Raw genomic sequence first — 144179 nt, forward strand, 5'->3', positions numbered from 1 at the left:
AAGATATAATGGAATAGGGCCTACCAATGTCTGAAAGAGAACATATGACTACATGACGTCTTCATCATCAAGCTATATTTGATCTAATAAATAGAAATAGATGAGTTCAAAACAATCCCACTCATGGACCTGTCCTGAAAAATCTCTCCAGAGAGTAATTCCAATCCAGCATGACATGAATCAAAGTGAAGAGTTCAAGAACGGAAAAATTATGACAAGACTACCAGTAAGTATGGATGCCAATTAAACATACATGTATCCAAAGAAATCTGTTCACAAAAACAGACTCATATCAAAAATATTTTTCAATCACAAGATATAGAATGTGAAATACAGTGATGTATGTGATGGATGGAATTGTGTATTCCTCAAATCTGTAAGTTGAAATCCTAACCTCCAACATTACTGGATTTAAAGAGGGCCTTTCAGGAGCTAATTAAGATTTTTTTTTTCAATATATGAAATTTATTGTCAAATTGGTTTCCATACAACACCCAGTGCTCATCCCAAAAGGTGCCCTCCTCAATACCCATCACCCACCCTTCCCTCCCTCCCACCCTCCATCAACCCTCAGTTTGTTCTCAGTTTTTATGAGTCTCTTATGCTTTGGAGGAGCTAATTAAGATTAAATGGGGTCATAGGGTATGGCCCTACTCCCAGAGGGCTGCTGTCTCTACAGGAACAGGAAGAGCCAAAGGAAGCACTTGCCAAGGCAAGACATATGAGGACACAGCAACAAGGCAGTGTCTGCTCACCAAGACCACTCAGCTCACCCAACGCTAGCCCTGCCCCCGTCTCGACCTCAGAAGGCTAGCCTCCAGAACATAGAGAAACACACGTCTGTGTGCAAACCACCAAGTCTAGGGCATTTTGTTACAGCTGCCCCAGCAGACCAATACAATGTACCATAAAGTGATTTCTAATTTTAAACATAGATTTTAAGAATAGAATATTGTCAAACTAAATGTGACATTTAGAGGAACATAGGCTGATTTTAATAAAAATAGACAGTAGTATAATTACACAGGCAATAAATAGCATCTAAGATGTTTGTCAATAATGTTTTATTATTAACTTTAAGAAGTGGAAATAAAGTGGGGCGCCTGGGTGGCCCAGTCGGTTAAGCGTCCGACTTCAGCTCAGGTCATGATCTCACGGTTTGTGAGTTGGAGCCCCGCGTTGGGTTCTGTGCTGATAGCTGGGAGCCTGGAGCCTACTCTGGATTCTGTGTCTCCGCCTCTTTCTGCTCCTCCCCAACTTGTACTCTGTCTTTCTCTGTTTATCAAAAATAAATAAAATGTTAAAAAAAAAAAAAGAAGTGGAAAAGGTGGAAATAAAGCAAGCATGTACTTAATAAATTATGGGAAAAAATAAGGATAGCTGTCTGAAACAAAGACAAAGAATTAGAAAACAGAAAACTAACCAAAGTTATACAATTCAAATGTTAATTCTTTAAAATAAGCAATAAAATAATTATTTTATAAGAATATTCAAGAAGTAAAAGAAAATGCAAAGTCACAATACTAAAAACACAGTTAGGAAGAAGAATATTTTCTATTTTAGAGATATAACCCCATATATAATGTATTTGCTAATTTAATACTGGGTATCTTAATTTAATGATACATTTTGACCAAGTAGTATTTATATCAAAAATGCAAGGATAGTTTAATACTAATATATGCATTATCAAAATTTATTACACCCATTGGTCAAAGAAAAACATATTTATAGATCATAAAACTGCCTTATAATAAAACCCATCAACTATTTATAGGGGAAAAATCTCCTATTTATACAAAAATTGTGTTTAAAACAAATCAATTACAAAACCATCATCAAAAACCTTAATTCAGACTAATACAAGAAATTCATTCTTAAAAAATAAGTAAGCAAGGGTGTTTATTCTTAAAATCAAGAATAAACAAGGATGCCCAATATTATCACAATTAGTATAAACAATAACTACAATGGAAAGTATGTTCTAGCCTCTGAGCTGAGGTAACGACAAAGAATAACCCTAATCCTCACGTTGACCAGTGAGGGTGACTTTATTTTCCCAATTTAATGGAAACAAGGTGGACGCTTTTCCAGGGATGTGACTTGTAAGAGTCCCGCAAACATGCAGTGTGGGACTGTGTTTGAACTTGGTCTTTGTGAGTCTGCTACTTTGACCCCTTGTTCTGATTTCATTGCTCTGGGCATTCTACTTGATTAAATAAGACCAAAAAAAAAAAAAAAAAGGAAAGAAAAAAAGAAGAAGAAAAAAGAAAAAGACAAGAAGAAAGAGGCAAACATGGAAAAACAAGAGACAGTTTACTGCTACTTGTAGATCATGTGACTATTTACCTGCAAAATCCAAGACAGCCTATTGGAAATTAGTAATGAAATAAGGTGATCAGACATAAACAAATGTGAAAAATCACAGATTTTTGGTATCAACAAATATAATGAAAAAGATTATTCTGTAACTGCAACAAAAAACACAAAGTACCTAGGAATGCACAGCCATAAATGTGAAGGACGTATATAGAAAAATCTGTCATTTGTTAACAAGGAAAACTCTAAAATAGACTCAAGATGTATACAAATGTTCTCCACATGATGAGTGTTTTTCCAATAAGGACCATGAATTAAAGCATCAAGTGCAATAGAAAGACATAAGAATCTCTAAAATTATTTATGTCTTTAGGTATAATTGGCATACAACATTGTATTAGTTCCAGGTGTACAAATTATTTGATAGATGCGTGTATTGCAAAATGATCCCCACAGCAAGTCGCGCTAACATCCATCACCACTCAGTGACACATCTTTTCTCATGATGAGAACTTTTAAGGTCTGCTCTCTTAGCAACTTTAAAATAGTCTTATCCACTGTGGTCACTCTGCTGTCTAGTACATCTCCATGATTTACTTATTTTATAACTGGAAGTTGGCATCTTGTGACCACTGAAGGATTAGATTTTAAGTAAACGCACTGATAGTGCGGTTTTGGGTGAAAGGCTATATCATGCAGTCAGTGCTGATGACAAATTTCTCAAGTACAGAATATCCACAGATATTCATAATGCTAACCTTGAAGCAGGATGCTGAATTGTTTCTGAATCACCAAAGATTAAATTACGTACTATAATTTGTGTTTCTTGTATTTTAATATATTTAAATTCTGTAGAAACTGATGAGTGATGAAAACTAGCTGGTAACTTCAGCCAGTGGCCTCTGTTGTGTTCTTTCTTTGCTGCATCATCTGCTGTCCTGTTAGAGTTCAAATAAAATCTATTTTTCCTAAAGAATTATTATATTCCTGATTAATCAGGTAATTTCTCTCCCTCAGCGAGACTTGGAAAAAGATTCTTCCCTGCTGAGATATGAGTAATGAAATCTGGATACTTATTTCCAAAAATATAGATTCCATTTTGCAAAGTATATTTTTATGAAGGAATTTAAGTCTGTTTCAAAAGACTTACGGGTGGTGTGTTTTCACAACTTTGCTAATTTACACCTGACAGAGTAATGAAGGTATCGAGCCTGAACCCTTAGAGCAGGTGAGTGGGGAGTCTGACACTCAGTCACCTCCAGGTGCCAGTGCAACTTCTGACATTTGAGGTTTGAAGTGTCAAGAACCCTTTCTAAGAAGCAACCTGACAGAGAGGAGGGAGGTCTCCCAGGCACTGAATAGTTTTTGAAGATCAAGCATGTGTCACACAGGATCCCGGTGACCAAAGTGGGTGTCCTGGACAAAACATGCTTCTTCAGAAGCTACAGAATTCCTGAGAGTACATACTGTTTGAAGGTGTCTAGTCCATCCTAAGTGCCCTCTTGGGTATGGGTTACTTTTACTGTTTTCTAAAAAATATGTCTAAAAAGAGAATTTACATAAATATATATTTAATTTTCAGTATTAAAATTATTCTAATAGCAAAAGTTGTATACTATAATAAATCAATTTTTATCGATGGTTATCTAAAATAAAAAGAAATATAAAAGCCTTGGATTTTGTTTTTTTAGAGAGAGAGCACATGAGCAGGGAAGAGGGACAGAGGGAGAGAAGAGAGGACCTGGGGTTCTGCATCTACAACCCTGGGATCATGACCCAAGCCAAAATCAAGAGTCAGATGTTCGACCAACTGAGTCACCCAGGCATGCTGGATTTTTATGTTTTAATAGAAGAGCTCATTTTTTAAATGTGAAATAAGAATTTTACCTTCTAATATCTTCAAAAGCATATGAGGAGAGAAGAAAGACATGAATTTCAAAAAATAGATATAACTACATACAATATATCATGATTTTTTAAAGTACATCTTGGAAAAACATAACAATTATTTCAAGAATTATACCATTTTTTTGTAAAAACCCTATATATTATTGACAAAGGTGTAACTTTAGGAAATTATTACTTCTGGAATTGAAATAAAAATTAAAAATTAACACCAAAGAGAAAATAACTCAATAGCTTGAGGCAATATTACAGAGAAAATGCAAGTCAGTGAAGAGTCAATGAGTTATGCATTTGATACATACCAAATAAAAACATAATAATCCTTTGGAAATATTTATTTGAAAATAAATAAAGAAAAACTTGTCAAAGTTGATTATAAATTGATTATAAACTTGATTTGATTGCAAGTCACTATTGGTAAAAAGAAAAAAAAGAGATACTAAGGTTGTATGAAATCAGATTTCATACATCCCTATGTTCTAAATATGAGGTTAGAAAACAATGACAAATGTTTTACTCTTCTTTTTTTAAATTTTTTAAATGTTCATTTATTTTTGGGAGGGAGAAAGAAAGAGCATGAACAGGGGAGGGGAAGAGAGAGAAGGAGACACAGAATCCAAAGCAAGCTCCTGGTTCTGAGCTGTCAGCACAGAGCCTGATGGGGAGCTCGAACTCACAAACTGAGAGATCATGAGCTGAGCCGAAGTTGGACGCTCAACAGAATGAGTGACCCAGGTGCCCCTATTCTTATTTTTTAAATTTGGATAAATGTGATAGTATCCAAAATCTATAAAGAAGTTATTATACTCAACACCCCCCAAAACCAAATAACTCAGTTAAGAAATGGGCAGAAGACATGAATAGATACCTTTCCAAAGAAGACATCCAGATGGCTAAGAGACACAAGAAAAGATGCTCAACATCATTCATCATCAGGGAAATACAAATCAAAACCATGATGAGATACCACCTCACACCTGTCAGAATGGCTAAAATTAACAACACAAGAAACAACAGGTGTTGGGGCGCCTGGGTGGCGCAGTCGGTTAAGCGTCCGACTTCAGCCAGGTCACGATCTCGCGGTCCGTGAGTTCGAGCCCCGCGTCAGGCTCTGGGCTGATGGCTCGGAGCCTGGAGCCTGTTTCCGATTCTGCGTCTCCCTCTCTCTCTGCCCCTCCCCCGTTCATGCTCTGTCTCTCTCTGTCCCAAAAATAAATAAACGCTGAAAAAAAAAAATTAAAAAAAAAAAAAAAAAAAGAAACAACAGGTGTTGGTGAGGATGTAGAGAAAAGGGAATCCTCTTTCACTGTTGGTGGGAATGCAAACTGGTGCAACCATTCTGAAGAACAGGATGGAGGTTTCTCAAGAAACTAAAAATAGAACTACCTTACAACCCAGCAATTGCACTATTAGGTATTTACCCAAAGGATAGAAATATACAGACTCAAAGCAGTACATGTATCCCAATGTTTATAGCAGCATTATCAACAATAGCCAAACTATGGAGAGAGTGCAAATGTCCATCAACTGATGAATGGATAAAGAAGATGTGGTATCATATATAAGATATATATACATATGAATATTACTCAGCCATCAAAAAGAATGAAATCTTGCCATTTGCAATGACTTGGTTGGAGCTAGAATATATTATGCTAAGTCAAGTAAGTTAATTAGATAAAAAGAAATACCCTATGATTTCCACTCATATGTGGAATTTAAGAAACAAAACAGATGAACATATGGGAAGGGGGGAATAAGAGAGGGAAACAAACAAACCACAAGAGAATCTGATGATAGAGAACAACCTGTGAACTGATGGAGAGAGGTGGGTGGGAAATGGGCTTGAGGGCTGATGGGCACTAAGGAGGGCACTAGTTGTGATGAGCACTGGATGTTGTATGTAAATAATGAATCACTGAATTCTACTGAAACCAATATTGCACAGTATGTGAACTAACATTTAAATAAAATTTAAATAAAAGTAAAATAAATAAATAATAAAATATGAAAAGTTAGCAATAAAATAAATTAAATGTGGATAAATTTGCTTTGATTCCATTGCAGGATCATACACTAGCTGATCAGGCATAGTTAATGATCTATTATGGAACAGAAAAAAACCTCCTACAAACAGAAATCTACTTTTTAAAAAAGTTTATTTATTTATTTTGATATAGAGTTAGAGAGAGAGAGAGAGAGAGAGAGAGAGAAAGGCAGTGAGGGAGGGGCAGAGAGAGAGGAGAAAGAGAGTCTCAAGCAGGCTCCACACGGCCAGCACTGAGCCCAACATGGGGCTTGGTCCCATGAACTGTGAGATAATGACCTGAGCTGAAATCAAGAATAGGATATTTAACCAACTAAGCCACCGTCACCCTGAAATCTACTTTTTGTATGCTAACCATAATATGATTAATTTCTACTTCTCTGAAATATCCAACTAACAAAGGTGTAACCAAGAGTTTTAGCCAACAATTAAGGTAACTCCAGCTGTGGGTCTTGACCTGGACTCATCAAATAAAGTTCAAGCTAAGTTACATAACAATATGTGAATACTTTTAAAGTAGCATTGCCTTTTAGTATGCTGAACCCAACAGGCCATTAAAAGGATTATACATCACACGAGGGTTATACAAAGTAGGATTTATCCCAGCAAGGCAAGGATAGTTCAATATAAGAAAATCAATGTCATACACCATATTGATATAATGAAGAAAACAACACACACCAACATAATCATCTCAATAGACACAGAGAAAGCATTTGATGAAATTCATTACCTTTTCCTCATTACAAAATTCTCAGCACACTAGGAATAGAACAGAACATCTTTAACATAATAAAGGGCAATTGAAAACCACACAGTTAGCATCATACTTGTTAGTGAAAGACCAAAACTTTCTCTCTAAAATCAGGAACAAACAAGGATGCCCCCTTTCACACTGCTATGCCATGTAGTCCTAACCAGAGCAGTTGGTCAAGAAAAAGAATAAAAGGCATTCAAATTGGAAAGAAAGAAGAAAAACTATCTCTGTTTGCTGATGACATGATTTACATATAGAAAATCCTGTAGAATCCACATTAGAAATAAACTATTAGAGCAAACAAAAAAATCCAGCGAAGTTGCAGGGTGCAAGATCAACAACAACAACAAAAATCAATTGTGTTTTTATACATCAGCATTAAATAATCTGAAAGAAAATTAAGAAAGTAATATCATTTACAATAGTACCCAAAAGAATAAAATATGTGGGAAGAAATTAAATCAAGGAAATAAAATACTTGAACACTGAAACTACAAAACATTGCTGAAAAAAAATCAAGCCTTCAAAAATGGAAAGACATCCCATGTTCATGGATTACAAGACTCAATATTATGAATATGTCAATACTTGCAAAAGTGATCCATAGATTTGAGCAGTTTCTTTCCAAATTCTAATGACCTTATTTTGCAAAAATGGAAAAGGTGATTCTGAAATTCATATGAAATTATAAGGAACCCCAAAATAGCCAAAAAAATCTTGAAAAAGAGAAACAAGGGAGGAGGACTTACACGTCCCAATTTTAAAACTTATTTCAAAGCATTCATGAATTCACCTACTCACCAGAATTTATTTGTAACCTTGAGTCCATACTTCAGCACGTGCTTCAGGGCTACTTGCAGATATGCACAGAGAGGCAAGAAGTCTGAGCTGCTTGAGGCCCATGTTCACAGCTGAGGTCAAGGCTGCCCTCTGCCTTTTTGTTTCAGCTCCTGTCTTGGGACAGTGTACTGTTTACAGCACATATAATGTCAAATCTTTGCATTTTTTTGTTTTTGTTGGTGATTTTGCTGTTTAAATGGCCCCAAAGAATAGTACTGCAGTACTGTCCAGTGTTCCTGACAGCGAGAACAGAAAGTCCATGTTGAAATAGCCCTGGCATACATATTCTAGGAGCTCTATCACGAGCATCTATATCTCATCTTTACTAGTTGTTAGTTTTACTCGTTATTTTTATTGAGGTTATTCAGGCACAGAGCAGCCATTTTTTTCCCTCTCCGCTCACACCGTTCTACACTGATTTCACATCTCTGTATCACATGCGTGAATGTGTAAATTTGAAACTTTCAGATTAGACAAGTTCTGTCGCGTTCCCACTGCTGCACCATCAGCACTGACCCTGTTTCCCCCTCTAGACATCAGCATGCACTGCCCATCTTCCTCAAAGATGTATCTTGCAGTTCAGGCCAGATCAATATTTAGCATTCACATTTTGGTGACAGCAGATTCACTTGACATAAGACATAACAAACTGTGGTACTGTTTAAAAAGATTTTGTTGTTTCTAGAGTTAATAATTGCCTTGTTTTTTATTTGGTTTACTAGAGTAATACAATACTAAATCTTCCCTCAAGTCTTTCAGGCACATCGAATTTTCTCCCAGTTACTTCTTGGAGACAGAACTATCCACGCTGGGTATCCTCTAAACTGGACACACAAATGCTTTTCTGGGATGGACCATACATCATCCTGGGAATGCCTTTTCTTCTCTCCTGCATCCCTGCTCCCCTCTTAGGAAGGGCAATGAGATGGCAAGTATCTTTGTCTGAACATATTTGATAATATCTGAAAATACTTATATTCTGCCCTTCATTTTGATAGTTTGACTGGTATGGTAGCTTCAGTTGGAAATAATTTCTCATGAAAACTTGAGTTGCCTTTCAATTCCAGTGTTGTTCTGTGAACTATAAATGGTTCTATTGCTGGCCTTTTGTGTTTTGTCTTAGAGACTTCAGCTTCACCACCATTCTGAAGTTTCCCAGTGTTGTGCTTTCATTTGGCTGGATTTTCATACCTTGTGCTGGGCCCTGAGTTTTTTTTATTTCAAACTATCTTTGAGTTTTGGAAATCTGTTTTTTTTTTTTTTTTAACGAATTCAGTTATTTTCTTCCCTCTAATTCCTCTGCTTGCTCATTCTGGAATTCTGATTTGGTAATACAATGAGCCTCCAGGACTCATTTGAATTTTGTAGTTTTTCTGTCGTCTTTTCCATCTCTGCCTTTTATCTGTAGCTTCCAAAGATTTCCTCAATGATACTTTCCAACTCTTTTACTGAGTTAACTTTTGGTTATATACATATACATACATATGTACATATATATATGTATATATATGTAAAATCTAAGGGTTCATTGTTGTTCTCTGAATGTTTCTCATTGAGTGGCTCTGATACTATCTCCAATCTCCCTCAAGATGGTATTGATTATTTTGTTTTCTTCTGCTTACAGTCTTTAGACATGTATCTTTTGCTTATTGTCTATTTGTTTCCTGCATTTCCTGCTAATATGCCTGGTAACCACAGTTCTTTCATAGTTAAGAGACAAATATTAAACATAGAACACCCCATTCCATGCCACTCACCATCCCTGCAGTGGACTCAACCCGATCCCAATCTCAACTCAGAGGTCAAGCTCGGATTTTTGTTCCAGTTGCTAATAAGGGCTCTGAGTTCTAGGAATGTTGTTTCTCTCTGGGCATCTCTAGGGCTAGCTATGCACCTGCCCACTTCTGTCCTCCTCAGGAGTGAAGATGCCTGAGAGATAGGCGTCTACTTCCCCCAAGTTTACCTGTCCAGGTAAAGCTGCATCAATGGCTCCAGATCCTTCCATCCCAATGTAATGTGATACAGCTTTCAGTCTCTCTTGCTAAAGAAGGAAAAATGACAAGTTTAACCTTGTAAACAGAATGGGTGTAGTGGGAAGAAGGAGGAAGCATATGGCATCGAACATCTCAGAGAAGGTTGGCACCTCCAGGAAGGGGGTGTCTGGACTTTGCCTGCCCTTCCAAGCCCTGGGCACTCACACCACAGAGCCCGGGCAGCACCTGCCTGTAGATACTCCCTACAGGAAGATTTAGAAACTTGGCCTGCTTCAGGGAAACAAAATAAGAAACTGCTTAATTTTACGTAAAATTCAACATATACAAAGAACACAAAGATACAGGGGTTTAAGAATCACAGTCTGGAGGTGAACTCCAAGTGTAGATCAAACAGCAACATTTTATGTTGTCGGGTGATCATTTTGACTCATGATGGGCACCAAACGTGCTTGCCCTTTGTTCAGAGTCAATGGAGGGATGTCAGCTCTGAAGTACAAAAGTGCTGGCATTTAGCAGAGCCAGCTGAGAGCCACAGATTGTGTATCCAAAGCAATTACATTTTTAAACATGTTCAAAGTTATTTTTAACCTTTTATAGTCCTTTCTGGTTTTCACTGTTCAGAGACTATTTTAAACCCTTTCTTTATTAAATTTGGAGATGTAGATGAGGACACTTACGGCAAATTGTGAATGAAAACCAAAGGGGCCACCCCACAAGAGAAGCCTGTGGGCTGAGAAGAGGGAGGGCACACCTGAGGGTCAGTTTCCAAGGACAGATCCCACCCACAAGCATCTACCCAGCCTGGGACCCTCTGCCTGTGGCTGATGTCTCGCCCTGCTGTGACCCCTTGGTGTCCTGTCTCCACATTGAGTCAGCCACAGGAAACCCCTTTATTTCCACTCACAGTGAGTGTGCCAGTGTGAAACATACCTAACAGAGCTTGGGGGGTTGTACGCTCATCTTCCTTTCTTGCCCTGTGAACTGCCTGCCCATCAGCAGGTCCCCTGGCACCTTCTCTCTGTGCATCTTGGCCCTCTCTCTGGGTACCACTGAGTACCTCTGTGCACCCCGGCTCTTCTCTGTGCACCCTGCCCTCCTCTGTGCACCCCTGCTCTTCTCTGTGCACCGTTGACCTCCTCTGTGCACCGTTGCCCTCCTCTGTGCGCCCCTGCCCTCCTCTGTGCGCCCCTGCCCTTCTCTGCACACCCCTGTGCTCCCCTGCACTGGGGAGCCCTGGCTGCACTCGGGCTGCTCCAGTCAGCTCCCTGAAGCTTCCTCACCGCTGATACATGGCTCAGTCTCTATTTGACAGCAGAAAGAGGAATCTTCCTCTGGACTTTCCTTGTGAGCATCTGGTCCCCTTTGCACTTCCCGGTCCTGGGCACGCAGCCCAGTCCTCTCCCAGCGTCCCTTTCTCTGGAGGAAAAGTCTCTTCCCCAGGAGTGCAGTCTCCCTTCCTTGAGCCTGCTTTCATTCTCCCTCTGCTTCTTCTCAGTCAGCTGAAGAAAGAGGCTGTGGATGTGGATCACAGTGGACTGAAGGAGGGGCAGAGGGGTGGCTCTGTGGGAAAAGGGATGAGGCAGAACAGACATGTCCCCCCAGGGTCCTGGGGGCAGGGGTTCCCCAGGTAATGGAGAGCAGGATCAGAACCAGCAGAGTGGAGAAGTCTGGAAACTGACTCTGCTGCATTGACTTGGAAGAAATGAGATTTGACAGGTTCTAGTGAGGATTCCCTACTTAAAAGAATAAGAATCCCACAAAATATCATATCTGAATCTCTTCCAGAAGAGCATATCAAATATGAACTCCCATTTCATGTGTGTGTATATTTTTGTATCCAAGTGTGGAATAGATTTATTTTTCTTTCTGTTGCTGTTGTTGAGGGTTTTTTAAGTTGAGGTAAAATTTTCATACAGTCAAATTCACGGATCATAAGGGTACATTTTTAAAGGACATTATGCTTTAGAACAGTGTGGGTTACAGCAAGACAGGAATGAGGCCCAAGTTCTCATTCACCCCGTGGCCCCATCACAGCCTCTCTCACGGTCAGCACCCCCACCAGACGGTACATTTGTGACCAAGGGTGAAACGACACCGACACATCGACATCACCCAGAGTCTATAGCTTCCATCATGGTTCAGACTTGGTGGTGTTCATTCTGTGGGTGTGGACAAATACAGAGCGCTGTGATCGGACACTATGGCACCACGCAGGGTACCTTACTGCCCTGAGGATGTTCCGTGCTCCACCTGTTCACCCCTCTTGCTGCCTCTCGACGCCTGGCAACCACTGACCATTGTCTTGTTCCCCCAGTTTTGCTAAGCATGATTTTGGTGTTTTGATAAATGCATACAGCCCACGCCACCGTGCTAGTGGGTTTGCTTCCTGATTCTGCTGTGCACATTTATCCTCTCACAGACTGGCAGCCAGAAGTCCAAAATGGGCTTCACTGGGCCAGAGTCAAGGTGTTGACAGGGCCTGGCTCCCTCCAAAAGCCCTGGGGCAGAGTCTGCTTCCCTGCCTTTCCCAGGTTCTGGAGGCTGTCCACGCCCGCAGCTCGCAGCCCTGCCTCCCACTGCCTTTCTCCCCTTCTTACAGGATCTCATCCACTTGCCTACTGTCTTCACACCTCCCTCTACACACCTCTTGTAGGGCACACCGATCCAGAAGGATCACATCTGCAAAGCCTTCCACATAAAATGACATCCACAGGCCCAGGGATTGGGACTTGGATATCTGTGGAGGCTGCCATTCAGCCTACCACACACGTCGAGATATAAAAACATTTCCATCACCCAGAAAGCTGTATAATTCCTACCAGAGATGGATACCGACCTACCCAGGCAACCATGGTTCTGGTTTCTATCAACACGATTGCCCATTCCTACTCGGCTGTCCTGGGCATGTGTCCTCCAGCCAGTTTCTAGGACTTATCTATGCTGCTGTGGGAATCACTGGTTCATTCCTTTTCATCGTTGAGCACTATCTATAGTGTGATTACATCATAGGTTTTCAATCTATTTTCCTACTGGTGGGTATTTGGATTTCTTACAACCTTTGGGGTTATGAGAGAAGTTACTATAGACATTCTTGAGCAAGTCTTTTTGTGGACACACTTTTTTCATACGTCTTCAGTAAGTACTACAGTGGTACCACTGAGTCATATAGTATAAGTATATTTTTACCGTATAAGAACCTGCCAAAAGTTTTCCAAAGTGATTGAGCCATTTCTCGCTCCCTTGGCAACGTATGAAAGTTCACGTTGCTCCCCAACCACTTCCACATTTGGTGTGTTTAAATTTTTAACTTCAGCAAATTGCAGTATCACATTGAGATATTAATTTATATTCCCTGATATCTAACACTGTTAAGCACCTTTGTATGTTTCTATTGCACACATGTGTATCTTCTTTAGTAGAACATCTGCCTAAGTCATTGAATCATTTTTATTTAGTTATCTAGTTTTTACTCATTCATGTGAGCAGTTTGTATATTCTGTTTATGAGTCCTTTGTTGGATATATGTATTATGAATATCTTCTCCCAGTCTATGCTTTACCTTTGTATTTTCTTAGTAATATATTTTAAAGAAAGATTTTCAAATTTTGATGCAGATTGATTTTCCAACTTGTTCTTTATGGGTTAGTGTTTCTTTTTTTTCTCTTTAAGAAATCTTTGCCTTCTGAAAGGTTGCAGAATATTCTCCTATGCTCTCTTCTAAGAACTTTATAGTTTTGGCTTGTATCTGGAATGTGAATCATAATTTGTCTATATGTGTAGTGATAGGTGGGGATAGAAGTGGTGGGTTATTTCCATTTTTTTCTCCTGTTGTTCCAACATCATTCAAAAAACACCCTTTCTCCATTTAGTTTCTTTAGAAATTTGTTGAAAGCAATTTATCATCTACTTGGTGTCTGTTTCCGAGCTATCTACCTGTTGCCTTGATGCAGTTGTCTATACCACACTCTTTATTACTGTGGATTTTTAGTAAGTCTTGGAATTAGGTAGGATGGTTCTTTTCTTTATTCTTCCTAACCAAAAGTATTTGGGCAAATCAAGGTCCTTTGCATTTCCATATAAATTTTAGACTTAACTTGTAAATTTTTATAAAAACAGCCTGTTGGTATTTCAGTTGGAGTGTGTTGAATCTAAATAATAATTTGTGGATATTTCAACTCTTAACAAAATGAGTCTCTAAATTAATGATAATAGTATTTCTCTCCATTTACTTAGTATCTTTAATTTCACTGTACAATTCTTTTCCACTCTGATAAAATATGCTTCTGAATATTTTATATTTCTTAATTCTATTATAAATTTTCATTTCATTTTTCACTTACTTGATGCTAGTATGTAGAAATATAATTAATTTTTATATTTATTTTGTATTTTATGGCCTTGCTAAATTCATTTATTATCTCTAGTAGTTATTTTGTATATCCCTTAGAATTTTTTACGTAAACAATTGTGCCATGTGTAAATAGAGCCCATTTTATTTCTTCTTTTCCAATTTGTATGCCTGTTTATTTCTTTTTCTTTGATTGCACTGGCTAGTTGCTCTGATGCAAGGTTAAATTTAAGTGGTCAGAAAGAACATCCTTGTCTTTTTCTTCCTGATTTTAGAGAAATAGCCTTCAATATTTTACCATTAAGTGAGTTGTAGGTTTTTCATAGATGCTCTTTGTCAGAGTGAAGAAGTTGCTTTTTATTTTTTTGTTGTTTGTATTTATTTATTTGTTATTTGTATTTGTATTTTTATCACAAATAAGTGTTTAATTTTGTCAAATATTTTTCTGCATTTATTGAAATCATATAATATTTCTTTTTTATTTTGCTAATATATTGGTTCATATTGATGGATTTTTCTTTTTCTTTTTTTAATTTTCTTTTATTTATTTTTTATTTTTTTAATATGAAATTTATTGTCAAATCAGTTTCCATACAACACCCAGTGCTCATCCCAACAGGTGCCCTCCTCAGTGCCCATCATCCACCCTCCCCTCCCTCCCGCCCCCCATCAACCCTCAGTTTGTTCTCAGTTTTTAAGAGTCTCTTATGTTTTGGCTCCCTCCCTCTCTAACCTTTTTTTTTTTTTTTCCTTCCCCTCCCCCATGGTCTTCTGTTAAGTTTCTCAGGATCCACATAAGAGTGAAAACATATGGAATCTGTCTTTCTCTGTATGACTTATTTCACTTAGCATAACACTCTCCAGTTCCATCCACGTTGCTACAGAAGGCCATATTTCATTCTTTCTCATTGCCACGTAGTATTCCATTGTGTATATAAACCGCAATTTCTTTATGCATTCCTCAGTTGATGGCCAGATCCTATTGATGGATTTTTCAAGTGTTAAATCAACCTTTGGATTTCTGGAATATATCCTACTTGGCAATGTTGTATTATCCTTTTACTTTACCATGTTTTGATATCAGGGCTGTATGGGCTGTGTGAATAAAATCAGTGGAAAAAAATATGAAAGTATTTATTCATATTTTGTTGTGGAGTTTAAGTTAGTTTCTACTATTTCTTCCATCATTCTAGAATTCACCATTTGGCTCAAAGTTATCTTTTTGGTAAGGTTTTTTAATAGTCTTCAGTACAAAAGTTCAAATTTTAAATTAGACACACGGCTATTTAAATTTTCTATTTATTTTATGTCAATTTGGTAAGGTGTCTGCCAAAGACTGTCCATTTCACTTAAGTTACCAATTTTATTGGAATAACTTTGTTTATAACACTCCCTCATAAACTGTCTAAATTATGTAAAACTTGCAGTGACATTCTCTCTTCCATTTTTGATATTTTCTGTTATTTTTTTCTTGATTAGTCTCACTATAGATTTATCCATTGACTAGTCTTCACAAAGAACCAACTTACAGTATTTTGTCTTCATGGCTTGTCCTTCTCTACTTATTTCAGTTCTTTACTAATTTCTTTCATCCTATTTATTTGGTTTTAGTTTACTTCTCTTTATCTAGTTTCTTATGTGGAAATGCAGGGAAAGTTTAAATTACTGTCCTTTTCTAATATCATCATTAGAAGCATCATTAAATTCCCCTGTAAATGCTGCTATTATTGTAGTTATTTTCATAAAGTTAAAATGTTTTCTAATTCTCTTAGTGCTTTACCTCTCACCAATGAGTTATTTAAGGTGTGTTGTTTAATTTTTAAGTATTTGCAGGCTTTTCTAAATTTTCTCGTAGTTGATTTTTCGTTTGATTCTCTTTTGATCAGATAACAGAAACTATAAGGTTTCAGGCTTTCAAAAGGTACTGAGACTTATTTTATGACCTTACATATGGTCTATATTGGGAATGTTTCAGCTGCACTTGAACAGTACGTCTACTTCCTAGTTGTTGTGTGGGATGTTCTATAAAAGTAAATTGAGGGGCGCCTGGGTGGCTCAGTCGGTTAAGCGTCCAACTTAGGCTCAGGTCATGATCTCATGGCTTGTGAGTTCCAGCCCTGCATTGGGCTCTGGGCTGATAGCTCAGAGCCTGAAGCCTGTTTCGGATTCTGTGTCTCCCTCTCTCTGCCCCTCCCCTGTTCACACTCTGTCTCTGTCTCTCTCAAAAATAAATATTAAAAAAAATTAAAAGTAAATTGAGTTGTGTTAGTTGATAGCATTGTTCAATTTTCCATATCCCCACTGTACTTTTTTCTAGTTGTTCTATCAATTACTAAGAAAGAAGTATAGGGGCATCTGGGTGGCTCATAAGTGTTCAACTTTGGCTCAGGTCATGATCTCACAATTCATGAGTTAAACCCCACGTCAGGCTCTGTGCTGACAGCTTGGAGCCTGGAACCTGTTTCAGATTCTGTGTCTCCTCTTCTCTCTGCCCCTGTCCTGCTCATGCTGTGTCTGTGTCTCTCTCTAAAATAAATAAACAATAAAAAATTTAAAAAAAAAAAAAAGAAAGAAAGAAGTGTTAAAAATCACCAATGGTAACTTTAGATTTTGTCTATTTCTCCCTTTCATTCTGTCAGTTTTCTTTTCATACATCTTGAGGACCTATATTTAAATATATTCCCATAATGATTATTATGTCTTCCTGAAAAACTGACCATTTTATTATTGTAAAATGTTTCTCTTTATCTCTGGTAACAATCATTATCTTTAAATCTACATTGTCTGGTACTAAGGTGACCACATCAGTTTTCCTATACTTGTTGCATGGTATATCTTTTTCCATAATTTTACTTTCCATCTTTTTTTAATATATTTAAAATCTCTCTCAAGCAGCCTATATAGTACGTCTTATTTTCTGTTTGATCTGTTTAGACAATCTTTGCATTTGAATTGGAATATTTGGCCCATTTACATTTAACATAACTACTGATACGGTTTGATTCACATCTTAGAACCCTAAATCTGTCATGCTAATGAGGCTAAACTATCCTGATAAATGAAAAACTACGTTAAAAAAAGCCAAAGAACTTCAGCTTATCATCAGCTAGCCCTTGGTCCCCAGCAGACCTGTCATCCATCCACAGATGAATGACAGCCCATCAGAGACCAGCTGAACTACCTCATATCAGAAGAACCACCCAGCTAACCCACAGAATTGTGAACTAAACAAAATGGCTATTTTTTAACTACTAAGTTTTAAGGATTTTTGTTACACAGCCCAAACTAACTGATATATTATCTCACTGACCACTGTTTACTTACTTGGTTGCTCTAACTACACTTTCCTCTCATTGTCCCATCTCCACCTTAGTCCAACTGTCTCTCTGAATGGCACTTCTCTCATGTTATATATCTATAGAAAATCTGTTAAGACCAGTTCTGACAAGACAAATGAAAACAAAACAAACAAAAAAAAAAACTTCTGCTAAATTTTATTCACTGAATGATTTCATTTAAGTGTGTTCAACTTCTAAGATCTCTGCTCACCTTCAAGCAATGACATGTTTTCTCATGTCATCCCAAATCACCCACCTAAACTTTCATTTTAATCATTAGGAGCCTATTTTTACATATATTTACCCATTGTTGACTTTTCCGCCTTCTTGCAAAAATAAAGATTCCCAATAATCCATCGGTTATAGTACCTTCTCTAAGCAGACAAAAATATCACCTATGTTTATTTTTGAATGCTATTATTGAATCAGTATATAAGTAGAGGTTATAATGTCCCTGTGAAAAATTAATAGTGCTAAAAATCAAAATATATAGAAATACCTGTGTATTTACATATGGGTGTCTTAAAGTTGCTTTCACAGAGAATAAAAGTATGCCAGGGAAAGAGTGAGACTGGTCAAAAACATTGTTGGTCATCAATCCACCAATATCTTAAATGTAATAAGTTTTTGTATATATCTCGTGGACACACCATCATCAATATGTATCATTGATGTAACCCTGAAGCTCACTTCATCATACAGCTGAGTCACAATATGAATCCCGACTTTGCCACCGTCTGTGCAGGGGGCACCAAACTGTGGTCATGGTACCAATACCTGTAGGAGTCCCCATGCCCTTACTTATTACTGCATGGAACGAGAAGACTTCGCACATAAATATTTTTAATACTTCATGTGTAAATAAAAAAGAAATAAAAAGTCAATTTAGTAACCTTTTGGAACCCTAAATTATTTTCTAGTGTAAAATTCAGGGTCCCTAATAAACAACCCAGGAGACTAGAATATTAGGTACTGCTTTTGGCTAAACTGTATCTGTTTTCATGCCCTCACATTCTCAAAACACAAAGTTTTATTTATGGGAACTCTATATAAAACTTGCAAAATTGAACAAAAATAAACAGATATGGTTTGTCTTTTGAGTCATGAGAGTTCAAAACTTAACAGTTCGACACTGTGTTCACAGGACCTTCTAAAAGAACATCAGGGTAGACATGGCCAAGATGGAGAACACATGCCATCATTACTCCTCACCTGAGTCATAGAATTGTTGTCTTGGACCTGTCACAATTAGAGACTCTGAGTTCCAGTTTCAGCAGGAGGCATCCCAAGGGTGTGGAAAATAAGATTTCTGGCTTCTAGGCCCTGAATCCACAAACCGTGAAACTCAGAACATCTGGAAACATTGAGTTGCGTGTTGCAAGACAGAGGTGGCTTGGCTCTGGGAAGAGCTTGCACTCCATCCATCTACTCGTGATAGCTGTTGGGCACAACCACCGAACTCTAGGACCTAAGCCAGAATTAGTAACCAGAGATTGTTTTTCATATTTACCTTCATTGAGTCTGTTCTGAAGTTGCTAATTACTTATGTAACTCTGGAAAGTCTGGAGACACGCACATAAGGACGGAAGGTAGTCACAATTTCCCTTAGACAAGTAGGGTCAGTTAACACCATTTTTAGGGTCTAGTGCTAGGAGCAAAAGACCGAGCTGCAAAGCTTATAAAGAGTGTGAGAACTCATGGTTAGTCAACAACCAACAGCACAAAGAAAACGAAAGCTTAATTTAAAGCAAAAGAGATTCCCAATGGCGTACTGTCTTCTGAGCCGGACTGTCACATTCCTCGATGCCATTTTCCACTCCCTCACTCATGTGGTTCACCCTTTTCTGAACACCTTTTTCTTCCTCCATTTATTTTTAAGATTTAGGGAATGACAGTTGGCATATTAGACAAATGTGGACTCTGGGAAGTGCAGAGGATAGAAACAAAAATACTTCATCCTTCACACGAATCACCACAGATTTCTCAAGTTAGATGGCTTCTTCATGCTGGCATCGCAGTCCTGGTTCCAGACTAGAAGTGGCACACTGTGTCAGCAGTGGAACCGCCATGAACTCCTACCCCCGCCAAAAACTCTGAGTATCCCTGGGACCCCAAAACCGCTGGTTCTAAATGACTAGACTGGAGGTTTTATGGTTCCCTTAGGGCTCTAAAGGCTTCTCTTCTGAAATGTAATTGCTTCTGCCCAGCCTTGGACACAGGAAGAGCGTGGGAGGAGCCAGAGTGTGGCACCCCATGGTAAGACAGAGGTCTGGTCGCCCTTTCATGACAAACATCTCATGCAGCTTCATAACTGAAAGACCTATGAGATGGCTTCCCTGTCACTGTCACCCAATCGAGAAGCGGCCTCATAGGTCCTTCCCATGAAGCGCTGACCATTAGAACCTGAGAATTCTGGCTGAAACTCATGGAACCAACCTATGAGGCCCCTGGTGCTGTGATTTGAAAAAACAAAGGTCCACGGTGGCCAGCGATGAAGCACAGGGAGACCCACAAGTATCCAATTCGAGGACCTCTGAGCACATCCCTGGGGTCCAGCGGAAGTGCCTGGTGAGGGGCAGGTACGAGCGATGGGTGCTGGCACTCCCCAGGCTTGGCCCACGGGACGTGAGCCAAATGCCGTCACTCTTCATGTCCCACAGCTAGAGACACAGCTTCCTAGGGCTCCCAGTCCCCTTCAAAAGAGGCACCTTACAGTAATTCCCTCCACACTGGGATTCTCATCGGTTTTCCCCAATATCCCCAAGTAGCAACATGTTACTCTTTCTTCTTTGCTTCTTGGGATCTGAAAATCAAACATCACATGCTAAGCTCCTCCTCTTTCCCACGCCGAGGGTCAGGACCCAGAGTATTCTGGATCAGCCACAATGCTGTCTGGACCTGTCAGCCTTGTTAGATGGTGCTGATAACAGCCAACTCTCAAACAGGCTACTTCTCCCCTGCAAACCTGCCAGGTGCCTCGCCCACAGTTGCCCGGCCTCTCCTGCAGGGGACACGGGTGTGACAGAAGCACTTCCCCTTCTTAAAGGGGCAGAATGTGTTCTAATCTTGTTGTTTTAGATCCAGATAAATCTATTTTATTAACGTTTATTTATTATTGAGAGGCAGAGCATGACCAGGGGAGGGGCAGAGATAGGGGGAGACACAGAATCTGAAGCAGGCTCCAGTCCCCGAGCTATCAGCACAGAGCCTGACGTGGGGCTCGAACCCACAAACCGTGAGATCATGACCTCAGCCAAAGTCGGATGCTTAACTGACTCAGCCACCCAGGTGCCCCTAAAGTAAATCTATCTTAATACGTAAAAAATAATACTATTTTAGATTCTTAATATATTTTTTGTTTTTTGAAACAATTTTCAGCCTTCCTGAGAAACACCACCCTATGAGTTATGTTGAAAAAGAGGATAAATTAGCATTAACCATCCTTACATCAGAGACCGTGTTCATCATTTTTTCATTCGTGGGCTACCACTCACAATAACCCTATGTGATAGGGATGTTGCTTCTACTTTATAGAGGAGGAAACTGGGAACTTAAAACTTGCTGAAGGTCACACAGCCAGGCTATGGCCCAGGACACCCTGGGATGCTGACCCGAAAGCCAGCACCCCACCGCCCCAGCCTTGCTCCCTCCTCTGTCCTAGGTGAACGTGCAGTTATGCTCATGGCCATCTTGGATCCGGGAACATAAACCCCTGAGAAATGAGTATTGAGAGATTGACCCCACACATTTCAGCCAACCTTTTCTCACGACCTACCTGGGGTTGGGACGTGTGTACACATTTCCAACCCACAAATGCAGAGGACAAGAGACCTGCCCATGTTGTCTGTTAGCAGCGAACCTAGGAGTCTGTGACACGTGTCTGTATGATCACGGACAGACCACATCGTACTGCAGCCACACAGAAGGTCTGACATCTGCACGTGAACGAGAGCACGATTTCCTTTGGAAATGATACAAGTATGTGCACGTATTACTTAAATGAAGTTTCTATAAAACATCTTTTACTTTATCGGTTTACATTTGTATATAAATATAAGAAAATGTTCTACGGAAAGTGTACATTATACACTTTATGATATTCCTCACTTAAAGCTTCGGCGACAGGTGGCTCCAGCCACTGTGCCCGTGGGGTGAATTCGTCTGCTTCTCCGGGGGTCCTGTGCCCAGCACCAGCCAAGTACAGGTGCAGTGAGGTTGGATCGCACCTACAGGGGCGCAGAGCTGCTGTGTGCCCTCAGGGTTCTCCCTGCGGTGTCTCCATCGTGTGCGGAAGTGGTTCAGAGGCTTGTCTTCCAGACGACCTGCTCTGCTTTCGGTCCTGCTCTGGCCTCTCTCAGCAACGTGTGGGGCTTCTGACTGACACTTCAACAGAATGACGTGGCTTTGAAGGAGCCACGTGTTTGTCTCCGGTGGCTGGGTCTCATCTACGTCCTATGAGTCTCCCATAACAAGTGATCAGCACCCTTTAGTTGGAACCTATCAACAGGAAGATGGCATCCACTTTGGGCCCGCAGGTAGACTAAGTACGGCTCTTGATGGCCAGAGCACGCATCCCAGTGTGAAGCTCCACCTGGAGAAACAGCCGGGATGAACAAAGGAGGACGGGAGGGCGTGGTCGTCCAGGTTGCTGACTGAAGTCCAAAGATGTCTGCTTGTCCTGGGAACAGACATGTATTACCCCCAGGCCCACAGGACAAATGACTTCTGGGCAGAGAAACAGGAAACTGAGACAATCATTTTCTGCCTCTGTTTCTTTCTTTTATATGTTCTGCGAACGGGAAAAGAGAGTCACCCAAGTTTATAGAAAACTTTGGGAATGCTAGTCTCAAGAGCGTATAAACTCCTTTTTCTTTCTTTTATTAGAAAAAAATGAATCAAACTTTTTTAAACTGTCCGTGGCATGGAATTCACAAGATACTGCATGGTGTGGCAAGAACCCCCAGCACCCACCCACGGCGCCAGCCCTCCGTCCCCAGAGCAGCCCCACTGCCGTGCTGCACGTCTTCCCAGCTGGTTGGCTCACGGACCCTTGAATCCAGCAGCAGCAGCACCCGCAGTGCAGTGTCCAGGCCGGAGCAGCGGGGGTTGGATTTCCCACCTGGAGTCTACTTATTAAAAAGTTAAACACTGTCTTACTCGGAGATTTCTCCTTCACTGAGACATGGAGAATTTCTGCGCAAGACGGAGTGAGCAGCCTCGCCTGCCTTTGGTGAGATGCTCGGTGCCCCTGGAGAGCAGCCCAAGTCCGACCTAAAGCAAGACCCAGACTTTAATCACGCTCTCATAACCAGCACGTTCTGCATTGATTGCATGTGTCCATGAACAGCCTGGATTATGCCGGGTCAAGTCAAGCGATGCTGTGTCAGGGCCCAGGGCGAGGCTGGCCTTTCTCCAACCTCCCTGCAAACACAGTGCGGGCTGTTTATATCCTAGTGCTTTTTCTGTCACTTCCTAAGCCACCGTGGGGAAGATGAAAAATTCTAGCAGCAGTGATGCGTAAGTAATTCGGCCAGATGCCAAGGAAGTGGCCAGTGGCCCTGCCGGCAGAACTGATGGTACAATTTTGCCTTTATTTGGTGCCAGAGGAGGAAAGAAAACCAGCAAGCAAGATGAATGGAGGCTAACAATATCTTTCTCGATGAAAAGCTCGAATTTCTTTTTGAATTTTGAATCTGGTGGCTAAGGACTGTATCCTCGCATTTTGTTGCCGGCGAGAGAAACCGCTCTAGCTGTGCCGTGTCCCCGGGTCGTGCCCGTGATCACGTTCCACAGGTGAGGGCAGGAGGCTCGCGTGACACACGGCTCGTCTAATCAGCGTTCGCTAAACAAGGACATCTGAGGGTGCCAGGCGCAGGGCCACCCGACCCTTCCTATCGGCCACACGCCTCCTCTCTGATTTACACGGCAGCCTGTGCCCAACACCACCTGCCACCGGGTGGGTCTTCCTCAGAGAGGCAGGAGAGGCTCACATTTTGTTAGACCCGCTCCTTGAAACAGGCCTCTCGATTCCACAGGCATCTGTTTGTTGTCCTTTTCTGAAAACAATATAAAAATTAGGTTCCTTAGTCTTTTTCTCCTCGGATTATCACTATTGCAGCCATGACTTAGATTCCGACGTGAGGGTTTATCTCTTCCAAAACAAGCGGATAAGTTGCAAGGCAGTAGGAAACTTGAATCTTAGAGGATAAAAAGCCAAAAAGAAATTTCTTTTTTACAAAGATGAGAAAACGTTTTGTCAAAATGACAGAGATGCGTCCCCTTGCCCTGACATGGATGGGGTCAGGCACCAGTCTGGTGCAATTTGCCGTGGGCTCTGACTCAGTAGGCATTTCACAGCAGTTCCTAACCTGAACCACGTGGTGGAGGCCACGCAGAGGTGCTTCTAGAAGCTGCCTGCACCCAAGAGGAGGGCTCTCTTCTGCAGCCCCAGCCGCCCCCCTGCCCAGGCCACTCCCACCCTCTTGCTTGCACACGCAGGCCTTGGTGGCCCCATGGGACAGGCAAGAGTCCAGATCTCACGCCCAGAGGGCCCTCCAGGGCCTTCTGGCAGCAGGAGCTTCCCACCGCGGGGCTGACGGTCACCACTCTGGTTTTGTCAGTCCCAGTATGCAAGTCAGTTACACTAAAGCCTCCCTTCGTGTGTGGGTTGACAGGTCTGACTAGAACAGAAGGTTATTTAGTTAAAAAGTGAAAAATGCCATTTACTTGAGTGAGTGATGAGTCATCCGACGACACAGCTGAATTTGCATGGAGATGAATGGGTCCTAAGAGGACTTCTAATTTCACTTTCTTATTCCACAGCAGAGGCCCAAGAGGGTTAGCTGCTCAGCAGGGTCAGAGGCTAATTAGTGGCCCAGGGACCCACACCGGGCTTGGGTGTGACGACCTCTGCGGGGGCTGTGACCCGAACCTGAGACGGGCCAGCTCGGAAGACGTGGACCTCGTCCCCCTTCACACCCAGGCTCCTTCCCACTGACATGATGTGCACAGCTCCACACTCTCACTGCTCACTGCGCTTTTTGGTGTTTCAGACCAGAGACGGGTGGTTTAGGGACATCCAGTTTCCTCAGCCAATCTGGATCTAAGTTTCCTACTACGCTCTCAGATGAGGGTGGCTGGTGAAGGGACATACTCCTTGAACACCGACCACTCCCACTGTGTGAATATCTGTTCAGTGAGGAGTCAGAAGCCCGTTTGAAGTCTATTAGATAATATGCAAAGCATAAGCCATCATTTAGACCCTCAGTATTCATTCAGTATCGGTGCAGGGTACAGCGACAAATACAAAAATCGGGGCATATAGTATCTTTTGAGGAAGCACTTTCTGGTAGTCCCAAACAGAGAGAACCCTCCTCTTGGCATACTAACTGCTAATTTGATTAATTAGGCCAGTTGGATAACCTTTCTGTGATAACCATTATGATGCTATTTAAATAGCTTCTTATATTGGGGTAGCACTTTCAATACCACCTATGCAAGTGGTTTTGATTTGAAAAGAATTAAAAGTCTAAAAACGTCTACGTTGGTGCAGACATTGATCCAATCATTCAGAAATAGTTACGGCGTGTCTCTCACGCTCCAGCATCCAGCCAAACACGGAGCCTACAGAAAACAAAACAGATACATTCTTGCTCTTGACGCGCACGGTCTAGAAAGAGTAACCGGAAGGCTTTTCCGAGTGCATGCCTCATCAGAGGTCTTCACCAGGCAACCCCAAGCTGTGGGCACTTGCGTGTGCAAGCTGAATTGAACACGGCGTCCTCTGTAACACACGTGCACACCTGGGGTGAAACCTGAGGGGCCGGAAATACGAACAAAGAGGGGCTCTGATGTTTTGGACCTGCTCCCTGCACACCCCAAAGGGTCACTCTGCTCTTCAGAGATTACTGGCCTGGGGAAGCATACCTTGTACCTGCTCACTAAATTGAACAGCAGGAAGGGGCCATTTTCTGCCATGCGTTGACTGCGTCCGCACGAGCTACTTGGGGCAGAAACTGACAATGAGAGTCGCATTGGATGACCTCACTTTTATGTGCAAAAAATAGTTATTTGTCCTTCTTTCTCCTCCCCTAAATTCAAAAACATCCTTTTCATAAAGCACAAGGGGAGAACTCAAGTAAATGCTAAACAAATGCACTTAGGAATAAAAGCTGTAAATGGAAACCAAAGTGACATCCATGCGAGACACAGGTAGCCATCCTGGGGAAGCAGCAGGCTCGGCGTCAGAGAGGCCTCTGCGGGGGAAGGAAGGGGCCGGGTGGTGGGAAGAGGAGAGCGGGCCCCCCCCCCCCCCCGGGTGGGCTGCCAGGCTGCAGACAGACTAGTGTTTTTCAGTGTGAGGGACGGACACTCGCGGGAAAGCTGGGAGTACGTACTTCCCTGGCCACGCAGCGAACCCGCCTCTGGACGCCCGTCAGGGCGAGAAGAGGTTCTGAGGGAGAAGCAGGTTCCAGCCTGGCTGCAGCCCCCGCCTGAGGGCTGGCTCACCCAGACCTGGTCACAGAGGAGGGAGGGGGTCACCGGGACCTGGTCACAGAGGAGGGAGGCGTCACCGGGACCTGGTCACAGAGGAGGGAGGCGTCACCGGGACCTGGTCACAGAGGAGGGAGGGGCTCACCCACAACCCTGCCCAGAGGAACAAAAACACATTGTCTTTCTCCTCCTGACCCTGGGCCTCAGCTGTACTTTGTGCTTTTTCTGTTTTCTCTGGACTCATTTAAGTGGAGGGGCATCAGGCAGTTTTGAACTGCACTAAACGCTACTTTCAGTCAAATTCTCCACAAGGAGCTGAGGCTCAGCAGCTGACTGTCCAACAAGCCCCTAAACTGAATGTGGCCTAAATGTGTGTCTTCTCCATGTGAATTAAATTCCAGATGTTCTACAAGCACAAAAGATCTGTGTTGTCCCCGGGTCAGAAAAGGGGCAGAGCTGGCAGTGAGGACGCGGGAGCCCTGTGGCGCCCGTGCGCTGACCCCCTACGAGCACTCGCCAGCTCACTTTCTGACCCCGGGGGCGACATAGCTGGAGCGTGGACTGTGTCACCCTCCAGTCCCTGTGACATCTTCCTGGACAAACTCACCGCGTCGCTCCCAAGTGATACATCTTGTTAAGACTCACAGAAGGAAGTTTCAGTCCTGCTACTGGCTCCTTAAGGCAGCAAGAAGATGTCATTAAGGCTCCAGGACCGGATCTTCATGTCTGCAAGCACAGAAAATCATCACACACGTGACTCGAGCTGTGACGGAGACCCTGTGACCCCATGTCAAATTGCACACACCCCTCCGTGTCTGTGCTCACGGCCTTTCACCGTCTGACACATTTTGTATTTACCTGTTTATCATCGTTCCTTCTCATTAACACACCAGTCCCCAGAACAGGGCACCACATAAGTGTTTGCTGAATGAAGGAGCATCTGTCTCTAGCTCAGCACAGCCATTTGTGTGTAGCACACACCTGTGAGTGTTCATGGCTGGGGAACTGGCAGCGGGGCTCAGCCCCCGGCAGGCCCAGCATCGGGGCTCAGCCCCCGGCAGGCCCAGCAGCGGGGCTCAGTCCCCGGCAGGCCCAGCATTGGGGCTCAGCCCCCGGCAGGCCCTGCAGCGGGGCTCAGCCCCCGGCAGGCCCAGCACTGGGGCTCAGCCCCCGGCAGGCCCTGCAGCGGGGCTCAGTCCCCGGCAGGCCCAGCATTGGGGCTCAGCCCCCGGCAGGCCCAGCAGCGGGGCTCAGCCCCCGGCAGGCCCAGCATTGGGGCTCAGCCCCCGGCAGGCCCCGCAGCGGGGCTCAGCCCCCGGCAGGCCCAGCACTGGGGCTCAGCCCCCGGCAGGCCCAGCAGCAGGGCTCAGTCCCCGGCAGGCCCCGCATTGGGGCTCAGTCCCTGGCAGGCCCACCATTGGGGCTCAGCCCCCGGCAGGCCCAGCATTGGGGCTCAGCCCCCGGCAGGCCCAGCATTGGGGCTCAGCCCCCGGCAGGCCCAGCACTGGGGCTCAGCCCCCGGCAGGCCCAGCAGCGGGGCTCAGTCCCCGGCAGGCCCAGCAGCGGGGCTCAGTCCCCGGCAGGCCCAGCAGCGGGGCTCAGTCCCCGGCAGGCCCAGCATTGGGGCTCAGCCCCCGGCAGGCCCAGCATTGGGACTCAGCCCCCGGCAGGCCCAGCAGCAGGGCTCAGTCCCCGGCAGGCCCCGCATTGGGGCTCAGTCCCCGGCAGGCCCAGCATTGGGGCTCAGCCCCCGGCAGGCCCCGCAGCGGGGCTCAGCCCCCGGCAGGCCCAGCACTGGGGCTCAGCCCCCGGCAGGCCCCGCAGCGGGGCTCAGTCCCCGGCAGGCCCAGCATTGGGGCTCAGCCCCCGGCAGGCCCCGCAGCGGGGCTCAGCCCCCGGCAGGCCCAGCAGCGGGGCTCAGTCCCCGGCAGGCCCAGCAGCGGGGCTCAGCCCCCGGCAGGCCCAGCATTGGGGCTCAGCCCCCGGCAGGCCCAGCATTGGGACTCAGCCCCCGGCAGGCCCAGCATTGGGGCTCAGCCCCCAGCAGGCCCAGCATTGGGACTCAGCCCCCAGCAGGCCCAGCAGCAGGGCTCAGTTCCCGGCAGGCCCCGCATTGGGGCTCAGTCCCCGGCAGGCCCAGCATTGGGGCTCAGCCCCCGGCAGGCCCAGCAGCGGGGCTCAGTCCCTCCAGGTGCCTTCAGACTTCGACTGCACCATTCACCTTGCTCGTTACGCCCTGACGTACATCATCGTTGTCTGGCTGGAATGCTACACTTGTAATCGTTCTCCGGATCCAGATAACCCTCCTGCATCAGTCACAGCGCCAGGCTGGCTTAACGGGGCCCAGGGCACTGGACGAGGCGGCTCGCCTGAGGCTCTCTGTCCAGGGCCGTCGGAGGAAGCAGGGACTTTAGTGCCGAGATGAGGGGCCTTCAGGCAGGAGCCGACGCCCACATGTGCCGTTCCTGCTCCCCAACACGCAGCAAGATTGGCCGGGCCTTTCCTCACAGGAAGAAGGACAGGCTGGAGGGAGGTCTGTCTGCTCAGACCTCCAGTCTGTCCCTGCCCAGCTTCCTGCTTCTGTGTCCTCCGCCCCCAGGGCTGCTCTGCTTGGGACCAGCTGGTGTCTTGCTAGGGCCCCGGGGCACCCATGTGGCCAGCCCTCCCCAGGCACACCCCTTGCTGCTGCCCCACCCCTGTGTCTCCCGGGCGTCTGACCAAACAGCCTGCTCTCTGCGGTTGGAGGTTTATCCTAAGTGTATTCCTCAACTATCATTTCAGGGGAAACCAAAAAGAAAAGAAGATAAGTACCCATGTTCATCTGGCCGTCTTAAACCAAAGCCACACCGTTCATTTCTCTAAACTGTATTATCGGTATAAAAATAATTATCTCGGGGCGCCTGGGTGGCTCAGTCGGTTGGGCGGCCGACTTCAGCTCAGATCATGATCTCGCAGTCAGTGAGTTTGAGCCCCGCGTCGGGCTCTGTGCTGACAGCTCGGAGCCTGGAGCCTGCTTCAGATTCTGTGTCTCTTCCTCTCTCTGCTCCTCCCCTGCTTGCTCTCTGTCTCTCTGTCTCTCTCTCTCTCTCTCAAAAATAATAAACATTAAAGAAAATTAAAAAAATAATTCTCTCTTCTCATATTCTCTCGTTCTCTCGAGATAGATAGAGACAGAGATGTAGATATGTAGATCCTTCTGTCTGTCCAGCAGGGAAGAGTGCATATAATTGAATTCACTGTTGATAAGAAAGCTATCTTATCCCCTTTCGTATCATTTTCAGTTTACATGGGAAGCAACTGGCACACTTATTTGAAAAATACAGAGTTCTGGGCTGCACCCAGACCCTGACTCAGGGGTTCTGGGAAGGCCTGAAAATCTGCATTTTAAACCTCTGCCAATTCATCTGACACTAACGTTTCACAGGGCACATTTTGCAAAATAAGCTCCAATGTTTTGCGCAGAAGATAATAAATACAGGTTAACTGTTTCACATTTAAAAATACCATTCTTTGTTCCTATTTACAAACAAGAGAATAGAATGTAATTAGTTGAAGCAGAAAAGTAGCTCTTCAAAAGGTGTGAGATTGTAGAAATATCTCCCAGACAGCCAGGGTCAGACGCTAAGCTGCGCATCAAGCCGTCTTGAGGCTCTTGAAAAGGTTGCACTGCCTGTAGCCACTTGGCATCCGGGAGGCTGGGCCTGGGTGCCACCCCCGGTGGGTCGTGTGGGGTCTCACTGACACACAGGAGACAGAGGGAGGTGTTGTAAGACGCCTCACAACCGCAAGCAGTGAATGTCTGCCACAGGATCTAAAATTACCCCAGTGACGTTTTCCTCACTTTGCAGAGATCATGAGGCACTTCACGCTATTGACACGTGTTCAAAATGGTGATCGCAATCGCTGCCTTCTTACAAGGCATCTGCTTCTCCGGTAGATTCCATCCATATTCACAGCCAAAATGTATCATCAAACAGCCGGCCACTGGCCGTAATGTTACATGTGTACTGGGAAATCTAAGGGAAAAAAATCATCCCAGCAACTTATAGTAACTATTTGTTGCTAAGGTATGGCAAGAGGTATCTGTTTCCCAGCAAGACTGGCCATCCCCTCAGTGGGACTGAAGGAAATAAAGCTGAACGCTTTGGGGGCGCCTGGGTGGCTCAGTCAGTTAAGCATCCAACTTGGGCTCAGGTCATGAGCTCACGGTCTGTGGGTTCGAGCCCCTGTGGGGCTCTGTGGTGACAGCTCAGAGCCTGGAGCCTGCTTCGAAATCTGTGTCTCCCTCTCTCTCTGCCCCTCCCCTGCTCGTGCTCGTGTGCTCTCTCTCTGTCAAAAATAGGTAAACATTAAAAAGAATTTAAAGCTGAACACTTTGGGGTGGTTAGAACTTTAATAAAAATGTAAAGAATTTTTAAAAATATGTTTTTAGAGGGGATGTCTGGGTGGCTCAGTTGGTAAGCATCTGACTCTTGATCTCAGCTCAGGGCTTGATATCAGGGTCGTGAGTTCAAGCCCTGGGTTGGGCTTGGTGCTGGGCATGAAGCCTACTTAAAAAAAATTAAAATATCTTTTTAGAGGCATATTTACTTTCATGTTTGCAATAATATTAGGTCTTTAATAACTATGAGCATTGGATTAAAAGTATCATGGGGTGACTGGTGGCCTCTGGTTGGTTATGCCTCTGACTGTTGATTTCAACTCAGGTCATGATCTCATGGTCATGAGATCGAGCCCCTCGTCAGGCCCTGTGCTGAGTGTGGAGCCTGCTTGGGATTCTCTCTCTCCCTCTCTCTCTGCCCCTTCCCTGATTTCTCTCTCTCTCAAGAAAAATAATATATGATAAAAACAGAGAGGTAGTCCATAAGAGGCTCTTTTTTTAATTTATTTTTTTAATGTTTATTCTTTTCTGAGAGAGAGAGAGAGAGAGCACAAGCAGGGGAAGAGCAGAGACAGACAAAGAGAGGGAGACACAGAATCCGAGGCAGACTCCAGGTCCTGAGCTGTCAGCACAGAGCCCGTTGCAGGGCTCAAACTCACAAACCGCAAGATCGTGACCTGAGCTGAAGTTGGATGCTTGACCGATTAAGCCACTCAGGCGCCCCCATAAGAGACTCTTAAATACAGAAAACAAACTGAGGGCTGCTGGAGGGGAGGAGGCTGGGGGATGGGCTGGATGGGTGATGGGCATTAGGAGGGCACTTGTTGGGATGAGCACTGGGTGTTATATGTAAGTGATGGATCACTACATTCTACTCCCGAAACCAATACTACACTATATGTTAACTAACTAGAATTTAAATAAATTTTAAAAGGAATACACACACACACATAAAAAGTACACAAGCCATAGCACAGAGACTACCCCGGCCAGTGTGGCCACACAGTGCTGTGGACTCAGGAAGCAGAGATCTAGTTTAAATACGTGGTACTTAGATACAGTAATGCAACCCGTTCTCTAGATAAAGATGTTACATCACAGGCTCAAGGTTTCCATAGTTGAACTGATATGGATACTGCTGATGTGTACCTAGCAGGTCAAGTCTTAAGACTAACACTGGCAGGTTCTAATCCACTTTAAGGAAAACATTCTCTTCTCTCATCATTTGGGGGAAGAAGGCTGACGTTTCTGTTGAGACCAAACTGCTTTCTGTAACTATTGACTGTCTGAAATAAATTGAGATGTGAAGCAAAGCCTACTAGACCCTTGAACATCATCGTGTTTTCAAAGGAATCAATTCACTTCTTCAAACCCATGGAATTATATCAAATCAACTATTAGTATAAAGTAATTAATTTAATGCACATTTCATTTTATTATTTTGAAACGGTTGTGGAATTATTTAAAGAGATGTTTTAGCCTCTAGTAGAGGAAAATCTTGTACATCGAAGACATATTCTTCAATTAAATGGCCAATCTCATTCAACATGGATTTCAATCAGACTCTGAGTGACCGCCTGCCAAGGAAATATACTGATCTCTGGATAAGCAAGAAATTTTCAGGAGAAACCCTTAGGCAAAATAAAGGAGCTGTGTTTTATTTAAAAATGTATAAAGATTCAAGAATCTATACTAGAGACAGCAGCAGAGAGAGCCAGGGACAGAGAGCAAGAGAGCTGTGTCTGCCTCTCAGTTTATATGAAGTGTGTCAAAACAATCGGGGGCTCTCCAAACTATTTCGGAGGCCAAGTGGAACAGGGAGGGGCTCCTGATTTATTCTATATAAACACAAACTGTGTTTTTTTCACAGTGAAGAGCAAAAACAGATACTATATCATACTGTACTTTTAGATGGATATTAGTGGATGTTAGCCATTCATAGTGTAAAATAAATGTTTATCTTGAAAAAAAAAAAAGAATCAGGAGGAAAAATGCTAAACAGAGGAATGCCTGGTGATAAAAGCCCAGACTGAAGCCTCCTGGCCAGCAGAAAGACTGAAACTGAATGCTAATTAAAGCTCCATTTAAAGGGAGGATAAATTAACAGAGTGGTTACCATAGCAACGGAGGGAATCTAAGGATCAGTGTACCCGCATAAAAACAGGTAACGTTGTGGTTGGTACACTTGGCGAGTGAATTTATCTTGACAGTTCACTGGACAGACTCTCACCTGATCACGTATCACTCTGTCTGGGTAAGACTGGGCCACGCAGGACCAATGCATTTTTCGCCAATTACATTAAGAAATAAACTAAAATAAAATGGTCAATACGTGTAAGACAGATTAATTTTGTTGGCCACCAATGGGCACTGGGATTTCCCAGGCAACCTCAGCCCAAAGATTCATTCACTTCACTGAACGTCAGCGACACCAGTAGGCCCTGGGGCCTTGGGTGACCTTGCTCCTGACCAGCCTGCTTCACTTCCCAGGCGCTGGGTCTCGGACGGCCCTGCTCAGACCCCAGCAGTGGCTCAACCCGGGTGGCTTCAGCTTTTACCTTTGTCTTAGTGGTCCTGTGGATGGCACAGCCCCTCCTCTGTCTTTACCCAGTTGGTTCCCCAGGAATGCTGTTAACCACTCAGATACCCAACTCTTGTTTTTGTTTTTTTTTTGTTTTTGTTTTTTTATAAAATAAGTCTATTTATGTGGTTACCTTTAAAAATTAGCATAAGAAACCATGGAGCCTAGTGGAAGAGGGTCTGGACTACACATCAAAAGCCTGAACCTTGGCTTGATTCTGCTACTTGATAAGCTGTGTGATCTTAAGAGACTTAACCTGTCTAAAGAAACCCTACAAAGGGGACGGCATGAGAAGAGATCAGTGATTTTCAACTTTTATTAAGCAGTGAAACTTCTACATTTTTTTGCTAAATGTAAAATCAAGCAGAAGCCCAATTTGAAAATGGAAGCAGAGTTGTTCTAACTTAAGCGAGGGGGATTGGGGCCCTAATACCAGAAGATGCAGACTTCCCTGGAAATCATGTGGTTCCTTGGGGCACTCGAGACACGGGCACCAGCTGCACGCAGTGCCCTATGATGATCAGTTAACTCAAAACCACGAGTGATAAATGGAGGTTTTCACACAAAGACACGTCAAGCACAAAAACCCCGGTTTCTGTAAAATGGAGGTGCCTCAGTTCTTGATGAAAGACATAAAAAGACAAGAGTAAGCTGTGATCTGTGTGCGGAATAACCTAGATTCACATCCACAGTAGCAGCCCCCAATCACCCCGATTGATTGGCTGGCAGGTTGGTTCACTGATGCATTCAAGTAATCTCTGGTAAGGCCAAGTTTGAACGAAGGGACCAGGAAGGCCAGTGGAGAGGTGGGGAAGTATTTTTGCGTACACAGGCTGGCCACGGCCGTGCCACCACTCAGACGGCAAGCCCACACCACCACCAGGGTCCTGCTAGTTTTCTGCTTCACACATTCCAGTTTCACTTTTGCCTTAACGGCGTCAACATGGCTTTGCTTGGAGCATAAGAAACCGTGTGCGTAGCTGATCCGCAAGGCACCACCTCCCTCACATCTCAGTGTCATTTACTGAAGATGCACAGGAGATGTGTCCTGCGGGTAGAAAACAGCTTCTCTTTGGCCTTCTGATAGGCTCTGCAGACTTTCCCCATGTCTGCTCCAGTGGATTGAGCATAATCCACCTTATGGTCCCTTCCTTCCAGCCTCTGGTGCCGTCCAGCCATCGGGAAGCCCAGTAGGACATCAGACGGAGGAGGAAAATTCGGGTAGGGTGCTGTCCCCCTGCTCCCTCCCCTTGAAGTCCCCTCGGGCTGATTTGCCTCTCACCTAAGTTCATACCCTTCTCATTGTTGTCACCCTCGGCCTTTGGGGTGCAGGGGTGGGAGAAGGCCCTGGGTACTGCAATCACCCTGTGATTTCCCTATAGCCTGTCCATAACTTGGCAAATAATCATGTCATCAAACTCTCCCCTCCTTATTCTTTTTTTTAATACTTTAAAAAAAATGTTTATCTGTTTGTTTTTGAGAGAAAGAAAGAGCATGTGCACGTGTGGGAGGAGGGGCAGAGAGAGAGGGAGACACAGAATCCGAAACAGGCTCCAGGATCCGAGCTGTCAGCACAGAGCTGATGCAGGGCTCGAACCCATGAACCCTGAGATCATGACCCGAGCCAAAGTCTGAGCCACCCAGGTACCCCTCCCCTCCTATTCTAATGGTAAATAAGAGAGTAAGTAAATAGCCAGCTCTAGCATAGTGCCCCCTATTGACTGACCAACTGGCCCTCATGAGCATTGCTCTCCAAAACCTTTACCAAATTCTCACCTGCATGTTGCTTTCAGTTCAAAGTCCTGCTGAAGACCGTGGGGCTCCACCAAGCCACTAACCTTTTAGCTTAAAGGGCAAAACTGCCCTGGAAACGTATCCAATATGCACTGGGGGCAGGGGCAGGAAGTGCGAAAGCACACAGTGAGCTCCCAGTCTACAGAGGGGGCTGGCCACATGCTACAGACACTCACCAGTACCCCGTATCAGATCTCGCTTGAGACGATTCTCTACCTGAGAACGGGGAGAAAACAAGAAAACACCGTCAGTCTGAGGCAGCCAGCTTGTGGCCATGATGCAATGCCCAAGGGAATGACACCCTTGAGCCACTCACTAAGGCCAGAAGCTGCTAACCTAACATCTGTGGGTGTGGAAGTGGGTGTGTCTGTAATCGTATGTAAACATAGGTGTGGAAGTGTATGCATGTGTGTATATGTGTTTCACATATGTACTTTCACGCTTTTGAGTTTTCTATAACTTACTACAAAAATCATTGCTAAATCGTTCACTGTCAACTTTTGGGTCAGCTCGAGCCAGACACGATAGACTCATTGGTGGTTTGATCAGAACGTATGAGTTGCCAACTTTGAAAGTAAAAAGTGGAGGCCTGGACGCCGAAGTGGGGAGGAGAGGGACAGGGTGGAAGGTCGGATGTGATCTGTACCGAATGTAAGATCAAGGCGCACGTGTTGTGGAATTTCCGGTGGCACCAACGGAGGAGAAAAGACAAAGAAACACTACGTTTGCCTTGAACAGAAGGGAGGCGAGTTGGTGAGGATCTTTTGCACACCTAGAAATCAACAGACAATATTTAACATGGTCTAATGTCCTGAAAACAAGGTAAATTGGTGCTTCTAACCTTTCATGTGAATGAGATGTTACTAAAACACGGACTCAGACTCTCTAGGTGGGTGGGGTTGGGAGATTTCCCAGAGGATGCCAAGCTGGTCCAGGAGTGCGAGGAAGCAAGGTCCCGACTGGCGTCAGCAGCAGCCGCAGGAGAGGGGTCTCAAGAACTGAACAGCCTCTAAGTCACATGCGGAACGTAAACTGAATCAGGGTATGTGTGTGTTGGCTTAGGTCTCTTTGAGACTCGTTGATTTGATCTGACTGATACAAGTCAACAGTTTCTGCAAAGGGCAGCGTATACATAGACAATGTGTGCATGATGTGGACGGGGTCCCTCCTCCAGAGAGGATGTTACAGAAAATGATGGTGATGATGATGATGGTACGGGTGCATCTTTCTCGAGCAACAGAAAGGAGGTACAGTAGACTCTAGTCAAGTCTAGCTAGAGTCTGCTTGTGGTGAGGAGGCTCGAAAATGCAGAATTCCACAGCAGTGAACACAACATCCTTGTTCATCTGCAAATATCACAATGTTCTTATACAGCTTATTATAGCTTAAATACTAGCTTTTAAATAACTACTATTGAAATGTCAAGACATTATCAAAATAATTCTAAAGCGTCCACAAGTGTTTTAAAAATCCATTTCTACAGTGACATAAATTTAAATTTACCAAAAAAAAATGAACATTGATTTTCCTTATGAAGTGTTTATTTGCTTTAAAAATTAGCCACAGATTCTTTAAATGACAAACATCCTCAGCATAGTTAAGATTCAAGTCAACTTAAATTTCACCCATATTCTCAGGAATATACATTAGCAATTACAAGCATATTCTCAGGGTCAGCCCCACAAAAACACTTTATAAAAAATTGAACCAGACATTCAGATGGAATTTCTGCAGATGCCAAACATTTGGAAGCATCTGAGTGATTGACTCCATTTTTCACTTTTCATCTAAATGTTTTTGCCTTTTGCAGAGTAGATATTACCATAGCATATATCAGTTTCTCAAAATTAAATGCATTTTAAAAGATGGAGGGAATTATAATCGCCAAAACCTACATGTGGGACTGTTCTTTGACAAAGCTGCTAACGTAAAGGTTCAAATAAAAGTCAAAACTGTAAAGAGCTCTTTTACTTCTTGTACATGCAGATTATACTAGAAAACAGCGGGACCCAGGCAAGGCCTTGGGATTGGCTTATTTTGTACCCACTGTATTCCATCAGTCTGATTTCAGTGTGCTGACAATGAAACAGCGGTAACAGCAGTCATGAGGTCTAAGACCTGCCCACTACTTCAGCATCTATATGCTAGTTTTAGCAAAACAGATCCCTTGAAACTGTGTACTGCTAACACTCCAACTAGAAATGCCTTTAAAATGACAGCAATCGAGCCCAGGAGTGGCTGTGTCAACCTAGACCTTCATTGGATCGGTTATATCTTCAGGAACATTATGGTTATTGATAACATTTGATAACATTTAGTGAGGGCCCCATCTGAAGAAAGTCAGATATCAAAGATTCTAAATAATGACAATTACATTTGCTTTCTGCTATATATACATTCAGCTTTTATTTTATAATATAAATGAGATACAATATCAATTATTAAAATGTGCAAGGTTTTGATCTTAGTAAAGTCAAAGCAATTTAAAGACCCAAAAATAAAGTGCCCTTTTTAAAGATGGGATCTCTTGTCAAACTCAAATGTTCCCACTCTGTGGGGAGAAAATAATCACCCATTTCCATCTGCCAAAATCCTGTTGTACAAGATAGTGTTTAAATTTTTGCTAGAACACTATTAGAATAGGCCCTTCTTACCCTACTCTGTTTAATGGGCGCTTTTATAAACAGGTACTAACAGTTACGTGCGAAATGACAACAGTATAATACATTGTGTTGCATACATAGCAGCAAGAGTCATTATCACAGCATTCGGCTTCTCAGTAAAACTTAGCAAGAAAGTCAGGACGCCAGTGAAAGCGCATCACGCCCAACTCATGAACCAGGCGTCCACTAAGGATGGGGGGGAAACCTGTTGGCCTTTCGACCCTTTGGATCTTAAAGCCTTCGAAAAGGATCCATCACAGGTACTGTAACTACCATCTGACCGAGGTCGTTTGTTCATACAGAGGAGAACAGGGTCTTTTCTGAACACCCGAACGCGAGCTGAGTGGGGCCACAGCACACCAGTTACCAAGATTTCGGATCCACGTGACGGCAGAAGTTCCAAGGACTTAGGAAGACCTCTCTGTCTTCACTCCTCTCTGACACCCGGGTGTTGGAAATGTGCCAACCTGCCTGCCGGTCCCCTTCCCATCCGCACTGCCCTCCACCCTGGGCTCACCGAGAGGCAGCAGCACCCACACGTTTGTCACCCCGATGACATGGAGTCTTAGAAGACACGGATTCTCCCTCTACAGCCTGCACGTCTAGGAACGCAAACCAGCGGCAGCTGAATGTGTGAGCGAATCGAGGGTTCTCAGCACCCTGCTTGGCAGAGAAGAGAGATGCTTCTGTTTGACGTCCATCGAAACTCGAAGTTCTGTCAGAAACAGAGCTTCACCTGTGTCTGAGGGCTGCTGAGTGTCCTGAATCCACTTTGCCTACTGGATCGCACGGCGACCGTGGCAAAAAGAGTCAAATGTTTCCATGATCGTCAGAGGTTCTTACGAGTTCACATCCCTAACCAGCCATACATATATCACTTCACCCAGAAGCAGGTTGTGTTCTGCCTCACATTCCAGCAGTAACCCCCCCCCCACTGGTGTGAGCCCCCACATGCTGCTCTGAGCCCTCACACTGGTGTAACCCCCTTCACTGGTGGGAGCCCTCACACTGGTGAGAATCCACACTCACTGGTGTGAACCCTTACCAGTGCTCTGAGATCTCACTACTCTGATCGCCAGGTCTGTGGAAAAGCATATTTTCCTTACACCGATTCCAACCTACCTGTTGTGATAGAACGTGCTTGCCGAGGGGCACTTGGCTGGATGCTGACCAGGGGAGCACAGGTCTGGGTGACACGGGCCATCCCCAGCCTTGGCCTCCAGGCCTTAAATAATTTTAATTTAATTTAATTTAATTTAACTTAAATAACCTTCCCCCCCAGGCCAGCTGCAGAGGACCCATTGGGACCTCCAGGCTCTTAGAAAGGGCAGAGCCTGAGCGACAGCACAAATAGACCCCTCCCCACCACTAACTTAAGGGAAATTAAGTTTTATTTCATGAAGCCAGTAAAATGTATGAATTGGTTGATAGAGTAGTTTTCTCACCCCCAAACAACTATGACTTGCTTTGAGAATATCTTTGGAATACAGCACTTTTATGGCACTTTGAGAGTGCCTACATGACACCAGTCATTACATATGTCACTTTTGATCAGGATATTAGATGCACAGAGAAAAAATATATGGAATGTGGGTACATTGCTGTGTTCCTCGGCATATATGACTCCATTTTGGTCATATATTCCCAGAGGCCATTTGATCATGAATTTGAGATGGGCTGTTACCAAATAGGATGCTCTGTTTTCCCATGCTGGTGTAGGGTGTGGACATTTAAATGTACTCCTGTTGTTGCCACCAGAAGGTGTGATATTGGAGCCTCAAATGGCAGGTAAGTGTCACTAAGCTTTAACACCTCTTCTCTAGCTGGGTTTCGTGACTAAACCAGCTCCATGAACAGTCAAAGCCATGCTCCCTTAAAGCCTCCCCGCTAATAGTCTCTTCCTCTTGGCCATGGGACAAGCAAACTGAGCAAGAGTAAGCCAGTCAAGGTATAGAGCACCCCAAGCCTTCATACAAGACCTTTGGCTCATCTCTTGTGGACTTGCACTGCAGTGTGGCTTTGCAGACGCAAAAACGTGCATCGGAAAATGAAAAGGGGGGTGTGTGCTTCCTCTAGGTACGAGGGAAAGAATTTAGTAAAGGGCTGAATTCCATTCATCCAGAATAAATTGCTAGAGAGCACGCACACACCATAACTGACTAGAGATGACACTGGTTACACTTGCACCAGAAGGATAGGTCCTGTTAGAGATCTTGTCTTCCGAAATGCTTCATATGCTTTCTAGCACATTCCTAGCACACTAATAATGTATTCTATAGCAGCAATAATAGAACACATGACAGTTAAGCCTTAAGTTACATTTCTTTATAGCACATAAAGTTAGCCTTTATTAAAGATAATTGTTTTTCTATCTAATAAGATCTTAGATTGTTAAATGATCAACATAATAGTTCAATTCATGTAATAGTTCATTTAAAAACATGTGGTTAATATATATCTATTTTATCAGTTTTGAAGGCAGTTAACGGTCATCTCAAATAAATTTTATACCTTTTCAGGAAGAGAGAAAAGTCATTGTGTTGAAACATTGGAGCTTTTTACTGTTTATAAACTGAAAATGTAACTTGCCCCTCTCACAACATAGATCTACAATAAAAGTAGGTTAAACACAACTCTTCCCTCTCTTGTTAGTTTTCTTTCTACGATCCAACATACTTTTGTCAAAAAGGAAACAAAACTAAATCAAACGTAGCAAGAGTTACTTTGCCAATGATGCTTAGAATACAGCGTTGCTGTCTTGTCTTTTGGCTCCTTCATGATGGAAAGTTGTTCACCTGCTGAAGTAGGGAATTAAATTATTTAATATGAATATATCACCTATTCTTGCACAGAAGCAAATGGTAAAACTCATAGTGAATATTTCAGTGAATTGTCTTTAACTCTTTGTAGGAACACTGAATTTTTTGTTTTCAGACTATTTTTGGTAACAATCATAGAATTTTACAGCTTCAGACTTCAGAGACCATCCAGTCCAACCACTTCATTTTACAGGAAAGAAGTAGAGAGACTAAGCCATTTTTCAAATACAACTTCATATTTTCTTCTTTTATTTTTTTGTAATTTTGATGTTTTTATTTTATTGTTGAGAGAGAAAGTGGATGTGCACAAGTGAGGGAGGGCAGAGGTGGGGTACAGAGGATCTGAAGCAGGTTCTGTGCTGACCTCAGAGAGCCCGAAGTGGGGCTCAAACTCAGGAACCAGGAGATCATAACCTGAGCTCAACCAATTGAGCCACCCAGGAACCTCACAGCTTAGCATTTTCGTGTAAATCAGTTTACATGTATTTTGCCTTAAACAGCACAATTAATTTAGCCAATCAGAATGTGTTAACAATGGCTATAATACCCATAATTCTGGTGAGTGAACTCCAAGGAGTTCTTACTGACAACACCATAAATTGAACAGTTCAGTAGACCTTATAAATCAGTGCACTTTTTTATTAAGTTGAGAAAGTCTGTAGAAGTGATTTATACAAAATCAGTGGTTCCTGGAGTCATTTCAGCACAGAGCTTTGCAAAAATGAATGAATTAAAACATGATTGTCTGATTCTTAATTGCCAGATCTCATGAAACTAAACACCAACCAGGCACCAGTTCTCCTGCTGTGGTTTATGCACGTAAGTATCTACTGAGATGGGCTGAAGTGTTGGTGCATACAGTTGGGCAGTAGAATTGAGTCATTCAGGAAATCCATTTGTCCCATTGCAAACCACAAAGAAAAAAGGATAAATATTAATTGCTAGCAAGGCCTCCTTGGTTGGATGGTCGGTTGGGGAGGGGGAAATAATCCTAACAGGAATTATTTAGAAAAATCTTAATTTTAAAAATTAATTTTAAAATTATTTTTTATTTCTAGAAGTGTAGTCGACATATAATATTAGTTTCAGGTGCACAACACAGTGATTTAACAATGACATACATTAGAAAATGTTCACCTTGATAAGTGTAGCCACCATCACAATATAAAATTATTACAATATGATTGGCGGCATTTCCTGTGCTGTACCCTTTCATCCCCAGGACTTATTTATTTTATAACAGAAACTTGTACCTTTTAATTCTCTTCATCGATTTCACCTGATTTTGTAAAATAGTATTTAAAAGGAAAGACGCGGGGCGCCTGGGTGGCACAGTCGGTTGAGCGTCCGACTTCAGCCAGGTCACCATCTCGCGGTCCGTGAGTTCGAGCCCTGCGTCGGGCTCTGGGCTGATGGCTCAGAGCCTGGAGCCTGTTTCCGATTCTGTGTCTCCCTCTCTCTCTGCCCCTCCCCCGTTCATGCTCTGTCTCTCTCTGTCCCAAAAATAAATAAACGTTGAAAAAAAAAAGAAATTTAAAAGGAAAGACGCTGTATAAATTTAAAATAATATGTGACTGAGCTAATTTCTTTTTTTTTTTACCATAGCATTTTTTTTTTTCCAAAAGCAGTTTTACACCAAAATATTTTACAACAGAGGCTTCACGCGCTCCTGCTGTTAGGCGGGTCTGGGCTCCTGCACCCCGGGCCAGTGCTGAGTGCCCACAGAGGGAATTTTTGTCACTAGGCGGCGCTCCTGCAAGAGAGTCACCCCCACTCCAAGGGAAAGGCAACAAGGAAACAAAATCCCATTTTATCTGCCTAAGAACTGTTTGGTATGAGTTTCTCTCTCTCTCTCTCCTCTCTCTCTCTCGTATATCTTAAAAGAAACGTTCACATTTTAGTCATAGTGCTTGCCAAAAAAACAACACCCTATTTCCTTTTAAAGAGAGAATATAAACACATCCCCCCAAGAGATGCGGGTGGGGGGGTGGATTTAGATGATCACATTTTAGTATCTTCTGCGTCTATTCTATTTACCCGGGGCTCACTTGTGTTCCGGAGGAAACAGAACTAGTGAAGGGAGACAGAGACAGAGACAGACGGAGAGATAGAGACAGAGACACACGGAGACAGACAGAGACAGGGAGATAGTGACACAGAGACAGAGAGCCAGAGAGAGCAGAGACACAGAGAGACATGGACACAGAGAGACGTGCCCGGAGACCCGGACGCAGGCAGAGTTCTGGGGGGCCCGCCCCCGCGACCCCCCAGGCCGGCCAGGGGTCCGCCCCCGGTGCCCCTCCGCCCCCCCCCCCCCCGCGGCATCGGTGCGCAGCGTCCCAGGGCGCGGCCCCGCGGGTGGTGGGGGCCCTTAATCCCTGCGCGCCCTGCCTTCGGGTTCGTGCAGAGAACACCTTCCCGGTCGCATCGCCGACTTGGAGGGCGTCCAGCTCTTGCCCAGAAAGCGCCAATAAAATGGGAAAGCGCGCAATTGATTGATAATACATTTTACAAGAAAAATATTACATTGTTGAAGCCTCCCCAAAGCGCCTGCCTGTCCCCAAAGAACCCGAACTTTCGGAAGGACCTGACCTGGGGGGGGCGGTGCCCCGGGGGCTCCTGCGGGCGTGCGCGAGGGAGGGGGCGCGCGGCGCGGTCCCCCGAGGGAGGGTCCCGGCAGGTGCGAGGCGGGGAGGGGGCCCCGCGCGTCCCGCCAGGTGCACCCCGAGGTTCCTTGCCCCCGGGGCTGCCCCGCCTGGGACGGCGCAGGCCTGCGGGGTCCCGAGAGTGGAGCCCCCAAAGAGGACAGACGCTAATCGACTTATTAAATGTAAGGCGATCAGGCAGCTCGTGTTTTAAGCCCAAGATCCACATTTAGACAAAAACAGAGCCGAGTTCCTGGTAAAGGCGTTTCTTCTCATCCTGTGACAAGTGACAGGAACGGAGGGGAACAGACTGGGGAGGGAGGGGGGCCGAGGGGCGGGGGAGGGGCGAGGGAGGGGCGGGGGAGAGGGGAGAGGCGGGGAGGGAGTGCAGGGTGGAGGGAGAGGGGAGGAGAGGGGCCTGGGGAGGGGGGGGCCGGACGGCGGGGGGGAGACAGGAGGGGGCGGCAGGGAGGGAGGGGGGCATCTGACGAAGATCCGCACGGGGGTTCGAACACTCGAGCGGCTTCTAATTAAAGACCCGCGCGGAGCCCTCGGGGACCCGCCTGACGTCGGCGCGGGGATAAGAGGCGGCGGGTCCAGCGCCCGGGGCGGCCGAGCCACCGCGTCTGCGCCCCGCGCGTCTGTGCGCTCCGCCCGCCAGGTCTGCGCGGGGCATGGAGTAGCGGGGCGCGGGGACACACGCGGGGACAGACGCGGGGACAGGCGCGGGGACAGACGCCGGGACAGTCGCGGGGACAGACGCGGGGACAGGTAATCCGGCCGTGCTCCGACGCGCAGGTGGACTCCCGGGCGGCGCCGGCAGGTGTGGGCCGGGGGTTTCCCGAACCCGACCCTGCGGGCGGCTGGAGCGGGGGTCCCTGTCGGGGACTCCTCGTCGGGGTTCGGGGACGTCCGGCCGGGAGGAGGGGGCGACGCCACACAAAGGCGCCGCTGGGAACTCGGGCGCGGCCCCCACTCGCCGGAGGGCGCGGCGCTGCCCCGGCGGGAGGACCCCAGTCCACGGGCCGAGTCCTCCCAGGATCACCCCTCACTCCCCGCGGGCCGGGGTCCTCCCGGGGTCCTCCCGTCTCCCGTGGGCCGAACCCTCCCGGGGTCCCCCTCGATCCCCTCGGGCCAGGCCCTCCTGGGGTCCCCCCGTCTCCCGTGGGCCGAACCCTCCCGAGGTCCCCCTCGCTCCCCGCGGGCCGGGCCTTCCCGGGGTCCCTTCGTCTCCTCGTGGGCCGAGCCCTCCCGGGGTCCCCCTCGCTCCCTGCGGGCCGAGCCCTCCGGGTTCCCCCCCCCCCCCGGTCTCCCCACGGTCTCAGAGGTTAAGAAAGTTGCGCCGATGTCTCCCGCAGCCAAGTGCAAGCGGAGGTGCCATTTCTCCCGAAAGTTGGGAGGGCGGGGGCAGGACCCGGGGCGGGGGGCGGGGGCGGCGCCCCGAGTCTCAGCTCCCAGCATCTCCGCGCCGGGGCCTCCGCGGGTCCCGGGGACACCGCGTCCCAGCCGCCGCCGCGGGCTCCCATCCGCTCGGGGTCCCGGGGGGGCCGCGGCCTCGGGCTCTGCCTGCCCCCCCCCAAACCCCCGCCGACTTTCTTTCCCGCCCCCGCCCCCCACGCCCTGCCCCTGCAGCGCGCCGATCTCCCTGCGGCCGAGCGAGCGCACGATGCGCGGGCCGGGACGCCCCCTGCTCCTGGGGCTGCTGCTGGTGCTGGGGGCGGCGGGGCCCGGGGTCGCTGCGCCCCGGGAGGCGGCCGACGGACAGACCCTGCTGCGGCTCATCGCGGAGATCCTGCAGGAGCTCCGGAAGGGCCAGGCGGGCGAGGCCAAGAGGCTGCAGCTCGCGGGCCGCAGGGAGGCCTCGGACTCCGCGCTGGACCCCGAGGAGCAGCGAGTGGGTGAGTGCGCTCCCGGGGTGTGCGCGGGGCCCGGAGGGCCCGGGGGTCCGGGGCGGGGCCCCGGGGGATCCGGGGCGGGGTCTGGGGGGGGGGTCCCGGGAGCCCCGGGTGGGGGTGGGGACCTTCCGCACGTGTGCGGGTCCGCCGCGTCTCCGGAGACACTGAGTCGTGTTTGCTGGGAAATACCGTCCTGGAGAAAACGTGTATTTTAACAGGATAAACCCATTTCTGTTGTTTGGGGGAAAACAACTAGACAATGTGTTTTCATAAAGAGAAGCAAACGGGACTTGGGTGACCGACAGCCCTGCTCCGCTCCGCTCCAGGCGCGGGACCTGTTGCCCAGGTCGGAGCTTGGCACAGAACTGTCATGTGTCACTTCGGAAATGGAAATACTTTCAGCAGAGCGCTTTCAACTGAGGCAGAAGTGCTGCAGAGCGGCCCCCCCGCACCCCCGCCAGAGGCACAGCCTTCCCAGAGTGCCTGCCCCGTGGGAAATTTCCAAAGAAAGCTTGCGAGCTTTTAATGCTTTCATGACACAATTAGGTCAAGTGTGATAAGGTCAGTTTGATAGAGGCTGACGTTCAGACCAAGTGGGCAGGGTCCGCAGGGAACGTTCCCCCCGACCAGGAGTATCTGTGAGAAGACAAAGTGCAACCACACGCCCTCCTAGCAAAAGTTACCACCCAGAGCGGACGAGTGAAAAAGCAGAAACCAAGCCTGGAATCAGAAAGAGTGTCAATGGGGCACTGCCTGTTCCCCCAGTGAAAACTGACAGCTGTCTTTCCCCCGGAACTTTACCTTTTATCTTATAAACCGAGTAAATGGCTATTTCCATGCATGTACATCAGCCTTGGCAACAGGTGGTTTTGAAAGCATTTAGTCCTTTTCCTAAATAGATACCTAGAAAAAGAGAAGTTTCATGACATTGTTTTTGGTTGCTGTTTGAAGGACTGGGTTTTCGTTTTAGAACTTGGAGAGCTCGTGGGATTTGATTCCCAAGCTCTCCAAAATGAGAATGTCTAAAGCGATTTGCTGCGGGAAACTAACCGCCACCCACACACATTTCTTCACCCTGTAACTTTGCGGTCACTGTCTTTTCCATCAGGGCAGAGACCAGACAAATAATATTGAAGCTTTGTGAACAGTTAATAGTTTATCTGGAGAAAAACATGTCCCTGATTACAAGTCTTCACACAGCAATCAAGGGGGCTCCGATCGGCTTTATCTAGTGCAGGGTAACCTGCACTTTCCAGCAACTTTCCTCAACTTTCGCTTAGATCACGTGACAAAAATGCTTCTCTCAAGCGATGCAATAATTACCTCCTTTCCCTTCAAACAGAAATCGTCCCTCGAGATCTGAGAATGAAGGACAAGTTCCTAAAACATCTCACAGGTAAGTGTCCTCACCTCTCCCCTGTGCCCCATCCTTGGCGCCCTGCGAGCCTCATGACATGCTTCTCCTTCCATGTTCCAGGTCCTCTTTATTTCAGCCCAAAGTGCAGCAAACACTTTCACAGACTGTACCACAACACCAGAGACTGCACCGTCCCTGCATGTAAGTGACAGCATCCGGACGGCTTTGGGAAAACCAGCACATGTAGATACGATTCTCACGTCCTTCTGTCTATACAGTCCCCTCCTTCTAAATCTCCTGTGTGCGAATATATTTCCCCCTATTAACTGTGGAGTTAGGGCGAGCGGACCATAGAAGAAGGTAACTGCGTTCTGTAGCAGCTAGTGCCAAATGGAAAATTATTTACATTCGCTGGAATTAATCACCTCTTGGAACCGGCTGAGCTCTTCCATTCACATTCTTGTTTTGTATATGAATTCTGGCATGATGTCTGTGTTTGTGTCTACTCAGTATGACAAACGAGCGCTAAGAACGAGTTGCTCAGATGACTAGGGTGTAGTTCTGTGCCCTGGGGCATAAGGAATGTGTGTGGGGCCCCCTACCCTGACCAGAGACTTCCTTGTTTCCGTTAGGGATTATAACCTCATTATCTGAGGAAGGACTTCATCGCTGTTTCAAACTTCTCTTCTGGCCTGTCGCTGACCCACAAATGCAGAGTTCGCGCCTCAATCTAGTGCTCAGCCATAGCTTTCTGATCATTCGTCTGTAACAAAATGCATTCCGTTTCTCCCAGAGTGGCTGCTAGTGCTCCTCACAGAACATAGAGTGATGACAAGTGACTCAGGAGCTAGTGACGTCTTCGTTTGCAGGGACTGCACCTTGATTTCATGTAAGGCTCACGGGAGGGAAGTGTGCAGACGCCAGGTGTCTTACCGGCTGCTTTCGGAGACTGTCCGACCAGACTTTCCCGCCCTGCCTTCAAAAGGCAAAATGTAAACACATAAGCCACTTTACAGGCAGGGGAAGTTTTTTTCCGCTTAGGCAGCAGAGTTTGCCCCAACAACAGAGCTGCCAGCAGGGAGGTCCCCGTCTAGGCACGCGTGACGCGGCCAGTAAGACCAGGAGCATCACCTGATGCGGGAGGCTCCCTGTTGAGGCGGCGGGTGGCGCCCGGGGCCTCACGGGCTCAGCCGAGGCAAGCAGCACGTGGGCACGCAGCTCTTACTTTCCAGCTCTGTCTCAGCCCACCCATCGTCCAGGCCATTTGCAGCTGGCACGCGTTCTTTTCCCAGTTCCTTCCTCTGAAACGGCATCACCTTCTGCTTGAGAGTAGTTAAGTATTCCAGGGACCAGAAAACCTTCTCGCTTTTATTGTTTAAATGTGTGTATATTTTTATATTAAATCCCATCTTAAAATCACAGGGTCACAGGTTCTAAATTTGCAGATGGCCTCTGGGGCGGTCACTCCTGATCTTTCTTTCATTTATGGACACACAAGCAGACGACCTGCTTCAGTTGCTTGCGCCCTGACACAGAGACGCCACCGCTTGACCTGAGGACACAGTGCGTGTCCACACCCACTGCCTCCTTTGGCTCAGAGCAACTCATCCGTTCTGCGAGGTGGCCGTCAGGGTTCATCACAGCTCCTCTGGGAGGCGGGGGCGGGAGGCGTGAAGCCCACAGACGCGGGCACTGGGCGAGCAGCTGCTTGTGCCGATGTGGCTTGCACCTCTCTCTGCCCACACAGAGCTGGAGAAACGAATCCCGGGAGGTCAGGACTGAAAGGAACCAGAGCCTTCTTACTCAAAGTGTGGTCCCAAGGGGGCGGGGGCTCTTTGGAAGAGCAGAACATGAAGTTTCTCCAGACTGCACCCTCATAGGACCCCCAGATTACTTTAGGGTTGGAGAACATGTGGGTTGGTGGGAGGCGGGGGTGGTGGTCAACCTCATGGCCTCTAGATGTGCTGCAAACGGGAGCCCTTACCTTGAGCGCACACAACACTGCGTGCACGTGTGCTGTATTTGGGAATACTGCACCGGAGATGACTTGGTGTGCGAGGGAAGAGGAAAAAAATGCCAGGAACCCAGATGCCCCAGCCTCGAGCCGTTAGACCTTTCTTTTTTTCCCCCTTTGAGCACAAACTATCATGTCCTCTAAATATTTAAGAGCGTATTTTTAGGGGTAGGTTAACCGCTTGTCCAACACGTTGTGTAAATTCATTGTTGTCAGTTTACTTGTTTATCAGAATTTCAGTTAAGAGTATGAATTCCTCCATTTCTAAGTAGGATTTTGAGACTCTTGAGAAGTAATTTATAAACTGCTGTAGCTTTTCCACAGAACTTCAAGCTGAGGAAAGCCCTTTACGGCCATGGTCACTAAACCTCACTTGGTCCTTCTGAGGTAGCACCTATGGAATAATTTAATAGGAAATTAAGTGAGATATTATGGAAAATCAGCCTGTACTCAGAAATTAGCTCACTGCTTCCTTCTGTTATCCAGCCCAGGTCTTTCTGCTCTGTTACTTGAGTTTTGACCCACTGTCTTTAAGTAAGAGGGTTTTGTGTATGATGAACCCAGGTGGGGACCCAGCCTGCACATGCCCTGGAAGGAAGCTGCACAAAACCAAAGCCATTTTGAGGAGCCTGGGAGCCACCACGGGAAGAAAATGGGCAGAAGACTCTGCATCTGGCCTCCCACACGGCTTCCCGTTCCATTCATCTCCTGCCCTGTGATGCTAAAGCCCCTGAAATACCATAAAAGATGAAATCAATGACTTAGAGCCCATGATTTCACATGACAGTCTCCGTATCACTTCCAGGGAATTCAAAATATTTAAAGAAATGGCTTTAGCAGCTGATATTCTTGTTAAAAAAAATGCTGTAAGGGTTGTTGACGTAACTGACAAGGGTCTGTGATTTATTTTCACTACAGACTATAAAAGATGTGCCAGGCTTCTTACCCGGCTGGCTGTCAGTCCTATGTGCTTGGAGGGATAAGGTAAGCCGACCACAGAGTCACTGGCACACCCACCAAGGACCGGAGTCCGGTTTGCCATGTGAGAAATTCATGGGTGTTTAGAAGCCCCCCCCCCCCGGGCCTAAGTAGCCTTACTTTGAGTCCAGTGACCCTCAGAATATCTCCAAATAACGGCCATCAGTGTAAGGTACCCCGGCCACCTGCACACAGTACCCCAGGCAGCTGTTGTGAATTTTTCCCGTGAGGGCTCCGTTGGCAGAGTGCTAGCTGGAAACGAAACCCATTAGTGGACTAGTTTTCAGCACGTTAGTGCATAAAACAGGAGGCACGTCTAAAATCACGCCTGTTCACTTTTCGGCTTTCACACTCAGAAATGAGTGTACGCCTAACCATACCCATGCAACTTTTATAGACATTATCTGGCAAATGTTTGAGTTGGAGTCTATCATCATGCCAGTTAGCTTATAAGGAATAGCCAAGAATAACTATTCTCTTCATATGTTTCTTTCATAGGCTCCAACGGTAAAAATATAAATGCACATCAAGAGCTTATGAACTAAATTTTTTACCTTGGCCTCTTGAGGGCTGATGTGCGACCTGTAACACCAGCGGTCAGCCACACAGATGGCTGAAAGGGCTTATTTTCCTGATGCAAATACCGTGGGTTTCGGTCGCAGAAGCTTACATCCACCGTGTGTCTTGTGGGTGCTGGGCATTTCAGAAGCCAAGTCTACCCGCACCAGACATGCTTCTGGTCCTCACATGGCTGTTCCCAGACAATTTATCTGCTGTCCAGAAGCATTAATAAAAAGGGGGTAGGATGCTGTGTTTGTCCAGGGTTACCCTCATTTGTCTCGTGTGAGGGGAGAGAAGTCCTGACGCTCGCTGTGGAAAAGCCGGTGGTGATAAGTTAACGTCCAGACAGTGCGGAGTGGCTGGGCCAAACCTGGGAGCCGGGACTGGCCAGGCAGGCACAGTCAGCCCCGTCCCCAGCACCACGTTGTCCCCGCCAAACGCCCACGGTAACGAGAGGAGCAACATGGGGGTTGGGTGGAGCATGGGGTTGAGCGGGGGATCGCGAGGCCACGTTTTGTGCCGGTTCACGGACACTTGGGTGGCACTCTGCACTTGGGGAGAAGGAAAAGCATGGTTTTGAATGCCAGGGCTGAGAAATGTCGTGCCCTAACTTGACCTCACCTTCTCTTCCATCTGAGTCCTATCTGGTTTCTTCCACTGCCCACAAGGCACACAGAAAAGGCTTCTTTTTTAAAGCAGTGGACGGACTCTCCTGTCTCTGCAGGCGATATGCTCGGAAAGAGGATGTTGTTGTTCGTATTAGGCCTTGCTTCATAGTGAGACCACCAGTGTTTGCAGAGATGAGCCAGGCACGTCCTTGGAAAACAACTTCCATTCACTTAGGGGCAGGGAGACCAAATGCCCTGTGGCCATCTAATCAGGAACATGCTCCCAGTCTCTACACCCATTAACTGTGCCCCCCCACAGTTGGTTGCTCCTAGAGGGGCAGCAGGGTGTCCTCACTAGAGCAAGAATGACTGTCCCGACCTAGGGAATGACGTGGGCGTGGAACTAGAACCGAGCGTGGTTCGACCCCTGCATCAGTCCCGGGATGGGCACGTCAGGGCTTTGGATACTCATGGCAACACCGAAAAGGGAGGGAGTCCTGGCGGGAGGAGATGTGGTCTCGGGAAAGGTGCTGATAGTTGGTGCACTTCCCCACCCTGACCCACCGAGTCAGGGTCCGGCTGGATGGTGGGACAAGGGAGACGAGCATGGTTGTGTGCCCACAGGTGTGATGCCCAAAGGCCACTGCGCCCAATGTCACACTTGTCACGGCTGTAACTGTGTTCATTTTGGTCAAGAAATGGGTAAAGTTGGAAAAACACAGACATTTCTGCTAACTATAATAATTTCCTAATATTTTTTAAAGATTAATTTCTGCTAATTCCAGAAGTTTTAAACTGCAAGAACAACGTTGGTCACAACAACGTAGACAGGCAGGGCCCTGCGGGTTGGGCGAGGACATCAGTGAGACACAGGAGGGCACTCGCAGGACACACACTCCTGGTCAACACAGCTGCTCCGGTGTGGAGGAAGCGGGGCTCAAACACCTGTCTTCCGCTGCCCTGGCAGCTGCACGGGACGGACACGGCTGCAGGACAGGGTTCCTCGTCTTCTCCGAGGCTGAGCCTGGAAGCAGCCAGTGTGTATGGGGTCCGAGCACAGGGACTCTTCACGTTTGTGAGCTGAGCACAAACCCCCTTGCCTCCTTCTTTCTGAAGCTCATTAACTAACTGATCCCCTCCAGCCAAAGGGAAACCACAGGCTCCCAGCCACTCTCCCTCATAGTCAGAGACCCACTCGAGACCCTCCCACACACACTTCATCACCTGGTGCCGCAGCTCAGGGAAGCTAGAACCCTGAGCTCTGGAGTGTTTCCAAAGAAATGTAGTTCTGAGCAACAAGGACCTAGCTCAGTCTACAAAATGCAGCCTACTTTCAGTAACCCTGAAGCTTACCATTATTTTTTAAATTAACGAATGATACACCAGTGGTTCGGGTATACTGCATGGAGTGCTAGAATAAAGAGTTTATTCTTGGTTATCGGTTTTGCAAATGCTCATGAAGATGGAAGTGTGAAGGCCAATCGACCGTGTCTCAGGACTGCCACCAACTGTCAATCGGTGTGGTGGCCCCAGTTACCGAGGACTTGACAACACACACATCAGGAGTAAGGACTGTCTGCAGACTTTAACAAGCGTTTGGTCGTATTTAGGGAGGTTTTCACCCCTTAGCACAGTGAGCATGTAACAACTGTAGGACCCGGTTATTTTCCACAATAAATGGACTATGCTTTTTGGAACAGCGAAATATACATACGTGCAGCCCTTGATCCCTTGTGTTTATAAACACATTATGTTACATAATTCAACATCAAGGTCTTCTAGAAGCGCTAAATGTGGATGGTTATATCTGAAACTATGTTTTTCAGCCGTGAGCAGAGGGCAGAGGGACGGCAGCCCGTGAACCATGAGAAGTGCCTTGGGAACCAACAGGGGACAGAACCTACTACCTTCACGAACACATCCCCTTGTGAACAAGAGATTTATTTTTGCAGACAGACTCTTCCATAATTCCTTTAACTTGTGTATGTCGACACTGTTGGCAGATGTGTATTCAGCAAATCAGCGTACCTGACGTTAATACTGGCCACTTGTGATTCTGGAGAAAAAGAAGGAAGGATCCACGTTTGATGAGCAGGGCTACAAAGTGACAGAGAAAGCGATTTCCTTTTCCTAATTAGGTGAAATCTCAAAGAATATTTCTTTAGAAACATAAACAGAATCCAAAACTATATTTTCATACAGCATATGGTATGATTTAATATTTTTATTACTTTTACAATTAAATTCCCAGAGTATTATTTGGAATTGCATGAAAACCCACAAAAAAACGTGCCACGTTTTGGAGACAGTGGAGTGTAAGTCAGTGAACATACCCAGGCTCATTTCATTTGTCCTTTGTACAATAAATGTAAGATAGCATCCAGATATTGTGCAATATGTAAATACTGTAAATGCTGAAACAAGTAATAAACAGTGTTTATTATAATGAAGTCTTAAAAGTGACTCTTTACCTCTGATGAGTTCACTGGTGGGAATTCATGATTTACAGACCTATGAAGAGACTGCAACACTGGCAAGAATGTCATGGAATACAAAAGCCATGAATACATGAAGTGGCAAGGCTATGGATTCTTTGGAAGGGACAATTACACTGACTTTTTTTTAAGGAGATGCTACTATGGAACTGTGGCCCGTCTTAAGATAGAGCCTGATATGGTGATGAGTCTTTAATAAATATTTAAATAAGAATGCATTTCCCGCGTGACGTGGTAATCACGAAAACACTAAGAGGTAAGACTTCCGAGTGGCTCTAGATTTTTACAGGTGATCTATTTTGAACAAATGATCGCATCCAATTTAACACAACTGACATCAGCAGGAGTTTCTCTGTTCACATGACTTCTCGCCTGGATACGGCCGTAAGGACAAAGTAGACATGAGTTGTGGGATGTGTCTGAGGTTCATATTTAAGATACGTATTCAAACGGTAAAGAAACAAACTTATAGGGATTCATTCATGATCACGAAGGCACAGAGTATGAAATTACTTTGAGATGATTCAGCAACTACTGACTGATGAGGGCAGAGTGTAACTCTGTCTGAAGTGCTCTTTCTTATTCCTATTTTCTAATGGTGGTGAATTACCTGATCTTTCCATCTCAATTCTTTACTTTTTAGGGTATCATCACCAATTTCTCAATACATTTAACCTTGAGAGGTTCCTACTTGTCTGAGGAAAAGTTTTCAGGTAGGACTCTCTTCGGGTGACCCACAGGGAGGCGGACACACGTCCTGCCAGGGTGGTGGGAGAGGCGGCCTGCACATCCTCCAGGTGGGAGGAGACTCCAGAACTAAATGCCCCCCCCCCCCCGCTCCGCCCCCGGCCCCTCAGGGCACCCTGATGGGGCAGCTGTTCCTCTACACTCGTTCTACTGCTGAGCAGTGATCCACTCAAACTTTGGGTGAAGACCGATCGGTGAGTGGTGTTTCTCCCAGGACTCCGGACCACCAGCTACGAATCAGGGTAGAGGCCGGCTGTAGAGCAAGCTGTCACCCAGCTAGCCATGCCACCCAGGAGGGCTCCAAGGAGCAGACGGTCTCACTCCACAGGTGGTGGGGTCAGGCAAGGACATTTATGGCTGCAGGGGCCTCCTATTTCTTTCACAAACACTTTATCATAAGTGGAAGCAATACACTTATTTTTGTCATTTTACTTCCTAACACTGAAGATAAACATGCATAGATAGCATCACAGACCATCTGAAAGGGACAATAAAAGCACTGTTTTCTAATTCTTCACTTATCAATAAAAAAGCAGGCAGACTTCTTAGTTGTATTTTTATAATCTCCCCAGTTTATTTTGAAAACAATCTTTGCTGCCACAAATCCATATGAATTTTAGATTAGTTACCTCCAAGTGCACAGAAGTTACCTGTATTTGTCTATAAATCAAACAACAAAGAAAGAATACTTAACGTATCAATATTTAAGCATTCCAACATAAAAGAACTTTTCCCAACTTTTTAATAATTTTTTCCCCACCTGAGCTCATCTACATTTGACATTTGGGTCACATAGCATTTAAAAGCAAAACCAGCATACAGTGACTTTCCTTCTGGATGGAATTAAATTTCCAGAGGCAAAATGGTTCAAATGGAAAGAAGCTGACTTCCCTGTGAAATAAACCGGACAGACAGACAAAAACTAGCAAGCATTAAATGTTCTAAAGATGGACACCTAACTCTCTCTCCCACTTTCTACGTCAACGGTGTGCACTGTGAGCTGGGGTGAGCTCCCACGGATGGCCCGCTGGGCTGGATGGGGGCCCTGGCGAGAAGGGGTCATGAGACAGTGGAGGGCATCGTCCCCGTCGGTGGTCCGCAAACTCAGGGAGGAAGAGGCGGAGCTCGTGTGCCCACACGGCCTGAAGGGGATGCTGGAGGTCTCTGTGCTCTGGGGGTCGTGTCCCACGATTTTTGTAACCGGGGCAAAGTGGGAGTTCAACTCGTCAGGAACGCTTTGTGTACCCCACAAACTGGATGAAACATTTCTATTTATCTGCCAAATACGGTAACTGATTTCCATCTACAAGCATTTAAGAAACAGGGTCAACCGAAGAAGCAGCTGCGGCCTCACTGTGGCTCCTGTGGGGCTCGCCGGGGGCCGGGGGCACGGGTGCGACATCAGCAGGCCTTCTCCAGGAAAGCTCTGCAGCACCTCACACACTGCTGGTAGACGGTCTCAAAGTCGGACTCGTTCCCCTGGAAGCACAGGGGGAAGAAGAAGTGAAAGCCGCATGACAAAACGCCCTTAGGAGAGCCTCATCTGGTGCGGCACACGGCAGGGCAGGGCACGGCAGGGCAGGGCGTGCACAGGGGCTCATCTCTGTGCCACCGCCACACAGCAGCGTCACAGCGGAAGGAGAGGTGTACTTACATAATAGGGGTCTTCAATAATAAGCTGTTTCTGTGGATCATAGCTCCCAAGGAGTTCAATTTTAGCTTTGCAGTTTTTAATTTGATTACTCTTTCTATTCAAGTCTCTGTAAAATTGAAACATGAACTTAGTTTTCTGATCTATGGTTTCAAGTTAAACAGGGACATCTGCTAGGGTTTTATGAAACATCCGTATCAAACCCCAGCAAGAGTGACCTGATGTAGAAAGGAAACCAAACCCTCGGTCGACCCGAGTGACCCTCCATATGCCAGGGTTTCTGACTCAGGCGAGAGGGTTTGCAATAGCAGCACATTCTCACGAACACTCTGACGCACGATACGCGCTGCGAGCCGGGCAACAACTACATATGCCCTGTGAAACACACGTTGGAACGATCAAATCAAAAAGCTCCTACTTCAGAGACTAAACAAGGGTGGCAGAAGGGACCTCAAAGAGCCACGTGAACCAAGTGCCCAAGGGCCGCAGATCCCACCTCAGGTGTCCCGACACATGCACCGGGTCTCCCTGTCTAGCCCCGGCTCCTGCGTTTACCCCTCCAGCCTCTGCCCAAGCTGCAGACACAGCTCTCCTGCCACCGCCTCCTCCGCTCCCACCGCGGCAAGAACAGCGGCGACTTTCCAGGCTGCATCTTGATCGTTCCTCCGTTTAGTTAGCAACCCCCACTGAGCACCCAGGATGAGTCAGACCCCGTGCTAGCGAGGGGGAGGCAGACCCCTCCAGCAAGCGAGCGAGCTGGCCTGAAGCGTGGGCTCCGCCAGCTCCGCCCCTGCACTGGGTGCCCACCGACCCCCGGGACTGTGCCAGGAGACAGACCGCAGGAAGTTTCGGCCGGACACCGCTGATGCGGTCAGTACTGTGTCAAGTGAGAAAAATGAGAACAAATCGCCGAAAAACAAAAATAGAAACCACGTATCTCAGTGATGTTCCTGATTCACGGAGACTATCTGTCCGCCACACGTGGAACACCTGTGAATTCGCACGGACTTAAGGCAGCAGGTCCCCGAGGCCACACTGAGGCCACGTCCCGGCCCTTCCGTGTGCTGGCGAGTGCTGACGGCAGCAGGCGGCTGCGGTCTTGGTTCTCAGCGTATTAACACGAAGTCAGTAAAGCTGGCTGTGTGACGAGGGACGCAGTGCCCTGGGCTTACAACTGGGAGTTCTTCATACTCTCTTGACTCATCTAACCTGCAGTGGCTTCAAATTTCTAATGTGCATTGTATTCACTTATTTTGGGCATGACCGCATCGTATCATGTTGTTTGTTAGGTGTAATTCTGTGTTAGCACACGCAGCCCACACTAGACCCTGCGGCCCTGGGGGCAGGCGGCATGAACGCTTTCTCCTCAGCGTTCCCCGGCACCTGGCACTGTGCCAGGTGCACACATCTCAAGAAACACCGAATTCCTTGCTGCCCAAATGCATGCATGTCCCCTGGGGTTCAACAGACACGTAAGGAGATGGGGCACCGTGGGGACTGTGGCTCACGTGAGACCCACAACAGGCTCTGCTGAGGGAAGCTGAGCTCAAACCCCCCCCAGCTCGGCCTGCGCCAGCTGTGAACCCGGGACCCACCCTCTCGGTGCCTCTCCGATTCGACGCGGAACGACGATGTGCAGGGCCCACAACGCACCACATCAGTTGGCCGCTGTTACCTAGTACCCCAGCCTGTCTGCTTCTGCTTTTCAATCAGTTAAGGCAATCAACAATTTAAACAGAGTGAAAAGTTTCCTTGTTGCTGAGTTTCCTCAGTCTTCCTTGCTGCAGGATGGGGGACAGCAGGTATGGGGAGGTTAAGAGGAGAAACACAGTGAAACACCCGTGGCCCAGGAATCACTACAGCGGTGACAGCTTTACCCCACCCTCTGGCAAAACCAGCAATGCCTGACGAGGACCAGGCTGTCCCTTATCTGAGGGCGTGTCTCTTGGTAAACACTCTGGGGAGACAATTCTCAGTTACCTTCTGGACTCTTACTATTGTAAACAGGTAATTGTATATATTGTGACCATCACTTCTATGAAAACTTTACTAAAAAAGTCACTTTAGACAAATTATCTGACCTATTATTAAATCGACAGTTGAATAAAAATACCCTTAAAACATGAGATTACCTTAGATTGCTTTCATCCATACAAAGTATATAATCAAACGTGGCAAAGTCTTCCTTGGTAACCTAAAATTAAATAAGAAGTCAAAAAACAGTGTTTATAACAATCACGTCTAGAGGACCCAAAGCAGTACAAAAAATTTTGCTGTGTTTGAATTTGGTACCCAGTTAAGTTAAATAATTTAGGGTACTTTAAAGTTAGAGTTAACCTATTTTGTAATATTGTATCGCAAAGAAATTTTATACTATTAAGTTCCTTGGAATAATAGTAACATAGTATAATATGTAAACAAAGTTTATACTTCATCTGCGATTTCTTAGTGACAAAGTATAATTCACTTCACATATTAAAATGTCCTACGTCCAACCCCATCAGTGTTTTACTCTATTTTTCCTTGTGCAGGAACGCAATATCCTAGGCCCCAGTGACAAACACCAAACTATAGAGATGGATGGCTGTCCCTGTGGGGCCCTGTGCAGGGCAGGTAACACGCCAGAGGAGATATAAACCAGGCCAGGCCAGGCCAGGCAGAGAGTTCTGGGGGAGGGAGGAAGATATACGTTAAGTAACGTGTTCAGAGAAGAGTCCCTAAGAAGGAAATCTGTGAGTAACTGTATGTAGGACTCGGCTCTCCCGTGAGAACCCATGATCTGAGCAAGACACAAGAAAGGATGCCACTCGGTACTTTCACTGATTCTAACCTGAAAACTTACAAGTTTTCCAACATCACACTCTATCAACAGAAGCCCACTACGATGTAAATGGGAAAATTATTTTAAGATTTTTAACTATTATAAATAATGATGCAATAAGAAAGAAAGGAACATAAACAGGTCACAAAACGAAGGTGAAAATAATTTCTAAGAATGTAATTTCTCAATAATAATCTTCCTCTCTAAAAAAATCCTCTAAAATACAGGAGTACCAGGAAACTCAAAAATAAGATATCAAAACCCTGGTTAAACAGAGCAATGATGCTATTTAACAGCCAGTGTAGTGAACGAATAATAAATATGCTCCTTATTCTGTTAAAAATGTAAGTTTTGGCTGTTAGTATGCATTTGATTAGTTTCTGATACAGTGTGTTACTCAAGTGCTGAGGACTACAAGTTGTTAACATTCCCAAGGTACTATGTTATTTCAAGTTCTATTAGAACAAATACTACACGCTATTTTCACAAAACGGTTTTATGAGAAATTTAATTTAGGATCAAATATTAACATTACTTTTAATTTTAGAATTATTGCAAGTGTAGATAAGACAGTCTTAGAACTGACATCTACCTATAAAATGCATACATGTTTAGATATTAAAATACTTGAGAAAGAATAAGAATACCTATAATTAATATCTTATAAAAAGCCATTTGGGGGCGCCTGGGTGGCTTGATCAGTTAAGCGTCCGACTTCGGCTCAGGTCATGATCTCACGGTCCGTGAGTTCGAGCCCCGCGTTGGGCTTTGTGCTGACAGCTCAGAGCCTGGAGCCTGTTTCAGATTCTGTGTCTCCCTCTCTCTCTGCCCTCCCCTGTTCATGCTCTGTCTCTCTCTGTCTCAAAAATAAATAAACGTTAAAAAAAAAAAAAATTCAAAAAAAAAAAAAAGCCATTTGTGTGCTCCTGTGACGAGGTTTTGAGAGGCCAGAACCCCAAAAGGAGTCCCCGCCATGGGTTATGCGTGGCAATATTTACCACTGAATATTAAATATTTAATACCACTATTAAAAAATGAAAATGGTGAAGAGTGGCCTATTCTGTATTTCTGCAAATCTCTGTAATGTCTGCTTCCTGGAGGACAGACAGGTTCTCCTCTGCGCGTCTGTTACCTGATGTGCAACATGCTGAGTGCGAGTGCACAGTGAACCCAGCCTCACACAACATAAAGGGAGTATTTTCACGGCCACTATAGATAACTGTGGATGCTCTGTGATACTAAAACTCAGTAGTGGTAGTTTCTTAAAGGTTACTTGCAATATAGAACATGGAAACATATCAGTAAATTTTTATTACTTTGTTCAAGTCTACTGGTCAGTCTGACACCTTGAATGGACTCCTTAGCATGTCCGTTTTTTTTTAAGTTTACTTATTTATTTTGAGAGAGACAGAGACAGCACGAGTAGGGGAGGGGAACAGAGAGAGGGGGACAGAGAATCTGAAGCAGGCTCCGCACTGTCAAAGTGGAGCCCGATATGGGGCTCGAACTCACAAACCGTGAGATGGTGACCGGAACAGAATCGAGAGACAGACACTTAAGCGCCTGAGCTACCCAGGCGCCCCTACGCATGTACCATTTTGACCTCATGGACACTTTGAGAATTTGAGGGCAGGGATTCTCAAAGAGGGGGGCAGATGGCAATGTCTGTGGACATCCTGATTGTTATGATGGAGAGGAAAGGGGTGCTCCAGTATCTAGTGGGCAGAGACCAAGGACGCTGCTGAACATCCCAGACCACAGCTGTCAGTACCGCCAAGGTGGAGAGCATACTCTAGATGCGGAGAAGCCTGGGCAAAGGGCCACTGCTGGAAAAGAGAAGCTCCAAGGACCAGGGAGCAGAGAAAAACTGGACACAAGGGCTGACGAGACAAAGACCCCAGAGAGCAGCGAACCTGACGCTCAGAAGCTTTCTTCTCAAACCATTTGCCACATTCTTAAACGACTCATGGCAAAAAGCTAAGAAGCCCCAGGGGGGAGGCTGCAGCTACTCAGGGAGGTGGCAGCTGCCAAAGAGGGCCCTCGGTACACTCCTGGAAGATTCCACAGAGGAGGGGACCAGTCCTTCAAAGCCCATCCTCACAGGGGGACCGACAGTCCATCACAGCCCAGGCCTCACAGGGGGGACCAGTCTACCACAGTCCAGGCCTCACAGGGGGACCAGTCCATCACAGCACAAACCTCACAGAGTCACGACCAGCCTGTGAGAAGGGTAGAAAACGGAGAAGATGACGTAAGAAACTTATGTTCAAGATACAGGTAAGCTGAATCTCTGAAGAGAAAGCCGAGAAGAAAATGTAAGAAGAAAGTAACAAGAATTTTCCAAAACTAACAGAAACCACCACGAGGCAAATTCAGGAAGCATACTTTGGCTTACCATAGTAAAAGTGCTGGAAACAAAGAATCCATAAGGAAAAACCTAAAGACAGCAGAGGAAAATAGAGCAATTTCAAAAAACAGAGACAACTGATTCGATGAATCCAGCCAAGCCGTTAAAGCAGAAATACTATCAATATCTGACCAACTTAGGAGAGCAGAGAAGGAAGGAACATCGCCCGGCCCGTCTCAGGAGGCTACACAACCGGGACGTGTGTGCTGCTGGGTGTGCCCCCCACCCAGGCCTTCCCCAGCAGAACCCTGTAGGTGCTCACCGTGGCATCGCCGACCTAGAAACGCCGCGAGCGCCCATCCGCGGTGGGACGGACACGACCGCGGCGCGACTGTGAACGGCCCCGAAGCGAGAGCTGGGGACGACCGGAGAACCTCCCAGAGAGGAAGGTCCACAGAAAGAGCACACGCTACAGGTCCCACGGCCACAGACATAAAAGGTGGCAAGAATCTGAGCGGTGACCTCTGCAGTGGGGGGAGCGGCCCAGGCCCCGAGGACCACGGACGGCCACGCACGGTCAGGGCTCTGCTGAGAAAAATGTCTAACAAACCAAACGTCCCCACAGACTAACCAGATGTGCGTTCACACACTCAAAAACAAACGAAGCACCCTAAATACGTTTATTAAACCCAGGTGGAAAATATTGGGAAAACTAAAATTTTAAGCAATATGACAGAATAGTTCTCACACAGATAGTGACAACCGCTAAAAGAAAGCCTGTAAACAAGCACAAGATGCTAAAAGGTAACAAAGACCCGAGGGGATGCTAATTTGCAAAGCAAATCTTACCGGTGTTACCAACCAGGAAAAAAAAAAAATCATCCTTGAGAAAATTTTCTTAAAAGCACCAGGGAAAAATAAAAAAGCAAAACAAACAAACAAACAACAGATGATGTGTGAATATTATTCCTAAAACCAGCAATTACAATTCTCCTTTCAAAATTTAAAGTTTCTAGCTTTGTTTTTTAAGACGTGTATTTAAATTTTTCATTTGTACCCCAAATTATATACTCGTATACAAAAAATAATCCAGTCTTAAAAACAGAAAACATGAAAGTGTGACAGCCCATAATTATGAAGGACTTCGAAATCAGCAGGTTCTGTCAACCCTGGAGATTAGAAGGACATGTGATACACAAAATGTTTTCCTGGGGCGCCTGGGTGGTTCAGTCGGTTGAGCATCCGACTTCGGCTCAGGTCACGATCTCGCAGTTGACGAGTTCGAGCCCCAGGTAGGGCTCTGTGCTGATGGCTGGGAGCCTGCTTCAGATTCTGTGTCTCCCTCTCTCTCTCTGCCCCTCCCCTGCTCATGCTCTCTCTCTGTCTCAAAAATAAATGAAACACATTAAAAAAAATGTTTCCTGTCCAATGAAAATTCCATTTAAGAAAACGTCAGGCCCTTAAGGAAGTTAATAACTTAAATAGTAAACTGTTAAACACACAATCAGCTAAAAGCCAGAAATGAGCAGTTCACAGATTCCAGAGTAAACTTTTCTAAGCCAATATAATGTGCATACCCCTGGCTTCTGAGACATCACTAATGCACCAGAAGTGTTTCTACGGCACTTTTGCGAACTTTCTGGCTCACACCTCTGTATGTTTTTATGAAAACAAACAAATAACCCAATGATCAAATTCCTGTTCTACCACTTTGAAGCTGGGTGACCTTTGATAAGTATTTTCTCTCCAGAACTCAGTTTCTTTATCTGCAAAATGGGTTTACCAAAGACTCCCTTCCCTAACAAGGTAATGGAGAGGACAAAAATTGAGATGATCAAAATTAAAAATACAACGCTGTATGGCAAAGCAATTTGAAAAGCTTTAAGTAAAGACATGATTTAGTATAACAATGATTAAAGAGTCTTTGTCCTGTCTTATACAAGGTTCTCCTCCAAACGCGAAGACTAAATTATGGCTCTCACACTGCCAGCCATACTTCTAAATACATATGTTTGACAAGTGATCTTCAAAACATTCAGTGGCTTCTCATTTTAAAGGCCGTGTACACAGCCTGTACATTTTGTTAGGTTGGATACAAAAAGAAGTTAGAAGATTTAGCCAGATGTTTTAAAAATCCAATGAATTCTCCATAAAATAATCATAGTGATAAAGTAGCTTCTCCACGTAACAATGTATGAAGCATTTTGTACCAGAAATGAAGCAGATCTCTTTAGCAACTAGTCCTTGTGGTTGTGGAAGGTTCCAGAGCACACACCTGCAGCAGCCTGCTAGCGAGGGAGCACCACGAGCCTGCCCTGAGCCCTGAGGGCTCACTGATGCTGTGGTGGCATGGAACCCTCACAGTCTCCCCTGTGGTTATGCAAGAGTCCAGAACTGTGCAGCTCAGCTAGCCGCTTACCAGTTCCAGGGGGCTACTCAAATAAGTTAACACGTAAACTCCACTTCCTGTCACACTGGCCGTATTTCAAATGTACCACAGCCTTTACTGGCTTCCACACCGTCTGAGCGGACACAGGAGGGTTTACTGCCCAGCACTCCAGACTCTGAACCCAGGAGTCCAACCGCTGGGATCAGTACCACCCCACATTTCTAAGACACTTCACAGTAGAAAATACATTGTTGTATATGTTCTAGTACTTTATTCTAGCAACAAACTTGGAATGTAACCAGACTAGTCACCAGGAAGATCTCAGAAAATAAAAAGGAGATTCTAACTCCAGCCCTTAGGGAGGGCTCTCTCCAGTATCAATTGCGTGATGATATGTGTATTTCACTAAGTAAATTCCAAGATCACGCACATCTTTCAGAACTGTGGAGTCAGCAGCGAAACAAGAAGGACACACTGTGGCTACTTAAACGGGCCTCAAATAACTGCTCATGCACACGCCAGTGTGGTTAAGCCTCTCACAACTTCACAAGTCACGGGACACCAGTAATAGAAATTAAATGAGAGCTCTGCTACCTGTCGTGCTTTATGGGCTGTGCTAATGCCATGATTTCTGAGGCAGCTCACAGCTCTTGGATCTGGTGACCGGCCCACGTTCCAGTCAGAAACAGCGCCGCTGTCAATGACCCACTGCAACACAGAACACACATGTGCACTTTCAAGTTCCGATACGGTACCTGCCGGGCAACGTGAGTCATGGGAATACCATGCTTCCTCATGCAGTTCTGCCCTCGATAGTCAGGAGGGTTCCCTATTTCATATGTGGATGTCGCTGCACTGTCTATCCTCCACTGCAGGAGAAAAAAAGAATTTTTTTCACAATTTTCTGCCCCAAAGGCATTCGGGTTGGCCTCTTTAAGACAGAGAATGGTACTTACGTTATCTGAAAGATTTTGCTCAGTTACAAGCTTTCTGAAAACTGCTTCTGCAATGGGTGATCGGCAGATGTTACCTTGAAAAGAGGGAGCGCAGAAAGTGGGCATCAGGTCTGATGCAAGGGCAGATGCTGGATCCCCGCAAGCACTTCACCCCGACACCCAGCAACGGCACCTCCCCCAGGAGAGACCGCTGAATGGCAGGACCTCTGGGGAACAGCCGGTCACTCTCCGTCTGTCCAGGTGCTCAAAGTACAAATAGCCAAGATGTCAGAAAAACAATTACTGCCCAAATCATCGTTTTCCAGGTTGCTATCAGTAGCCCAGAAGTGAGTCGTGAAACCAATGAAGTGGGTTGCAAGGAGCCTACTTTAAAATGAAATACAGTAGCATTAAAGATACGGATATCCAAGTATATCGCACATAAGGAGGGATCCTGTTTCATAAGATACACAAGCAAATGGATTCAGCCATAACGGTAGTTCAGCACAAGATTTCACTGCGCGCTCTGTTGCAGGGCCTGCCCCAGTGCCACGGAGCCGGCCGGCTGAAGCAAGGCCGCTGCCCTCCAGGCCAGCAAGTCTGCTCGGAATTTCCGACATCGGCTGCAAGCTCAGGGACCCCCAGGGGCACCCTCGCTTCAGAGCAGCCAGCTACAGACTCAGGGTCCCCACAAGTGCAATAATTCTCTAGAAGAACACGAAAAACTCAGGAAAATGCTAGACTTGGGATTATAGGTTTATAACAAAAAGATTCAAGGCAGAACCAGCCAGAGTTAGAAAGCAGAGGGCAGATTCTGGAGGAGTTTCACACGTGAAGCTTTCTGGTCCTCGGGCACGTGTCACTTTCTCGTCATCCGTGTGGGACAATACCCAGGGCACTGGGGCTTAGCTCACCAGAGCTCCAGTGCCAAGGGCTCACTGAGTGTCATTAAGTAGTCGTGACTGATGAAACTATGGGCCTGAAGCTGAACTCATTCTCTGGCCGCCCCCCACAAGTGCTCACACCCTCAACCAGACTCTCCCTCTCAGTATAAACTGCACAGGGACCTCCTGGAGTAACAAAACACTATTACCGTAGGGAATTCCAAGAGGTTGTACGTTACCACCCAGGACCCGCGACAAAGGCCAGGGAGGGCCTAATTCCTTACTACACTGGGGGAAAAGACAAAAGACATAAAATCTACTCTCAAAATACTTCTACATGTGCCAAGCAATGTGTTACAGAAAACTCAGAGTTAGCTATAGCAAAAACAAGAAAACAAATGTGGACAGACAAGCAGTATACCACAGAAGCACAGGAAATTAAAGATTCTAAAAGCATAAACAAGACAGTAAGAAATTTCTTACCAGGAAAAAAAAAAAGGAAGATTGGAAGGGAGGAGAAGGACCTTTCTGGGCATTTAAGTTAAGGGTTGTATGAACAAGAGAGCAGTGAATGTGTGCCGGAAGGCCTGGTTACAAGGACCTTAACTGTGCCCGGGAGGTGGGCCCAGCAGGTCCAGTGGGAAGGAACGTCCAACAAACATACTCTGCACGTGTCCCACACAGGAGCCCAGCGCTGCGCAGGGCCTGAGGACAAAGGCTCTTCTCACAGTCAGGCAGACAACTGCAAGACACTCAGCCCACAGAGGCCAGCACGAAAACACTAGGACTAGACAGGAACTGAGTTAACAAAACACACACCACTTGACGCATATTAGAATCTTGGGGTTTGTGTTAAGCATGTAGAATTGGATCTTGTAGAGTGTTGTGAAGCACAACTAATTCCCCATTACATGAAACCGACACTGACTTTACTACAATCTTCTTCAGTTTCCACGTTAGTCTTTAATAATGTACTTATAATATTTTTCCCCATAAAGATTGTGGTTTCCACAGCAGTGAAACAAATCTGTCAACCACTCAACCATGAAGGGGAAGACAGGAATTGATCCCCAATGTCCTCTGTAAGCTAGTTTGTACTGTGAAGTTTTTCCTTTACACATTCTGAATTTTGTAGAGTTTTTAAAGCAAGTATCATTCCCACTATGTTAATTATGGTAAGGCTCTGATAGATGTGTAATTGTTTTACTTGTCCCCATGTACCCTGGGAATACTTCTAAAGAGCAACCACTCGACTCAATTTAAGACAACCCTTGTTATTTTGAAACTCTAGAATAGATGCTTACAATCTCACATCTAAAGACATAATTAAGACTAGTCTCACCCCTTTACAAATAATTATTAAACAGCTTAGTTTCCCCACAAGACAAAACCTAGGGTTATTTACTGCCTTAAAGTTAAGGCATATTCACCCAAAATTACTTTTTTTCCCCAGAGAGTTCTATTTACAGCAAGGTATGAATAAGTATAGATGGGAAAAAATTACTACCACAAAAATTAGAAGTCATACTACTTATAAAATCAGCAGAATCCTGCTTCCTTGTAACTTGCTCTCTTTATTTCAAAAGTTGATATCACCAATTATTTAAAAACAGAGCTCATGAGTAAAACACAGTAATGCAGGTTTCATCTATGGAAAAGTTCTAAAAACTTAAAATGTCATCTTCAGATTTCTTTGGAAAAAAGATCTGTGAAGTCTCAAGTTTTGTTGTTGTTTTTTTTTTTTCCAAATTAGGCAGATAATTCATACTCGTACTGCACACCTTTATTTCAAGGACTGAGACTCACAAAAGAAAAAAATGAAATTCTCCAAGGGTAGGGGCTGTGTCTCTTACCTTGAGCCACAACCCCCCACAGTGTACAGCACAAATGAAGTATCAATAAATGTCAATTAATTGTTTGAAAGAGGTAACCTGGCACCACTAATGTTATCATTTCCAACCACACTGGCTGTGGCACAAACACCAGTGCCTTCGACAGTAAGGCACCATCTCTACCGCACAAAACACGGAACGTTCAATCATCTTTCCAAACTAAGCACTGCAGTTCTTTCTTGCCATTAGCCTTACCCATGAAAACATCTGACGGTTCTCTCTACACTTCAGTGTGAAAAGAGCCTTACAATTAAATGCTTTGAAGGAATACATTTTTTACATTTCAAAAACATACCATTCTTATTGCTCTAAGTACAGGCCATCATGGGAAAAGGCCTTCATCAGGCCCTCAAGTCTGCCCAGAACTTGACCCCTCCCCCGCCCCCACCAGTGAGGCCCTCTCTGGTCCAGCACATGCCCCTCTGCACCCCTGGTCTCACCCCTCTCCAGTGTAATCTCAACGCAGCAGCTGAACACTTCTTTCTAAGTGTCCCTCTGCTCAATGGCTTAATCCTCCAGTGGCCTGTGTCCTTCAGAGTAAGCCCACGTCCTCACAGGCCTCACCAGATCTGTCCTGTGTAGGCCCTAAAACAGCATCTAAAAACTAGGATTCATTGCTCAGCACCTTTATTATGTATGGCTCCCGGAGCCAAGAATAATTTTTACCTTTTTAAACAGTTAAAAAAACTCAAAAGTAGAATAATACCTTGTGACACGAGAAAATTACATGGAATTCAAATTGCGGTGTCCATAAAGTTATACTGGAACACAGCCAAATGTTATTGCTTATGTATTGTCTAGGTCTGCTTGTGAAAAGTACCAAATATTTACTTTCTGGCTCTTCACATAAGGGGTTCACAGACTCCTGCCCCCGAGCACTCATTTTATGTAAGGAATTCGCTTTCCTATGCATCCAGAATGGTTCTAGTTATGTATTCATGGTGGCATTCAAATTACCTTCAAGAGCCTTCAGGTACAGAGGAAGGTCTGGCTGAAAAGGCTCCTGGGTCTCCAGGCCAGTGTTTCCCTGCCAATATGAACGGGACCAGCACTCTCACCGCAAAACTGTCCACCCACTTTCTCCTGGGCCCAGGACACTTTTCCAAAGATCCAAGGCTTGTGTTCTCACCTCTTCCAAGTCTTTGCCCAAATGTCACCTTATAGATGAGGCCATCCCTGACCCAGGCTTGCAGAGTGGGCCGGGCAGGTGAGAGGGGTCATGGCAGAGAAAGGACCTCGCTTGGAGGGTGGGCTGGGCACGGGAGGGGACCCGGCTAGGAGAGCGGGCCCAGCAGGTGAGCGGCGCGGAGAAACAGCCCCGGGGCGCTCCATCCCACCCTCCCCGCCCTCCTCCCGATCGCCGTCCCTGGCCCAGCGACGAACCCCAAACGGCACGAGACCCACCCCGACCCTTCGGGAAAGCCAGAATGGGGCTAGATCACGTCGGCTCACCCAGACACACGAACAGCACAGACTTGGACACCGGCTCGGCCATCTTCCCGCGCTCACACCCAGGTGCCCACTGAGCGCGTAGGAACTTCTCCCGCGCAACGCAGGCGCACCTCGAGCGTCGCGCCCTCCGCGCCTGCGCAGTCCTGCCTCCCTGGGCAAGGGTCCGGGCCGTGCGCCTGCGCAGTACGGTGGCGGAGGGCGGAGCGTCACTGGAGGACGGAAGAGGTTCCGCGGGGAGGGGGCGGTGTGGGGGCGGGGCGGGGGCGGTGTGGGGGCGGGGCGGGGGCGGTGTGGGGGCGGGGCCCGGGGGGGAGGTCAGGAGGCGGAGGAGGGGCCTCAGGGAGGAGGACGGGCGTCGAGCGGAGGGGCGGAGTGGGGGGGCGGGGCCGTGAGTCACCTGGAAGGGGGAGGGTCCCAACGGGGGCTGATTGAGGTCCCGGGCTCTGCGCACGGATCATCTCGGGGTGGGGGAGGGCGCCCGGTGCGCATGGTGAGGGTGCGCGGACGACTGACCGATGCTAGAGGGGTCCTGAGCGGGTGCCCGAGGGTCTGCGGAGTGTAAGGGTCCCCGCGGGGCGGGTCAGGCCTCTCCCTCCTTGGCTTCAGGTGAACGACCCCCCCAGACCTGGGCTCCCTCCCCTGACCTGGTTCCACCGCTCCAGACCTGGCCCCCCAAGACCTGGCCCCCCTCAGACCTGGGCTTCCCCCAAGACCTGGGCCTCCCCTCAGACCTGGGCCCCCCAGACCTGGGCCTGCCCCCAGACCTGCCCACCCCCAGACTTGGGCCCCCCCAAGACCTGGGCCGCGCGGCCCAAACGCAAGGCCCGCGATCAGGGGTTGAGCGGAGTCCGCTCGGGACCAGGGAGCATTCCCCGGGCCCCCGAGACACCTGCCTCGCCCTGACCCCCAGTGCTCAGGTCACACACAACCCTCTGCCTGGCGACAGGGCCCTGGGCTGGGGGACCCAACTGTTAAAGACTGGACGCCTTAGAAGCCGCCCTGGGAGGGACGCGGTGAAGTCAGAAATCCCGTGACCGCGCCGTGCTTTCGTCGGGGGTGTATGTGGCGGGTGCTTCGTCCTGGCAAAAGTGGAGTGTTCACCTGCCCCTTACCTGTGTCAGGTGTGCACCTGGCCAGGCGGTCCCCGCCCCGGGAGGCGGGGCCGAGCCAAGGGCGCTCTTCCTCTTCCTGGGGAGGTGTCGGCCGCTCGAGGGGCGCCGGAGGACCAGGCTCTGGGGTCACAAGTGAGTACAGGTGTGGGTGACGCCGCCGAGCCGCACCTAGAGTCGGGGACCCCCCCCCCCACCTCTCCCCTTTAGAAAGTTTGGCTGCAGAGGGTCAAAGGCTGGGGAAGAGGGAGGGAGAAAGGAGGGCGTCCGGGGATTTTGCTGTTGAGTATTATTAACAGGTCATTCCGCAAACTGTCAAAAATTAACCAATTCTGTAGACTCGTCCACAGGTGTTTCCGTACATAGAAAAGCTCTTGCTAAGTTTTAATTTTGGCTACTGTAATTCATTTTATGTCACTTGTAATTAATGTTTGAAAGGCACTTACTACTCTTTTTCGTCCCAATTTGTTTCAATAAGTGACTCTCTAGAGCCGTGCGGTGCTGTGGGTGCGAGGTGAGCTTGACTGGCGGGGGCAGGAAGTCAGCAGGGCGCCCCGGGTCCCCTGTGAGGTTCCGGGCCCTGCATGCGACCACTTGGCCCTCCCTGCGATCAGCCAAGCCAAGCCGTTTGGGGCACCTCCTGTGGTAAGGGGATCTCTGAGCAGAGAGGCAGTGGATAGGTCCCTAGCTCTGGGGGCACCGGATGTCTGCGGGGCTCCCTGCCGCGGTGGGCTTTCCTATTTTAACAAGTGCGACAGTGCTCTGAACGGGTAGGTGACCACAGGGAAGTGACATGTACCTGCTGGCCTGAAACATACCTGTTTCACTTCAACAAATGTTTCAGTGTTGTCACTGCTGCCAGAAGGGCTGAGTTGGAAAGAATGACACAGACCTGGGCCCCTTGCCCCCAGGGAGTAATCTGATGGGCCCAGACCGTTCTACTGGTAGGAGAGAAGGTGTTCAGGTTTTGTTCTGCTTACAGAACATGCGCGTCCTGCATTCTTGTTCTCAGGAATGTTTTTATTGAGATGTGGGAGAGGCCTAGTTAATAATAAGTTAGAAGGTATGTATTACATGCACAATGGAGAAATCACAGGTCTCCGGGTGCCCTTTCCTTCCTTGTGTGGGCCTGCTCTTGGAACACCTGTGGAGTGCCTTACTTCTGAGGTGTCCGCAAATTACTATGTTGAAGGTTAGAATAATCAAATAAGTTATAGCTTCCATCCTGTTGATCTTGTTTAAATTAAGGAGAATTGGTTGTTTGGTTTACTAACGTCCTATTTATTTTTTTAAGTTTATTTATTTTGAGAGATAGAGAGCGTGTGTGTATGTGCACCAGTGGAGGAGGGACAGAGAGAGAGAGGGAGAGAGAGAATCCCAAACAGGACCCGAACCGCCTGATGCTGGGCTCAAACTCATGAACCATGAGATCATGACTTGAGCAGAAACCAAGAGCTGGAGGCTTAGCCGACCTAGCCACCCAGGCGCCCCTACCGACATTCTAATTAAACAAAAGTTTCTGTAAAATGAGAAAATACTAACCTCATCTTTTGTAAGATTAAAAAATAATAATCTTTCCTCATCAAGAGTGATGTGATCCTTTTATTCCACTTAGGAAGCATTTACTCTCAGGACAGCTCTCACTCTTTGGAAATAGGATGCGGGGCTTCAAAAGGGAAGCTGGTATGGGTCCAAGGGAAATAGGGCTGGCTGTGTTGCTGGAATGACTGCTGGTCACAGAAGTCCTTCTGCATATTGCCTTGTTTGACATCGTCGTATGCAACTTAAAACCTAAGCACGCTGAATTTTCTATTTTGGGAAGAGTCCATTTTTTTTCACCAAATGATCAGACCAGAGTGGCATGTGTGGTCCTGCTCTGGATGAGGATCACTTTTTAGTTTGAGAAAAGATAAAAGTGAGTGTACATCAAGGGTTTCCTAAAGCTGAAGGTTAAGTGCTCACCGCTCCCTACCCTTTGTCTCCCATCTGCAGCCTGTGGTTGGGGGAGGAGAAAGGAAGCTTAGGGTACACTAATGTTCCGGGTTCAAATGCTCAATTTGGTTTAAAGTTTGGACTGCAAGGCTGCTGATGTGAGCAGAGAGACCGGTTTTGATTTCTGGAACTGACAAGTTTTGTCCCTTGAGTCAAAGGAAGAAGTTAAACCAAGGCCACAGAAAGATAAGAATCAGTTGAAGAAACAATGACCGGCCTTAGTTGTCTGGCGGTGGCTTTCAAGACCACAGTGTTCTAACAAAGCTTCCAAGCTCAGGTCATTATGTCAAAGCCCTTTAAAAAATTACTTGGTTGCGTGAAGGTTTTTTTTTTTTTTTTTTTTTTTTATTTTGGCAAAGATTTAATTAATTTATTCTATATATTTCCTTTGCAGCTTTCTACTTACTTTGATTTTGGTTGGGGTTTTATCAATTCAGTGAATTAACCTTTATTTCATGTTAGTTGTAAGGCTTAATAATTTGGTTAATATCTAATTAATGGACATTTGGAAAACCATTTCTAAACTTGCAAACTTTTCCTATAGGTACCTCTCTCATAGTCCAGAGTCCACTGGGGAAAATATTTTAGTGGACGCTGGCTGATATGAAGGAAAGTTGGGAAACCCTGGTCCTGAGTCCAGGGCGGGGGTGGAAATGCTTGAAAGTGGTCAGTTTATAAGTTACTCTAAGCAGGGGTCTCAGGATTCTGTTTTGCAGGGATCCAGCCCCTAGTTTATGGCCCATGATCAATATGGAAATTATTTCCACAGCTTAAGCTTGTTTCAAGCTTTTGAAGTTTCCAAAGTAAACATTTTCTCCCCAGTATCTTAGAAACTCTTAATTAAAAAAAAAGTATCTTAGTATAGACATTTTCAAATATTTTAATCGCTTTTTTTAAAGCTTATTTATTTAGAAAGAGCATGTGCACAGGAGGGGCAGAGAGAGAAACAGAGACAGAGACAGAGAGAGGGAGAGAGAAGATCCCAAGCAGACACTGTGCGGTCAGTGTGGAGCCCGACTCGGGGCTTGAACCCATGAACTGTGAGGTCGTCACCTGAGCTGAAATCAAGAGTCAGACGTTTAACCAACAAGCCACCCAGGTGCCCCTTAATCACTTTTTCAAGAACATTTTAATCTAAATTTCTTAGCTTGAGGTGTGGCAGCCAGTCACTCTTAGGAGGACATTCAAATATTCATGGAGAGTTTGCTTTGGCTTGGGATTCAGGAGACAAGACTTTTGTGCATGTCCAGTCGAAAGGCTTCTTTAGCAACGAATGACCTGTGTCGTTATACCTTTAGTGGTATAATAAGGCCAACATTCTGACCAGACCATGCTCTCTCTATACCTTATGGCACAGCAGAGGAAAAGTGGGTGAGCCATGAGTTGATGCTGAGGACAGGAACTAAGATTTATATCTAAGTTGTTATTATTATTTGTTGGCTCTGACAGAGAAATTCACTATATTTAGCTATGACTAAGCAATATGATTTTATCAGCAATTTAATAGGATCTGTGCTATTAAAGCAAATTAGCCATTGTCTTCCATAGTTCAGCCGAACACGAAGGCATCCTGACCAAGACCAGGCCTGTCAACCCCTGGTTCACGGCTACGAGGGCTCACAGACCACACTGCATCTGAATTCCCAAGTCTGATAGCCCCCTTCCCGTGTTTACAAAAAAGGCTGCGACCTTTGCCCGCAGCAGGATGTTTGCAATAGCAGCTCTCAACTGTGGAATTTGCTTATTTGACTGGTTTAATTCTGCTTGCTTGATAGGGTTCACAGCAGAAAGTCTTCTGGGGGTAAGATTTATGTACTATTTACTATGTTTTAGTTGCATGTGTCAGAAAATCTGATCCAAATTGGCGTTAGCAGAAAAGGAAAACATACTGGTCCATGTGACTGAACAGTCCAGAGCTGCTGTGGCTTTAGCTGTTGCCCAGTCCGAGGCTCCAGCAGGGTCAGCAGAGCCCAGATTCCATCTGCAACTCTGGTCAAGTGCCCTTCTGTGTGGCTTTGCTCTCAGGCTCTCCCCTTGTGGTGATAAAATGTTGTAGCAGGTCCACATGGAAGCGCCTGGGAGAGGGGAGTTCTGCAGCTACGCACAAGCGCTTGGTGAGATGCAGATAGCAGATCAGCTTTGGTTTGAAGCTCTGATGTGGCAGGAGATTTGTTCTGACTTTCAGACTTGGGTCACCTGCTCAGTGCAGGATCAGTGAAACAGACAAACCGTGACGGTTCTGAAATAAGAGACATAGATGTTCAGCAGCAGAAGGAACACATTTCTGCCACAGGTTACCGATCGACTTCAGTATTTTGTATGGAGAATCGAGACATATGAACAAGGCACTGTAGGGTGCAGAGGTCAGTGACATATGCTGCTTCTGCCCTGGAAGGATTGTAGTTTAGTGGTGGAAAAATGAAAAGGTGAGAACATGAAGTGGAAAGAAAACCCGTTGGGTGGGCGTAAGCCTCAAATCACAAACTCGAGTGCCGAAATGGGAACATGTATCACGAGCCTTCATTTTCTACCAGGCGTGGCTGTCTTCGTTCTCTCTGGTGGCAGTCACGTTTTAGAGTGGCCCCAGGTCTGGGCTACCACTGGCCACTCATTTAGCTTTTGGTGTGCAGTTACTACTAATCCTGAAGATGCTGCTACGCTGGCCCTTGCTGCATTCGAAAGGCTCTGACAGTCCAGTCTGCTGGAGCATTGCCCAGGTTCCTCCTGGGAGCAGAACTGCCCGCCCACGCCTTCTGGGTCAGCAGGACCTTGGTGCGGGAGCCACATCGGCCCTGCGCATGCACGGAGCTGAGGCACTCTGCCCACTGGTCTCGTGGCGTCAGCCCTCCTTGGGTTTCCTTCTCTTTTCTCATCCCCCTGCTCTTTAGAGGACCTGGAGAGGACGGACCTGGAGAGGACTGCTTTAGGGTGCTACACCATCAACCTGTCCCTTGTTTCCCTCTGGCCCCCTCTCTCATAAGGTCTGGGAAATGCTACAGAGGTTGAGAGGCAGGGAAATTTTGCTATTACTTAGCACATTTTCCTCTAAACCCATTGTATTTTGTATGCAAGTGAACTGTATCTAGTCCTCACAGGGATTTGACCTTCAGTTCCCAAAAGCCACACAAATACTTTAGCATTTAACACATATTTATTGGGCACTTAGCTATATGTCATTGTGGCATGTGCTGGAGATATTACAGTTAATAAAATAAAATAGTCAATGTGCTTACCCCATGGGGCTCACATTGTAGTGAAGGATATGTACAAGAAAGATCAGATGGATAGGTGGGTGTGTAGGTAGGTAGGCAGACAGACAGACAAACAGATGATAGATACAGACAGATAGATATAATTGATTGACAGATAAATAGAATAGATATGGATGCAGACAGATATATATGGCTAACAGACAAAGCAGTGATATAGGCCATGGTGCAGACTAAATATGATGGGAAAACTTTGAGGGGTGTAAGCAGTGGGGGACTGCTATCTTAGCTATTACTTAGACGGAACATTTTTTTTGCAGAAATTACCATAGGGGCTCAAGACTAGGAACAGAGAAAGCAACCAGGAGACTTTGAATAGACACAAGAATTTATATTCTTTGGGCCAGGCTGCTGGTAGGGAGGAGTGAGATATAATCAGATCTTGAGCATATGTTAAAGGTTTATATTCTGATAGGGTGTGCCAACGGATTGGTGTGGCCGTGAGAGTGACAGAGAAGTCACAGTTAGGCCAGGTTTTGAGTGTGAGCTCCCGGAGGGATAAAGCCTGCCTGGAGAGAAGGCTCAGGGAGAAGGTGAGGAGAAGGGAGGGCATCACAGGCAGCTTTGTATAATTTGAACGGCTTACTTGACACTTCATGCCAAGATGGAGAAAGTAATTGATGATATCGTGAGTCTGGAATTTAGGGGAAGGTTAAAGAGTAGATAAAACCTGGAGATTGTCAGAGATAAGTGGTGCTTGCAGTTACAGGACCTGAGATCTGAGTGTAAATGGAAAAGGATGGGGCCAGGGGGACAAGAGGGTCTTGGCGTCAGGGGATCAAGGCAGCGCTAACAGCCTTGGTGGCTGCTGGGTCCTTGTGAGGCCACCGAACCAGATGTGGGGGCAGGTGTGTTCCTGTGCTCTTCAGCTCATGGACTGGTTTGTGTGAGCCACAGTGGAGGGGCTCTGCCTGCCGCCTCGGGAAGGGACAGTCCCTCCAGGACAGCAGGAGATAGGAGGCTACCCTGCTGATGCAGAGCAAGCACCGTAACCCTGCTCAAATGGCATGCCCACAAGATCAGCCTGGTGACGGGTTAGTCGTTCGAAGGGGTATGCAGAATGGTTTCACTTAGAAGCAGCGTTTTAAACTTGGTCTTGAAGAATGAGTTGTATTTCAAGAGGTCAGAGGTTGGCACTGTTTTTCCTTAAGGGGCCAGATAGCACATGTTATTAGGCTTTGTGGGCCAAGAAACAAAATTGAGGACATATGTAGACACTCATATAAGAGAGAAAACAAACTACCACAATTTTTTAATTGATTAAAACTGAAATAGAATAATTGAGAAGTTGTTTTTTTTTTTTTTGTAATACAAATCTTGTGATGAGACAAATGTGATTCTCTTTATGGGAGAACATTTTGCTACTTGAGATTCGAAGTTAGTGTTACTTATCATGAAAATAAATCACAAATGTTCAACTGTTATGCTGACTATGATGTAATTTTACCTGTAACATCTTTGAAAATGTGTTTTCACACATAATATTATTATTGTGTTTTAATTTTTTCAGCCTTTAAAAATGTAAACACTGGCAGTGCCTGGGTGGCTCGGTCGGTTAAATGTCCGACTCCTGATTTCAGCTCAGGTCATGACCTCACAGTTGAGAGGTGGAGCCCTGTGTCTGGCCCCTTACTGGGCCTTGAACCTGCTCAAGATTCTCTCTCCCGCTCTCTCTGTCCTTACCCAACTTGTGCTCACACATGCGTGAGTGCGCTCTCTCTCTCTCTCTCTCTCACACACACACACACACACACACACACACACACACACTATTAAAAATGTAAACACTGTTCTTAACTCCTAGGCCGTAGGTGAACAGATGGTGGCTGGACTTGGCCCAGGGCCATGACTTGCCAACCCCTGCGGGGTCCGTCATCAATTTACTGCCCCTTACCTCCCAGGGTGTCCTTCAGTGTGGGCTCTGGGATCCTTAACAGAGCTCCTTAAAGTATTACTCCTTTAAAGCGGGCACAGTGATGAGCTTCCTCAGTACAGGGTGCAGGAGGAATGTGACAGGAGGGACAGGCAGACGTCAGCCATGTGCCAAGAGGACCCGGGTGGATCCTACCCGCCCTCCCACAGGCCCAGGAGAGGACCCCTCTAGGACCAGGAAGCCTGGGCCTGGCCAGATACTCCCCCCTTGGCCCTTCCACTCAGAAACCAGATCTCCTCAGCTCTTTCTGGCAGCCAGACTCCCACGGCTGGCCCGTGCCACCAGCTGCTGACTGCTTGTACCCCAGAGGGTGGCCCAGCAGTCCCCGAACAGGCCCAGCCTGGGGGAACATGGCCCCTCTGCCACCTGCAGGCACCACATCCTCTCCAAAGAGGTGCGCACCTCTTCCAAACTGGTCCTTAGTGAGGGCTGTCTCAGCCTAGGTTGCCATCCAGAATGGACAATTCTCACAGCCGACCTCCCTCTCAACCAGCTCTGCGCATTCCACCTCCTGCTTGGACCCAGGCTCTGCACCTGCTCTAGGTGAGCAGGGCGGGGGTGTTATAGCGGTGAAAGACAGCAGAGCTAGGCAAGTGACGGAAGCACAGGATACGACCCTAGCACCTTGAATTGTTCCAAGATGTACACTGATGGGTGTTGTCGGCATAGAGAAGATAGATCTTTTTTGTTTGAGAAAGAACGTGCATGCTCTCGAGTGGGGGATAGGGGGTGAGAGAGAGATCCTAAGCCCAGCTTGGGGGGTTGATCTCAGGACCATGAGAGCATGACCTGAGCTGGTCAAGAGTTGGACGCCCTAAGCAACTGAGCCACTCAGGTGCCCCGAGAAGAGGCATCTTTTTAAAGGTTTTAACATTTCATGAAAAAGCAAAACACTGCTTTGCTTTTTTTAGAAGGACTTGCAAATAGTGTATTATAAATACTATTTAATCAAAGAAGTAAGAACGTTAACATATAGTATCGTATTTGATAGCATTTTTACCCATGTTTCCACCTCTCCGAACTACCTAAGTGATTAGAATATACGTATACAAAACAAGTCAAATCTAGTCCTAAGTTAGAAAATGAAAATTACAAATACTTCTCCCCCATCTTTCTTCTTCAAAATTTAGAATTAATTTTTAAAATGTAATAATTGGGTAATATTAGCTGCAATAAAAAGCCTCCATATCTCAATTACCTAACACAGTAAGAGCCACTTCTTCAGCACCAGCACGTAATAGTCTAGCGTGGATGTTCCAGGTGGCGGACAGCTTTCCCCAGGCGGTGACCCAGCTGGTGACCCAGGGGACCCAGGGGACCCATCCTTCCCCCCTGTGGCTGTGCTATCAAAGTCCTCTTCAGCCAGCCAGTGATGAGTGAAGAGAGGGTGGAGAAAGCAATACGTCTCAGCTGTCGTGGCATAGGAGTGACACACGTCACCTTCTCTGGGCACCTGCCTCTCGGGGACAGTGCTCCCTGTAACACAGGAAGCACACATGTGTGTGGGCAACTAGCTGTCCAGACACAAAACCAATAAAGCCAAACCCTCTGTATGCAATTCATTCAACCCATGAAGAGTAAGGTTGTGAGGCCTCATCTTAGAAACCAGCAGAAATTAGGAGCTCAAATACTTCGTCTAGTTATAATGCAAATTACAGTCAATGCATGTACCTTATGAACAGAGGAAGTTGTATTAGTCAATTTCGTAGTTCTACTCCTGTTTGCTGAATCACATACCTTCTCCTTAGCAACCAGAATGGAGATGAAGTCACTCCTATCTCAGTATATGCTCACCAATTATGGCTTTTAAAAGCTATCAATTGCATCAATACTGTACTGGAAATTTGGAAAGTTGGAAATGCCCTTTACCATATATGTATTTTCTTGATCACTGTGGAATAAATATCAAAAAACAATCGTATGTCATTATTGTGTCGCCTGAAGTCATGGCTTATAGAACCACCTCCATAACATGTACTTTAAAGGGCCAAATGTTGGGGTGCCTGGGTGGCTCAGTTGGTTAAGCATCTGACTGCGGCTTAGCTCATGCTCTTGTGGTTTGTGAGATTGAGCCCTGCATTGGTCTTTGCACTGACAGCATGAAGCCTGCTTGGGATTCTCTCTCGCTTTCTCTCTGCACCCCCTCTGTCTCAAAATAAATTAAAAAAACATTTAAAAAATAAAATCAATAAATGAATAATTAAAAAATATTAGGTTCTTCATATTTTATACCAACATAACTTTGAGATGGGTCAAATATTTAGTATAAAATATAAGCCGTGCCTGTATAGTTCTTTTTTTTTAAATTAAAGCCTTTAGTCACAATAATAGTTAAAAAGATGATAACAGTAGAAAGCCCAGAGACATGTTCCCATATAAATAAAAACAAATGCTGAACAATAATAATTGTTTTAAAAAGCAAGCAGAGATACAGATTTGCGGCGTGAGCACGATTATAGACTAAAGAATATGACGCCGGAAAAACAGGCAAAGAATTCGAACAGAAAATGTGCAAAACAGGACCTGTAGACAAACTAAAGAAAAATTCACTGCATTCAGATAAACTCAAATGAAATTTGTCACCCTGTTTTTCTGACGTATGGCCTTTGCCTTTACCAGTGTCCCCCATGACAGTGGACGTTTTTTACAGTAATACCCAGTGATCTGAACCTGGGTGGTATTTTTCAGAGGCAATTTATAAAGTAATATAAGCTAACAAATTATGGGTTGTTTTTATTCATCGATTCCCAGCCCCTAAGACTCTACCCTAAGATAACTGTCATCCAACAGTGGTATCTCTAGAAGCTAAAAATGGAAATAATCTACATATTTGGCAATAGGAATCAACTGAAGCATACACTGAAATGCAGACAGTAGTATTGGGGGATATTAACAGCAGGGGTGGCTTTTCCCCCAACATTTGCATATGTCTACTTTTTCCATTATGTTTACAATGTGTTTATGCCATAATTTCTGATCATATAAAAACATAGAAGTTTTTTGTCATACTTGGTTGGCCTTCTGTACTGTGAATTTGAAAAGTAATTCTCCCTTAATTTCTGGTTCTGTTAGGGTTTGATTTCTGGCATTTCAAACTGTTGATGAATTTGGAATTTATCCCCATGTAGCATGAAGCTGTGGATGAATTTTCATTGCCCCCCCCCCCGCCCCGGCAAAAGATCACTATTTATTGTGTAACACAGCTTTTCTACATTGATTTAAGATGTTATCTTTATTATACATCAAGGTATTTTATATATTTGGGTCAATTTCTGAATTTTCTATTTTGTAAAATTGGTTTTTCTGCCTATATTTGCATCTACTATCAAGTAAATTATTGACACTTTATTTTATTTTATTTTTAATTTATTTTTAACGTTTGTTTATTTTTGAGAGAGAGAGGCAGAGTGCGAGTGGGGGAGGGACAGAGAGAGAGAGGGAGACACAGAATCCGAAGCAGGTTCCAGGCTCTGAGCTGTCCGCACAGAGCCCGATGTGGGGATTGAACTCACGAACTGTGAGATCATGACCTGAGCCAAAGTCGGACGCCCAACCGACTGAGCCACCCAGGCGCCCCAACGCTTTATGATATGTTGTGGCTTTGGCAGAGCTCGTCCCCTCATTATTCTTCTTTTAAATACTTTCCCTATACTTTCTTGCTTATTTTTTCCATATGAAATCGAGCATTTCATTTAATTAAAGATACTTGTAAAACTTAGAAGATGAATTTGATTTCATTAAGACAAAAAGTAGAAAAACATAAGAAAATTCCAAAGACAAGTGCCAAACAGCGAATCAATATTTGTAACTCATGTTCCAGAAAAAGGTTAATTCCTTTATAAATGAATAAGAAACAGAGAAATACCCCCCAACAGGACACTATGGAGAAGACTTGATGGAAGTGGAAAGATGTGTAACATCACTCATCACAAAAGAACAAATTAAAGTACACTGAGAGCTTCATGCCAGAGAGAGTGGTGCTGGCACTGCCACTGACTGTAAACCCTAGAAATTAGGCAAACACACCGAATGTCTGCTTTCACATATTGGGTGATGGGTGAGTGTGCCCGAGATCTCAGAGAGGAGGGGAACCCCGTGATTGCCCCTTTTCCTGCACTTTCTGTTCTCTTGCTGAATGGAGGAGACAACGGAGTTTGGGGAAGCCATGCATCTGAACTGGCAAGGCAGCCTCACGGAGGGGAGTGGGCCCGAGAGATCTGCTGGAGGACCCATGAACCCTTGGCGAGTCCCAAACCCTACGTTTACGCATAAAACTTTCAAGATGGCGCCAAGAACAGCTACCAGGAAGCTGTGAGGTGAACTGTTTTCAGTTCAGTGAGGGTTGTGGGATAACAGTTCCCACCGTCTGCTCATTAAGCCCTGAGCACACTGGGGAGCGAGCCCAAAGAATCACACCACACTTGGAGGGCTCACATCAAAACGACTGTACACGCACCGAAGCAAAACACAGAAGCAGGCCTTGGAAAGATTGATATGCAGGTCAGTCCCTGCATGGCCTGCTGCTAAGGGCATCAACTCTGTTTAAGGAAGACAACAAAATCCAGACATTCAATGTGGTGATATTCACAATATCTAGCAACCATCAAATTTTACCAGAAATAGAAAACAGGAAAATCTAACCCATAGCAAGAGAAAATTCTGTCAAAAACGGATCTGGAAAGGCCAGAGATGATGCAATTATCAGATAAGGATAAAAAAAGCACCTTTTAAAATATGCTCAAGTATTTAAAGAACAACATAAACATAATGAGAACAGAAATGGAAAGAATAAAAACAACCAAATGGAACTTTCAGAGCTGAAAACAATCTCTGAAATGAAAATTTCATCCGATGGCCTGAATAGCAGACTTTACATTGAAGCCTCTTGGCTTCTTTGGCTCTTCTGATTCCTTTCCCTGTGATAAAGAGATGGTCTATCCCCACATACTTCAGGTCTGGGAGGATTATCCGCACACTTGTTGGAACAAGTACATGCTTGCTTGCATGAGTTTATGAACACCCAGGAAAGCCTGACAGGTAGAATGCTGTACAAACACATTGGAGTAACCACTCAGTTCCTGAGCCTCTTAGGATTTTACTAATAAGGACAATCTATACAGACAGTTCAACATTTTTGACAGAAGTATCCAGATACAGTAAAGTTCATATTTTTTATTTTGGACAGTTGCAATACATTATATATTTTTTATTATGCGCAGTTATAAATTACATCTTTTGTTGATTCTTTAAATTTTAATATTTTTAAATTACCATTGGGGTAAATTAAGAATTACACAGAGAAGGTGTATAATTGAGAGATTGGACCATATTTTGTTTAAGATCCTTTAGAATCCCATGATTTTATAATTTCTGGGATTTTGAGAGTTTAGGGTTTCCCAATCTCAGAATGAATTTAATTTATCAGGAAAATAGAGATGAGACAATAATTTCAGGATTTCCAATTCATTTTATTTGTCTGGAAGGATACAATTTATTAATGCTCAATTGTGCATGAGAAAAAATGAAATTATAATAATTTTCTAACTTGTATGTACTAGATTTTTTCATTAAAATCTCTTTTTTTAATCTTTCAGTGAATAATCCCATACCTTCCAATCTGAAATCGGAAGCAAAAAAGGCGGCTAAAATTCTAAGAGAATTCACAGAAATAACTTCCAGAAATGGACCTGATAAGATCATTCCTGGTAAATAAAATATATACCATTCATTTCTAAAGTTGTTTTGTTGTTTAAGTTACTTGGTGCACTTCCTGACGCCAGGCAGTGGACCCCCTAAGAGCAGCAAGCCCACAGAGTAGTGTTTCCCTCCTTCTCTGGGGGACCCCCACACCTCCCTTTGCCTTCTGCCTTTGTGGAGGCGGCCTCTCCTGCCTCCCCTTCATGGTGTCCACTTTGGTTTTCTCCCAACTCACCTGTTCTTGTCCTCAGTTTCTGAGGCCTTGTAAGTTTATCTTGCAAACTCACTAGCTAATCTCATAAATACATTTTAATTTTGGGTTTTCTCTTTCTAGATAAGATATTTACATTTTATAGTGGTTTAAGAAGACATTAATCAGTAATTCCCAACACAGCTACATATCATATTCCTTGGCTCATTAAAATACAGTGCTTAAAGTTCTTGCAAACCTGCTGAATCAGACCCTGGGAGCAGTGTGGCAGGAATGCGCATTTTTAACAATGCTTCCCATGTGATTCTAGTGCGAGGCTGACCACATAAGACCTGAGTCTAGAGATGACCTTTTGGGAGCCACTACCTGCCCATTGCCACTAGCACTTATCTCTACAGGGTGTTTCGTGGACTACTCGTCTTTGCCACGAGGCAAAGAAGGTTCACATGCCGACTACCTTGGGCAGCGCTGCAGACTAATTTCCCTCTTAAGCACCACGACTCTGATCCAGCATGACAAAGACTACTTGATTTTTTTAACTACTTTAACTTCTTAAGTCAGATGTTTAAAGTTATTTAGCAGAACTTTAAATATTAAAAACTTTTAAATTTGTTATAATAATAATAATAGTTATTATTATTATTATTATTATTATTATTATTATTGTTATTTTGGCCCAGCCACCACTTCCATCCTAGGAAAACAGTGCTTCTTGGAGCCTGGCTACTCAAAGTGCCGCTGGGCATCACCTGGGGGCGCGTTAGAACCGCAGGACCTCAAGGCCCCACTTAGACCTAGTGAGTCAGAATCTGCATTTTTTACAAGATCTCTAGTGATCTATATGTACACACAGGTTTGAGAAGGACTACTTTAGGACTTGAAGAAAATTCAATCAGAAAAACTGAATTTTCAGTAGCAGTATTGTGAAGCAGGAGATAGAAGACATTTCTTGATATATATCAGCATCTGCGTATGTGGCCCGCTAGCCCGATTCATGGAAAAACTGGGTTTCCTAACACAGAAACATCGGAGTGTGGATTACCTCTCATGGGTTTTGTGCAGGCAAATGCCATCATGACTTTCTTCTGCCTGCAAAGACCACCTGACTCCCTTTCAGTGAGTGTAGCTGGGAAAGTGAAGACCAGTTTACGTGGCAGTCTGGGTAAGAGCTGACTCCCAGGGGTGCAGGCTGTGTGTGGTGGGGAGGAGAGGGCCCCAGGGGCTGCCAGAGAGCCAAGCCTCTCCTTTCCCAGAGCCTTCCCTAGGATGGGGGGGCATTATGTTTAAATTAACACTAGGGTGATCTATTATATAGTGGAGGAGAAAATCTACAAAAAACAATTTAAAACAAAACATCTAGACGGTAGACCTTAGCGGTACGAGGTCACGCTCGGGTGTCAGGGGCCTGAGATCCGTACAAGGACATTTAGAGGGTGAATCTGTACTCAGTGCATCTCTGCCATCCACGAAAAGCTACTTGGCAAATCAGTTAGGCATTATTGGTATTTTAGTGTTCCTGAGTTTGGGTAGAGAATCTATAAAAACAAACCTGATACTTAAAATATGTTCATCTACTTTTGCCGTATCTAAATAGAGGCAACCCTGACCATACACACATTGAGAGTGGAGTCGAGGTGTGGACGAAGATGTTCTACCAAAGTGGGGTTGTAAAAATAAACCTATGTGATATACAATACAGCTTTCAACCGCACTACAATATACTTCTAACGTTTTGAAATACAAAAAGGAGGCACTGGATGCCTGGGATGAGCACTGGGTGTTGTATGTAACTGATGAATAACTGAATTCTCCTCCTGAAACCAATATTGCTCTGTTAAAAAAAAAAAACAGGGACATTGGGGTCCAAGGGTAATTTCAAATGTTGAGGCTTCCCTTGTTATTTGAAGGATATGCTGTTTTGTGAATAAATCCACAGAAAAGGGAGGCACAGTGTTTACTAGGCACATATATTAATAACTCGTTTTATGTGATGAACTTCCCTGAAATGTGAATAAACCAGTCGTTTCTAAATTGAGTTATATTCTCAGTACACTAGTAGTTATGTGTTACTCGAATACTCAAATAGATCATTTTACAAAGTTAAAAGTCTTTTAAAGTGGCAAAATCACTTGGTTTTTCTGTGTTTGAATCCAGATTTCCATATTAGTAAAAGCTGAACTAACTGTATGGATTTCAGATCAAAGTTCCACAGCTTGCAGCAAGTTTCTCCTTAGTACTTAGTACAGTATGGATCTTTATATTATGAGTTATGTTCTCAATTAATTGAAATCTCCAAATTATTTGTCCTGCTGGTAGATGTCACTGAGAAATCTCATCTGTATATCTCATTTATCACAGCGGTCGCAGGATGTTTGAGCACTTGTGACGTTAGGTGTAGCATTGGAAACATACAAGGAAGGAGGTGGGGCAGGGAGGCCCAGGTGCACGTGCTGAGTAACCGAGTTTTTTTCAGCTCATATGTCCCACTAAGGCTCATACTGAGAGCCCTGGGTCCTGCCAAGGAGACTGCTGTGTGTACTGAATCTGCTCAACCCCTGAACATCTATCCAGGAAAGTCCATTAAAAATGCTCACCTGCTCGTTATCTTTAATTTTGCAGCCCATGTAATTGCTAAAGCCAAGGGCCTTGCGATATTGTCTGTGATAAAGGCTGGATTTCTAGTAACTGCTAGAGGAGGCAGTGGGGTCGTGCTGGCGCGTCTTCCCGATGGAAGTAAGTTGATTGTTTTCGCTTTGAACACAACTCACAGGAGCGTGGTAGGTTTCTTCATCCTTCTTTGTTCAGCCCTTGGCTAAGAATCGGAAACAACCAAGTTCTCTTCTCAAGCATTACCCACGTTTTCACGGGCAGACTTCCCAGCAGTACAACCAGCCCAAGTAGAGGCACATTCAAAGGCACTTCCCTTCTGTGGGCTCAAAGTCTGTGAGATGTTCCCACAGTGGTAACAGGTAGCTCTCTGTGAAGGTGGAGATCTGTCAACCTCTGGGGTCTCAGAATCTCAGGAGGACTTTTCTACTGGGCTTTTCTGCTGTTCTTATTTCCCCTGTATTTCTCACTTTTGAGTCCAGATGCTCAGTCCACAGAGGGTAATTAAAATTTTTTTTTTAACGTTTATTTTTGAGACAGAGAATGAACGGGGGAGGGTCAGAGAGAGAGAGAGAGGGAGACACAGAATCGGAAACAGGCTCCAGGCTCTGAGCCGTCAGCACAGAGCCCGACGCGGGGCTTGAACTCACGAACCACGAGATCATGACCTGAGCCGAAGTCGGACGCTTAACCGACTGAGCCACCCAGGCGCTCCTCACAGAGCGTAATTTAAAAGCTGCCCAAATGAAATAGCAGATTCCCTGGGGCACCTGGGTGGCTCAGTCAGCTGAGTGTCTGACTTCAGCTCAGGTCATGATCTCACAGCTCTTGAGTTCGAGCCCCATGTCAGGCTCTGTGCTGTCAGCTCGGAGCCTGGAGCCTGCCTCCGATTCTGTGTCTCCCTCTCTATGCCCCTCCCCTTCTCATGCTCTCTCTCCCTCTCTCTCAAAAATGAATAACATTAAAAAACAAAACAAAAACAAAAGAGAAGCAGCAAATTCCCCAGATCCTGGCCAGATGGGCAGTCTTCAAACAGCGACAGCTCCTAACATAGGAAATGGAAAACAACTTTGGGGTTATATGATGCTAATTTCTGTAATACAAACTCCCCTAAGCCTGGGTAGATTAGTTCTAAATATATTCAAGCAATATCCTGTTACCTAGAACACAAATTAGGTTAGGAAACTAATAAGCATCTGCAGAAAGGACTTTATCTAGACTCTCCCACCCTCCCCCCATCAGATTAATTTTCTCCCTAATTCAAATGGAATTATTGTACTAAGTTTTAAAATGTAAGGAAATTTATCTTGTTAAAATCTTAATAATCTTGAACAGATAGCCTATTTCTTGTGCTACTACGCAAAAAAAGACCAGTTTTTGCCCTCAGAGATTTACAATAGAAACGGTTTATTATTGTGTCACCCTTAGAAGTGATTATAATAAACTTTTTTGAATCCTTTCGCTCTGTTATATCTATGATAGAACTCTAACTAAAAACTAGAATTACAGCTCAATTATTTTGTAAAACGTTATACAAATGTTGATAGTTAAAATTAGATATGTTTAGTAGGTGAGGATTCAGTAGTTTGGTGTTATGCACGTTTGTAGAGAAAGATCAGGGGGCATGAATTTGTGAGTCTGTGGGACTCAATATCTAATACCTTTCAAATATTTTTAACTTAAAATTATATAGGCTTATTAAAGAACATTTGAAAACACAGGGGGAAATACCAAAGTCTCATTATTTTAAAAGAAATGCTATTTGTTCACATTTTAGCATTTTCCTTCCCATATGTGTGTGCCAAGCAGTTTTAATGTTAGAGTAACGTTTGCTTCTTTGTGTTTGTTAGAGTGGTCTGCACCGTCAGCCATCGGCATAGCTGGGCTTGGTGGAGGGTTTGAAATAGGAATTGAGGTAAGTGTGTGAAAACACAACTGCGACTTACTACGTGAAGCTTGAGAGAGTATCTACTGTTCTCATTTCACCATCGATGGAATATATTTTATTCCATGTATTTCCCTTTCTGGATGAATCCCCACTGATAACATTCTAATGTTTACCGGTATCTTTCATCGAGAGTGGCATTTTGCTGGGTCCATCTTCAGCATGTCTGGGGAGCAGGAATGTCTCAAAGCGGATGAACTGTACTTGGCCACTTGTGACTTGCTCATTGCAAAGCTGCTAACCTCCGCAGCGGGTTGTCGAACAAGCCAGAGCTTAGATCCTGGGCTTACCTGGCTTAATACAGTGTATCTTCATGGGTGGCAAAATCCAGTTGCGTTATATCTTCAGATTGCTTCAGATGCTTGGAGTAAAGACTGCCTTTGCATGGTTTCATGTTGTGACTTGGTTCCTGATGACCGTGGCCTCTCAGGCAGGCCCTGAGCACACCTGTTTGCAGAGGTCTGTTACTTAGAGATTACCTTCTGCATGGTGCTAATCTTTCATCCATGGTGGTATTGCTAAGTCATGGGCAAATCGAATCTCCTAATATTCTCAAATCACTTTCTTCTCAAGTTCTGGTCAGTTTTGTCCTAAGCCATCTTTTTATGCATTTTCTCTGTGCCCACAGTTTTAAATTCCCTTGGCCTCATTAGACACGGGCCTTTCCACCACTCTTATTTCACCTTTATGTGACCTTCTCTACTCCCTGTTCCATTAATCTGTATTATAAAAAGAGATATGTATTTTAGCTTTCCCTATCGTAACTGCCTTTTTGTTGAATATTCAACCAGGCCAAAGCCATACAAAGCATCGCCCTGTGTGGGCAGTACATTTTCTTCCCTGCCTGCACCTCCTTGCCGACAGGCGGTGCTCTCTGCATAGATGATGCTCAGCTGGTGCTGTGAGTGCCCCCCCTCCCCCCCCACCTCGTCGCCCCTCTCCCTCCACTGGAAGCTGGGTGGTGCTCTGGGCCTCAAACGGCATTTGTTTCCAAGCTGATGAGAGATGAAGTAAGGGTGACGGCAGGAAGTTTAGCATATGAAAAACTGAAAATGTGAAAATGGGACTCCCCGAGATGGCTCCTTGGAATATCCAGGTTTGGGCATGTTAACAGCCTTGAAAACAAGTGTAGTAACGTGTAATCCTATCATTAATATGTGAAATAGAAAGATTCAAAGTCAACATTTTATAGAGATATACTCAATTATCTTCCAAAGGCAGTGTGGGGTAGTGGTTGGGCTGTAAGAGCAGAGACTGCACCAGACCCGGGAGCACCTGCAGCCCTGCTCACTGAGCGGCCCTCTTCTCCCGGGATCTGCGATTTTTCACTTGTAAGACAGAGGCAACAGTAGCCTTCCCTCTTGGCTTATTAAGTGAGTGCATTTAGAGTGGCATAAACGATTATAATTTTTATTGTGAATGTCCTCTTTACCTTTGCAATACTTACTTGTGCTTGTGATTTATAGAAACTTTTGATCTTACCCTCATGGCCTATAGAAGAAATTAACCCTGGACTTTCATTTAACTAGCATATGTGGAGGAAAATCATTAGCTTTTTAAAATGCCTATTTCAAGTAGAGATTAGAGGAGTTGCCTAGGGGTTAGAAAGACTGGCTTTATACTTCTTAAACACAACCTGACTTTGCCTCCCTGAGGCCCACAGATATGTCCCAGAGGGTCATCACAATGCGCAAGCAGTCAGTTCCTTTTCAACGTTGGCAAGAAGTCTTGTGCTTCTCCACAGAGCATTCTCAGACTTTATCATGAGCACGAGTTTTCTGCTGCTGCTCTCACAGAGCTCTCCGGCCCACTTCGAGCGAGCGAGGAAGCAGAGGTTCCCTTGATACAGCAGCTCTTGTGAAGCAGGACCGTTCTTGTCAGCAGCGGCCCTGGCTTCCAGTAAAAGGGCAGCAGACCTGTGGCCAATGGCGAGCCAGATAGACACCCTCAGTTTGGAGAGAAATTAGTCCCCAGCCACCTAGGGCTGATTCAGTTTCCTCTTCTGGCATTCTTCTTTCCAGCAGTAGGTTCCCAACTTGACAGAATGTTCCACACAGGTGTTAGCCTGTTGGTTTTCTTATCTGGACCTTAATGTAGATTGTGAGTACCTTGAGGGCATAGATGTTCTCTCTTCATGCCTAGTCCTCAGACTGGCCAAGTATCGAGCACAAAGTAGAAACCCAGAGTGAGTCTCCATGTCTTTATCTTAAGCTTTCAAGGACACAGAGAGCACTCACATAATCAATTTATGCTAGTAAATATTTGTTGAATAATGTAATTATCTGCCATTCCGTTTTAGAATGGACGAACAATAGCAGTTAACATTTTTGTAAAACTTTTGCATATATTCTTATAGAATCAGTTCCATCCCATAGCCATGGAGAACCGTTATCACTGCTCTCATTTCGCACATGAAAGAACTGGGTGATGTGAGTTCCCCAGTAGGAGGTAGCCAGACAGTGACAGATGGGCCATTCAAATGGAGGGTTCTGGCCCTGAAACCACTCAGCAGGCTGTTTGTGGCATTGGGTGCCACGTTCCTTAGCGGTCCTGGTGTTCAAGCCTCTGTCCATAGGTAGAAGGACTATGTGTTCTTGGTTCCATGGATAATCAGGTGAGAAGTCAGCCCTGGGTCTCGTCACTTGTAGTACCCTGTCTGTTCCTGACTGTGACTTCTGTCTACATAATTTCCCATGGATTTTAGGCCAGGTAGGCAGGGCACACGTGAGTATATTCAATATATGGAGACATTAAGCATCTTGCCTAAGATCACACAGCTAGGGTATGGTTGTCCTTGGTTGGGTTCACTAGATATAGAGCCTGAGACAGGGCTTGGGGTACATGTGATTTCTTGAGCAAACGTTCTCAGGGCTGAAACTGTAAGGGACTAAGGAAGCAGGACAGACAAAGGGTAGAGTTGGAGCAAGGGATGGTTCCAGGTAAACTCAACCTGGTCTGACAACAGGAGAAGGCAAATCACATAACAGCCTTGTTAAGCCTCGAGGCAAGCAGGGTGGCGTCTGGGCACCACCACTCTCTCCGTCCGCGGGCAGCAGGTGGTGTGCCTCTGGTACAGGGCTGAGGGAGCCAACAGCACCAACCACAGCAGGGGGAGCCAAAGCAGATCTCTCGCATCCAGGACACTCTGATCTCTCAGCCCACCATGCTGCCTCCTGTAGGCGACAACATCTTTAGGACATGTGAAATATGAATGTGATCTGCAGGAACTTTAGATTTATGCTCTGTTTTGGAATCCAGACCAGGTTAAGGTTCTGAAGGTATATGAAGTTAGGGACTAGGTCATCTTCTGACAGGATCTGGTGGCCTTCCTTAGCTCAGACATTAGTTAACACTAAGATTATAGTACTGATTCAATTATGTGAACTACAGAGAATTTCCAATGTTTTATAATTCACACACAATTCGTTAAAAACAAAAACGATCTGAAAGTCAATGGTCTAAGCAAAGATAATGCAAAGACTTGGTTTAAAGACTATTAGCATTTTCTTTTCAGGACAGTCGTAACAAAGCCCAAAGCTCTGAAAACACCCATATATGGATCACTCAACTGTTTGTTATAGCAAAGGCCAGAGTTCGCCATGGGCCAACTCTGATCAGTCTTGCTTTCACCCAATAGTGTGATTTGAGAGAAATGATTTAGCTTTTCCAGAGAGAGTTTGGATGAGCTCTTTTACTTTAATAATGAGGAGGGTGTCCAGGTGTAAGCTAAGGAAAAATTACTGTTAGAGGCTAGGCTCAACTTCTGAGCCCACTAAAGTCAATGTGCAGAGAAGGGCCCAGTGGTGTAAGGGGTGGAAGTTGTCTTGGCATGCAGAATGTCAACACTCGGTTTGAATGTTGAGGCTGAGGGCTGTGTCCCAGAGGGCTGTGTCCCCCAGGGGGCTGTTCTCCCAGAGGGCTATGTCCTTGGAAGGCTGTGTCCCCCAAGGGCTGTGTCCCCTGAGGGCTCTCTGTATTTCTGGGCTCTCATGGGGCTTGCATACAGCTCCGGCAAACTTGAAAACCAAATGCCGTCCTTGTTGGCATGTCTTGAGCCGTCTCACGTTCTAATTTTTGCCCTTAGAGAACTAACTTAGCAGGAGGCACTAACTAATGGTTAACTAGCTTCCTTCTGGCATTTCAAATTCTGAGGCCAAAAAGAAAGTGGACGTGCAGTGTACTGGTGGTAGGCACGTGGCCTTGCCAGGGATTTCAGGGTGCAAACGTCATTGAGAACCCTTGACCTTCTACCCTCACTGTTAGCTGCGTGGTCTTTGCTTGGCTTTCTTGATGTGTTTAGTTTAAAAGAGTACTTTCGCTCTTTCTGATCTACCTATGTTTGATGTGTTCTGGCTATCACTGTGACAGTCCTCTTAACCTTACTAGACCTTTGTCGTCACCCGCATTACCAGCTTGTCGGGTGGACCGGGGAGGTTTGTATGGAGCCCCACAGCACATGGTCGGGGGTGTCTGCCACACTGACCTGTGCAAATGTCCCTTGTGTGAATCCTCAGCTCAAAACAACAATGACCCTTCCTTCATATTCTTTCATTGTCTACATTGAAATTCTCGCTGCATTATATGGTGTATATTTGAGTTCTAATCAACGTGTATTTTAAATGAGATTTAGACAATTATTCTTAAATGAATGGGCTTTTTTTATTTTCAGGTATCAGATTTGGTAATAATTTTGAATTATGACAGAGCAGTAGAAGCTTTTGCAAAAGGTGGCAACCTGACACTTGGAGGGAATTTTACTGTGGCAGTTGGGCCCCTGGGAAGGTGAGTACTACGACATAGTTTCTGAACGGCTGTTGGAGAGTAATGGCTTAAAAACTATACAGTTTTGCATTAGGAGGAACTTTGAATTGAAATGAAACTGATTCATGATTTACATATGTCCCAGAGGGTTTGAGGCTCTTTAGAAGAAATAGAAAACATAGGCAGTGTGATAAAATGAGAAAATTTAAAACTAGAACACACAAAAGGAAACTAAATATTTCAGAAATGAAGGCCATCGTATCTACTGGAATTGAACATAAAATGTACCTTTCAGCTTTGAAGGAGCCAGGTCAAATTGAATTAACTGATAAAAGACAGTATTGATCAAGAAAGAAAACAAAACTTGTCTTCAAACTAGTGAAAACTTAAAATGAAAGTGTCTCACTGGCGTGATGTTTACAGTATATATGCTGCATTTTCCCTCTCGGTTAACAAACAACTATTCTGGGGTCAACTGAGCAATTTAGAAATTCTGAAAGCTCAGACTGTTTACAAAAGCTAACACAGTACAATCCTCTGAAAACGTTTCTAAATTCCATGAAAATAGTCAGTGTAAAAAGAACCCACAGTCTTTAGGACTCTTGAAATGTACGTTGCTGTTTTAAGAAAGGAAGACAAGGTTGGTAATTATCAGCTTTCCATGAATTGGGTACAAGGCGGTCCTCTGTATTATCACATCATTTTTTAATGGTTTTAAATAACAAGTCCTTCCCCTGCCCTGTCCTTGCTCTAGACCACTCTAAACACATCTAGCTCAGGCCAACAGGAAGTAATGAATGAAAACAAGTGGCCTGAGATTAGAACGATGTCACTCTTTGGAGGGAGAAGTGCAGTGCCGTTCAGATAGTCATCTTTAGGATCGGTCCTCTTGCCAGTCTGGCTCTCTCCTGCAAAACCTTGCATTTCACAGGAATTTGGAAGGAAATGTTGCCCTACGGAGCTCCGCCGCCGTCTTCACGTACTGCAAATCTAGAGGACTCTTTGCTGGCGTATCTCTAGAAGGCAGTTGTTTGATTGAAAGGAAAGAAACTAATCGAAAGTAAGTGCAAGCCAAATAGTTTTAATTTGAGGAAAGTGTGATGAGAAAAATAGTACGTCGTAGATTCACACAGTTCTTTGGAGTTTACAGAGTAATTTCGTATATTCTTTTTTTAAGACCATATTTTAAGAATATGCAACATTTGACTCTATTTCTTTATTTAAAGATTCAATATAAAGCAATATGTACTTAGACAAAATCTAGAAAACACACACAAAAAATTATAAGGAAGGGAAAAAATCCCATTCTACCCCTTTGAGATGAACACTGCTCAGTTGGCTTTATTGCCCGACAATGTTTCCCTAAGCATAACTCCCCTTGTTTTGCCACATATGATTGTAATCATAATAGATAGAATTGCAAATCCTTTTTTCCATCCAGCATTGCAAGAATCATAAGTGTAAGTGAATGGCTACATAATATTGTATTAGTTGGCTGTATCATATTCAGTATATTTTTCAAACATCTGTAAAAGTACCTAAGTTACAACTTGTAGGTCAGTCAAAATATTCCTCATTATGAGAGGCTGTCTATTATGACTCTCTGCCTTTGTTGTTTTTCCATAAAATGGAGATCAATTTTGGTTTTTAAAACACGGATTTAGAAGTATTTTGACAGGTGGAGAAGAACTTGTACTTTAAACTGGCATCTGGCTAAGTTTTCCCCAAACTGCTTCTCTACATCGCCACTAAAACATGTCTGGCTTCTCAGAGGAAGATAAAAGGTTGACTGACAAGAGAAACTTCCTTCAGAACGTGGCAGGCAGAGATCCCACTAGCTGGGAGCTTGGCAGGAGCCGACAGTGCTGTCTGGTTACAGCGGAGGAACCCCTACCCCCCAACCTCATCTGCCTGCTTTCCAGGGAAAATCTGCACAAAATTTACTGCTCACTCAAGAGTTTGCTAGCACACTGGGGCACCTGGCTGGCTCAGTTGAACAGCCAACTTTGGCTCAGGTCATGATCTCGTGGGCCGTGGGTTTGAGCTCCGCGCTGGGCTCTGTGCTGACAGCTCAGAGCCTGGAGTCTGCTTTGGATTCTGTGTCTCCCTCTCTCTCTCTGTCCCTTCCCCACTTGCACTCTGTCTCTCTCTGTCTCTCAAGAAATAAACATTAAAAAAAATTTTTAAAGAGTTAATAAGCACATGTGACAATATTCAGTGTAAGCCACAGAAACTGGAAAATAGGAGGAGTGGGGAAAAATAAAGATTTGCAGAGCTCTGTGTCTTATAAAGCCAAGAGAGATGTTTCTACTTCTCGTTTTTGAAGCATTCTTTTAGAAACTTCTGATTTCAGGCCTTCAGAAGACTTTCTCACTAAAGTTCACGTGAATCTGGATAAACTAAACAAACATACTTCTTAATTAATTGCAGGGCTTCCAAACACGTAAGGCAAATCTTTATATAGTTCTGATGCAAATAACAGTTTTAAAGAAATTACAAAGCCGTATTTGTTGGCCCCATTTTTGTAAGAAACTTAAAAAATAAAAGCCTGTAAAAATGTATATGCTTGTAGGTATATTCGCATAAGCGTAGATGTATTTGCATACATGTGTTTATATAGATGTGTTTGTATATGTGATTCGATTTTTATATTATTGGAGAAAGAGTATGTGTATCAGACTGTTTATGGTGATTGGCTCTACAGATGATCTTGGGGGAGTGAACTTAGGGGCTTAACGGGTTATAGCTTGTAGTTAGTGTTGGAAAAATAGTATATGTGAAGTATTAGATGTGAGTATATCCCTACACACAGGTATGTGTCCTACTTTCAGCTCTAGGAAAGCTCTATGTCTATAAATGTTCTTGATTTGATATTCCTTATTAGGTTTTATTGTCAAGACATCCGAGCTTATGACATTTTATTTGGAGACATGCCGCGGCCTGCTCAAGCGGAAGATCTCTATGAGATTCTCGATTCCTTTACTGAAAAGTATGAAAATGAAGGGCAGCGAATCAACGCAAGAAAAGCAGCAAAGCAACAGAGGAAGCCTGCTGTAATGCGTGGTTTTTTTTTGTGTCTCTTAGCAGTCGCAGGAAATAGCATATTCTGCCCTTGATATCAGGTTTCTGATAACCGACTCCACTTCCCTTATACTCTCATTTGCGTAAAGTCCTCGTGAAAATGTCATACACCTCTGATGTGTCATCTGTACAAACCTCGAGGAGAAACATAGGTTGTTTTCCATACTTGCGTCTCTGAGGAGAGGACTTTGTACCAGTAGCCGTGCTAACGGTAGCTGCTGACACACAGGTCTCAGGCCTCCGAGCATCGATCGTGAGCACCAAGTTCCACGACACCCTTCGGAGTCGCTTGATCCCCATCACAGGGCACGAAAGCCGCCACAGCAAGCCTACGTTGTCACGGCCTCCCAGGGGCTGCCGAGCCAGTCACCAGGTGGCTGTGCCCGCGTAGGTTGTCAGCGGTGCCTGGATGAGGCGAGGTACAGAAGGGCACCCACTGTCAACCCCTGCATGTGGCGTCCATTTCAGCCGAGTGTGGCCCGAAGCACACTACCTGTGCTCACGTAGGGTGCTTCGTTAATAAGTGCATGGGGTAAAATAGGCCACATACATTCTCCAGAAGAAAAAAGCCTCACATGCTCCATGGTAATAAAGTATTTTAAAATCATGTGCATTTTTTTTGTCCCTCCCAGGCTAAAGAATTACCTCCGAAACCATTGTCAAGACCACAGCAGTCATCTGCACAAGTCCCGCTGAACTCTGGCTCCCAAAGTAAATATTTTTGTCGTAATTCAAATATAATTATAATTAACAATTGTTAAACTTTAGTATCAAATAGAACTAAAATGTGTTGAAGAGAAAAACAAATGCTCAGACTCCTCTAAATACAAAGGTATTCTCATGACTGTAACTTGTGAAAGCTTCTTCTCATTCAGAAGAGGCTTTCTCTAATTTACAAAGATTTATCTTTAAACATTTTCTCATTTATTTTGTCATTTCTTCCAAAGACTGCTATCCTGCTGATTTGAAATAGGAACAAAATAAGCCATTTTTCTTGTATGCTCATAGATTTATATTCTGAATATTGATCTAAGCCATATATTCTTAGGAGCTCAGGATTTCATAAGGCTGGTTTTAAACTAGACTAAATGTTTAAAGCACCAGGCTCTGGCCTCCATCCCTCTTTCCATTCATGGTTTGTATGACAGTCACTCTTGGAATTCTGCTCTATGGGCACAGAGGGTAACAGTACCTAGCAATATGGTAAAGGAGGTGATGCTTCATATAGTGATCCACTATTATTCAAGAGCATTGTGCAGTGGCTTTTGCGAGTACAAAGATGAATCCACCTTACATCCTGTCCTTGAAGAACTTTCAGTCTAGTACAGGAGGTGTCCCATGGGGAGAAGTAACTGCCATCACCAGAAGGAAGCATGTGATAAGGTCTGGGAGGAGGAGGAGAAGTGTCAAAGGCTCTAGAGGGCAGGAGGATGGCCCCTCCTTCAGGCTCTGTATCCACCGCCCCTTCACCTGCCGACCCACACGCAGTCTCCGCCCTCATGCTGGCTCCTGGCTGTGCCGTTAGCTTGCCTACATGTCCCCTCCCTGGAAGACACTCAGGAACCAAACCTGTCCTTTATTACCCACTCTTACTGTGTGACCCGGCTGTTCCTTTGTCTCCTGGGATGCCATATTCTTCTTTCAATAGGGATGGTCTATTTCTGATTCATGTTCAGGTGATTAATTTGCGTACACTCATATTTCCAGTGAGTAACAAGATGTGGGCACTGGAGTCTATTTTTATTTTAAAGCTGAGTGATTACATAAAATTTGACCTCTGTAGTTATGTCTTAAAATACATGATGTTTCTGAAGTCTCCTCACTAGGAAAATACATGTCTGTAAGATGCATGTGTAAAAATCTTATGAGGGCACCTAGGTGGCTCCGTCAGTTAAGCCTCTGACTTGATTTCTGCCCAGGTCACCATCTTGCAGTTCTTGGGCGCAAGCCCTGCATCAGGCTCTGCACTGACAGCGTGGAGCCTGCTTGGGATTCTGTCTGTCTCCTCTGTCTCTGCCCCTCCCCTGTTCTCTCTTGCTCTCTCTCTCTCTCTCAAAAATAAATAACTAAACATTAAAAAAATTAAATCTCAGGGCACCTACCTGGGTGGCTCAGTCAGTTAAACATCTGACTCTTGGTTGTGGCTCAGGTCATGATCTCACAATTGGTGACTTCAAGCCCTGCATCAGGCTCTGCACTGACAGCGTGGAGCCTGCTTGGGATTCTCTCTCCTTCTCTCTGCCCCTCCCCCGCTCATGCTGTCTCTCACTCAAAAACAAATAAGTATTTTTTTTAATAAAATTAAATCTGACCTATAAAAATAAGTTTTTTATTAAAAAACAGAATCTTAATTCTTAATTACATATCTTCACATATATAATTTTATATAAATGCATAATAGATGGTTTTTGATGCATTATTTTCTTTTTCTTTTATGAGTTGCTGCCTTTCCTTCATTTCACCCCCTAACTCACATGGTGCCCTCCCCCATACTCATTTCAGGAAATCTATGTTGACAACATGCGGTGTAGACATCTGTATTTCTCTCCACATGTATCTTTCTTTGATAGTCCTACTCACAGACACATGTGTAAGAACATATATACACATGGAAAGAATATTTTGTCTCGTAAAAATGCTGCCATGTTATACATGTTTTACTCTATCTTGCTTGTGGGTTTTATTTATTTTGCTGAAAAACACCTCATGGAAACATCTGAATCAACTGGTGCAGCTCCAATTAATTCTTTTTAATGGCCTTTTAATATTCCATGGGGCAAAAAACTTATTTATTCAGCTGCTCTCCTACTGATAGGTATTGACATTATTTCAGTTTTTTTCCCATGCCAACCATCTCCACAATTTACATCTTTGCAAATTTGTGTGTCTACATATTGGTACTTTCATTTATTTCTTTATTTATTTTTGGAGATAATTACCAGGAATGGATATAGTAAGTCAAAGGACATATTTTTTAAATTTCAACAGATTAGGTAGATTGTTTTTTAAGTTTTTACTACTACCGAGTCTCATCAGCCATTGCCCACTGTATACACTTCCCAGCACGCACACTCCCCACTGTATACACTTCCCAGCACGCACACTCCCCACTGTATACGCTTCCCAGCATGCACTCTCCCCACTATATACAGTGCCCACTACATATACATATACTGCCCACCATAAGCACTCTCCCACTTGTAGCTCTCTGCATCATATATGTTCCTCACCACTGTTAGTGTTAGAGTATTTGCATGTGTTAGGGTTGGTTATATCTCCTTTTTATTTGGATTGTGTTGCCCCTGTCAGTTAGTGACTTAAAGGTTTCTTGATATAATTGCTGGAGTTTTGTCTTCAATCTTTTCTGAAAACTTTCTTCATTTCATTGGTCGATTTTTTTCTGTTGGAGTATTTGTTGCCTTTTCCATTTGTAGAAGCACTTTGTACATTGTACATTGTACTTTGTACATTTGTACACTTTGTACACTTTGTCATTCGGGCTACAGTTTTTTTTCTACATGAATCATTTGTCTGTTGGCCTTGTTTTTCATGCAGAGTTAGTCCCCCCTTATCCGTGAGGGCTAAGTTCCATGATCCCCGTGGATGCCTGCAACCATGGATAGTACTGAACCTCATATAAACTATGTTTTTCTTCCTATACATACACCGGTGATCAAGTTTCCCTTATAAATTAGGCACAGTAAGAGATTAGCAATAATAAAATAGAAAAATTACAATGACGTACTATAATAAAAGTCCAATGAGTGTGGTTTCTCTGTCTCTTAAAATATCTTGTACTTTTCTCCCCCTTCTTGTGATGATGGGAGGTGATGAGATGCCCACATGAGACGCAGTGAGGTGATTGACACAGTTGTGAGGTGGCATTAGGCTTCTTCTGACCTTCTGACAGTAAATCAGAAGGAGGATGAGCCACTTCTGGGCTGTGGTTAACCGCAGGCAATTGTGAAACAGGAAAGCTGTGGATAAGGGGGTCTGCAGTATGCAATGTGCAATTCCAAAAAATAATGCTATGAACTTAGAGTAATTCTATGACTTGGGATATTAATCACAATAACATATAAATTAGCTCATTTGGCGTGTTTATGATAATCTTTCCATTTTATGCTTTCCATTTGCTGAGGCATTTTTCTGTCACTCCTAAGATTTCATAGTGTCTGTGCCTTTCTTGTTAAATTTATTCCTAAGTACTTTATAATTTTGGTTTGCTGGGTGAATGGAATGTACTTTCCCATTTCTATTTTGGAGTGCTTATTTTTATGTTGAGAAAGTCCTAATTTGCATGTATTTTGTCCTATATCTGATCACTACCCAAAATCTCTTATTTCTAGTCAGTTTTTAAAATTAGATCCTTTTGGAATATTTATACCCTCTTCCCCGTGCTGCCAATGTTTATTTCTATATTCTTATGTCATAAGCTTCTTAGGCCGCAGCCTGCAAATTGTACTTGTATCCTCAGGGTACCCGACACTGCCTAGGGTATGAGAGCAACAGTGTGAGAGACACACTGTCCGGCTCGAGACATGCTCCTTCTGAAAGCCATTTCCGTTCACAACGGGACGTACAGGCCATCCTCCCCTGGCCTTCCTGAGGGGTTTTGTTCCACACCTGAGTAAGAAAAGTAACCCCCAAGTCATCCAAATCACACCGTGCTACATTGTCTCCAAAATGTAAGAATGGTGATGTAATCTGAAATATAGATACTGACGTAGTTAGTGAGTGACTGAGGAGTAGCAAGTCGAGTCGTTTGGACAGTGGTTCTTTGTTTCTCTGCTTTCCACAAAACTGAAGAGGGACGATGGGATTGTCGTGTTAGCTTATGTAACAACAGTAATTAGTATTATCACTATATATTGCTTATTTTAAGAATCACGTAGCTATCTATCACCAAAACAGAAAGTTATAAAAGTATCTTATTATCTTATAAATATTTTATTATTATGTTTTAATTACAGATAACCATGTGATTTTTTGACCTCTCTCTCAGAAGGAACATCAAATAATTCTGTTACATTGCTGTAAAATGTATCCTTCTAGCCCTCTCTAGTTTTTATAAGAACCAGCCTTCATAGCACCTATACATTTAAAAAGGAATATTAAAATACAACTTGACGTTGAACCTCTGTCATTCTAGAAATAAGAAATAGTCATCCTGCTTAATGAGCTAAAGTCTCATCCATCTATTGAGCTGTGTTTCAAATAAAAATTTACTTTCCTGTTTAGTAAGTTAACAAATTTATACTATATTTAAGATTTTGGTCAATTGTGTACCAGTAATGATTACAATAATAACTCGATCTGTAAGAAATTATTTAACAGTCTTGTGCTTACTTCAAATAAAATTAAAAAATAAATTTCTGTACAAATTTTTGTTGTAGAAACTGTTCCATAAAATATATTAATATATTAGTATAAAATCTTTGGGACAGGGTGCCTGGGTGTCTCAGTCGGTTAAGCATCCGACTTCAGCTCAGGTCATGGTCTCGCAGTTTGAGTTCGAGCCCTGTGTCAGGCTCTGTGCTGACAGCATGGAGCCTGCTTCTGATTCTGTGTCTCCCTCTCTCTCTGCCCCTCCCATGCTCATGCTCTGTCTCTCTCTTGCCTCTCAATAGTAAATAAATGTTAAAAAAAAAAAAAAGTTAAAATCTGTGGGACAAAGGGAATGGAAATATGACTAAAAGGTTAAAATGAGCATTACATAATTTCTGATATCTGCAAAAGCTTGGTGCTTTTTTCACCGAATTCTTAATTTTGGCTCAGGTCATGATCTCATGCTTTGTGAGATCGAGCCCCACGTTGGGCTCTGTGCTGACAGTACAGAGCCTGCTTAGGACTCTCTCTCTCCCTCTCTCTCTGCCCCCCCCCCACTCATGCTTGCTCTCTCTCTGTCTCAAATCAAATTTTTAAAAAACTTTGTTTTTTAAACTCACGATGGTGAGTACAGATACAGTATTAATGATGTGTATTTTTACTGTGATATTTATATTCTGTTATCCCAAAAAGGAGAGATGTAATTATTTAATTTAAATAATTGATATTGAAATATGCTACAAAGCATGCCCTTTAAAACTTTTAGGCTTATATTGAGCAATTTTAGGTGTTAATTTAAAAATATGCAAGTGAATACATGCTGCTTAAAAATTATTTGAGGAGTCAAGCAAACAAGAATGTTTAAAATCACTGGTTTGGGGATTACAAACTTTTTTGAATTCAGGTATTTTATGATTGCTCTGGAAAACAGATGTGTGTGCATTTTCCATGAACATATATGTCCAAGGTCGTGAGTTGTAGTGCTTCTGATCATGTGCATATCACGTATTTACTCTCTGCCTATGCTCAGTGTATTCCCTGGGTTTATTCAGGCTCCTCTTGATTTAAAGGGTGATAAAATAATGAGAGTTCTATCACTGAGCAATTTAAAGTATTTGCTCTGTTGTGCTCGCTTCAGCAGCACATATACTAAAGTATTTGCTTTGCAAGGGCAAGATTAGGCATTCTTGGCTATTTTATATATGCTAATATTTTATGTTATTTATCTTTTTTAATATATGTGAATAAGTTTTCTAATTTTTTTTTTTTGCAGGTAATGGAAACAAATATAAGCTGTACCCTGAACTTTCCAGCTATCAGGAGAGAGTTGGTAAATAAAATATCTACATGTTAAAAATTACTCACATTGATCTTATAATCACAAAATTTCTAATTAATCTGGCAGGTTGTAAAAATCTCTAGGAAGGCGTACATCACTTCCTTGACTTATAGAATATGCACGTTATTCTGAAAAGTACCTCATTTAAAAAATGCTGTGGCTTTGCTCGCTTACTTGCTTATAATCTGAGATTAGCAGCGTGGTGGGGAACCCAGGAGGGACAGTCACCTGGTATGACGCGCCTGGCTCAGGAGGGAGCTGGCTCCAGGGCCCATGGGCTTGTCGGAGGCTGAACTACAGGATCTTGTAAAGCCTTGTCAGGAAAGAAAGACAAAGTTTGCTCATTGTGAATTACAGCTTCGTCATCATCACATTTGCTCTGGGTTTTAGCCCCATGAATATTTTTATATGTTTAAGGATTTTTAAAATTTTTCGTGTTCAGATATTTTGCCATTATTGGGAGCTACTTCATAAAACTCATTAGGATTTGCTGTGATAAAAATAGTCCCTCAACCTGTCTTACTTTAATCTTTAGAAAATGTTCTTTGAAAGAAGTAAGCAATTATTTAGAAATGTGAACGGGACACACAGTGAAGGCAGAGGTTAACCAGCTGTAAAATAGCCTATTTTTCACATCATCTTGTATCACTGGAATCACAGAACCATATACTCCTGGGTAAGCAAACTACCTGGGCATTATCTGTGTGGTGGAAACAGATTGGCAAGGTAACTAAGTACCCATTTAACAAAAAATTATAAAGATACTTCAAAAATGTCTCTTAAGCAGAGTTCCTTGAACAGAAGTCAACCTTTTCCTGCTAGATTAGATTTTCTGACTTTCCTCTTTCTTCCAGCCTGGTTTCAGTTGTTTGGAGCCCAGTTCTGGCCATCCTCTCCCAGGTAATTCCCTTCAGGGAGTGGATGCAGAGGTCTGTGTTCAGAGCCAGTCTGATGGCCTGGGCTTGACTTTGGGAGAGTGCTGTGCTGTGGTCTCAGGCATAGTGAAAAAACCCTGACAGGTTTTAAAAAATGTATTTTGTTCTTGAAAATGTGATTTACAGCCATGGTAGAGATTACCGAGAGTGTTAAATGTGACCTTTGGACACATCCTTTGGAAGCAAAAGGGGTCAACATATAAATGTTTATGCCCAAGTAGCATAAACATCTAAGACTTTATATTGTGGTCTTTTATTTTTAAAGACTGTTAGATTTAGACCCATACTTAGGTATCCTGCAATTAAAGGGGTTCTTACATTTGAGGTCAACAGACAAGCTGAGTTGCTTGGGGAGGGGGCCCAGCAGGGACGCTGAAAGACAAGGGATGACAGACGCTGTAGACTTAGCAAGGGGTGCTTAGTAAGGTGACAGTGGGGACTGCAGCCCTTTCCTAGGGATCTCTAGAGCTCATGCCCATAGCCCAGGTGCCTAGAGAATGTTAGAAATACCCCCCAAAAGGCACGGAGGGAAGTGTCAAGTTATAAGAAACAAAACCCTGAGTGGGCTCTGGAAGGAGACTCAGACTTGAATTCAATACTTTCATCACTAGCTGTGTGATCCAAGGATAACGTTACCGGCCCGTGGTTGGTTGGTTGGTGGGATTTTGTTTTTATATTTGAGGGTAGGATGAGTTAAAGTGTACAAACAGTGGGCACTAGGTTAGTATTAATTTATTTTGTCCTTTCTCCAAATAAAAGATTTTGAAGAAAAAAAATGAAAGGGAAGGCTAAAAGTCTATTTTTAAAATAAAACTTACTTCGCACTATTGTGTGTTTAAAAAGCAGCTGTGAAACCAGTTAAACTCTTGCCAAGGACCTTCTCACATCCTGGCAGAGCATTCCTGGAGAGAAAAGTCACAATGCACAGGCCTGAGCTGAGGTTCAAGCCCATTCACCAGGACACCCAGGCCCCATCTTAGCCTGTCCCATGCCCACCGACAAGCTGTAGTTCTGCATGGGCTGCTGGACATAGCAGTAGTTTCCAAGCTGCACGTACTTCTGTTTCGCACCCTTTGGAGGCCCCGGCTACGTGCTGCTTGGGCCTGTCACAGAGACAACCGGGAAGGTCCACAGTCTCTGCAACAGGCTGTGTCCTTCGACGTCAGTATCCATTGCCTGCCTCCTATCCGCCCAGTAGTTTGCAGTGACAATCTGGGCACACCCATTGCAGGGGCCACCCTGTGCTGCGTGGATGGCCAGGAGTGCCCCGGAACTAAGTCTCTGGATGCCAGTAGCACCCCCCCCCCCCGAGTCGTGACAACCCAGTCGTGACAAATGCCCAGACATTACCTTTTGAGAACTGCATGTCTGGTGACCTCACCTAGTGGCCTTATCTGCCTCACTCACCACTGACTCTGACTCTTCTCCAGAAACCGTGGTCCCCAAAGTGACAGACCCCACACCTGGCCTGAGGCTATGTGGGTGTGAGAGTTAAATCAGCCATGCAATTCCTCACTACATTAAATGTGTCACAAAACCAAAGATGTGTTCTCCTACTTCTGCCTGCCTTGAAATGGACCTTCCAAAGGCTGAGATTCCTCTCCTGAATTATGTCTGGGGCCAGATGTATTTATTGGCTGCATATGGGTTACATTATGCAGACTCCCATCAGAAAGCCACTGGGAGTAACTAGTGAAGTCCTGTAGACCCAGTCTTGCTAATTAGGAGCCTCAGGGCAGCTGCCAATCACTCACGCTGATTGTAATCTGTTTCCTGTTAAGCGTAGTCCTGATTTGGGAGAGAAAAATAAGCTGTATTTGAATTAAACTTGAATTATGATGAAAATGACTAATTGTTTCAAAGAGCCTCCATATTTTTAAAATTTTTTTTTTTTTCAATGTTTTTTTATTTTTGGGACAGAGAGAGACAGAGCATGAACGGGGGAGGGGCAGAGAGAGAGGGAGACACAGAATCGGAAACAGGCTCCAGGCTCCGAGCCATCAGCCCGGAGCCTGACGCGGGGCTCGAACTCACGGACCGCGAGATCGTGACCTGGCTGAAGTCGGACGCTTAACCGACTGCGCCACCCAGGCGCCCCTAAGAGCCTCCATATTTTTTAAACACGGGAATATAAAACTTGAAGTCATATAACTCAGAAGAAAATGCATCCGTGAATTCCAGACATTTTAGCAATTGGTGGGGTCTGTTTCCAAGGTCCCCAGAGGGCTCTCCCTTCCTGGAAGGACATACCTCCTTTCAGAGAAAAGGCCCGCCTATTTTTAAAATAAATTATTTTGTGGGCATTAAAATTTTCCTCATGGAAATTATCCCTAATATATCAGTAAAGAAGAACTTTAAGTCATGTTGATTGAAGAAAAAACTAACAGGTTACAGCATTGAATGGCCTGTGGACAGTCACCTCCAGGGAGCACCTGCCTCCCCCCGCCCGCCATCTTGGCCCAGCCTCTGTTTGCATGTGGAGGAATTTCCCAGCAACTGCCTGAACTGCCGACTCTCCTAGGGCACACCGTGTCTGCCTATCCAGGGCACATTCTTCTCTAGATGTGCCAGCAATCTCAATGTACCAACCTCCTCAAACCCCACAGCACTGCCTTGTTCTCCGCTGCATCTCAGAACCACCTGCCTTGCCCTTCTACACCTGTTCCACCACCACTTTGTCTTTAGTTCATTTGGAAACTGCAGTCCAGAGGAAAGTGGACAACACCTGAGTGAGAGGGCAGGGACTGAACTAAGTCCGCCGTCCTCTCATTTAGTTCATAATATCTTTCTTCCTCTAAGTGTTCATCGTGAAATATTTTCCTAAGACTGGTAAAAATCAGTTCTGTTATCAGTGATTACCCAGGACCATCATCCAACATTCTTATCATTTGGAGAGTCCTGATAACTCAGTGATGCAGAAAAATATGCCAATTCTCCCTGAAAATTTGCCTAACAGAAGTAAAATGCCCTGATAAATCCAAGTTCAGTCTGTTGAAAACAATTTAATACTTTTGTGGCTGCTGAGTACCTTGGGGTATGATGTCAATGGTGCTTATGAGTAGCTGGGGACAGACTTCTGGGATTCAGATCTCAGCTCCCTGGACAAATTGCCTAACACCTTCCACCTCAGTTTAATGTTCTGCAAAGTGGCTGCCTCGCTGGAGATGAGGCCTAGAGGGGCACATGTCTTGTGCTGTTACAGTGCCCGACTCTGTGAACAGGAGGCCGCTCGTATTATATACTCAGGGCTGTTGCCTGTTACCACTGTGATCCTCTTTTAGTGCATTTCTACTTTTTGTACCTAGTGCTACAAACACACACCTGTATGGCTGCTAAGATGGCTATGACTTCCAGAACATTCCTGATGTTTACTAGCACTCTTTTTGTTTGCTTCTTTGTATTATCAGATGTGTCTGACAAGGAGAAAGGAGGAATTACTTGAGGGTTTTCGTTCATTGTTTGCTTAATAGAGGTTGAGCTTTTTTTTTTTTTTTAATTTTTTTTTTTTCAACGTTTATTTATTTTTGGGACAGAGGGAGACAGAGCATGAACAGGGGAGGGGCAGAGAGAGAGGGAGACACAGAATCGGAAACAGGCTCCAGGCTCTGAGCCATCAGCCCAGAGCCTGACGCAGGGCTCGAACTCCCGGACCGCGAGATCGTGACCTGGCTGAAGTCGGACGCTTAACCGACTGCGCCACCCAGGCGCCCCGAGGTTGAGCTCTATGTATGGAGGTGATAAACACAATTATTGATAAGAAACTGATTTTCAGAATGATTTTTTTCTCCGTTAACCTACATTCCACTGATCTAATGACGAGGAGGCCTGACACGAGGACTTGCTGTGTGTCCCACGTCCATGCAGCCTCTCAGTCACTTGTCACTTGTCATGTAGGCGGTAATGACCAATGTGTGTTGGCTGCCGCACGCACTGGCTTTAGGAATATGCAGGTAAAATATCACCATTTTACTCTTCTGTGACATACTTTTAACTTCTTCCTTAAAGTGGACAGACGAAAAGTTAATACAGTAAGAACCTACAAATATGCAGAACATGTCTGTATTATAGAGAGAACTAATGCCAGTAATATCTGTAATGTCATTATATTAGTTGTTATTAGGGTTATTTCTCTGGGAGAACTCGAAGAACCACATGCCACGTGCTTTACAGGAAGAAGTGTGGCCCCATCTTGCGTGAGCTACAAATTCAGTGTTTCAGTCAATGTGGCTTAATTAAAGTGCTGATTACTTTTATTTCTTACTGACAGGCCAAATTGGGTTTATTTTTTATTGTAACAGTATAGGTTGAAATAAGGAACTGGCTTGCAGAATTCGGTTATTTATGTTTTCAGTGTATCCGCACTAAGATGCACTTAACAAGCATCTAATTGCCTAATAAGTGCACAAAATACATGAAATAGAAATATAAAAATTCCAAGGAGATGACTACACAGAAAGTATGTTTCTTTTTATTTCTTATGATGCTCTACAGTTTCTAATATTTAATGTCTTTTCCTCATATTAACTCCTCAATTCTCAAGGTATTTTTTCCTAATACAAAAGATTCTACGCATTGTGTCGAAGCTCTTGTGCGTGTGCAGACACACTTCTTGCTGTGCTGGTTTGAGTTTATCTCTGTTTTGAGAAAAAGGATATAGTAAGCACAGAAATGAAAACAGCCGTGAAGCCTATGGGGAAATGTGCTGAATCAGCAAAATTTGCATGTCAGCTGGAACCCTCAAAACCAAGGCTACACAGCATGATTTTTCTTTTTAACATTTTATTTTATTTTATTTTCATCATGATAAGTCTAATCTCGACCCCTTTTTTCCCCCATCCCTCTGCCCACATCTGCTCTGGTGACTGTCGGTTTGTTCTGTATAGTTAAGAGTCTATTTCTTGGTTCTCCCTCCCTCTCTCTCTCTCTTTTTTCTTTCTTTGCACATTTGTTTTGTTTCTTAAATTCCACATATGAGTGAGATCATATGGTATTTGTCTTTCTCTGACTTATTTCGCTTAGTATTATACTCTCTAGCTCTGTCCTGGAGTATGGTTTTCCAGTCAAATCATGAGCATAGATGTCTAACAGCTACAGTGCAAGGAAGCCATAATGGTTGCTGTGTTAAAAGGGGGGAAATGTGGGGCATCTGGGTGGCTCTTTTGCTTGAGTATCTGACTCTTGATTTTGCCTCAGGTCATGATCCCAGGGTTGTGGGATTGAACCCTGCTTGAGATTCTCTCTCTCTTTCTTCCTCTCCCTCTCCCTCTGTCCCTATCTGCAGCAGCCCCCCCCCCCAAAATAAAAAAAATAAATAAATAAAAGGGGAAGAATGTAAATACAGTTGACCTTTGAAAAATGGAGTGTCGGGGGTTAGGTGCACCACAGCCCGTATAGTTGAAAATCCACATAAAACTTTTGACTTCCCCAAAACTTAACTATTAATAGCCTATCATCGGCCAGAAGCCTTACCAAAAGCATAAGTAGTAGATTAACACATATTTTGTATGTTATAAGTATCATATGTTGTACTCTTATAATAAACTAAGCTAGATAAAAAAAAATGTTATTAAGAAAGCAAGGAAAATACATTTACAGGGCTATGCTGTTTATCAAAAAATCCACATGTCTGTGCACCTGTGCAGTTCAAACCCGTGTTATTCCACAGTCGGCTTGTAGTGTTACCTTACAGGTGATTCAAAATGCAAACAATTATAACCACAGATATTTGCTAAACACATAGTTAACTATATAATAACATACAGTTTGACTTGTGTGGATTTAGGAAATGTTATTACCAAACATTTGCTCTTTTCAAAGAAGGAAATCATACGGACCACATGCTGTGAATTCTGCCAGAACATCAAGTCCTAAAAAAAAGTTAACTTATACCTTAGATACACACTCTTCTCAGGGTTTCCCATTAAAAATGGGAACAATTTAAATAATTTTGTTTGTTTGTTTGTTTTAGGCAATTTGAATCAACCCATAGAAGTGACAGCACTATATTCTTTCGAAGGACAACAGCCAGGGGATTTGAATTTTCAAGCTGGAGACAGAATCACGGTTATATCAAAAACAGATTCTCATTTTGATTGGTGGGAAGGGAAGCTTCGAGGTCAAACTGGCATTTTTCCAGCCAACTATGTTACCATGAATTAAAGTTTACATTGTTTTCTTCTTTGAGAATTACAAAACATTTATTTCCACACTGATAGGATTTACTATCCAGTTAAGCAATGTTTAATATATACTTTAAAAATACTTCTCTTTATTCCATAAACTTTTATCCAGTATATAAAAGATTTTTTCTATCAATAAGTGGTTAGCTTACATATCTTTAAATACTTTGTACTAATTTTATAATACACTATTTAATAGTTAATATCATCCATTCATCAAGGTCACAGCCCTTTTGTGTTAATTATCAAACATCAATAAACATATGAGCGGCTATGTATATGGTAATTGCCATTATAATTTGAGAATCTTAAAGGTCGGAGCATGAATACCAGTTCATGTTATTTCTATTTGCAAAGTGACCAGAGAAGAAGAAATTAGCTTAACGAGGGTATTAAGTAATCCTTCTAGTTGTAGATATGAACTAGATATATGAATCCTGAAAAATGATCTTTATCTCTTCAAAAATTGCATATATGTGTATTGAACTTCTTCCTATTGCGAAGAAGTTCAGCCATTCTGCATTCCACAAAGATGACATTAACTTTTCTTCTGTGTGAGGTTATGTTTGTGCATTTCTGGAAGAAGAATCAACTTATGTTGACATGGCCCAGTTGTTCCTAAATAAATGTTTTTTAAATGATAAGTTAATGACTTGATTTTTGGTTTCTTTACTTTCTCTGTGTAAAGTTAGAGGCCCTGACGTTTGCCTGAAGGTTAAATAAAACCCACCAGTGTGATTGGCTGCCTAACTTGTTTTCTTTTTGGCTTTACTAATATATACTTAACAAACACAATTATAAAATATTTAAAGGCTACAATGTGATGATACGTATACATACATATACACTAGGGAAGGGTTACCAATGGGTTAATTGGCACACCCGTCATTTCACAAGTTTTTTTGTTGTTGTTTTGTTCCTTCTTTGTTTGGTTTGGTGAGAACACTGAAGTTGTACTCTCTTAGTAAATCCCGATTATTTATGAATATAATACTGTATTGTCAAGCATGGTCGACATGCTGTACGTTAGATCCCTGGAACTTATTCCTCCCATAGCTGGGAGTTTGTATGCTTTACCAATATCTCCTAATTTTCCCCATCTCCCAGCCCCTGGTAGCCACCTCTCTACTCTCTGTTTCTATGAGTTTGGCTTTTTTAGATTTCCATACAAGTGAGATCATGCGGTATTTGTCTTTTTCTGACTGATTTATTTCACTTAGTATAGTGCCCTCAAGGTCCATCCATATTTTCGCAAATTCCAGGATTTTGTTCTATATGTGTGTCTCGCATTTTCTTTATCCATTCAGCCATTAATAGACACTTAAGGTTTTCTATATATAATAACATGTCATCTGTAAACAGTGACAATAGTGTTTGCCCTTTCTAATGTGGCTGCCTTTTTATTCATTCCCTAACTGGAAGCCTGTATTTCTCACTCCCCTTCATGTCCCTTTATTTCTTTTTCTTTCCTAATTACACTTCTAGGACTTCCTATACTATGTTGAACAGAAGTGGCAAGAGTGAGGATCCTTGTTTGTTCCTCATCCTAGAGGAAAAGCGTTCGGATTTTCACTGTTGAGTATGATGATAGCTGTTGCTGGTTACATGTGTGCATATTGTCTAATCTCCACATAGTTTTGAATTTCCCAAGTTTTTTTTTCTTGTGATTTCTTGTGACTGTATTCAGAAAAGATTGCTTGATATAATTTCAGTCTTTTGCAATTTATTAAGATTTGCTTCGTGGCCTGATGTGTGATCTGTCCTGCAGAATGTTGCATGCACACGTGAGCACAATGTGCATCCTGCTGCCGTCGGATGGAATGTTCTGCATGTGTCTGTGCGTCCACCCAGTCGACGTGTAGCCTGGGTCCAGGGTTTCCTCACCGATTTTCTGTCTAGATAACCACCCACTGTTGGAAGTGGGGGATTGAAGTCTCCACCACCACCACCCATCCGGACTGTATTGCTGTCTATTTCTCCCTTTAAGTCTGTCAATGTCTGCTTTATATAAAACCCTTTTAAAAAAATTTTTGTTTGTTTATTTTTGAGAGAGTGAGAGAGGCAAAGCTTGAGCAGGGGAGGGGCAGAGAGAGAGAGGGAGACACAGAATCTGAAGCAGGTTCCAGGCTCTGAGCTATCAGCACAGAGCCGCACTCAGGGCTTGAACCCACAGACTGCGAGATCATGACCTGAGCTGGAGTTGGCCACTTAACCGACTGAGCCACCCAGGCGCCCCTACATTTATTCATTTTTGAGAGACAGAGAGAGATAGAGTGTGAACAGGGGAGGGGCAGAGAGAGGGAGACACAGAATCTGAAGCAAGCTCCAGGCTCCGAGTTGTCAGCACAGAGTCCAACATGGGGCTCGAATTCACAGACAGTGAGATCATGACCTGAGCTGAAGTCGGACGTTCAACCGACTGAGCCACCCAGGCACCCCACTCGTGTGCGTTTTTTAAAGTCTGTTCAGTCACTTATGTCTTTTGATTGGTGAATTTAGTCTATTCACATTTGAAATAATGTTTTCATGTTATGGATGTACTGTTACCATTTTGTTCATCATTTTGGGGCTGTTTTGTAGTTCTTTTGTTTCTTTCTCTTCTTTTGCCCTCCGCTTTAAGATGATGGTTTTCTTTGGGGCTCCCGGGTGGCTCAGTCGGTTGAGTGTCTGACTCTTGGTTTCGGCTCAGGTCATGATCTTACGTTTCTTGAGTTCAAGCCCCATTTTGGGCTCTACCACTGATAGTGTGGAGCCTTCTTGGGATTCTCTCTCTCCCTCTCTCTGCACCTACCCCACTGGCGCTGTCTCTGTCTCTCAAAATAAATAAATAAACTTATAAAAAAAAAGATGATGGTTTTCTTCATGGGTAGTACGTTTGGGTCCCTTCTCTTTGTCTTTGTGCATTTACTATAGGTTCTGCTTGTGGTTTACCTCAAGGCTTACACACAACTTCTTAGCGTCACAACCACCCATTGCAAGCTGATAACAAATTAACTCTGAATGCATATAGAAGCTTTTTTTACAACCCCCCCCATTTTGTTTTTGATGTCACAATTTACATCTTTTTACATCGCATATCCATGAAAAATTATTGTATTTATAGTTATTAATACTTTTGTCCTTTAATGCTTATACTAGAGTTCTGTGACTTTCCCCACCACTATTACAATATTAGAATATTCTGAATTTATATATTTACCTTTACCAGTGAGTTGTATTCTTTCATATGTTTTCCTGTTATTAATTAGTGCCCTTTCATTTCACGTTGAAGAACTCCCTTAAAAATTTTTTTTTAACCTTTTATTTATTTTTGAGACAGGGAGAGACAGAGCATGAACAGGGGAGGGTCAGAGAGAGGGAGACACAGAATCTGAAACAGGCTCCAGGCTCTGAGCTGTCAGCACAGAGCCCGACGCGGGGCTCGAACTCACGGACTGCGAGATCATGACCCCAGCCGAAGTCGGCCGCTCGACCGACTGAGCCACCCAGGCGCCCCATGAAGAACTCCCTTTAATATTTCCTATTAGGCTGTTTAAATGGTGATTAATTCCTTCAGCTTTTGTCTTTCTGGAAAGGTCTTTCTCTCTCCTTCAGTTCTGAAGGACAACTCTGCCAGATACTATATTCTAGGTTAGCAGATTTTTTTTTTTCCTGTCAGCACCTTGAATATATCACTCTGAAAATGCCCTTCTGGCCCAAAACATTTCCGGTAGAAAATTCACTGATAATCAGGGGTTTGCCTTCTACCTAACAGTTTGCTTTTCTCTTACTACTTTTAAGATTCTGTCCTTGCATTTAATTTCTGGCAATTTAATCAGAAAGTGTCTCAGTGTGGGACTCTAGATGCGTCGCCTTTGGAACTCTGTGTAGGTGTTTCTTTCTTCAGGTGAGGGAAGTTTTCAGCCGCCATTGTTTGAATAAGCATTCTGTCCCTTTTCTTCTCTCTTCTTCCTGGAACCCTCTAATTCATCCATTGGCCTAGTTGATGGTGTCCCATAGATCCTTAATCTGTCTTCACTCTTTTTTCACATCCATGAAAAAGAATTCCAATCAATTCTTCTGATTGGAAATTCTGTCGCCCTGCTCTCGAATTTGTTGATTCTTACTTCTGCTTTATCTAGTCTGCTATGAAACTCCTCTATTGAATTTCTCAGTTTGATTACTGTATTCTTTGATGAGGAGAACAAAGGCAAAAGAAATGTAAGTAAAATGAAAGTTCCTTACAATTTGCAGCCCTCATATGTCTTAACCGACTGAGCCACCTAGGTGCCCCAATATTACACTATATGTTAACTAACTAGAGTTTAAATAAAAACTTGAAACTACAACAACAACAAAAAAAGATAAGGTGCAGAATTTCAGCACTTTGACACTATAGGAGAAAACTAAATGGAAAACTTGGAATTGAAAAATAAACCAAGAAGACAATAGTAGAATTCATAGTCATTTTGACACAGCAAAAAGAGAATCACTCTTCTGAAGGTCAGAAACAAATATTCGTCAAAAGCACAGGAGAGACCTGTCTGTGTGCTCATGTCCTGCAGCACACCAACTGGATGACAAGAATTGAGGGTTTAAATGTGACGGGACTGGCGATACTTCTCACCGCTTTCTTTGCAGGTTTTCACAGCTGGTTTTTGTCGTTCATTGTTTATTTCCACATGCAAGCTTTACAGTCAATTTGACTGTCTTCAGAAAAAAAAGACTTGACATATTGTTTTAGTGGCATTGTGTTAAATTCTTACATCGACACCGGGAAAATTGGTACCCTTAGGATGCTCAGTTGCCCGAAGTGAGGGTAAAGGGTGCCTCTCCATTCGTTCCAGGCTAATGTGGTTATTTTCGGGATGTTTCAAAGTGCTCGCATATATAACTTGCAAATCTCTTGTTAATTTTACATCCTGGCCTCGATCATTACTGTGGATATTTAAATTTGTCACCTCCCTACCTTAGTTACAGCACCTGCACTGCTCCTGCAAAGAGCCCTGACGGGGAGACCGAGTCTTGTCTAGCTGTCTGCTTCCAGTGCCCAGCACAGCACTCTGTTGTTGGATGAGCTTCCGTTTCTCACTGAGTAGAAAACAGAGAGAAAGCAGAGAGAATGGGAGTGTGCCAAGGTATCCATGGTCTTACAAAGACCTAGAATCTAAAGCACATTCCTCTGATTCTATAGTCTACATTCAATAGAATTAAATCAAAATCCTCCAACTCTGAACATGTTTTACATTTTAGACTTCACTAAAAGTCAACTTTTGTAAAAAGATACACATTTTTCTCATCCAAAATTCTCATGAGCATTTTTTAGATTTTACCCACAATTTGGAAACTTTACCAAGGACTTCCATTAGTATTAAAAATACTTGGGGTGCCTGGGTAGCTCAGTCGGTTAAGCAACCGACTCTTGATCTCAGCTCAGGTCTTGATCTCAGGGTTGTGAGTTTGAGCCCCACACAGGGTGTGGAACCTACTAAAAAAAACTTCGAAGACAACCCACAACAACCTAGAGACACTAAGCACCTTGCGAATTTTCCTTTGCCATCTGTGGTACAAAACATGCGTTTCCCACATGCTCACTCTTACATTTCAGCATTCCCAATTTCCTACTCATTTGATCACTAAAACAATCTAAGTTCCCATGCAGCTGGTTAGGACATTTGAGAGTCAGCACTGCATGCTGTCCGTCAGAACTGCAGACATTTACAAAGATTGTAATACATCTTGGCAACTACCTCCTAAATGTTTCCAGTATCAACAGGCCAATTCTTTTTGTAGAACCGACTTAATTTTGTTTAAATGTGGTTTGCCTTACTGCTTCTAGGAAAGTTAAAATGAGGCCATAGGATTTCCTGAAAACATCTCCAACAAAGTGACGGACTCAAGCGATCGGGTGGGAGAGAGACAGCAGGCAGGTTCAAATGAGGAACCAGATGTTCTACCCTCTGCTCTGCACGAGAGCTCCAGTCAGTGATGTGTTTTCCACTCAAAGGTCAGATCACTCTGCCTAAAACCGGGCACGTTTTATATCTGACTGTCATGGAATTTATTAGATGGCTACCCTTCCCAAGAGTTTCAAGTGTGAATATTGGCCTTAGTTCAGGTCCCTCACTTCCTTTGACGTGGTTCTGTGGGCAGATAGTGGACTCTGGGGAGTTAGCCCACCACATATAGGGTTTGGCAAATTACTCACTATGACAGTTTGGAAATTCATTCTGCCTCTCCTGAAAATACCTGTTTTGCAGGATTGAATGGCCTTGCTCATGAGCAAAGAAGTCAAGTGACTGGCACTTTGTGTGTATTCAATGAGTATTAATTTCCTATTCTTCCCTGGAACACTGGACATTTCACTCAGCTATTATGGGTACACACTGTTTTCCATGCAAAGGCAATACACAGATTTTTTAAAGTTAAATAATCCTCATGTTGTATAATGAAAAGTCTTGTACTTGCAGCCTTTGGGTGCCTCAACTGGTTCAGCATCTGACTCTTGATGCTCTCCTAGTTCGTGAGTTTGAGCCCCGCATCAGGCTCTGTCCTGACAGTGCAGAGGCTGCTTGGGATTCTCTCTTTCCCCTCTCACTCTGACCCTACCCTGCTTGCTCTCTCTCAAAATAAATAAATAAACTTAAAAAAAAAAACAGAAAAAAAAAACCTTGCACTTACCAACAGAAGGTAGTGCCTTAATAAAAGCAACTTGTACCTTCCAGAACCTCCCCTGCAATCAGATTTGCCCTAATGTAATGATAAAAATGTAATGCAATCTGCAGTATCTCCTACTTGGATATAACAACTCATTTCCTGCCCCCCCCCCAAAAAATAAAAATAAACAAATTCTACAGGCTACAAAGAAAATCCAGCCCATTCCTTAAAATAAAATGAGATAGTAACAAATGTACCACACTGATGCAAGGTTTTCAAAGCAGGGAAAGTTGGGGGGCACCTGCGTGGCTCAGTCGGTTAAGCATCTGACTTCAGCTCAGATCATGATCTCACAGTTCGTGGGATCAAACCCTGCGTCAGGCTCTGTGCTGACAACTCTGTGTCTCCCTCTCTCTCTGCCCCTCCTCTTCTCATGCTCTGTGTCTCTCTCTCTCAAAAATAAACATTAAAAATTTTTTTAAAAAAAGTAAGAAAAGGGGCGCCTGGGTGGCGCAGTCGGTTAAGCGTCCGACTTCAGCCAGGTCACGATCTCGCGGTCCGGGAGTTCGAGCCCCGCGTCGGGCTCTGGGCTGATGGCTCAGAGCCTGGAGCCTGTTTCCGATTCTGTGTCTCCCTCTCTCTCTGCCCCTCCCCCGTTCATGCTCTGTCTCTCTCTGTCCCAAAAATAAATAAAAACGTTGAAAAAAAAATTAAAAAAAAAAAAAAGTAAGAAAAGCTGGTGGGAGAGATGAAGGGGGATTTGGAAACTATTAGCTTAAATTTTTCTGTAAGCCTAAAACTGCTTAAAAATAAAGTGTTAGTTAAAAAAATAAAATGAAATCAAGCCATTTGATCTTATTATTTAAACTACTTCTAAATAAAATTTTAATAGTTGAAGAAAAACATAATTTCCATTTTTATAGGGCAGTATTAGCCCATGTGTTCAAGATCAAGCATCACCATATTTATGTCATGTAATTGAAACTGTTCAGGAAAAGCACAAGTTACAGACTGACGTTCTCCGGTGCCTCCCAGAGGTGCCTATAATCGCTTCCGGGAGAGAGCCAGGATCTTTCTCATCTTTTTCATGAGCAAGAGCTCCTAAAGGGCACACAAACAAAAGCATGTCTTTTGGAAGAATGTCTAGTTCCATGTGGGGTTGGATCACGGAACTTCTGAGTCTCAGGAAATTGTTATCATAGCCACCTCGCCAGGCTTGGGGAGGGCTAAAAGAGCTGACAAACATGAACAGTCTGGACACCTCCCACAAGAGCGGGAGCAGGAAAGAATTGGAAGTGCTGCTCCTTCCTCCTGGGCCTCTGTCCATCCAAACCCATGCACATGGCGCCTCCCTGGGTCACCACTTCGAAGGTCCAACCTGTACAGCTTTACAACCAATGTAATGTTGGGTCCGAGGTAGGGAAAAAGTGTTTGAAACACTTTGAAAGACTATTTCCCACAAGCACAGAGAAGATGAAAATGGTGATGAGTGTCTGGTTTTTAGTCACACACATAAAGAATTTTCAACTGGAGGTTACCAGTGAAACCATCTATTAGCCAACTGATCACTACACTGGGGTTGGGGAGAAATGCACTCAGCAAACAGAGTGGCGATTTTGGTCATTTCTGTGAAGATGGGTGGTCCAGTCTTCTTCCTAAATGATACAGTGGGTGCCTGTCCTGTGGAGATTCTTCTAGAACAAGAGAGGGACTGGTAGTTACAACTGTAAGCTTTAGGGGCACCTGGGTGGCTCAGTCGGTTGTGGGATCAAGCCCGTGTTGGGCTCCCCACTCAGTGCAGAGCCTGCTTAAGATTTTCTCTCTTTTTCTGTCTCTCTCCCTCTGCCCTTCTCTCCTGTGCTCATGCTCCCTCCCCCCACCCCCACCCCCCCAAAAAAGAAAGAAAAAGCAAGTTCTGGACCCAGGCTCCAAGACTGTGTGATTTTGAAGATTTTACTCAGTTTCCTCATCATTGATGATCACATAAAACACTTAGAACAGTGCCCAGCAAGTTAAGAGCTCATGGATATTAGTTCAAAGAATGTTAGCAATTATCAGTCTATGTCTTTGCCACCAGAAGAATTCCCAACACACTGGCTTCACCAACTTTTTCATCTATTCACCTGTACTGATCGTTCAGAGAAGGTATACCAAACAGGGAAGAAGCAATTTTACTCTGTGTGTTGCCATATGTATGCAGGAGGTGGCTCAGCTTCCACGGATGCAGGCAGGGCTGTTTCCTCTCTGGTCACAACACCTCCTCAGGATACAATTCTGCAAGCCCGAGTCCTCCCGGGCTCTCTCCTGCCGGCTCCTCCCCGGACCTGTGTCCGCAGCTGCACCTGCCCGGAGACTCTGGTTGGTTACGGCTGCAAGAGGAGAGGGCTCTCATGGTGAACAGGGTGGTCGGGTTTTCTCCGCTCTTTGGCGGTTTCCCTCATCAACAAGTCAAATGGAAACAAATCCCAAGGAGGACTCACTTTGCGGAAAAACTTCTCTGAGCAATTCTGTAACTTGATATCTGGAGTTCTGGGGATACTGGAGTGAATGGAGTTATCCTAGCGGACGGAAGCATAGTTCCTAGGAGATAAAAGATGGACAACTACAACAATTTTAGATAGTAATAAATGCTACAAAGAAAAAAACTGAGTTCTGGGATGGGGCGAGAGTGCTATTCAGGGGGTCCAGAGGTCTCTGTGAGGTGAAGATACTCAAGTGAGAAACAGAGAGGGGAGAGAGGTTGGTACTGGAGAGGTGCACAGGAAAGGTCTCCTGAGCTGAAGCACCAGCGGACACCAAGCCCCCGAGCAGGACGAGGACGGGGAGCAGACTGCCCCGTGTGACCGTCACACAGGGCGGCTCGGGATGGGAGCGTGTTACAGAAAGAGCGCTGACCACAGGGCGTGGGCTGGTCCCACCCTCCTGCCTTCTCATCAGAGGAAAGCCTGGGAGGATTTTAAGCAAGGTGTAAAATGACCCAATGTAATGTTCAAATAGAGTATTTTGGCTATTACGTGGAAAAAAAAGTGCAAGAGGGCAGATGTGTGGCCGAGAGGCTGGAAAGGTAGAAGGAGGAGAGAGCTGGTTTCCCAGGGGCTCGGAGGAGGAGATCCTGCCCCACGGGCTGTGGGCCGAACGGAGGGAGGAGGTGGGATGTCCTCTGGGCTTGGCCCTGGCTGCTGCCTGACCCTTCCAGATGGGAAGGCCTGGTGAGGGACAGGGGCAGAGCCAGGACACCCCCCCACCCCTCCTCTTTACATCTGGGATGTGAGGACAGGAGACTCCAATGAGGTGGGGAAAACTGGGGGCTAGGGGTAGATTTGGGGGATAACTGCTGTGTAGGTTGTGAGCACCGACAAGACAATAGGCCAGGAGAGCACTTGATACGCCCTGGAGGAGAGCTTACAGGACAGGGAGTGGAGACCAAGAGGGAGAGGTCAGAGGAGAAGGGTGTTTCTGGACCAGAGGGGATGGCTCAGTGGGGTGAAGGCGTCTCTCAGGCGAGGAGAAAGTTTCCAAGCGCAGGCTCCAAAGCCCTTAGCAGGGTGAGGGGGCTGGTGTGCTGGTGGGTGGGTGGGTTTGCTGAGGAGGGGCCCTGAGGGGGCAGGTGCCTGCGAACGAACACCGCAGAATCAGGCCCCCAGCCTGAGCCCCGCCCCTGCCAGGCGTCGGCTGTGCGTCAGGGCCACCCAGGTGGGCAAGTGCCCACCAGCAGGAGCGGCCGAGCAGTCCTCACCTGTGAAAATGAGGGAGAATAAATGACAATTTGGAAAACATCACAATACTGAATTTTAAAAATCAGAGTACAAGGCAGTGACAGTACGATTCCACTTTCCTTGAAGAAAGCACGTGTGACAGAAAAAGAACCGCTGAGGGCTTTGACCTGGACCGTTTGTTGCCCTGTGTCGGCTGGAAGTCGGTATTATATTAACAGAGGAGTCATTTAAAGACATCTGACCAGCCGCCCACGACCACGTGTGGGGCCAGGCCTCCGGTCCCTACGAGCGGGCATGGTGATGGGGACGCGACCTCACCAGCCCCGGAGCTGCAGGGGCGGCAGGGTGTCCCCACTGTGTGACCTGCGGGGCCGGGTCTGCGAGGTCTCGGGTTGGTAAGGACGCAGCCACCGGCCGCCCTTCCGGCCTCCCTGACCACCCAGACGGATGCCCCTTGGAAAAGCTGCAGGCGCCTGGGTCCTAGCCCCCAGAGCAGGCCCCAGGCCCCAGGCCCCAGGCCCAGTCCCGATCCCTCCCCTCGGCCAGGCCCTGACCCCTGGCGTGGAGGACGGAGGGCCCGGGCCTGGTTGTCCCTGAGGGCGGCACTTGTCCCCTCCAGAGCCGGCAGCCCCTCTCCCCGCACCCCTACCTGTGCGGGGCGGCACCTGTCCTGCACCTGCCGCTGAGCCCCGTCCCAGCAGAGCTGCTTCCCAGGCTCGGGGAGCACCCACGGCCCGTCCCCGGCAGGAGCAGGAGGCCAGCTGTGCAGGCGGTGCAGGGTGGGGGGTGGAGGGTGGGGGGCTCTCCTCGGTCCTGTCTCAGGACCAAGGGCCCAGCGTCTTGGAAAAGGCTCCAAATTTGTGGTTGGGAGAGCTGCTGCAGGGTGGGCAGGGGCGGGTTCCGAACATGGGTCCGTGAGAAAGAAGGTTCCGAACTCGCGTCCGTGAGGAAGGAGGTTCAAGCACTGTCGTTCTGCCCGGCGGTCTGTGGGTCTACGGCACAGGACGCGCAGCTCAGTCAGGCCTCAGAGGCCACGCCCCACACTGGGTTTTGGGGGAAAGGCGCTGTCCGCCTTCAGAACCCACCTCCCGCCTCCTTTTCCAGAGTTTTCTCCCGTCTCAGTCCTGCTTTGGCAGATTTTCTTTGCCTCCATGCTCTTTCTGACCGCACAGGCCTGCCCTGTGACGCTCGTGTCATTGCACACCCAGCACACTCTTGCAAAGAAACGCCTTCTAAAGTGGTGAAAATGCGTGCTTAAATAATTTTGTGGGGCGCCTGGTGGCTCAGTCGGTTGAGTGTCCGACTTCGGGTCAGGTCGTGATCTCGAGGTTCATGGGTTCCAGCCCTGAGTCGGGCTCTGTGCTGACAGCTCAGAGCCTGGAGCCTGCTTCGAATTCTCTGTCTCCCTCTCTCTGCCCCTCCCCTGCTCAATACGCGCGCTCTCTCTCTCTCTCTCTCTCTCTCTCACACACACACACACACACACAAATAAACACTAAAAAATTAAAAATAAACAAAAATAATTTTACCACTGCAAGTAACAGCAAATAACAGAAGACATGGGAATATTGGATTCAATGTATCAGAATTTCTTTTTCTTGAATGACAAGAAGTGGGGGTAGGAAAGCCAGAGAGGGCGGGCATGCCACTGATGGCATCAGAACCCCTGGAGCATTCTCTCTGGCTGCACGCGCAGAGCTTACTGTCACGGGGCATTCACGCATTCATCCCTCCATCATCAACACACATGCGCTTAGTAACCACCACGTGTCAAGCACTGTTTTGGGTCCCTGGGGATACAAAGTGGACAAAGAAATTTCTTCACGGAGCTTCACTCTTCCCAGGAAAGGTACACAATAAATGAACATAAAAATATTCAAATAATGTTTAAAATGGAAACTATAACATAAATAAATAAAAACAAATATAAAATAAACAAATATAAAACACACATACAATAAACAAATGTAAAACTACAAGCACAGTATGTCAGCTTCTGACGAGGGCTGTGGAGCAGCGGTGAGGCCGCGAGGCACAGCCCGTGGAGGGCGTCTGGCCCCTGGACACACTGTTCACATAGACGCAAGTTGCTCCCAAGTTTTCTCCTGGGTTTTGTCGTCTCTCCTCTGCCCTTTCTGGCCCTCTTCCCCGGCAACCGCTCAGCTGCTCTCTGTCACCACGGAAAAGTTTCACATTTTCTATAATTTTAATAAACAGACTCATTAGTTTGAGCCCTGTTGGGTCTGGCCTCTAGAGTCAGCATAATTTCTTTCCAGATTCACCCGCCAGTAGCTCCTGCTGTTTCACTGCGAGCGCTGCGTGTACCCTGCTGTGTGGTTGCCCCGAAACTCTTACCCTTTTGCCATAAACATGCTTTCCTAGTTTTTGGCTGTAACAGAACCAAACAAACGGTGCCATAGACATTTTCGTACAGGTGCTTTGCATGGGCACGTCCATTATTTCTCTTGAGTCGGCGGGCAGGGACAGAGGTGGCCACAGGGCAGCTGGTGAGGCCCCCGCCCCACGCGGGTCACAGTTTCCGCCACCCAGAGGCTTGCAGTTTGGTGCCATGTACTTTTAACTTCATTGCTTCCGCTCCCATTGTTTCCTTAGTGACCCATCAAGTCGACCATCTTGCTTGTGCTTGTCTGCCGTCATTTATCTGCTTCAGTGAATTTTCCAACTCAATTTCCCCCATTTTTATTTTGGCTTGCCTATTGTTATTGAGTTCTGCGACATCTTTCTATGTTTTGGATAAAATCAGGTATAACATTTTCAATTATTTTCTCTCAGTCTGTGGCTTACGCTTTCGTTCTCTTCACACTGTATTTCAGAGAGCAGATGTTTTAATTCTTATGATATGTCCACTTCATCAATTTTTCCTTTGTGAATCTGAGAAGTCTTTGCCTAACCCCAGCCTCAGAGAGTTTCTCTGATGCTTTCTTGCAGCATTTTATAGTTTTGGATTTTACATTTAGGTCGATGATCCATTTGCGAACATTTTTGTGCATAGCGAGAACGGAAGGAGCAAAATTCTTGTGGCTTTTTTGTTTGCTTGTTTGTTTTCTGTGTTGATTCTTTTCCTTGTGTTACAGTAGGAACTCACTGGGCTCCCTAGACCCAAGGGCTGCCTTTCCAACAGCTCTGAAGATCTTCTGAGCAAACTCCCTGTGTGCATTCCCTGTCTCCCTGTCTCTTCCCCTTGAGCTCGCAGTAAATGCCACCTCCTTGCTTGACCATACTTCTTACACTCCTTCATTTTTCCATCCTTGGTCTCATCAGACTGTAGTTTGAATAATTTATTCAGTCATATCCTTCTGTTTCCGATTCATCTTCAGTTGTGGCCAATCTGCTGCCTAATGCACCATCAAGTTTTAAATTTTAACTCTCACACTTTTTATTTATTGAAGTTTTACTGGTTTGATTTCCAAATGTGCTTCCTTTCTTTCTTAGCTCATCCTTGCTTCTGCTTTATTTGTGTGACCATGATTATTGTATATCTTAATGTCTGATGACTCCTATGCCCGAAGTCCTTGCAAGTCTGGGTCTTTGCTTTGTTCAATTCCTTGCTGTTTCTTATTTGTAATGCCTTGTGTCTGTGCTGCTTTTGTGTTTTTTTTTTTTTTCAATAGGAAATGGATCAAATTCCTGGCAATTGTATTTATGTCTTGGCTTCAAGTGGCAGACCTCCAGAGAGAATTTGTTTCTGCTAATGGCCTGGGGGCTTTCATGGCCCAGAAGTACTTCCCACTAATCGGCCCCATTGAGGAGTTTGGACCACACAGGTACCACAAGCCTACACCCCACGCCTGTCCGTGTGACCAAAGTGCCCTTTCTCTTCTGTGTACAGACCTAATTTCCCATTTATCCTTACAGGGAATGCAGAACTTCACAGAGTTCTGAGTAATTCCGGGTCTCCTGCAAGCCTCCTGCCCCACAGGCCTGGCTGTGTCTCCCGTGTTTCCCTCGCTGTTCACTGCTCACACTGGAGTCTGACTCGGGCCTGGGTGACCCACGTGGCCCACCCAGGAGGATCCCTCACCCTGTACTCCTCCTTCGTGCCCCGTCACCATTGCCTCCACCGCACTCCTGCTTCTCCTCTATTTTCTGGTTGACGAGGTCACCAAGAGTTTGGAGCTTGACTTACTGTTGGAAATGGAGTCTTTTAAAATGTTTTTCATTTGTTTTCATCTTTAAGTTTCCTGAGGTGCCTCACCGTGATGCTGCCTCTGGGTTTGTTACCATTTTGGAGGTGAACTTATTTTTCCTCTACTTATTTTCTGATTTCTGTACCCATTCGTGCTTCATCTTCTCTGGTATCTCACCATCTCTTACTTAAGATTTCACTTTTCTGCTTCATGACCATCTTTTACTATAGCAATTATTTCCTTGATTTTTGTGATTGATAAAATGTTTAGTTGCAATACCAACCTATCAGAAACAATTTTGGATATTACTTAGTTTTGCAGTTTCCTCCCTCCGTCCCCCCTTCCTTCCTTCCTCCTTCCTTCCTTCCTCTCTTCCTTCCTCCTTCCTTCCTTCTTTCCTTCCTTCCTTCCTCTTTTCCTTCCTTCTTTCCTTCCTCCTTCCTTCCTTCTTTCCTTCCTTCCTTCCTCTTTTCCTTCCTTCCTTCTCTGCTTCCTTCCTTTGTTCCTTCCTTCCTCTTTTCCTTCCTTCCTTCCTTCCTTCCTTCCTTCCTCCTTCCTTTCTTCCTTCTCTCCTTCCTCCTTCCTTCCTTCCTTCCTTCCTTCCTTCCTTCCTTCTCCTTCCTTCCTTCCTTCCTTCCTTCCTTCCTTCCTCCTTCCTGCTTCCTCCTTCCTTCTTCCTCCTTCCTTCCTCCTTCCTTCCTTCCTTCCTTCCTCCTTCCTTCTTTCCTTCCTTCCTTCCTTCCTTCATCCCTCCCTTCCTTCCTTCTTTGTTATGGTTTTCCATTTTCTTCTTTTTTTTTTTTTCCAACGTTTATTTATTTTTGGGACAGAGAGAGACAGAGCATGAACGGGGGAGGGGCAGAAAGAGAGGGAGACACAGAATCGGAAACAGGCTCCAGGCTCTGAGCCATCAGCCCAGAATCTGACGCGGGGCTCGAACTCACGGACCGCGAGATCGTGACCTGGCTGAAGTCGGACGCTTAACCGACTGCGCCACCCAGGCGCCCCAAGTTTTCCATTTTCTTCTATGTTCCTAATCACTGAATGAGTGGGATGTCATAGGCCAGTTTTCTCGAGAGTTTCCTGTGAGGTGAAAGGAGCTGTTCCTTACGTGGTTTGTACTCTGCAGAGACTCACTCTTTTCTTCTGTCACAGAAAGACACTGCTTTCTGCATATGTGGTTGGTCTCTGACCCCTTGTGCACACCCATCATTTCTGCCATGTGAAATGAGCTGGTAAAGGGTTCGGTGCTCAGCAAGCCTCCCCAGTGGCCCCTGTCTAACTTTCACTCCTCACCATCAAGAAGTGGGTCTGGTGGTTCCTCCACACCTGCCTCCACGTTCTCTCTCCTCACTGTGGCTTCTCCCCACAGAGCTGTGTCTGACCTCAGTTCTGTCTGACATTCCTTAGAAGTCATATGGAGAATGAAGATTACACCTGCCCCCTTGTTTGTTGAAAATGGAGTTTTCATCAGGTTTTAAAAAGGCATTGCCCTTGTGGCTTTTCAGTGATCTCCCAGGGAGAGGGGGAATCCTCACTTATTCAGTTACCTTCAATATGGAAGTCTGGACTGACATGTTCAAATGTTAAGGTGGCAGTATTTTCATTTGAAATAGAACAAATATACAAATGTTGCATCAAACGCATTGTTTCATAAATTGTATTAGTTAGGATAAGGCAAAAGGTAGTCTTTTTGTAAAAATCTATGTTGTGCAGACTCTACAAAATATAGACATGAGCGCTTACAAATATAAATATTTCAAAACTTCAGTAACTAAATTTTGGTTAGTAGGAATAAAACCAAATAAAAAACTGTATTATTTAAGTTTCATTTCCATGCACACCCTGAGATCTGTATCATGATGTGAAGGACAAATTCTGGATGTGAGTAGTTTTCATCACAGATACTGTTTCACAATTATAAAAATCCACTAACCTTTGGATACACAGAGATGTCCTTGCCACTGGAAGTAGGCTGGATATTTAAAATGAGAGTAAACGTAAGAGTTTACCAATTATGGTAAGAGCAGAGGACTACATTATCAGCTTTATAGAAGGTCACATAAAATATTTCAAATTTGGACTTCATAAATATTTTCTCAAACCAGGTGGCAGTAGTGAGTGAAAAATCGGTCTTTCCTGCTCTCTTTCTGGACTGTGTGAAATAGATGAATACAGCAAGAGAACAATCCATTGCTCTAGAAGGCTTTTAGAGATAGAAGTATTTTTTTTAAAATACTTTCTTGATTTTGATTATAAACTAATGAGAATTTAATAACGAGAAGAGGTAAAATAATTGTGATTTTTCAAACACATGAGTTGGTATTTGGAGAATGACTTAACATCAAAACCAAAAAAATTAAATTCTCTTCTGAAATGACTGATGTTTGAGAAATAGTACTTAGGAGATCTAGACACCCACTTTTAAGAAAATACGGCAAATATTTGTGATTCATGTGATTCTTAAAGCTAGCATTACAGGAGAAAGATGCTGTTAGTGCCACAGAGTGTTACAGAGATTCCACAAAAAATGGATTGTATAGATTGCATAGATCAATCTGGAAGTCAGGTTCAGTGTTTGACGGATCTTCTCTAGGCCACAGAACAATGCTACATACAGTCAGTAAGACATTGTTGATTTAATCTCACTTAAGTTAAATTTGGGAGGCTTATAAAATAAACACAATCTGAGAAGTGCAATGCTACCCTGTAATATAAATACTACGGAAAATTAGAATAACAATTGGCCTTCCTAGGCCTATGTCTACTCAAAATTTTCATTAGCATGTTGGGTTTCACTATAAATGTCTTGATTATCATATTCTTAGATTAAGCAAATTTGGCAGGGATCACAAATATTTAAAGTGACATTTCAGTCTTCGAATGTCTTTCCAAACTAGAGGACAAGGCCAAACCTATTATGATTTAATTCAACCAGGGGAAAAATAAGCCAGAATTTTCTCCCCTCCCCACAGCCCACTCCCCAGATTGAATAAATTGCAGCAGCAAAGGGATAGTTTAAAAAAGCAAACATGGTGGTTTAGGAATTTCCAAACCCTCAGGTCACAGTCAGTCGTCAGTGAAATATCTATTTTAGGCAAAGGAAAGAAAACGGTTTTGTGTTGGGTGGGGATTAGCAAAAGGGCAGAGTAAGACGCTCAGCATAATTTTCTCTCCAAAAAGCAATGAAGACGCTTGACAGGATGATCACAAGCGACCATTTCTGAACTCTGAAAATTAACCAAAAGCATAAGACAAGCTGAGGAGAATTTATTCAAGGAAAGCCACTGAACCTTGGTAAAAACAGAGGATTTCTGTGTTTGCATGTAGTGATGCCCCTGCCACCCCTCCCCCCCAGCCCGAGCCTCCCCCCCTGCTGCCCCTCCCCCGACCTGCACCACTGGAGCCCACAGAAAAACCTGGAGTCCAGAGCCACACTGAAAACAGTCTGAGAAGGTTGCACCCCAGCTGCCTGAGGCTAGGACAACGGTGGGAACAACAGACAAGTCCCACCCGCCAAAGGGAGATCTTTGGACTGACACGGGACTTGATAAGCCCCACGCATTCCTGCAGAGCCGAAAGTCTGCGTGTATCCACCCCCACAAAGTGCACTTCTCTCCTCTTGTGCAAGCCCGTCCCTTCTGTCTCTGCAGGAGCTGGGAACGAGGGTGTTTACATGACCAAAGAGACAGACCACATGGATTAAAATGTCTGTGGTGACTTAGGTATTTCTGGGGTGCAACCAGGGAAAGGGGGGACGTGTCCAACTTGGGACGGTCTGGAGTTAGACTCTGTGCCTGAGTCTAGTCTCTGCTCAGAGTATTTTCAGAACTGCCTCCGCATCACACAAGACCCCAGAGGGACAGCAGAGGTGCCAACACTCACTTCTCCAGAGCGGTTTGCACCACATTCCCCAGAGGTCTTTGGAAAGCCACCATGCAAATAAAACCTCACTTTAAACAGTACCAAAGAACATGAACGTGACTTAAAATGAGCAGAAAGCCACACAGTGCATTCACTGTCTTACGAGCGAATGGTGTATGTGAGCCGAAGGGTTGGGAGGAGAAGGAGTTGGCCGGAGAGTGTAAAGGTAACAAAGAAATTTTAAAAATAGAATATAACACAAGTACTACATTCTAGTTGGTAAATTTCCTGTTTAATGGTGTTGGATAGCTATTAAGAAACGACTTTACGTGCATACGGAGGTTGAACAAGCAGGAAAATACACTGCGAATATGAGAGTCATGATTCTCATCCTTAGAAAAAGAAGTTACAAGTACAGGCCAGGGTATGACAAGAGTAAACCCAAGTCTTGGATTAAAATCAGAGGCATCAATATGAATTCATGGCTTTTAAATATGCATAGGGATAGTTAAATGCAGGAATGTGTGTACCATGGGTTAGTCAGTCCACATACCTGATTACAAGGGGGAAAATATAACCTTAGTGTAGAGAAACCCAGCACATGGTACATTAGCAAGTGGTCAGGGCTAACACCCTCAGTGATAAGATATTGAGGGACAGTGTCCATAGGCACCCTCTTCTCATGAAAGACGTGGAGACACTGAGGGACGGTTAACAGGGAGAGACCAGGGCGGTGCAGCAACTAGAGGCCATGTGGGACCCGCACCTGGATCTTGGAACAGTGATGACAACCACAGAAAAATATGAAATCCATATAAAGTCTGTAATTCAGTTACTAGTTTAAAAATTTTTTTTTTTTCAACGTTTATTTATTTTTGGGACAGAGAGAGACAGAGCATGAACGGGGGAGGGGCAGAGAGAGAGGGAGACACAGAATCGGAAACAGGCTCCAGGCTCTGAGCCATCAGCCCAGAGCCCGACGCGGGGCTCGAACTCCCGGACCGCGAGATCGTGACCTGGCTGAAGTTGGACGCTTAACCGACTGCGCCACCCAGGCGCCCCTCAGTTACTAGTTTAGATAAGTGTACTATGGTCACATAACATACTAACGTGAGAGGAATGTGGATATACGGGATATCTATGTATTATTTTTGTAAATTTCCTAGAAGCCTAAAACTATTTCAAAGTAAAAAACACAAAATTGCATTAGAATTTTTTTCCTACAGTTTTTTTTTTAAAGGTTTGCATATTTAAGAGCTGCTTGAATATGCCTTTCAGGCCTGAGTCTCTGTCATTCTTAGGGGTCATGGCTAAATGCTGTACTTGGCTGGGTCGCTGTTGTGTTTGGCTTTTCTGTATGTTTTATATGCACATTTACATTATTTCATAATTGTGTTTTTATTATCATAACAGTGAAAACAAAGCTGCCTCTCTTCAGATATACATTCTGCGGGCACGTCAAGCCAAGGATGGAAGGTGGAGACAGCAGACTTTGCTGGAGGCAAGGGGCCCTTCTCTCTGGGTTTCGCAAGGGCCACCTGAAGGTTATATGCAGCCCTTAGGCTGTTGGCTCATCAAATATTAGACAATATTTCTGGGAAATCTACCTAGACTTTGACATAAGTTTGAAGGAAAAGGAAGTCGGTCTTGAGTGATTTCTTTCTTTTCTTGACCTGGTCCAAGCCATGCTGGGAACACACTGTTCCTTGCTCAGGGGATCCTGCCGGTCCGAATCTCGAGACTTCATCTGGAGTCACATACGAGAAGTCACATATGAGAAGCTGGCATTCCTCGCTGGTCAAGGCCCACACTCATGTAAGTTCTGTGGGTCCAGTGTACGTGCTGATAGGCTGATCTCTTCGTCGGAGGCCTCAAAACTTCCTGTTGGTCACAGAGTAAGTCAATGGACTTGTGTCATGAAGAAAGTGGATTAAATAACCCAAGTGAAACAACAAACAAAAGTTTAAAACTCCTGTGATTATATTAGCTAAAAATGCAATGTTTTACCTTAACATGTAAAAATGTCTACACTTTCACATAAACCAAAAGTATGACGCGTGTTTTGGGCTTCGTGGCTTACCAGGCACTTTTAAAACCGTTCCCTTCCTTAGCGCTTACAGCTGAACGAGTGCAGTGCTGTTGTGCAACTCCTGCTGGTGAGGAAGCCGTGTTCACACACCGCCTGACCTCACGCCACCAGCCAGGGCACAGCCAGAGCTGCAGGACAGGCCGCTGTGCTGTCCAGAGCCACGCGGGGGCGCAGAGAAGGGTCAGCGGGGACACCCGGGACCTGCTCTTCTCAGCAGGGATTGTCAGCCATATCCCGCCAGGGGCCGGGTTACCAGATCCCTTCCGGGGCCTGCATTTCAAGTGACTGGAGTCTATGCACGTACATTGTAAGTCAACATGACATACCGTCATCAGACAAATCCCACATCTGGAGCGTGAGTGCTGGGTTGCATGCCGGCCCCACCACCTACCAGCTCCAAGATTCATCTAGACGACTGGCCATCTTTGAATCCGGTTTCTCATCTGCAAAGTAGGTACAAGACGAGATAATGAACATAAAAAAATCCCACTGAGTGCTGGGCACACAGAAATGCTCCAAAGCATTGCTGAAGTATTATTACTATTGCCCTTGTCACAGAAAATGTCCAGCTTGCGCTGGTGATCACTTTGCCCAACATGCTTCAACACAGCAGGTTGTTCGACTCCAGTAACCAGTGGACACGGAGTGTTTAATTCAGCTTTTCTGCCTTCCAGCGTCCCGGAACATGGAAGGGGGACCCCCTGGAACATCACACAGAGTTGTTATTTCAGGAAACCGTGCACCCAGCATTCTAACTGCAGCTCCCGTCACACGTTTAATGAGGACAGGCCATGAGCTCAGTCCTTGGAGGGCCTCACTCTAACTTAGCTAACCTCTAATGCGCACTGCATTTTCCATGCCGGCTTCCGCCTCGCGTCTCCCACCAGACAGCAGTTGCTCCCTGCGGGGACGGAAGCTGTGTTGCGCTGTTCTCTAAGCTCAACGTACCAGCTGATGAGCAGGAGTGAATGCCAGTTAGTAACTGGGTGTTGGGTAAGTTTTGTAGTTCCATGTGAAGATTTTATACCTACATTATGTATTAAGATCCCTTCCTCCAAGAATTTAATACAAGAATCTGTTATGTGAAATGCAGATTCGATCATCCATCGTTCAGTCGACATGTGCTTATTGAACATCTACTGTATTCCAGACAGCATTTGAGGCAGAGAATAGAAGAGACGAGCATTCCTGCCAGTGTGTGTTGGTGTGAGGGTTACTGAGGAAATGACTGGAAGCCGTATCTCTGGTGCAAAACAGAAGTTGCTTGCTTTCCTGTAATTTACCCAGGCCTAGAAAAATAGACAAGAATGCGTTAGGGGCAATATTCGGTGGAACTACCTCTTGGTGATGCCATACCATGAAATAAAAGTGAAACTCATCTTTTTTTAATCACTTAGGTCTTAGCTTCCATGAAAGACCCTCTCCTTGCTGCCCTGGACACCTGGAGGCCAGGCGTTTCCCACAGCCAAAGCGCAAACCTGCCAGATGGCGGCCTTCCTTATGTCTGTCTCTCTCCCAGGACTGGGCTCCTGGTGTCAAGGCTATGCCCATTCTCCACTCTCTCCTCAGTGCACAAGTTAGGTCAGCAACCTGCTCAACTGAACTGAACCAACTGGGTAGCTTGCTCACATCCTTGCAAAAAAGTCAACAACCAACTTAATTAAGGCTGAAAAAGACATTAACATATGGAGCATCTTTGAGCCCCTCAAAGACAACCAACAGGCTGGCAAGGCTCAATTTTACTTGGTGTTTTGGATTTTTATTTCCCTAACTATTCTAAAATGATATTGCTTTATTCCCAGAATAAGCACATGCAGAGAAAGAATCCCTTCCCCTACAGACCTCAGCTGCTCTGCGATGTACCCGTCCATGCAAACACAGCCTCCATCTGAACTTATTTTCCTAATTACATGCATGTAATCTAAGAAAAAGCAAAGAATGTGGGAAAGGATAAAGTTTAAAATAAGCTTTGAACGGTAGGAATGCAGGGGACCCTGAGAATGGTGGGGGGAGTGAGTTTAACATCTCCGTTTTAACGTACTAACCTGGTAGGACCCAGGCAACCGGGAGTTTATGCTGCAGACATGAAATTAAGGATGCAGCAAAGCAATGAGATAAACTGATTTTATTCTAATATAGTTAATGAATTTTATTTTTTATTTATTTTTTAAATTTTTTCCTAATGTTTGGTTATTTTTGAGAGACAGAGAGACAGAGCACAAGTGGCGGAGGGGCAGAGAGGGAGGGAGACACAGAATCCGAAACAGGCTCCAGGCTCTGAGCTGTCAGCACAGAGCCCGACGCGGGGCTCGAACTCACAGACCGCGAGATCATGACCTGAGCTGAAGTCGGACACTCAATCGACTGAGCCACCAGGAGCCCCGTTAATGAATTTTAAAGTATGTGAACTTAGAAAAATACAGCTATGTTGGCTGTACATGTAATAACATTTAACTTTTGCAAAACCTAAAGTTCAGGGTTGTATTTCTTCCATTCTGATAGTGTTATTTTGTTCACAGCCATCCTAACATTTTACTTTTCAGTATTGAGAAACTGAGATATTCCTCAGCCATTAGAATTTTGATTATAGCAGCAAAATAACAGCACGGAAGGGTGCCTGTGATACACTGTTCAGGTGAAGTCGAGGACCCACACCCCCTGTGCATTGCGGCCAAAGCTGAGTAAGCTGTGTGCATCTTCAGAAACTGGAAGGAACGTGAAGGTGGAAATATTTCGTATGTTAGGGTGCTGAGGTTGTGCAACGAGACTTTTTTTTGTCTAACATTTTATGTCACGTCTCATTTTCTTAGTAACGCTAAGGACTAGTATAAGAGTTCAAGTACAAATTAATTTTTTCCCAAAGAGTAAATATAAACTTAACCATGGTATCGCTTCTTCGTGCTTTGTTCTGGCTTACCTTTGCCAAACTAGCTGCAATTTCTCTCCTAGCACCTCCAAGGAGATTATAATTATACTGTAAATCCTGAAAAAGAGACCTTCTCATGAAATTGTACTGGTGACCCCTTAGAAACAAGGTCAGTGCATTACAGTGTGGACAGGTTAGTGTTACGTAAGTCCTACAACAAAGTTAACTTAGAAGTCCGCACATCAGCCCACACACCTAGAGAATAACTTTCCTGGAGCACGTGTTAACAGATAACCTTTTATTTTAAGTCTTTAAAAGCAGTTGTCTTTCACCCCGTAGAAGTAACAGCAAATGTCACGGGAGTTGTTTGCCTCTTCCTGGTTTTGTATGATGGACTGAAAAAGGAACTCTTGCCTGGACCCTCTTCCGAAACTAGCAACGCCCACTGCCCAGGCCAGACCTACGGCTGCAGCACTTAGGTGGTGCCCAATGGACCAGGTTCTTCGTTTTCAACAATATTTGAAGGGTTTCTTAAATACAGGACTTTTACAAGTTTAGTTGGAAAAGATTGAGTTCATGATATATGCCTGCAGGCACAAACCACATAATTCTAGAAACAGAGTGATTAAAATCCCTAACTTCTGCTTCCTAGGAGATTATGATGGTTTCACTAAGGTGCCTGTGTTCTGCTAAATGAAATACATTTTCAGTTTAGACCCTGAGAAGCAGCCACTGAAGAAGACGCCCTCTCCACCCACCTCCTCAGTGAGCACAGCTGACTATGCAGAGGTCACACACCTGCCAGGTGGGTTACAGACGGGTCTTGGGCCAATTCTACTGTGGTTGGTGACAAGGGATTTGAAATAAGAACCAACGAAACCGTAGCACAGTGGAGTCCACAAAAGTCAGACTTTGGGCCCAGAAAGAAATCTACCCTGGACAAGTTATTTCTCTGCTGCTGACCATGTTGCCTTTGCTGCAGCCCAAGCTCCCAGAAAAGAGCAAAGACAAGGCACCTGCCTCGTATCCCAAGGAAGAGCTGCCTGGTCGGACTCCTTCCCCACATTCTCACGGGAGACTCAGCCCTTGTTCACCCACGACAAGGACAAACGCACATCCCCCGGGTCCTGGTTCTTTGTCCCGTGAATGTTAGGCTGAACTGCTTTCTCTCCGCTGACCTGCAGAGCCGGTGCTTGTTGAGCCAGACTTTGCCTGAGATTCTCCCTTCCCCCAGGCCCTGACCTTCCGCCCTCCTTTGAGTGTGGGAAGAGGAACAACGCAGCGACCACTTCCCCGGGGAATGGTGACCTCGAGACACAATACCCTCTGACCTCCTGCCCCTCCCCCCCCCATCGTCCGTGGCCCGCCCAGCTCTTCCCAGCCTGTTCCTTCCTCCTCAGGGCGGAGGAGCCCTCCTGTGCCTGACCTGAGATGTTCAAAGTCTCCGGTCCAGAGAACCTTCCCTCTTGCTGTAAAGTCTCCTCTTTGTGAAGTAAGCTTCTCAAAGCCCGTCCTTACCTGCGTTGGGGTTTGTTTTATTTTTGTTTTGTACATTTGTGACATTCTGTTTGATTAAATTGGTTGACAATCACACAAATTCCTTAACCACGATGAGGAATGCATGATGGAGGCTCACTGTCTATAAGGCAGCAGGTATGTGGACCAGGGACCCTCCCGCACAGAACTCACAAAGACGTTGGAAACAAATAAAGCCAACAAATCGTTTGAAAATGTGTGGATGATCAGGGCGCCTGGGGGCTCAGTCGGCTGAGCATCCAACTTTGGCTCAGGTCAGGATCTCGCGGTTCCTGAGTTTGAGCCCCGCGTCGGGCTCTGTGCTGACAGCTCGGAGCCTAGAGCCTGCTTCCGATTCTGTGTCTCCCTCTCTCTCTGTTCCTCTCTCTCTCTCAAAAATAAATAAACATTAATTTTTTTTTTTATGGCTTAGCATATGGAAATACAGTGTGCCTTGGAAGTCTGATCTGCAAGAACAGGTAAGTCTCAACTGGCTAAACGGGAGTGCTAAATCTTGGTGCCCAGAAGTATGGATTTCATTATAGAGGCAGGAGGTGGAAATAGTTTTTGTAAATTCAGGCCCTCGAAAGGTGACGACTGTAGCACTTGGAAAGGAGACCAGCCTCGCTGAAGTGCACACCTGTCTCTGGTGGAGGGAGGCAGGCTGAAAGAGAAGAAATCCCACAATGCTTCACCCTGTGGTTTTAGTTCACTCTCCTCTGTGGCCCCCAAGCCCCAGTTCTAAAGGGCAAGCCTGGGACCAAGCACAGCAAACACATGTCCTCTTTGGGACAAAGGGCTGTAAATATGGCCTGGGTTTAGCGTCACTTAGGCCAAGGTCCAGAGCTTCAGGACTTTACACGATTCTTGGCAGAATGGTTGGGGAGTGGCGGTCGTGGAAGGGCGACGGGGCAGAGGCTGCAGTGGAAACCCCAACTCCCAGTGGATGGATCCCTGAAGGCAAGGGTGAGGGAGGGGGAAGGACCCAAGCAGCAGGAAGAAGGGGCGCATTTGCTTAAATATGGGACTTGGAGAGCAGCCCTCTCTGGGAAGTGCCGGGTGCCCATTGGCAAGGGGATCTCGAGGGGAGAGCTGGGTCTGCAAATCAAAGGCCAGAAAGACACTTGCACTGACCCGAAGTAAAGTCCAGAAGAAGAGAGAGAGGCAGGTCCTGGGGAGGGCTCTGTGCTGGACTGAGCACAGGACCGCCGTGTGAGTGGTCAGCCGAGGAGGGAAAAGCCAGGAAGATTTGGTGAAACGAAATCTAGGAGAGAAAAATAGTCAAAATGAGAGCACCAGCGGTGTGACCAGCTGCCACCGGGGTGTCAAATAAAGCGAAGACGGAGGGGAGGTCACTGGCGTGGAAGTCGTTGAGAGTCTTGCCAACTGCTGTCCCAAGGGTGAGTTGAGGGCAGGATGAGGGATCCCACAGGGGAAGCAGGGAAGAGCCAGCTCTGAAGCTGACGAAGGGAAGTCAAAAGCAGTGGGCACGGAAGCAGGAGGCCTTTCTGCAGGGGTCGAGACTGCCAGGCGGGGGGCATAATCGAGGGGTGGGGGCCCTGGGGGGCGGCTCGTCTGGACAGTCCGGCTGCTGCCCCGGGAGGCAAGATGCGCAAGTGTGGAGCGCGCGAGGCGGGGGCTGTCCTCACTACCTGACTTCTGTTCTCCCAAAAAAGAATCAGCACCATGTCTGGTGAGATGTGGGGGCTGAGAAAGAAGGGCAGCGGTTGGTCGCTGTGGAGACCGGACGGCAGTTTTAGGGAAGTGGACGCAGCTGCCAGTGGCAGTCTGAGACTGAGTCCCCAGGGGGCGGCGGGGGAGGCCCCCAGGGTGAGGGGCCTGGCAGGGCAGTGAGGCTGGGGTCCCCGCAGCCGGGAGCGCCAGTCCTGAGCCAACAGGAAGCGTCTAGGTGATAAATGTGGAGCTCTGAGGTGTGCGGCGTAGTCACGTGACCTGATCCAGTTAGGAGGGGAAGTTTGGTGAGTGGCTATTTGCTAATCCCCCTGCAGCCCCCCTGCAGGGGCCAGCTTCTGCTCAGAGAACCTTAGAGGTGTGCAAAGAGCAAGTGTGGGTGAGGTGCCAGGCCTGCTGTGGGCTGGAGACAAGCCAGCCTCCCAAGCGCAGGGGAGAGGAGGGAAGGGGTTAGAGAAGAGCTGCTGAGAGAGACAGAGAAGCCCTACGTTTCTCTCACCCAGCACGAGGGTGGTTCAAGTCCTCAAGCCCCAAATGGGCATTAGTTTCTAAAAGCTAATAACCATCTCGATATCCCCTGGCTAAATATAGGGATGTGAACTCCGAGAAATAATCTAGAGAGAGAGTGAAATGTAATAAAAGGTACTCATTTCAGTATGAATTCTCATACTACGACCTACGTCCAGTGATGGCAGTGAGCGTAAGAGAATTGTGCAAAGTCACTCTTTGCAACGTTGAGCAATCATCCCAATAAAGCGCTAACATTGTGGGAACACATCATACCACCTATACGGAGTATCGAGTGAAGGCTTACCCTGTCAGAGTATTTTCTCTAAGTAATGATTAAGGTGAGGCAAACATGATCTATACATATGAACAAGGACTGGATGGGGCATGGAGATACAATCAAATGTTTGGGGCAGAGAGAAGGTCGGCCAAAAGAGGAATTTTGAGTTTGGTTCTTTTTTACATTGTCGTTTCGGCATTAGATGTTGTCTCTAGTTGGTTAAAGGTGCACGTAATCAGCAGGGTGTCACAGCCGTGCTGTCCCGTGAATATCGACACAGGCATGTGTGTGTCTGTGTCTACGCTGCACGGGCTTCTCCCTTTGAAAACTGATCGTCGTGAATCCATTGAGACACGAGTGCCAGGCTCCTGACCCTCGAGGAGCTGCTCTTCTGTCCATCTTCAGTCTCTGAACCGACAGAGAGAGAGTCACCGTCTATGCTGCCCTGTCTTTTGTTCCTGCTGTGCACCCAGAGCCAATCAAAATACCCACAGGGTCCCAGCGAAAAACTAATTTCTACTGATTCTGTTATTCGTTAAACATAGGTTATGAGCTAGTAAGTGAAAATACATTTTAAGTCTTGGGGATTTTTTCAAACCAACCTTCTCCTCGGGTTCATGGTATGTTATTAGTTATGGGAAAATGTCTATATGGGCCACAGAAGGGCCAAGACTGTGTAAAATTGGAAGGTTAAAAATACTTTCTAAAATAGTCCTCTCTTTCTTTGCCTCCCCCAAAGCTAGAAAATTTTAGGAGTCAGATGTTTTCTGAAGGGAAATAATGTCCCTGGGAGCACTGTTTATAATTCCGAGTAGCAGAGCTGAGCCTCTGTGGCCTATTTATAGTCACTCTGAGCTCTGGGTGGAGGTCGGTGTCCTGAAAGGGGCTTCTGGAGGCAGCCAGGAAGGTGTGAGCCTCCAGGCCTTGGGAGGTATGGTGAAGGCTTTAAACGTTTTGCAGAGGCAGAAAACGCTGGTGTGTCGATGTGTTGCCGTGGAACACAGTCTGGGGGGTGAGGGGCAGAGAGATCTGCTTGTGATATGGTCAAGGAAGTGAAGGTCGCTACATGAGAGCCAGACTACAGTATGAAGACCCCGGGGTCCTAGAAGTTGAGGACATGCACCCCGCCAACCCCCCCCCGGGGGGACTCTCTCTCCAGAAAGACCACCGGGTGACCGGGTGTCCACAGGGAACACCAGAGCTGTCCACTCTCCTGCACGGCTGGGCTGGCGAGAACAGTGCAGCCAGTTCAGGAAGTTGTACCCCCATTTCTCAAAGTGAAACGTACCAACCTAATGACCAACAGTTGACCCCTAGATATCTCCCTGGAAGATGGAAGACTGTCATCTGATACTAGGTAGGGTACGCCTGCGAGCACAGAAATACTTGTCTTGTCTCAGCTTTGTTCACATTGGGCCCAATTTGGAAACAACCCTGGGTGGGGGGGTTCCTGGATGGACACACTGTGTCATACATACATCTGATGGTAATGATGGTGTGTGGGAGAATGTTACCACCAGGACACCCTCCCTGGTCTGAATACCAGATCTGTAACAATTTGGTTAGAATGGAAACATTGCTAACAGTGTTCAAATAGCCTGAGGCCCTTGGTGTGGGAAAAGCCCAGATACAGGATTCAGAGAGGCTGGCGACGAAGCAGCGAGGCAGCAAGGAGGCCTCGGGAAAGACTCTTGATGGTTTTGAACACCAAGTTTCCGCACAGGTGTGTGAAGTACCTGTGTACTTTTGTATGAAGTACCCAAAAACCATAGGTATATAATTGATACTCAATGAATACCTCTGCTTTCCTTCCTAGTTCTCTTGCTGAGAAAGCAGTGCCACGTTTCCTTTGTTTATTCCCTACCAATGACTGCAACAGTTACATTCTCTCCAACTTAATTCTCTGGATAAGGGAGCTGGTCCTTCCAGTCTGTGGCCCTGCTCCCAGAGAGGCTCACAGGGCTGGGTGCTCTCCGTACCGGCTCAAGGAGCTTGGTTCTGGTAGTTACAGACGGTTAGGGATGGGGTTTTGAGGGGAGGGAGATAGAAGCAGGTGCGAATAGAGGAGAGAAACTGGCTGCCACCTGGCCATACGGGCAGTGACAGCAAATCTCCAGGTTGTGGGGAGGATGTCAGAGGACCCTTGGTCCCACCGCTGGCCTTCGACCTGCCATTGCGAAGGTTCTGCTGGTCTGGGAGATTATGCCCCATGGTGAAGTAAGCACATGCACTCTTTAAAAGCTTTACATTTTATTTTTAATTGTGATTGAACCACACGATGTGAAATTTACCACCTCAAACTTTTATAAGTGCGCCGTTGAGGGTGCTAAGTACACCTCCGCTGTTCTGCAACACATCCTAGAGTTTCGTCTTACAAAACTGAAACCCAGCGTCCACCAAACACTAAGCTGCCCTCTCCTCGCCAGCCCTGGGCAATCACCTTTCTGCTCTGGGTTTGTGTGACGTTTGACTCCCTGACACTCCTCATCTGAATGGGATCACCAGCATTTGTCCTTTTGTGACGGGCTTATTTTACTTCGCAGACCATCCTTGAAGTTTATCAACGTTGTACCATGTGTCAGAACTTCCTTCTTCGTTTTTAAGCTGAACAATAGTCCGTTGTACGTTCAGACTGCGTCTTCTTTATCTATTCCTCTGTCAGTGGACCTTGAACTTGCTTCCGCCTCTTGGCTATTGTGACTTCGGCCGCAGTGAACGCATGGGAGTGCAGTGTCTTGGGGCTCCTGCTTTGCGTTCTTTTGGGTATAAACCTGGAAGTGGGATGCTGGGGCGTGTGGTGTTTCTAGTTTTAATGACCTGAGGAACCTGCATACTGTTTTCCACAGTGGCCGGGGTAATTTACAATCCCACCAGCAGTGTAAATGGTTCTGATTTCTCCACATCTTTGCCACCATTTGTTCTTTTCTATTCTTCTGATCGTCATTACCCTAAAGAGTAGGAAATGACCTCTCGATGTGGGTTTTTAGTTGCGTTTCTCTAATGATTCGTGATGTTGAGCACACTTTCCTGTAGTTATTGGCCACTGTGCATCTTCTTTGGAGAAATGTCTATTCGAGTCCTGTGCTCATATTTAACCAGGTTATTTGTCTTGTTGTTTTTGCTGCTGAAGCAAAGTATTTTTGAAGGCCATTAAAACCCATTTACCTTAGATGCATATGCCTATGGTCTGTCATCTGGTATTCACGAGTACACACGCGTGTAAAAAGAGAGTGAGGAACCTCATCTTGCGGTTTCATTTAATTCGGTGTTTCTCAGCCTCAGCACTGCTGGCATTTTGAACTGAGTAATTCTCTGTCGTGCAAGCTGTGCACTGCAGCACGTCTGTCCTCTACCCGCTGGAGGCCACGTCGTGAAAAGCGTGTCTGTGGACCCTGGCACCGGCTCAGGAGTGAGGGCAGTGCACCCTGGCTGGGAGTCACTGACCCAGTCACACGAGGAGCCAGTGGCCCTGTGATAGGGGCGGTGTCACTGCGATCGCTCCTCTGGACGTTGCCTAGCACGATAGAGACTTTCTTAGGCCAGCGACCCCCACTCGGAGGGGAAGCCTCGTGCGAGAAAGTCAGAAGCAAGGCAGCACCAGGGATGCTTTTGAAGGTTGTCCGTTGGCTACACTTTGGGTACAAATGGCTCGGAAGGAAAATTCTGATACTGTGGAGGAATTTAAGCTTTGTTTTTACCCAAAAAATCTTATCAGCAAATGGTTTGGAGCCAACGGGGAGATACAATTTGTTCGTAAAACAACCGGTTTAGTATTATTTCCATTACATTTGACATGTGTACTGTATTCTAAGATTATAAAAATAAAATCTCTCTCTAGACTACCTATAAATATTCTTAGAAAAAATAAACTCTGTATGTAATTGCTCTTGAATTTTGGCACACACAAATATTCTCCAAAACTGAAAATACGAACGCTTTTTAAAATTTTTCCCTGGTGCCCACTTCAACAAATTAAGTCTATTGTTTACCAAAAAACTTTTTAACACAAATGCCATTGGGGCGCCTGGGTGGCGCAGTCGGTTAAGCGTCCGACTTCAGCCAGGTCACGATCTCGCGGTCCGTGAGTTCGAGCCCCGCGTCGGGCTCTGGGCTGATGGCTCGGAGCCTGGAGCCTGTTTCCGATTCTGTGTCTCCTTCTCTCTCTGCCCCTCCCCCGTTCATGCTCTGTCTCTCTCTGTCCCAAAAATAAATAAACGTTGAAAAAAAAAAAAAAAAAAAACAAAAAAAACAAATGCCATGTCTTCTTACTTGCCTTAATTATTAAAGCAAATACCAGACGAGCCATTCTCATTTGGCCTCCAAGATACCTCGGTGTTATCATCGTGCATTCATTCTATAGCACATACGTGTTGTGCAGTGTGTAGCATAAGCACATGACTCTATTACTTTCATAGGTAGACTTGGAAGTATGCAATAGTATTAACAAAAAAATAGTGTTTCTTCCAAGGCTTTATAGGAAATAACAAGGGATTGAGATTACATTGTGCATTAGTATTTTATACGTTGCTTTTTTAGATTTTTAGTAGTTCCCCCTTTTTTCCCACTTTGAAATCATTTCTCATAGTTACACATATAGATTATGTCCAGGCTTTGCTGTTCGGTGCATCAAGGTCACGTACAACTGTGGGTTTATGATTTTCTTGTAGCACCCCACTCGGCCAGAGAAAATGCCGAAATACTAAGTCAGAGGTTATATTTTAAAACTTCTCTGTTTCCGATTCTGTGTCTCCCTCTCTCTCTGCCCCTCCCCCGTTCATGCTCTGTCTCTCTCTGTCCCAAAAATAAATAAACGTTGAAAAAAAAAAAATTAAAAAAAAAAAAAAAAAAAGGGGCGCCTGGGTGGCGCAGTCGGTTAAGCGTCCGACTTCAGCCAGGTCACGATCTCGCGGTCCGTGAGTTCGAGCCCCGCATCGGGCTCTGGGCTGATGGCTCAGAGCCTGGAGCCTGTTTCCGATTCTGTGTCTCCCTCTCTCTCTGCGCCTCCCCCGTTCATGCTCTGTCTCTCTCTGTCCCAAAAATAAATAAACGTTGAAAAAAAAAATTTAAAAAAAAAATAAAACTTCTGATAAGTATTAACCAACCATTTAACAAAGTCATACAAATGTGTTCAACATCAGCAGACACATATGTATTTCCAGTAAGATAGGTTTTCAAAAAAATGACAGAGGAATGCTGCTAATAGAATTAGGTAGGGGTGGATATAAAGGTGGGTATATTTTTGTTCATAAAAATGACTCCGATAAACAAAGTAGTTGAAATAGCCAATATCCATGTGTTTCTCAGACACTTTTTAGATTTTCCAACAGAAAGCTAATAATTTATTCATAAAATAACACTAATGCTTTTGTCTTGTACAATTTTTCTTATTCATGCAAGTGAGATTTTTTCTTAGTAGCTATTATTACTGTAGACTAGAAAATAGGGCAATGTTTTCAAAATCTTGTTATCTTTGGTATGTTGGTTACAGAATTCCGTATGCTTTAACATATTCTTATCTAATCAAAAATAAAAGCTCACTTGTTTTTTTAATGTAATTTCTTTAATTTTTTTTTAAGTAGGTTTTATGCCCAGTGTAGAGCCCAGCGTGGGGCTTGAACCCATGACCCTGAGATCAAAACCTCAGCCTAGATCAAGAGTCGGACATTTAACTGACTGAACCACCCAGGTACCCCTCTTGAAATTTTTTTTAAATTAAAAACGATTATTGAGGTATTGTTGACATAACATTATATTAGTTCCAGTGGACAATTTAATGATTTGATATTTGTAAACATTGCAAATGATCTTCACAGTACATCTGGTTATTTATTACCTCACATAATCACAAAAATTTTTGTTTTCTTGTGACTTGTATTGTTTTTGTATTTAGTTTATTCACATAACTTTGTTAATCTTCATTTTTATAATTTCTAACCATTCTCTTCTTAAACTGGTCTCTTTTTTAAAACACTTTTTAATGTTTTTATTATTTATTTTTGAGAGCGAGACAGAGCATGAGCAGGGGAGGGGCAGAGAGAGAAGGAGACACAGAATCCCAAGCAGGCTCCAGGCTCTGAGCTGTCAGCACAGAGACCGACATGGGGCTCAAAGCCACTAACCACGAGATCATGACCTGAGTGGAAGTCGGACGCTTAACTGACTAAGCCACCCAGGCACCACTTAAACTGGTCTTTTCTTATTGACCTCATTGGTGATTTTTTATTGCGATGGAATTGAAATAACTCTGAGAACAGTGTAAGGAGCTCTCACCTACCTCTCACCCTTTTACATCAGTTGCTTACATTTTCTCCTTTTGCTTATTATTTCAGTGACTTTATATATTTTCATATATGTGCTTATTATTGTTTCTGAACTTTTGAGAGTAAGTTGAAGATGTTGGGTCACTTCGTACCTACATATTTTCGTGGATATTTTTTAAAAGTGAGAACTCAGAGTGGAGGACTATATTTGTTACCTAATGCTATATAATGGATTACTCCAAAGCTTTGTGGACTAAAACAACAAACATTTCTGTGCTTTAGGAATCCAGGGGCGACGTAGCTGGCTGCTTCTGCCCCCAACGCTTGTGCAAATCCTTAGTAGTCTCATCAGGCAGGGATGTGGTCTCATCTGAAGGCTTGGCTGTGGTCTGCTTTCATGCTCACTCTGAGGTTGCTGGCCAGGTCTGCTTCCACTGGGGCTGCTGGATTGAGTGCCTCGGTGCCTTTGGCTTTTGGCTATTGCCAGTGGCCCCTCTTGGCATCTTGACCTACTGGCATCTCCAGAGGTTGGCTCACAGCATGATGTCTGGCCTTCATCAGAGCAAGCAAGAGAATGGGAGAGCCAAGCAACGTGGAACCCAGAACCCTGCTGTAGCCTCAGCTTGGAAGGAGCCTGCCCTCAATTGTGCGCATTCTGCTTATTAGAAGCACGGCACTGTGTTCAGCCCACAAACACTCTAATGAGAGTTTGCCCAAAGGCATGAATACCAGGACCTGGGATCACTGGGGGCCATCTCAGCGGCGGCCTGCCACAGGAAACATTCAGTCAGTTCTGACCACCGATCTCCAGTAAGCTTCTAATAAAGCTTAATAATTGCCCTTGAGATCTGAAGGCTACCACACACCCAGGTCAGCTTGACCACGTGTGCTTACGTTACAAAAAGCAACAAAACAAAACCCAGTAATACTTTCAAGTATCTACGATAGAAACATGTTTCTACTGGTTAGTTATTTGACTGGAGTATTAGTTCTTCTTTAGAATAGTTTGCATTCAGCTTCCTGGAGCCTCCAGAGCACAAAGCACATGCATACCAGTGTCTTTTCCAGAAACAAGAACAGTGAGGCAGTGATAAATAAGAAATAGTGAAGTAATATGCACATTTTCTTTGAAAGATGTAACATCCTGTTTGTTTTCCTGTCAAGGAAATTCCTGTTAGGGAATTCTTGAGTAAGACTCGGTGGGCTGTTCCTATACCTGAATTACTCTTAGGCGAGTGAAGGAAAGGAGGAATGTTTACCCATGACCGCCCTGCAGGGTTGCAGGTGTGCACAGAGGACCACACGGAGACGGAATACAGAGGTCACAGGCATGGGTCCGGCATGCTGGGACCCTCTGGACCTGACTCCTGCTTGCTCCTGCCACCATGCCTCTCCTCACACACTCCTGGCACGCTGCTGTAGGGAACTATGTGTGGCTCTCAAGTTCTAGTATTTTCTGCCTTAGCCCTTACTAGCCCAGCACCCAGTTTTGAGTGAATCAATGTATTGATTCTTCTTTTTGGGTCAATCATAGTTCTAGGCATCTCACCAGGCAACACATTTAATCCACGCATTGGCCCTAACAGGTAATAGTGTTATTTTCTGTTACCTAGAAGAGACTGAACTTTGGGAAAGTATGTCCAAGCTCTGGAACTGAGTGTGGGCGGAAGGGGGCTGTGATTCTTCCCATTCAAGTCCAGCTGTTTCCTGATGGACCTGCTCTGTTTTGAGCTCTCAATAAGCCAAGGGCACTGAGAGAGCACAGACAGTCGGCAAGTTTCTTCTTTGAATCAAGATCATCTTTTTGTAATTTTTATTGCAAGAGAAATATCTGAGGCCTTTGTCAGATCAAAATGTTGATGTTAAAGGTGTGTCTGTTTTTCTGGAATACACTGCATTTAGGAATTTATGACTCAGTAATGAAAACTTCATCTGGCATAGCCTGAGGCGTTTGAACTCCCAGACCAAGAAAGATTTGTTTTCCCACAGCTGACACAACCTGGCTTGATCACGGTTTAGAGGAACGCAACACCCCAAAAAAGGACCCTAGCATTTTGGAGAATTTCGTTTACATGACACTAACCCCCAAATGACCTTAAATTCTAAATAAAAGTTCCAAGGGCAATTTGTATAAGAAGCTTGTTTAAAAAAAATAAATTATGTGACAGGTTTATTATATATATTACAAACTAGACTGGTGAGCATTTTACTCAACATTTTAAAATCTTTAATTAAGACATTGCAGTACATAAAGCTTACATAAGAAAATC

At 45.0% G+C, this 144179-nt stretch overlaps 3 protein-coding genes across 5 annotated transcripts; 2 read left to right on the plus strand and 1 right to left on the minus strand.

The window, feature by feature from the left end:
* The first annotated feature begins 44590 nt into the window (after window positions 1-44590).
* ALKAL2 (ALK and LTK ligand 2) lies at window positions 44591-52269 on the plus strand. The gene is made up of 5 exons (XM_030311749.1): window positions 44591-44822; window positions 46162-46215; window positions 46297-46377; window positions 49109-49174; window positions 52164-52269. Exons 1-4 carry the CDS (start codon window positions 44591-44593, stop codon window positions 49171-49173), a joined length of 432 nt encoding a protein of 143 aa, XP_030167609.1. The 3' UTR covers window position 49174; window positions 52164-52269.
* A 1859-nt stretch (window positions 52270-54128) lies between these two features.
* Window positions 54129-68071, minus strand: ACP1 (acid phosphatase 1). 3 transcript variants are annotated; one of them, XM_030311747.1, is made up of 6 exons: window positions 67951-68071; window positions 63744-63817; window positions 63543-63656; window positions 57363-57424; window positions 55234-55339; window positions 54129-55058 (listed from the first exon to the last, which is right to left on the minus strand). In XM_030311747.1, the coding sequence occupies exons 1-6, from the start codon at window positions 67991-67993 to the stop codon at window positions 54981-54983; spliced, it is 477 nt and encodes a 158-aa protein (XP_030167607.1). In that variant the 5' UTR covers window positions 67994-68071; the 3' UTR covers window positions 54129-54980. The 3 variants fall into 3 exon arrangements, with proteins under 3 accessions (XP_030167607.1, XP_030167605.1, XP_030167606.1); XM_030311745.1 differs by lacking the exon at window positions 63543-63656 and adding an exon at window positions 63382-63495 and having other exon boundaries at window positions 67951-68060; XM_030311746.1 differs by lacking the exons at window positions 54129-55058; window positions 55234-55339 and having other exon boundaries at window positions 63382-63656; window positions 67951-68069.
* Window positions 68072-68935: 864 nt separating this feature from the next.
* On the plus strand, window positions 68936-109074 carry SH3YL1 (SH3 and SYLF domain containing 1). Its single transcript, XM_030311744.2, has 10 exons — window positions 68936-69194; window positions 81848-81958; window positions 84781-84894; window positions 86619-86683; window positions 91383-91495; window positions 92406-92534; window positions 94359-94527; window positions 95188-95266; window positions 101157-101213; window positions 108126-109074. Exons 1-10 carry the CDS (start codon window positions 69011-69013, stop codon window positions 108314-108316), a joined length of 1212 nt encoding a protein of 403 aa, XP_030167604.1. The 5' UTR covers window positions 68936-69010; the 3' UTR covers window positions 108317-109074.
* The last annotated feature ends 35105 nt before the right edge of the window (window positions 109075-144179 follow it).

The sequence above is a fragment of the Lynx canadensis genome, chromosome A3 (assembly GCF_007474595.2).
Source record: "Lynx canadensis isolate LIC74 chromosome A3, mLynCan4.pri.v2, whole genome shotgun sequence".
Taxonomy (NCBI): Eukaryota; Metazoa; Chordata; class Mammalia; order Carnivora; family Felidae; genus Lynx; species Lynx canadensis.

Excerpts from the sequence above, each read along its gene's own strand:
- ALKAL2 (XM_030311749.1), top strand. The coding sequence starts at position 44,591 with ATGCGCGGGCCGGGACGCCCCCTGCTCCTGGGGCTGCTGCTGGTGCTG. Across the intron at positions 46,216-46,296 it reads GTTCCTAAAACATCTCACAG|GTCCTCTTTATTTCAGCCCA; the intron begins GTAAGTGTCCTC and ends TCCATGTTCCAG. Across the intron at positions 46,378-49,108 it reads AGACTGCACCGTCCCTGCAT|ACTATAAAAGATGTGCCAGG; the intron begins GTAAGTGACAGC and ends TTTTCACTACAG.
- ACP1 (XM_030311747.1), bottom strand. The coding sequence starts at position 67,993 with ATGGCCGAGCCGGTGTCCAAGTCTGTGCTGTTCGTGTGTCTGG. Across the intron at positions 57,425-63,542 it reads TGACTCACGTTGCCCGGCAG|GTTACCAAGGAAGACTTTGC; the intron begins GTACCGTATCGG and ends ATTTAATTTTAG. Across the intron at positions 55,059-55,233 it reads TTATTGAAGACCCCTATTAT|GGGAACGAGTCCGACTTTGA; the intron begins GTAAGTACACCT and ends CTGTGCTTCCAG.
- SH3YL1 (XM_030311744.2), top strand. The coding sequence starts at position 69,011 with ATGTGGCGGGTGCTTCGTCCTGGCAAAAGTGGAGTGTTCACCTGCCCC. Across the intron at positions 86,684-91,382 it reads GGTTTGAAATAGGAATTGAG|GTATCAGATTTGGTAATAAT; the intron begins GTAAGTGTGTGA and ends TTTTATTTTCAG. Across the intron at positions 95,267-101,156 it reads GCTGAACTCTGGCTCCCAAA|GTAATGGAAACAAATATAAG; the intron begins GTAAATATTTTT and ends TTTTTTTTGCAG.